The 103806-nt window shown below is 37.6% G+C and overlaps 8 protein-coding genes across 9 annotated transcripts; 4 read left to right on the top strand and 4 right to left on the bottom strand.

Annotated features, from left to right (window-relative positions):
- Positions 1-16082: 16082 nt before the first annotated feature.
- gdf10a (growth differentiation factor 10a) lies at positions 16083-20061 on the top strand. The gene is made up of 3 exons (XM_060872470.1): positions 16083-16609; positions 17191-18092; positions 18495-20061. The coding sequence occupies exons 1-3, from the start codon at positions 16381-16383 to the stop codon at positions 18684-18686; spliced, it is 1323 nt and encodes a 440-aa protein (XP_060728453.1). The 5' UTR covers positions 16083-16380; the 3' UTR covers positions 18687-20061.
- Positions 20062-22541: 2480 nt separating this feature from the next.
- Positions 22542-24999, bottom strand: prdm8 (PR domain containing 8). The gene is made up of 4 exons (XM_060871382.1): positions 24882-24999; positions 24233-24452; positions 23843-24074; positions 22542-23686 (listed from the first exon to the last, which is right to left on the bottom strand). Exons 2-4 carry the CDS (start codon positions 24446-24448, stop codon positions 22617-22619), a joined length of 1518 nt encoding a protein of 505 aa, XP_060727365.1. The 5' UTR covers positions 24449-24452; positions 24882-24999; the 3' UTR covers positions 22542-22616.
- An 855-nt stretch (positions 25000-25854) lies between these two features.
- antxr1d (ANTXR cell adhesion molecule 1d) lies at positions 25855-49178 on the top strand. Its single transcript, XM_060872468.1, has 18 exons — positions 25855-26203; positions 28158-28229; positions 28322-28393; positions 28483-28564; positions 28679-28709; positions 28806-28879; positions 28978-29046; positions 29166-29246; positions 29366-29426; positions 33419-33517; positions 33726-33795; positions 38039-38117; positions 39375-39470; positions 39560-39598; positions 41007-41105; positions 41460-41627; positions 42211-42291; positions 48194-49178. The coding sequence occupies exons 1-18, from the start codon at positions 26055-26057 to the stop codon at positions 48446-48448; spliced, it is 1677 nt and encodes a 558-aa protein (XP_060728451.1). The 5' UTR covers positions 25855-26054; the 3' UTR covers positions 48449-49178.
- Positions 49179-50920: 1742 nt separating this feature from the next.
- rrp12 (ribosomal RNA processing 12 homolog) lies at positions 50921-64788 on the bottom strand. Its single transcript, XM_060872467.1, has 34 exons — positions 64561-64788; positions 63955-64175; positions 63763-63846; positions 63496-63572; positions 63054-63159; positions 62245-62361; positions 61575-61713; positions 61337-61464; positions 61133-61231; positions 60929-61020; positions 60733-60844; positions 59849-59949; positions 59561-59675; positions 59031-59173; positions 58420-58541; positions 58208-58272; positions 57924-58086; positions 57232-57386; positions 57052-57119; positions 56556-56649; positions 56314-56472; positions 56110-56190; positions 55913-56018; positions 55577-55684; positions 55317-55474; positions 54267-54358; positions 54000-54158; positions 53333-53496; positions 53082-53189; positions 52201-52247; positions 52032-52107; positions 51877-51944; positions 51431-51513; positions 50921-51346 (listed from the first exon to the last, which is right to left on the bottom strand). Exons 1-34 carry the CDS (start codon positions 64697-64699, stop codon positions 51244-51246), a joined length of 3852 nt encoding a protein of 1283 aa, XP_060728450.1. The 5' UTR covers positions 64700-64788; the 3' UTR covers positions 50921-51243.
- Positions 64789-65326: 538 nt separating this feature from the next.
- zdhhc16a (zinc finger DHHC-type palmitoyltransferase 16a) lies at positions 65327-72633 on the bottom strand. 2 transcript variants are annotated; one of them, XM_060872464.1, is made up of 11 exons: positions 72231-72633; positions 70034-70278; positions 69714-69908; positions 69524-69612; positions 69417-69445; positions 68915-69048; positions 68684-68779; positions 67481-67563; positions 67256-67379; positions 66874-66944; positions 65327-66253 (listed from the first exon to the last, which is right to left on the bottom strand). In XM_060872464.1, the coding sequence occupies exons 2-11, from the start codon at positions 70259-70261 to the stop codon at positions 66151-66153; spliced, it is 1152 nt and encodes a 383-aa protein (XP_060728447.1). In that variant the 5' UTR covers positions 70262-70278; positions 72231-72633; the 3' UTR covers positions 65327-66150. The 2 variants fall into 2 exon arrangements, with proteins under 2 accessions (XP_060728447.1, XP_060728446.1); XM_060872463.1 differs by having other exon boundaries at positions 72236-72632.
- Positions 72634-72704: 71 nt separating this feature from the next.
- Positions 72705-75317, top strand: mettl18 (methyltransferase 18, RPL3 N3-histidine). Its single transcript, XM_060872465.1, has 2 exons — positions 72705-72910; positions 73042-75317. Exons 1-2 carry the CDS (start codon positions 72785-72787, stop codon positions 73918-73920), a joined length of 1005 nt encoding a protein of 334 aa, XP_060728448.1. The 5' UTR covers positions 72705-72784; the 3' UTR covers positions 73921-75317.
- Positions 75318-75572: 255 nt separating this feature from the next.
- pgam1a (phosphoglycerate mutase 1a) lies at positions 75573-78357 on the bottom strand. Its single transcript, XM_060872466.1, has 4 exons — positions 78110-78357; positions 77261-77535; positions 76891-77071; positions 75573-76263 (listed from the first exon to the last, which is right to left on the bottom strand). The coding sequence occupies exons 1-4, from the start codon at positions 78246-78248 to the stop codon at positions 76094-76096; spliced, it is 765 nt and encodes a 254-aa protein (XP_060728449.1). The 5' UTR covers positions 78249-78357; the 3' UTR covers positions 75573-76093.
- A 1402-nt stretch (positions 78358-79759) lies between these two features.
- Positions 79760-81118, top strand: marveld1 (MARVEL domain containing 1). Its single transcript, XM_060872462.1, has one exon. The coding sequence runs from the start codon at positions 80032-80034 to the stop codon at positions 80518-80520; it is 489 nt and encodes a 162-aa protein (XP_060728445.1). The 5' UTR covers positions 79760-80031; the 3' UTR covers positions 80521-81118.
- Positions 81119-103806: the final 22688 nt, after the last annotated feature.

Genomic DNA, 103806 nt, shown 5'->3' with positions numbered 1-103806 from the left:
TCGAAAGGTTAAACACCATTCAAGACAACTAAGTTGAATGATCTATTATAAATGTTGAATAATTAATCACTGTAATTCAACACAGAGCTCAGACTTGTATTCATTTCCATTTAAGCAAACTTTGGCCCCATTTCACTGGTAAAGATTTCTGATGTCCATTGTGTGCCTTTAGTTTTACCTACAGTGTGAGTCACACCACATCACTCAGCGGGTGTGTGTGACTAATTTGGTTTACAAAGCATTTATACATGACAGGGCCTTTAGCAATTTATGTTCATGGGTGGCACAGCAGGGAGAAATGACACGCATTGTACACAGCATCATCTTGTTATGTCTTATTCAACCCTAAAGCAGAGGCTGCTGCTTTAGGGACCTGAAGCAGGTTAACAAAAATAAACTACAGCTGCAATAGTGGGAACGAGACCTCGCGTTACACAAATCTCTAAACAAAATAATATCAAGAGGAACCGAGTGTTTAGTCCACAGTGAAATCAGTTTAGTGCTTTGTATAGTTACACAATTATCACATTTTTAAAAATGTTTATTTACCTAATATTAGCATAGCCCTTAAAATGTTAGGATATAATGAACCCAAATTATAATGAACTCAGACCTTGGATATCAGTAACATCTTAAATGAAAATCATCTATTTTGAACAAAACTTTTTTATTTCTATTACTTTATTATTTCCTACATATACCAGGATATGCATTCAATTTTCAAGGGTTAGAGGAAAATCCACATAAATGTAAGTTGCTTTTCTAAAAAATTCATCCATCAGAATGTTAAATTCTTACAGCTGAAAAAAGAGGGCAAAATTCAGCTGCTCATATTTGATGACTAATGAGGTGAAGGATTAAAAAGGCTCCGAACACACTTTATAAATAGCCAACATGCAAACGAATGCCTTAATATGCACAAAATTCAATACATTTTGCTCAACTCTCTTATTAATATTTAAACATTTACTCTATGTGGGTGTGCTGACACACACACACCATGTATTGGCATGACAGGAGAGACGTAAAGTTTCTGAGAGCAGACGTCTGTCCAGAGAAGCCCTCCTGCTAATGCAGTGGTCAGGCAAGGCTTTTATGAAAGGTGTAAAAATATCACCTTGTTCCAAGAAAAACAAGCTCTAAAGTCCTGACATTTACCCTGGCCAGAGCTTGGAGGGTTGCACTTTACAGAGAGAAAAGCCTCATTGATGGGAATTGCCGAGGTTTCCTTCCATGTTTGAAGTGTTCTGGTTCTGTAGGTCATGGGGAAACACTCGCTTTTTCCACACCAACCAGCCTGGAAGAAGGTGTGCCTGGGGCTATCCCTGTTTGGACAAGAATCTATGGAAGTTGTCAGGAAATGGTGAGGGGAAATCTGTTTTCAAACTTTTTTTAATACAGTGGAAGTTTTTAGCCACTGGAGGAAACGCTCTGAGTAAAGATAGTATGAATGGCTTACATATTGGCAAAATCTTTGGGAAAAAGTAAAAAATAAAATGCATCAATAACCAGACATAGTAAATGCAAATGTATATAGATCTGAATATATGCCACAGACAAATAAGAGCTGTAAAGTGTTCCCAGCTTTCATCTGTTGCATTCTGACCCCTCAGCATGTGTTGCATAAGCATTTGTCCCACCATGATTCTGCACTGAATAGAAAGCTAGCTCAGGATTTATTTTGGGGTCCTTTTGTCTTTTATTTTTTGATTGTTTGGGTTTTTTACTGGGTTTGGTTAGTTAACACCAATGCTAGAAAACTAATATGTCATTTCCAGAACTGAACACATCTTCAAATTTTTATGGATGAATTTCTTTTGCTTCTTCAGCTGTAGTCACTCATAAGTTTATCTCCAATTTCAGCATTATGTACTTCATTTTAAGAGTTTTACGTTACCCAAAGGCCAGAATTCCACTGTGAGACTTTGGCTTTAGCACTTCCTGTAAATTAGACAACTTGGAATATTATTCAACTATGAATATTTTATTTCACTCAACATCATTTTCTTTATTTCTAATATGTTACACCTGTTTCACCTCTCTTTTATGCTTTCAGTGCCTGCATCATAGATAATTGATTTTGCTTTTGCTGGACATCATGGTTTAAATAAGATTATAACTTATACCATGTGTGAAAAGACACTGAATTGAAGAGTTAAGAGGCAATCTGGAATTGCTCAGACTGGTGGATTAGTTTTTTTACTCTGCAGCCAGAAATCCTTTGAAATATCTGTGGGAGCTTATAATAAATGATCTGAATTATCTGTCAAGGTTTGTGTATATGGCTCTGCATAAAGCCTGCAGGTAAAGGACATTGGAGCAGTGTGTTACACCTGCTACTGACTTGGACACTGCTCCAGCTGAGATCAATTACTCCTTAGTTAACACCATGGCAAAAAGCTGGCATACAAAATATACGTGACCAAGGATGACAGGATTCATCAATCTTCTGCTGCTCCAGATGTGTCAGCATCTAAGGCGAGCCACCAGTTCACAGACACAGGCTACTGTTGCAGTGAATTTATTTTTGTTTCTCTCTTAATATAATGTGTTCTTTCATATTCGAACAATATATGAAATAATTTTTGGATTTCTACATGTGCTCTCTTCCTTCATTTATTGTGCTTTGTTTAAAGGCAGAGAGCTTAAAGTTATCATAAGTCTGTCAAAGTGAAAAATTTCCTGCAGGACGTTACGCTAGTTTTGTTCTGTTTGCTTTAAGACTCCACGGCTTACTGAGCCTTCTTAGCCTGTTGATTTTACTTCCATAACAGTCTCCTACATCTGTCTAACATGTCCCTCTGCTCTGAAGGCTGCCACTAGGATAAGATTCCTCCACAGCTAGAGTATGGCTGCGATTGTGCTATGCTTTGGCAGAGGCCAGCACTTTCCCAGCTCGCCCTGTGGATGTGTTTTTCAGCATGCCCAGCAGGTCTCTTATGCTCCACAATGGCAGCTTCATTCACAGCCTGAGAAGGCCAGCTGGTGTGAGAGCTAACCAAATAATGGCTCTATCTGCTCCTGCCTACTGACCTGCAGTAGAAGCACACATGACACCCTCTAAACCTGGAGCACAGATTTGTGGGGCGGAAAAAAATCCCAGGAAATTTCAGGGGCTATAAAGGGTATTAGGAACAAAGCTCGGGAGAAAAGAGGGAGTGAAAGAATTCTTGAGATTATTCAATGTTGCAGAACCACAAGAGCTAAAGCCAGCACTTTTCAGTTTAATGTTCTGTGGTTCTACTTTGGTAAAGATGAAAATAATCAGTGCTGCATGTAAAATTGGCAGCCATTCCATCGCATATATGGTATCTTGCAAAGAAAAAAATGCATGATCTGTATATCTGCTATACTATTCCTTTTAGAGAAGTTTGATTTAAGCAACATGAAATCATTTTTTTTATCTTTATCAGTTAAATGTTTATTTTATTTGTTTGATATAAAAAATTGTGTTTGTTTTTTCTCTCTGTTTATCTGTTTAAATGCTTTCAAGTGATCATTTTGCCCTTTATTCCTGACCAGGCAAAAGACATAGTTTCAACATAGTTCATCAGCCATTATCTGCATTTCCTGCATCATTTTTCATCCCTGCTACAGGATGGTTTGCTTCATGTTTGTGAGCATGTTGTTTAATCCCCAGTACTCACACAGATCTCTTGATCAAAGAGTATGAGTCTGGTTTATACACCCAGTCCTAATCCCATTTGATTTAGGGAATGCCATTTGACTTTAAAGATTGTTCGCACCATTAGCAATGGTCTAAGATAGGCAAAGGTTAATGGACAGGGGAAATCATGGCATTTGGGACCCAGAGGGAGCAAAAAGGCCAACTTTCAAAGTGTTAAATTACATTGGCCTTTCACCTTGGTTAGGGCTAGATTAATATCTACATCTATATGCACTGAAAATTTCAATAGGAGGACAAGTCCATGGTTCTGGAAAACCTCTCAATATAACAATGTGCTGGATCTTCAAATCCACTTTAACTCAGGCCCTGGATCTGCAGTAATGGTAATCTAAACTGTGAACTACAGAGACTGGCCATTAGATTTTATCTTTCAAAATAAAAAAATGATGAAATATGATGAAATGTCCTTTTATTAACTGCCTTATATCAGGCTGGATATTCAATATTCAAGCTTGTAAACACTGAAAGTCTAATCATAGTGAGTTTCTGATCACTTCATATAAATTTGCTGAAGCCTACATTTAATTTTTTTTTGTTACTGAACGGATCATCGTAGCGTTTGTAGAAAGGCCAACTATTAAAGCTAAAATTCTGAGACAATATTTGACATTTACAAAAACTCAACACTGTTTTTGATTTCTCACATATGCATTCCATTAGCACATCTTTTTCCAGAACACTGGAATGCTGTTCCTTTAGCAGTAAAACTGATCCTGTCTTCATCACCCTGGCCACATCTGAGCTGATCCAGTCAGGAGCCTGTAAGCTGGGCTCAGAGCACACATATACACAACTGCCCCTGTGCCAGAGCGGGTGATTCTGTGATGCAGAGTGACTTTCTGACCTGTTCACATGGCTAATAAAACATTCATAGGGAGAGAGGAATTCCAGTGTATAGTTTTCCCCTGTCTGTGATGTTTGGAATCCTGCGGTGACCCCATAGAGAGCACCATTCTGTCTGCAAACAAAGGCCTGCTGTTCCTCTCCATATCATCACGGACTAGAGCAACACCGCCAAACGCTTGCTGCTAAGCCAATCAAATATTTTTCTTCCTTCGCAGAAATTGTCTCAATAAATAGTGTTTCTCTGCTTTCCCCTCTCCTCTATGTTCTGTGTTTTTGCTATTGTACTGCAGATCCTGCAGGTGGCCAAAGGTTTTGTGAGGTCCCTGGTGTTAATGAAGGTTGAAAGACTGAGCATTTGGTTGTGTGGAAAAACGTGCTTACAGCCTTTCAGCAAGACTGGTTTTCTTAATGACTTTCTACCTCAGTTGAGACTATTAAAACAATAAACCCACATTAAATACATCAACAGCTTGTGACCAAAGATTTTGGCAAGGATGACATCAAGTATGGACAAAGCCTCAAACAAAATTTAGTCGAGACAGACACGTTTGAGTTAAGCTATAGTCTACTATCTATTAGAGTATCACTATTTTAATGCCATCACTTAAGAATCAGTAAGACTTGACCTAAACAAACTATCTGCACTATTTTTTAAAGACAGAACATAGCAAGTACTCTTGTATAAACATTTGATCAAACTGAACATCTCTGACATAAATTTAGCTCAACATGCTTTTTTTTTTTTTTAAATCAATCTTTGCAATTTTAAGCATTTATAGAACAACAGGTGTGGTTCCCATTGCCATTGTCACAGTGTGGTAAATAAACACAAAAGATTTTATTTTATTAACTGCCCTGTCTGCTTTCCCTCCCCCAAATGTTTATAGTGTGAGCAGAGGGCAGTGTGATACCTGCCCCAGTGGGGTTCTGTTAGTGCTTGTTGTAGTTTGCATTTTTGACCTCTACATGCAATAATAAATCTCCTGGTTACTCAAAAGAGGTCATTACTATTTAAAGGGGATTTAAAATGGTGTTGTCAGATGTGGGGACTGCAGGTTTGTTTAAAATATAAGCAATATACTATAGATTTATCAAATAAATGACATATTACTAGCTATAGTGGAACTAAGACACATTTCTGCTAAGGATAAGCTGCTACTGGAGTTATTCCTATAAAACAGAAGCTGCCGATTTATCCTTAATCATACTTGACATGCCAATTTAATCTGGGAAATAAACAGATCCACTATATACCCAGTGGATGCCTGTCAACAGTTCCAATACCATATTTCTAATCGGACTGTATTTTCCATTTTTATTAGAATTTAAAGGACTCACAGTACAAATATGTTATCAACATCATTTTTTGATTACCTATGGCAGCTGGTCATTTTCAGCAGATTTGCATCTTAACATTTCTTGGCAATGGCTAAGGAAAGGGTTTCTCAACCACTCAAAAATATAAATGACTTGGTTTTGAGGGTAACATAATCCCCTTGGAGCCACTTCTTGACAGTTGGTTTTCATGGTCCCCAACTGCAGAACTCTAACCCCTACCACCTACCTAGCACTCAAAAACAAGTTAGCCTTGAGGTTCTGTTCACCAGTATGCTTTTGTAGATAGAAAAATTCAACAAGTCAACTTCCAAAGACACAATCTTGGTGTTGTATATACAACGACACAGTTATTTTCATTAACATATATAACTGTGAGCTTCTGTTTCCTGAAAATGTCCCAGGGGTCCATGACCTTCACCTTCACAAGGAACCCTAGGAGGAGGACTGAGCAGGAAATTACACACTCAGGACTGGATACTAAATCGTTAAATTGTTATGGTGTTTCTGATGTTTTGAAAAATTACATTTTTTTTCCTTTTTTTATAATGGTAAAGAAAAGAAAGCTTTTAGCATCTATTGTGCTTATTTTAAATAAATTCCCCTCAAAACATGTAAGAAAATTAGGAATTCTGAAAATGAATTAAGAAAAGATTGTGTTGAATTATTGTAATGCTAAACATAACTTGTAGCCAAGATTGAGAAATGTACATTTAGACAAGAAACAAAGTCGTTTCCAAATCAACCTAAATATCACTATGTGATTAGATCTAGACAGAAATAGAAAAAGTGGAATCTCTGTATCTTGTTTAGCCAGCATTAGGCATTGTTTTCTGGTGACCCCTAAAACTATTATTACCCTCATAAAACATATTGCAATCTGAGAACATTCTGGAAGGTCAGCACTTTCACCAACCCCATGTGATTTTTTTTTTTATCCCTTTTCATGTGTAGCACTGAGTCGTAGCCTCTCTGGCGCTAGTTTTCAGATCCATTTGGGAATATGGAATATCAACTGTGACTAAACTCAACTTTTACCATTACTCTGCAATTTAGCAGAACAGCATCAGATTTTTAGGCTCACTGATAGTATCTTGAAACTGCACAGATTTGAAATGTGCAGTTTACTATTGCTGGTCTGCACCATTATTCATTTCTCCCCACAAAAGAATGCAGTATATGCTCCTACAGTATATGCTTTGTTTTAAATAATATGGTCCTTGAGGGACTACAGAACTTTGATACTTATACCACACTTGTAACAGCTTTTCGGATCAAAATTAACCTTGTTATCTGTGAGAACCATCAACTCTTGGGTGATTTAAACATAAAAGACAGAAGCTTGGATATGTGCTTAATATGTATAATAAAAATAAAAAAATTACATACATTTTAACCCAGCCATAAATAGCAAGATTGAGAATGGTAAAATGGTCACAGGTCTTACCTTCTATAAATCCCCAGATCCCTGTGGAAGCACTAATCATATTTTTCTTCCACAACGGCAGCCTATATTTTACAGAATTAATGAATCTGTATACCCACAGGTAAAATCATCCATTTTCTCCCCCTTTGTGATCTAGAAAGTCTTGGCATATGTTTCAGACAGTGTTACTTATGGAACAGACAGGTAAAGGCAAGTGTTAAATGTGTCTAGACTTTTGAGGTTGAAATAATTAGTGAGCTTGTCATAGTGAACACTGCGTACAGAGTTAGATCAGAAATTGTTTGTGTTATATAGCCTTGAGATGCTTTTTTTTTGACTGGTGGAAGGTTAAAAGGTACAGTAAAGTACCTTTTAATTTATTTGTTTATTAAAGACTGGGAATCTATTTAAACTTGAAGTTAACCTCTGATTATGTTATAGAGGTATTCTATAATGTGGCATGCTTGCTGATGGGATGTTTCATAAATCACTGGAAATGTGTACACTGAAAGAACTAAGCAGGGTGTATAAATTCACTGCGTACCATGAGTCACAGTTTATGGGAAATAATCTGCTTATATTAAGAGAAAACTGCATGCAATTCTGAACCTAATTCAATTTATCCACATTTTGTTATTCTAGAAGAAAATGCACAGCATGGCATTTGCAGACATGCATGCAACAGCTAGACCTCATTCATACTTGTGTATTATGTGGTTAGAGGTTTTTATGAGAATGCAGCTTATCATGCTTTCACTTTAAGGAAAAGTCAGATGTACATACTAGCCAATCTAACATCTGGATGTGTTTTTCTCTGAGTAGGAAAAGAAAGAAATAAAATACTTTTGTCAGGCTTGATTCTTTTAGTCTGACGCTACTGTAGTCCTGTAAAAAGAGATCCACCATGTGTTTGAACTATGGGAGAAAGTATGTTTGTTAAAAGCCAAACACTTACTAGACTAACAAAAGTGGATGACTTTATCTTACAATCCAAGTACAACTCAGGTCAGAAGAAAGGTATTAAATTTAGTAGATATGGTCACCTGTTGGCAAATCAAAAGTGTCTAGCTGTCATACAAACCGTCATTCAAAACTAAGTGTTATTTTTACACTTAGAATATTTATTTCAAAACAAGAAAAAAAGAAAAAAGAACCTAACAACAATTTTAGAGACTGCTACAGCTCTACTGAACATTACTGAAGGTTTATATTTTTAGAGTTAAGAGAGCAGAATCCACTGATTCAACATCCATGTGAAAACCTGACTGAGTTAAACAATCCAATGTTCACAATATCCAATCAATGGTCATCAGTATTCCCTGTGACCAATCACTGAGCATCACTGTTTTCAATGACCAATCTCTGATGAAAGTTTTTCAAAAATTGTTCACCATTGATTCTCATTGTTTGTTCCAACCACTTACCTATTTCTTCATTGTAAACTCTTATCTTGGCTACATTTTTAAGAATAAAAGTGAATTATTTTCTACTCTGTATTCTGCATAATTAATCTGTAAATATTTCCTTCATGTCTATTTCCCCAAATACTCACTATTACTGTTTTTCTGCTTTCTTAATATAAAGTATAAATTCATATCTATCTGGCTTAACTCTATTTTTGCAATGCATAATTAGTTTAGGGAACCCCATCTCCTGGCTGTCTATTATATCATCCAGTGACATCAAGTTACCTTTGGAGAGTCAATAGAAAGTGTATGCAAGACTGTGTTTACAGGCAAAACAGTACTAAATACATTCCTAACTGCAAATTTAAAGACCCACAAGTCATTGAATTTATAGCCTATGCTCACTTGGTTGTTTAACTCCATGGGACTAGTTAGCTTGCCTCGCTTTGTTAGCAGTGCAGCCCTCAATTTTGGTTAAATTCAATAGCATTTTAACTGCTGTGCTGGTTTAGCACTATTATGTAGCATCTTGCGATGTGCATTTATAATGTGTATTACCCTTTGAAGCATCTGCATGCAGTGAGAAGTACTACTCTGTTCACACAAGCAGTTTATTACATTCAGCGTCTATATTTTAACAGTCGCTTTTATATTGTTCTTGGTTCTTATCTGTACATGAAGATGAAATGGCCAAACACAGTAGGCAAGCAGACAGAGAGCTTAAAATTTTATTGGAGCAGATATATGTGCTATCCAGCAGCTGTTGTCTTGTCTGCATCATGTCTGAGTTAACAATGAGCTGAATCCTACCAAATCCGAACAAAACGCCTACATAGCGTTCAAAGGTAAAAGGGCACATGACTTGTCAAACAGCTGAGAATGCAGTGTTGATTTTAGAAGTCTGAGTTTGCTCATGCAAGCATAGGACATAGATATGATTACGTTTCACTGTTTAGATAATGTAATCAAGATAACACAATCAGGAGTCACAAAGAAATATAAAGTGCCAAAGGAAGGTTAATGCTTCGTTTCACAAAACATTACCATTAGTTTCATTTAGTTAATATATTATGTACATTACATACCTAGAACTACTGCAGCAGGAGGTGTTCAACAGTCCAAACTTGAAAAGATATTACTTACAATATTGTATTGTAATACAATAATTGTAATACTGTGAATGTATTACCTGCTACTGAGGACAGTGAAAATCCTGCAGAAGTAACAAGGTTTATGTGATTGGATAAAGTTCAGGTTCTGGCACATTTTAGCATTTTCCCTGATTCCAGAACACCTGGTTATCAAATAATCAGCTAATTAAAAATGTAAAAGCAGGAAAAACACCAAATTATGCAGGAAAGGGGGTGCTCCAGGACCTGTGGTATGTAGTTTTGCAACACCTTCCATTCATCTTCAGTAAACATGAGCCCAAGCCCAGAATTGAAGCTGTTGTTTTGGGTTTTTTTTTGTGGTTTTATACTAATATGATGGTCAATGCAGACATTTGCAGATTTAATAAAGAAATCACATTTAATTAAACACACCACCATTATCCTACATGACACTGTGGTGTTAAATGGGCTTTAGTTTTGGCTCCTGAGGGATGCCACAGAAAAGCATTCAATGGATGTCAATGGATCATGATTTTGAATCATGATTTTGATGATGCCCTCACCAACCATGGCGCACTCTGGTTGGGAGGAATTGTAAACTGTTTCTCCCCTGTCAATCACAGTGACTTGGCAATTGTGGGTGTCTGTGACTTCATGCATGCAAAAGAAGACAGATAGCGCTTTCCTCCAAATGTGTTACACTGCCTTGTGATGCAGCATGAGCAGCAGTGCGAAAAGATGTGGCTGACTGGCTTCATGTATGTCAGAGGAAGCACAAGGAAGCATGAGTTAGCCTTCATCGTCCCCTAACTGTTTGGAATTGGCAGCTGTCCAAATTAGTAAAAAATAGATTAGTTATCTAACTCTCACTCTTAATTGCAAAACAGATATTTCAGTAAATGTGCTTCCTCTGAACCAGTAAGAAATAGGTTCTAATATCTGTCTATCTAAATAATTGTACTACACAACAAACTCAGTTCTTAACAGAAAATCATTCAAACTCAAGTTTGAAAGCATGCATCATTAATAACATCTGAATTAAAAGTACCTAAATTAAGTGGTTATTTTAATGATATGTGATGATGATGTGATGTGTTGTCATCTACTCAATAAGTAAACATGAACAAGTGAACAAGTGCATTTGCTAAAAATGATTAACCTAGGTAAAGCCAAGAAATCTGAGGAATCCTCATTTCAGCTTAAATGTAATCAAACAGCATTTAATAATATTCTAAGAATTAGCTGAGAAATCTTTTAAACCCATTAAACATTTATCCTCAGATAGATATTTTTCTTTTAAAGAATAAAAGCAATTGTGCTTGAGCATTAACTATAATGGTCTTTTGTCTGAAGCTTCCTGCCAAGTGGAGCCTAGAGGTCAGTGCTGAGACAGCTTAGCTGTCATTTACCTCATTCACCATGTCATCCTGTCACAGAGTCATTATCATCATCATCATCATCATCATTATCATCCTGAACTCCAGCCTGATGCTCTTTCTATAATCATATACATCCTTGCATTATCAAACTTACGTTCAGTGATGCACACTATAAGATTTATAGACATACACTTTCATATCTGCCAAAATGCCAATGAAATACTTGGCTGACAGATGAGCAGAGTGGACTTGTGGTAGCTGAGGAATAAACAACCTCATGGTGTGGCTTCTTTCACGAAGACATTCAGTTTGCACAAAGCATGGTTTGTTCTTAGCCTGGATTCAACACAGGGGAAGGAGGGGTTGGTATTGAAGGATAGCTAATTCTGATTGACAGAGAGCCAAGGATCAAAGACAGGCTGTTGCAGGAAGTTCAGCTATCACAGTAGTAAGGGGTGAAATCATGTTAGCTACAAAGCAGCAGCAGTTGGTCCTTGCAGCTTGGACAGCACGAGACTTTCATTACCTCTGGACCAGGACAAAGGGTCACTCTACATCTCCTTACACAGCCAAATGATATCATCCTCAATACTGAGCCAAAGGCCTGGACTGGACAGACAGAAGGGAAACGGACAGTCTAGCTCTCCCCAGGACCATGGGCACATCTCTAACATGTAGTCATAGTTTGGATCGAAATTCTATCTGTCTGTGTTATGCCCAAACTCATCTGTTTTATATTTTTTTATGGAGGGAAAATCAGAAAAACATGGTGTTGCATTACAAGCTTGACAAAAGAAGCCACTTCACATGCTATCTATCTATCTATCTATCTATCTATCTATCTATCTATCTACAGTATCTATCTATCTATCTATCTATCTATCTATCTATCTGTCTGTCTGTCTGTCTGTCTGTCTGTCTGTCTATCTCTCTGTCTGTCTATCTATCTATCTATCTATCTATCTATCTATCTATCTATCTATCTATCTGTCTGTCTATCTATCTATCTATCTATCTATCTATCTATCTATCTATCTATCTATCTGTCTATCTGTCTGTCTATCTATCTATCTCTCTGTCTGTCGGTCTATCTATCTATCTATCTATCTATCTATCTATCTATCTATCTATCTATCTATCTATCTGTCTATCTGTCTGTCTATCTATCTATCTCTGTCTGTCGGTCTATCTATCTATCTATCTATCTATCTATCTATCTATCTATCTATCTATCTATCTATCTATCTATCTATCTATCTATCTATCTGTCTGTCTGTCTATCTATCTATCTATCTATCTATCTGTCTGTCTCTCTCTCTCTGTCTGTCTGTCTGTCTGTCTGTTTGTCTATCTATCTCTTTGTCTGTCCACTAAACAAGTAGCTCTTTAGTCAAAAAAATTGTCAGAAAATGGTCTTTTCTTAAAGGTAGTATTTTTTTATTCAACATTAAAAGAAACAGTATATTGTAAATAAACTGAGTTATTACATATGTGCAAGAATTTTGTAACATACTGTATACACGTGGTTCTATAAAACCCAGCCTGCCAAAAATGGTTTGTCAACATCTCTTTTTATGACTTTTTTATAACTTGCCTAGTTATGCAATTCAGATTTTTAAAAGGCAATAACTTTAGGTATAGTTGTTGCAGAATTTTACTGCTGAACAGAATTTAAATGACCTCAAAGTCACTTTCAAATGCTTTCAAACTGCCCTTCATGGTGAGAAGAGGCTATAGAGTTGCAAAAGCATATTAGTGAACACTGAAATGTGAAATGTGCTGTCCTGCTGATTGCATAATGGTCTGCGAGCCTGAGTATTTTGAGTTTGCATAAAATGATTGATGAACAGCCGGCAGAATAGAGAACTGCAGGGCTAATTGGGTTTGCCTCACATAGCTATAGAGCCAACAAAATAGAAAGGGCAAAGACAAACAGAAGCAGCAGCCAGTAATTTACCTTCTTACTTACGGAAATGTCTGCTGACAGTTACAGATGGCTGTTTAATATATGTTTGGACCAGTGCCATGGATACTGTGCAGAATGTAAGCTTGTGATCTTTTTTCTTTTCTCATGAATATATCACAGTGAAACAAAAAGAATTAGTGCTTCAATTCGCATGTAAAACACATGTTTAACGGCATTGTTTGCTGAGCAGTTAAGACTGATTGCAAATGAGTAAACATTTCATGAAATACTCAAAGTTGTACGTCATAAGAAAATCAGTACAATGAAGCTTTTATGTCTCAATAGCATTTATGATTGTTAGCACTGCAAATGATATAACATAAATATTTCATTATCAGTAATAAGCAGTAAATAAATTTCCTCCACTTCATTGTGTCTAGACTACTGACAGATTTGCTTCTTTTGTACCAAATGTTTTTTTAAAAAATCCAGTGAGTGCATAGGAGGGCCGTGTCTAAATAGAAATAATAGCACAGTTTATGGACCGCTAGCTGTTTTGTAACAAAAGAGAAACTTATTAAGGACATACTGAGTTTTACTGAGAGTATTTTCTGCTAAATGTTTCATGCTTCTATTATAGATTTTAACTATTACTATAATACTATTTTGAAAAAAAGAAAAAGAACATAAACACTGCATTTCATGACAGAGCCACACTTTTATAGGTGCCACAGAGACGCCACTAAACGTTGACACTCAAAAGTCATGACCCAGAATTAATTTGGATTCCTTCAACCCTGCATTCGCTTTTCTTTGTGTTAAAACGAGTATTTCGTAGTATTCTGAAGCTTAATGGCTGAACCTTCCCAGAGTGCTCATTGCTCTTGCATGGTATGCAGCTGACAAAAGGAAGTTGGGAGGAGGAACGCTGAAGGAGAGAGAGAGAGTTGTTTTCTGATTCACTCAGCAACAGTGTCCTATTGGACAGAGGCTCACATTTTAATGTGAACATTTTAATGCAGACATAAGATATGGATGAAGAGAAAGGGAATCTCCGGTGGGGTCCCTAAAGGGTCAGAGGAGGTGTTTAATGGTGCTGTGCTGCTGTTGAGACCAAGCTTGTTACAGCCTCTCCACTGGAGCCCAGAGCTTTCACAGAACCGCATTGTTGGAACAGCACCACAGAGACGCCAATGAAAAAGTAAATAAATAAATAACCAGAGGTGACTGGGGCATACCTCTGGTGGATTTCATTGGACTGAAAAGTGTCAATAAAATCAAACAAAGAAGAAGCCAAAAACATGTCCAAGTATGTTTTTTTAAGCTAAAACCATAAACATGTTTTACTGTTGTAATGACACACATTTAGAGAATATAATTAATAGTCTACCAAAAATGCAAATAAATTAAAATGAGGTTTGTTGAATGTTTAGCTCTCTGAAGTGAACACAAGCTATGAAAAATGATGGGAACAAGATTGTGTCTAACAATTCAAACTTGATGGAAACAATACTGGTGTTGATGTGGTTATATTGTGAAAATAAACTTTGACTGTGTTTAGAATATTTAGACTGTAAAAGCCAAACTGAGGTCATATGAAACATGACTTATGGAGATGTATTTACATGCTTTCTGTAATTGGCCCATGTTCCAATGAAAGTTAAAGATTGAAACAGTTTTGTAATGCCTAACATATGCTAACAAACACAAACATAACTCAAAAAGTGAAAATAGGAAATATACCTTTTACAAATCAACCAGGAAAACTTTATTTCATGAAAAACTCTTCATAATTAGTTGGTAGAGTTTGCTTTTGTCAGTTGTTAAGATTTCTGCAACTGCATTGATTAGTAATTGATTAGTGCAGTTGCTTGATTATAAGTGAAACTGATATAGGAAATCAGGAACCATTGTGTTTCTGCTCAGATTTGAAACAGATTTACAAACTTTCTTTGTAAAGAAAACCTTACACATGTCCACTAAATATATTAATAACACAATGTTAAAATAAATGTCTTTGAGTAGCAAAGTCATGAATTTCAGAATTTCAGGTGTATTTTTTAGATACTCAGGAATAACCTAAAAAGAATGAGATATATAACTCTTTTGGACTCCTATTGAAATTGTGACAAAAGCAAAAACGTTACACTGAATCATTGTTGTTGTTTTTTTGATAGTTAGTGGATTATGGCACAACTTTAAGATCAGGTGGATGAAAGCATTTCTACTATTGTGCTGCAGTAATGTCAAATCATATCTAGCTTTTATTTTGATAACTGGATGTCTGACGTAATGTTCCACAAATGTGGCTGCTTGCATATGAGTGTGACTAATAATAATAATAATAATAATAATAATAATAATAATAATAATGATGATGATGATGATGGGTTATTTATAGTCTCTGACAATGTTATCGAACCACATCACTTGCTCATAGCAGTTTTAGTCTGGCAATAAAGCCAGTAAAATAAAGTAATTTACTAATTATCCATTAGGTAAATGGGAAACTAAGCTAATTTGCAAGACAGTTAAAATGTCTATATAAAGTTGGTATTGCAAACAATCAGCTGTATGTGTGACAATAGGATGCATTGCTGTTATACAACAGACTCTAACTGAACACCTTTCTTTTTAGGAAAGTCGAATCTTTATTTTCTGGCATTGTTTATTTCACATTTATGACGATTTTATCCTTTAAATTACAATTGTTTTAATATTATCAGCTAGATGGGGCGAAAAGGCAAAATATCTTGTAATGATCTACTTTATAAGATAATATAATCGCTTATTATCTAGCCCTGAATGTCAGGTCTCGTGTGTATTTTTTTTTTTAATCCATACTATACTATGCTTCCTATAGTATCAGTAGTATGTAGTGTAGCAGTATAATATAGGGTGCTGTCAGGTTTACGTGCTTTCCCCTGCTTGCTGTTGGTTCTTACGCGCGTGCGTCAGCCTCCAGTGCAGCATATGTTCTGAGCCACGTTTTAGTGGCGCTCATAAGAAACAAGCGCACATTCAACAGGTTATCCAAGACACAGCGGATACTCTCCTGACACTTTTATTCAGTGCGTCACTAAAGGGAAAAAATACTAAAGCGGAAACTTGTTTTAACGGGTAACTCGTGAAGGTGGTCTCTGGATGCATGATCTAGTTTTATTTTTGTTTGACTTTTTTTACACTCTTTCTTTTTAGTTTGCGCGCTGGTTCTTTGGAAGATTGTCTGTCTTGATCGAAGTGTTTTTTTTTTGTTTTGTTTTTTTTTTGTTTGTTTTAATCATGGCTTTTAAATGCACCGTTTTGGATCACCTGCTGCTCTTTTCGACCATATGTCTTCTTGCCCAAGAAGTGTCAGGCTTTGTGTTGGATGTACCACCTGATGAAGTCAGTGACAGCACGGAAACAGACAGAGTATCACAGCATATGTTCAGACTCTACGAGAAATACAACAGAGAGCAGAACTGGCCAAAAAATACAAATACTGTGAGAAGTTTTAAAGCCAAGCCTGGTGAGTTTGTATGTGCACCATACAGATAGTGTAAATTTCAAGTGGTTTAAAAAAGAAATTATACTTATATTGTCAAGATCATTCAGTCTTCTGTGATGTGTTTAGTAAAAGTTTATTCTCTCCGGCTATGTAAGAATAAGGTAAATGTATATTGTATACACAAATGTCAAAAATCATTTCAAATATTATGTTTAGTCTCAGAAGTGGCAGAAGAGAGAGATTTTCACTGAACTGACCAACTCCTTAACATTAAACTGTAATCATGTGCTTTGTAGGTATACTGAAAATGAACAAAAAAAACATTAAAAAGCTATAGAGGACTTGTATCTTAATGGCAAAGGCAAATTTTAACATTGTTTCAGTCTACAAAAAATGTTTTATCAGAATGTATTATTGATATCACATTACTAGATTCTAGGCAGGCTTATAAGGAAGCTTAAATAATCACATCCACATGGTTCCAGCTGCTTCAGGAGTAATGTATCACCTCATTTTGTCCTTTCTTAGAACAAAAAGCCTGCTGTTGAGGTCCGCTTTTACATCGTATATATAACTAGCAGTTGTTCTCTGTTTCCCTGCAGAAAGCTTGGAACAACGTGTTTTGTATCACCTAAATATAACGTTGCTTCAAGATTCTGAGACCGTTCTCACATCCACACTTCATTTCTCTTTTGACAAACGGCCACGTCAGAGGTCCTGGTTCTGCAAGCGCTTCCGCAGTCCTTCCTGTCATATCCAGAACCATCACTACATGCCATCATTTCATCTTTTATTCCGAGGTTATTCCTCTGATTCACCTTTGGGCTCATTGCTTGGGAACATCACTTTTTACCCAAACAGTAGAGGGATATGGCAAACAAAAGACATGTCTCAAATCATAAAGGAAGCAAGACTCAGGGAGCAGGCTGTAATAACTCTGGAGTTTGACTATGGCAAAAAATACCAGAGGTATCAGGAGCACTTGTCAGCCTTCAGAATGCCATACGTTCTAGTGTATGCCAATGACCAAGCAATTTCAGAGCCTAACAGTGTGGCCATGAGCTTACAGAGGTATGACCCATTTCCCGCAGATGACAAGACCACTCCATCTTCAAACACTTCACCTGATATGCGGGTTAAAAGGGACTTGTATTTTCCTGACCCCATCCAGAACAATGAGCTTCCTGAGGTGGAGTATAACAGCTTCAAGGAGCATGATAAGTGGGAAAGCACTTATCTATCACTGAAGCCAAAGACTTCTAAAAAGGAGCAGAGGAAGAAAGACCAAGGGCATGTTGATGGACTGAACAAGTTACAGGTTCTCAGCTTTGATGAGAAAACCATGAAGAAAGCACGGAGGAGACAGTGGAGAGAGCCTCGTGTCTGTTCCAGGAGGTACCTGAAGGTGGATTTTGCAGATATTGGCTGGAGTGAATGGATCTTGTCCCCTAAATCCTTTGACGCCTACTACTGCACAGGAACGTGTGAATTTCCCATACATAAGGTTTGAACATCTTATACTGGTTATTATACACTTTCATAGATTAGAGTAAATCATTTAGACATATTGAAAAATTTAAAAATGTCTTTTGTAGCCAGACTTTACACAAAGAATTCCTTCACACAGCGTTCAGTTCCAGCATTAGTGAAGCACACAAGCATTAAGTGTAATTGAGTTCACATAGTTTGAGCTTTAATGGTGTTTTAGAGGGACTAATTTTCTTGTTTTCCTTTTTTCCACTACTTTAAACAGTCAGTTGAAAAGTTTTTAAGGGTGGTTTGAAATGTTGAGATTGTGTCCTCTCAAACTCTGAACAAAAATACAGAGAGAAGAATGTGTTTGAAGTTACTTTCCTACACTTTGTACGTTATTCAATCTGCGTTTTTTTTTTCTCCTCTATTTTAGGTTGTTCGCCCATCCAACCATGCAACCATTCAAAGTATAGTGAAGACGGTTGGTATCATTCCAGGCATCCCGGAGCCCTGCTGTGTACCTAAGAAAATGAACCCTCTCAGCGTCCTCTTCCTGGACGAAGCCAAAAACATTGTATTAAAGAACTACCCCGACATGTCAGTGGAGACATGCTCCTGCCGATAGGTTCAGTGTTCACTCGGTGGTCCTTGGAATAACCGCATATATGGAAACGTGTTCATGTGTTGTGGTTACAACACCAAAACAAAATGTGAAGAGACATATTGTCTGTAGTTGCCACATACTGTACTGTACAGTACCCACTGCAAATATATGATGTTAAGGTCTTTACACACTCATTCAATCCTGATTTACAGTTTTCGTTATAATGAGGATCATTAACGATGAACATTGTCTCTAAAAAAATGTAAATTAATCAAGATTTTGTTCAATAGTTATTGCATTGCTGCTTTATGTATGAAATAGAGTCATTATTTTTGATGATAAACAGTAAAAGATTTTGTCAAAACATTTTGTAGAGATATCCAGGTGGAAGCAGAGATTATTTAAATTATGCACCAGGTAGTCACTATGCTTGGCATTTAAGTTACTTTAAATAGTGTATAAACATGTACTGCCTTCTGAACTGAGTTTCTGTTTTCACAATATGTATCATATACCATCAGCAGACACTCCACAGCTGGAGATTCAGTTTTAAAACTAATAATGAGGCTTTGAAACCAGGCTTTGGTTTCAAGACTGTTAAGCGTTGAGCTAACAATAAGCCACTCATATTTAAAAGTTTTCCTTGGAATACTTCCAAGTGGTTGTGTGTCAGAAGTAGACTACTCACCAAGGTCACCAATGTGTTAAATCATCCTCAGACAGCTTGTGTTACTTTTAGAGATGTAATCAAGAGTTCAGAGATGCTATAGGGGATTACGATTATGAATGGGATGTATTATCTTCTTATCCATGTCTACATAACAGTATTTAATAATTGACCTAATTGTGTAATATTTGGGGTGAATGTGTTTGTATACAATATTTACTGTATAAGGTCAATGTTTCAATATGATATGTGTTAGAAAATGTATTTTTGTACATGTATTTTTTTTTAAATTATGGACTGAAATTAGTTATATGTATAGTGATTATGTAGGATTTAAAAAATATTCCAAACTACTTGTAAGAGTCTTGATTTTGTGACAGCATATTGACGTTTTAAAAGCAGTTTCTACTGAAAGGTTTTTGTTGTAAAGATCTCTGAATAATATGTGAAAAGGGTGAACACTGATTGGTCTCTGAAAGCAGCCTTCTCCACTTCAACATCAAAGAAAAGGATAGATGAGTCTTCGCTTTGCCTAGTCGTCAGTTCAATCCCACTTCAAGAGCCACCGGGCTTTGAGGGCAGGATGTTAACGTTTTTCTCACAACAAATGATGTCACTCCTTTCAAACACACTCAAGACATTGTCATCCACAACAGATCAGAAATGCTAATGATTTATATGAACATTAACCAGTTACTCAGGGCTATAAATAAATTAAAAAAAAACCCTTGTCAGTAGTGCTTTTTTCGCTTTTCCAAAATTATACAAGCTTTAGTAATATTTATACAATTCAATTCAGGTTTATTTGTATAGCACTTTTTACAATTGACATTGACATACAATTGTCTCAAAGCAGCTTTACAGAACATAAACGTAGAGCAAAAGGTTAATATAAAGAATAATAAGATTAATAGAATAGAAAATTCAAGATTTATATAATGTCTCTGATTCTCATGAATGCATTTTCCAGATTTATAATTTATTTATTATCATTTTAAAGATGCATTGCCCTCTAAATGCAGGCAAATAATTTTGGAAACAGTTTGTATTTTACTAATTCAAATATTAGTTAACATTTTATATATTGTTTTGTGCTTTGAGTGTTAGAATTTCTTTTTAATAATATTCCTTCTGCCAGCAACTACTGCCACAAAAACACAAAAAATCAGTGGCAAAATTAGACATCTACAAGAGGGAATCCCCAGTTATATGAATGAACAGAAAAAACATTCTGAATACAGCCAAAACAAATGATTCCTCATCTGATTAGCTTTTAATGCAGCCTGATCACTAATTATGCTGTAATTTTTCTCACAAATTGACGACAGTAGCAAAGAACGATAGTTCATTTTTCCCATAAGCTCCCTCTCTCTCTCTCTCTCTGAGAGTTGGAGTTGGAGTATGCCACTTCCACAGTCTGCATAAAAAGGTAGGAGAAAGCTCCCTCTACAGGACCACAGGAGTATGTGAGTTTGAGGTCAATATCTTATTCATGATATAATTTAAAATAATTACATGCTTTAAGTGATAAAGTGTATTTTATTCAAGAAAATATAATAGATTTTCCCCATACATTTACACATATACTCACACAAATAGTAATTCCTTTATCACTGAGCGTAAGCAGGCACCTTCCTACTTAACATAAGGAAGCATGAATTTGTCAAGTCATATATAGCTAAGTGTTTGAATAACTCAGCAGATCATTTAGGTTTTTATTCTTGTTCATTCTACCAGTTTACAGTAATGAGTCTTTTTCAGAATGCGTACTGCTTCCTCTAATATCTAACAGGCATAAAAGGAGAAAAAGAAAAGCAATGTTCATTTTTATGTAACATCAAACACCAAGACAAGATTTATTTGCAAAACATCAGCATCAGTAGAATGACATTAGCCTGTAATTAGAGTATGTTTAATTACTATAATGATGACATTATAGTATATAATTATTATACTATAATAATTTTGCTTCAGTCTGTATCCTTCGGAGCATGAATGCAACATCATGGAAACATTTACAATTTTGCTCTTCTTGCCCTTAAAGACATTTTGCAGAGATTTCCAAAAGATATACATTTTCAGAACACAGTTTAATTAAAATGCAGTGACTAATGATGATGTCATTTTAAGTTGAGCTTGAAGCATCTTAAAGGTCTTGAAATGGCATTGTGGACATACTAGTCAGAGTAAGACAATGTATTATTTTAAAAAAAAAACACTATTTTGTTTTGTTTGAACATTTATTATTGACTGAATAAATTTTAGGTAAGCCCATTATTATTATTATTATTATTATTATTATTATTATTATTATTATTATTATTATTATTATTGTTGTTGTTGTTGTTGTTGTTGTTGCTGTTGTTGTTGTTGTTGTTGTAGTTGTTGTTAAACTATTAATATGCATTATGTATGCTAACCTAACATCTTTCCAAATGCAATAATCTAGTTTCAATAATTCAAATAAAATATCTTATAATATTTAAGCTGTTAAGTAATGAATTACTACAGTGATAATAAGGAATAAAACCCAAATGTGTTTCAGGCTGCTGTCTTTAAAGTATGACTTACGAATAGGAATAATGTGCCACAAAATATATAAAGGCTATACCACCCCCACCCCACTGTTGTCCTTTGAGATTTTTTTTCTTTGACTTTATAATGATGAAAGAACCATTGAGCATGCCACATGGAAAGAAACTAGTAGTGACCGTAGTGCAACAACTAAAAACAAAACAACAAGAGCAAAAATATAAAATAAATAAAAACACTAAATTAGCCTTACTCATGGATTAGTCTGGCTGCTAGCAAAAAGTTAGTCAAAATATCTATTTATATATCTCTATTTTCAAACCTGAGCTTCGTAAGGCACTATCGGCTGTAACTCAGTATTAGTCACAACCATATTGTGATGTTAGTATTGTGAAGTTCAACATCCGTTACAATTAGCCAGATACACTGAATAGAAAACTAAGGTCATGAGATGTTGACTAATATTCTGCTGTGGAGTTCTGTGGCCATCTCGTGGAGACCAACAGAACTGATGGCAAATAATTATATTATAACTGCTAATTTTTAATTTTTAACAAGGGACCTAAAAGATGTTAATGTTGGCAATTTTGATCTTAGATCTGCTTATGTTAGAATATGACCTGCATCAACTTTATGCAGTTATTTGGCTTGTAAACATACAGGAATAGTTACTTGTCTTAGTCATTGCACTCTGTTATACGCATGGCTTGATGCACCAAACCGTATGAAAACATTTGTTTTTAGTCCTTCGATCAGTTATGTGAAGTCATGTGACGTGAGAGATGATGACGTTCGCGGAAGTATTCATGACAGATTGGACAGGTAAGTTTCTCCTCTCGTCTCCTCCGACTCTGAGCCTCGGCGGCAAACTCTTTCTTGTGGTGCGAGCGCATGTGAAACACTAAGTCCGAAGTCATCCGGAATGAGAGGTTGCACTTAGCGCACCAGTTCTGCACAGTCACGGCCATAGAACTAAGAGTAGGAGGAAGAAGTCTGAGAGAAGAGGTGGGCTGTAAAGGGCCACTGATGTTCCTGCACCACATTTCCGGTGCGTAATGAAAGGAAACAGGAGCGCTCATGGTAGCCGGCGAGACAGTTTGTGTGCTGGGTATGTCGCCTTGAAACAAGTGAGACGGCAACATATGTCTGTATCCCAAAGCTGCCTGTTCTGTAACATCATCCGAAAGGCCGACGGGTCTCTGATGCTGCTGGTCCTCAGGGATGCTGAGCCTGCTGGGTTTGCAGAAAGCGCTCTTTTGCTCCGCATGCGCACTCCAAAGCAAAAAGGCGCTGGATTCGGACTGAAGGCCCAAAGCAGCCTCTCTGTCCAACTGTAAAGTCGATACGGATGGGTTTTCTCGTGTTATATCCTCTACCTTGGATGGCTGATCCGATTTCGTTTTCTTGGTCTCGACAAACGCACTGCTTTTGGCGCTTTTTGATTTAGAGGTTGGAGAACTGGAGACTTTCATGGTCGGTTCCGTAAAATCATGGTCATGTGGATAGTCTTTGTGGACGTGTGTCATATTGTTATGATTGGCCATGTTCTTTTTCTCCAGCAAAACAGGTTTTCTGCATTTCGGACTCAAAGCTTCGTCGTTCCTTCTTTTTCGATCCTCTGACGAGCCCGACTTTTTATCTTCCAAGTCCCTTGCGATGTTGTGGAAGTCAGTGACACTTCGTCGTCGCCGTGTTTCAGCGTGTTTCTGTTCGCTTTCTCCTCGCACGATGTCCACTTTAACTTGCGCGCACAAAAAGCGACAGTGAGCTAAAAAAGGGTTTTCGTGCTTAAAGGCCAGTCCGCACTTCCCACACGAGTAACCTGTATAAAAAAACATTAATATCATTACACCCATATGCATTACAGTGCATGCGCAACTGACCACAAGTGTTATAGCCAGCTATAAATGTTTATGAATAGGCGCGCGTTAATCTGGAGACGACATTTGTGACCCATAACAATGTGAGCAGTCCTTACCATCTGTCAGGGCCCTGGTTTTAATGTCGCTAAAGCCCAAAAGATGAGACAGCTCCTCGTCGTACCAGACGAGCAGTTCCTCCCCTTGGCTAATATCTCGGATAGTGCGGAAATACAGCTGGCCGGCCTTCAGATAGGCCTCAGTGTTCTGCTCTTCTGTGTCCATAGCAGCCTGCACCAACCTGAGCCAAGGAACCACTAACGGAGAGCTCTTCAATGCATCCGGATCTACCTGTTGATAAACGTGCTCTATTTATACACACTGAGGAATAACCCTGATACTATGTACAGTATGTTTCACTGCACGTGACTTGTGTAGTCTAATAATAAGCTTAATATCATAATAGTATTTCCTCATAAATGGTGCCATGTGGTGCATGAAATACTTACTCTGAACACGTAGGCTTTCCCTCCTCTGTCAAACGACTTCAATGCGATGAACGCTATTGTGTCATAAATAGTATTATGAAGCACACAAGGACCGAAAGACACTCCTGCCGGTATGTCCTGTGTAACCTGGACACTGGTGAAGAAATCAGGGACATGATGGTGGAGAAATTTGCTGTCGTTGGTCCATAAAGCGCGCGGCATTAAACTCTGTTCCATGGTCCTGTAAAATACATGACATTCATTAATCTGTGTATATCTGCTATATTTAAAAATGCCTTGTGTTATTTAATGCGGTCTGTTTCACTGATCAGTTATTAATGTTATATCCATTTGAAAAAGAATTATTTATTTATCCACATTAAATACGCAATTGTCTAGTAAATCATTAGGTATAGCTGTAAAGGTATTTTTTTAACAACCTAACTATTTAATTTCGTGTCTCATCTAATGTCCTGCCTCCTGTAGTTTCACACCTCTAGCAAATGCAAAAGAATTCGAGATATATACAGTATATAACAATAAATAGTTTTTATTTAAATTATATATGCGTAAAATACACAATTAAATGTGTAGGTTAATCTGTACCAAATATTGTTTACCAGCATTTATAAATGAAGCAGACACGATATAGTCAAAGAGTCTAACTTACAGAGAGATCTCAAGATGCTCCACAGACCTCGATTTAGCAGAGGAACACACAGGAGAGAAGTGTGTGTGTGTGTGTGATGAGGCTCTAGCGTGTGTGTGATGAGGCTCTAGTGTGTGTGTCCGAGCTGCTGCAGCGCTTGTGAGCGCCTCTGCGTTTTTACGTCGTGCTCATTAGACAAGGGGGAGGCGAGTGGCAGGCTGAGTGGCCACTGAGCTCACACATCACAAATAAGCAATTATCTCTGAGAAATTAGAAGATCCGAGACACACTGCTGCTAGAATGCTTAGGGAATTATACAGTTTACATTTTCCAAATCTTCATAAATACTTAAATAAATGGACGATATGTATTAGTATAAATCTATTCTTAACAGTCCAGGTGATTTTAGATATAATTATAATAAAACTACATTTGTCAAATTATTTCTAAACTTAATTTCAGTTTACTTTATATACGTTATTATTATTATTATTATTATTATTATTATTATTAGTAGTAGTAGTAGTAGTAGTAGTAGTATTGTTGTTGTTGTTGTTGTTGTTGTTAGTATTAGTAGTAGTATACAGATACAAAATCAATGCACTTTTATTTATACTATATAGTAAATGAAGTTCAAACTTAAACGAAAACAAAACACGTGCTCTGTACACTTTGGGTCCTTGTACTTATTGGTATTTGAAGTTTGGATATCAAGATTTACTCCGAACACAGCGACATCCTGTCTATCTATTCTTGAGTGCAGTTCCATCCAACAATCCTGTGATATTGTTGGCCAAGTTGTATTCAGACACTTCAGCATTTCCGTTCAGTGGTACTGGTAATGCGTTTAGATTACATATCATTTTATCCAGATGTGTAAACATATTTTAAATACAGCATGTAGGTTAATCTCGTATTAAAGCCACAGCAGATGTGTTAGTGTGTTTGGCTGAACAACACTTCCTCCGATAAAGTGCGCTCTCTCTGTCCGGAGTGTGCACTAGAGGAGGGGCGATTCAGGATGGTTTGGAAGCGGACACTCGGAACACTGCAGCATTTAACACGCTGACAATTCAATGTCATCTGGGTGGAATATGTTCGCTGGAAAAGATTGATTTATTTTCTGAGGAATTATGAGAAATATGCATTTTGTCGCTTGTTTTGCATTGAACTGAATGAATTGTTTGGGGAAAGATGGCGCGCCTTTTGCTTAGCTTTGGTGTGGCTGTGGGTCTGGTAGGAATGGCGATGTTCACACTTCCAAATGCGAAAGCTGAGGCTAATGTTAAAGAGGAGGAGAGCTCTTGTCAAGGTGCCTTCGACTTGTATTTTGTCCTCGACAAGTAAGTGGTGCTCGACTATTATTCGCCAATCTGAAGTGTCCATGCGTAAAGCATTTGACCGCTTTATATGTGACGCGCATGACAAGTAACACTGTACCATGAGGTTTAATGAACCTATTGAAACGCTTGTTTTGCACTTAATTACATTGTAAAGTGAGGATTAGAAACAATTACTTAAAAGTTTAGTGTGAAAAACTTTCAAATGTTTGAGATAATGTCCAACCAGGACGTTTTAGCTTTTATGGCTGGGCTTTGATTGTAATTTCTTGTGTTTTCAGCTGCTCTTTTTTTTGTTCCTATTATTAATTGAGTAAAATCTTATATAAATAACATTTACAACTAGAAACCCCTTCCATTTTAAATTATTATTTTGTTGTTATTTACCATCTAAAACTATTAGTGTATGTACATATAATTTTAAATATGGGGCATATACACATTGTCACCAAAAGGCAATTTGCTTGTACTATACTACATTTTATGGTTGTTGTTATTAGCCTCTAGCACCTCCTTCCACCAACCAACACCCAGCACCCAAGGCAGGATGATATAGATCTCAGCTGCTTGGCCACTGCAGGACTTATAGTCTGAAGCACACACTGTATCTTGATCCTAGTTTTACAGCACTGAAAAACACTATATCTTGGTTTGCAGTACCTGGAAGGTCTGAATAGCTTAACATGCTCCGACTTGCTGTTTTACAGTAATAGTAAGCTTTTTATGCACCACTTTAGAGCATGCGTAGGCTTCATTCCAGTAAGTCCCAGTTGATTAAACATTTTAGAAATGAAGAATCGTAATGAAGATACAAAATATTCGCACATATTTCATTTTCTTTAATTGAAGTAATTTAATCAGTAATACTGAATAGTATTTAAGCCACCAGAAGGGATAATTCAAGAATGCACCCATTTCTCATTTTAGACAAGCTAATATAATGTAAATAGTTATTATGCAGATTATACTATTTATTCACATGAATAAAGTTCATAAACTTATTACAAATGTCATTTCAGTTGGTTTCAAAGTCCAACCTGGGTATTCAAAAAGTGGGCAGAGGCACCTGATTTTTAGTGTCATGCTGCATCAATTTAAAATTCCAGTAAACTCCATGAATTTAAAAGAATCCATTGATATACCAAATAGTTAATATCTTAAAAGATCTTCTTTCTCTTGTCCACTGTACCTCCTATAGAAAGTTGATCTAGAAAAAAATAGTAGATTTCGTGAAAAAAAAGTTCAGCATGTGCTTCGGAGGCTTGTCTATTCTACAGATAATATTATAACATATACTAGTATAGCATGTAATATATATATAGCATTATATTGTATTATTTAATGACATATTATGAAATTAGAATTCTGAGAACAGACACAGAATCTGTGTCAGTTACTACATTACTAACAAATATAAAATAATGTCAAAGGCTTTAAGATTGATAATAATTTTAAAAACAGTGTTCAGATCAAACTGCAAGAAAGGAGTCTAGTGCCACATCTAATAACCTTCTTCATGTCAGTACATATGTTATCTTATGGCATCGCATTGTCAAAAAATGAATAGCTGTGTTTTAGATTATGCACATTCAGTTTGTCAGTGATGAAGGCCTAAAAACAGGCTGATGTTAATGTCAGCTCTACTTTGGATCTCAACCTGTTACTCTTGGCCCTTGCCATCTGTTCCAATCTAACTGACTAGCTCAATGTGGAAGGGGTTCTGCTCCCTGTTAACAGCAGACACAATCATCTGACACAAAGGCAATTAGACCTTGTCGGGATGCTTTGGGCACTGTAATTAATTAGTAATCTGTATTCTGTGCACCGGGTTTTCCAGCAGTTACTTCAATCAGACCAATAAAAATAATAATTACTGATTTACCGCTTATAATCCCAAATCAGTGGACATATTACAGTGAAAATGTCAAACTTGTTCTAATGCTTTGCTTTTCTGCAGATCTGGAAGTGTCAAGAACCACTGGATTGAGATCTACTCCTTTGTGGAACATCTCGCAGAGAAATTCACAAGGTAATCCCTGTTCTGTTTTATTTTTCTGTTACATTGTAGTGCCATATTCTTGACTATAACTTTTCCCCCCACATTCATTATTATTATTATAGCCCGATGCTAAGGATGTCCTTCGTTGTCTTCTCAACACAAGGAACTATCATCATGGAACTAACCGAAAATAGGTAAGGCATTCATACCCCTCAATTTACAGTCCTTGTGTAAATAATCAGTGTGGCTCAGTTTCAGGTTCTTTCCTTTTTTTAATAAACAGGGATGAGATTACCAAAGGCCTGAGTGTGCTAAAGAAAGTGGTACCAGGAGGTGACACATTTATGAATCTTGGATTACAAAAGGTATAATATACATAATGTATGTATATAATGCTTCTTATTACATTTTAAAATCTACCCTGTTATATCACTTTGCGACTATATTGAGGCTTTGCTACGCTTGCTTTGCTATTTTAGGCAAATGAACAAATATATCATGGAAATTATGGTAAGTGTCTCACCAATGTACAGTGTATGTAGTAACATTGTACTTAACCAAAGTGGTAAAATCAATTTAATCAAGGCCATGTGACTTTTCTTTCAGGGACAGCCAGTGTTATCATTGCTTTGACGGATGGCGAGTTAAATACAAATCAGGTTATCACAGCACAGCAAGAGGCAAGTAATCTAGCTAGTGATGGACGTTAACATCGTTTACTTAATTCTGCACATCTTTAATGTATTAGGACTAAACGCATTTTGGTGTCTGTATGCAGGCACAGAAGGCCAGATCCCTTGGAGCCATAGTGTATTGTGTGGGAGTAAAAGACTTTAATCAAACACAGGTACCAAGTACAAAACACAAGTTAAACAATATAATCTATCAATATGTTCACAAAAAGCTACAGTATTGTAGTTTGTAGATTCATAGACCATATAGGAATAATATTGTACTGTATGTTAGTTGGCTACCATCGCAGACACCATTGAGCATGTGTTTCCTGTTGTGGGAGGTTTCCACGCCCTAAAAGGAGTGATAGATTCAGTAAGTGTTATGCTGTGATTGCCTCAGTGTGCAATATAACATTTATATTAACTGAAAGCTATGTGATTATAATGTTAAACATATATAATGTAGCTAAATTATATTTTCTTTCCTTTTAGATAATTAAAAAATCATGCATTGAAATTTTAGCAGCAGAGCCATCAAGTGTTTGTGCTGGAGGTAAGAGTAATATAATAACAGGTCTATTGTATTATTGTTGTATTATTAATCTAGTTTTGGACAGTTTATAACATGGATTTATATCCAGGGACATCTTTAACTGTAAAATAAATTCCACAGAATCATTTGATGAATTTTATTAACAGCATACACACACATATCCAATTTATTAGGAACATCTTAACATATGCAGGTTTCTGCTGGTATCAAAACAGTCAGTCATATGGCAGCAGCATAATAAAAAAAATCATACAGATACAGCTTGAGGGCTTCAGTTAATGTTCTCATCAAACACCAGAATGGGTCAAAAGTCAATAGGCTGATCTCTGTGACTTGGTTTGGCTCTTTCAGATACTGTACATCTCCTGCCATTTTCACATGCAACAGTCTCTAGCGTTCGTAGTCTCTAGAGTAGTACAGAAAACGAACAACATTGAGTGAGCAACTGTTCTGTGGGTGGAAACATCTTGTTGATAAGATAGGTCAGAGGACAATGACCAGAATGGTTTAAGCTGCCAGGAAGGATATAGGGACTCATATAATCACTCTTTACAACTGTGGTGAGCTGAAAATATTAAAGCTTGCAGTGGATGGGCTAAAAAGGCAGAGGACATCATGTTCCACTCCTGTCAGCCAAGAAACAGAGACCTTTATAGGCACAGAGTTACCCAAACTGGACAGTTGAAGTTTAGATAACAAATCATCTGGTCTTTTTCCAATGTTCCACTGTCTTCTTGTGGGGAGACTTTGCCCATGATAGCATCAGTTTCATGTTTTTGGCTTACAGGAGTGGAGCATGATGTGGACTCCCACTGTTATAGTCTTGTGATTTGTAGTGTTTTTGATGTGTTTGACATGTTGTGAATTCTGAAATGCTTTTCTTATCACCACTTTTGTAAAGAGCGTTTATTTGAGTTACTCTAGACTTCCTGTCAGCTTAGAGCAGTCTGGTCATTCTCTTCTGATCTCAGTTTGTTTCAGCTTGCAGTCCCACCGGTTTTTCACGCCATTCTGAATTCCAGAGATTGTGGTGCATGAAAATCCCAGGAGATCAGCAGATGCCATGCTGCAGTTAAAGTGACAGAAATCACATTTGTCCCCATTCTGATGTTTAATCATCAACTGAGTATTAATTGAAGCTCTTGACCTACTATTTGATCTGCCTAATTTTGTGCTGCTGCCACTGTGTACAGGCGTACAGATGTTATTCCTAAACCTGATACTGATGGAACACATTAGGTCCAATTTAACATTATTTACTTTACTCCTGTTTGAGTTATTGAGATTTGGATTAAACCCATTTAATTCAATTGACCAGTCAAACAGCTTACTGAGTTTAAGTGTAAGAATAATAAACATTATAACTTTGATAATGGTGGGTTGTCATTACCATTGCTGTAACTACATTGAAAAATTACAGAATTTTCATAGAGAACCTTGAGAGTCCCTGGACCCTTCTTTTTACATCCAGGTTTAAACAGGTTTAAAGTTCATGCATTGAGTACCGAATTTGTACTGTCTTATCACTTTCAAACATACAGAGATTAAATATTTAGGATGGAGAAGTGCGACTGGTTTGCTTTTCTGTGTCTCTTTACTAACTGGCCGGCTGTAGAGTAATGTGCCTTCTGAGGATTATTCTACAACAGCTCGTCAGAAACTGATCATGTATGAGCAGCGCTAATGCACACACCGGCTTTGCCACTGTGACTGCGCTGTAAGTGCACTCTTCTGCCATGAGTGCATGCTAAAAAGGCCATGTCAAGCCTCATCCATCCTGTTTGCTCTACACACGAGTGCTAAGTGTGGAGGCTTGTTCACTGAGCTGTATCCAATTAAACAAATGGGTATTTCACTGTTTAATGCAAGACTGGGTAGGAGTTTGGCCATTCAGAAGCTCAGACCCCAGACAACGATCAGATGTGGCAAACTAGGCCAAGACGAATCGGCCAGGCACAAAAAATACAAAAAAACCCAGCTCTCTGATATTACTTCATCATATCCTACAGCAGTGACAGATTATTTCTGCCACCATGCGAGATGTCAAGTGAAGTCTGATAAATTAATCATTTTACTGTTCTTCTGTAAGAAACTGTAAGATTATAGAAGAGTCATCATTCGAGATATTAGTGTCTAATCATTCTGGTTATCATAATATGATTATGTTATTAAAGAGATTTTGTCATATCTTTAAACGTTTAAATAAGTCAAATTTACATTAATAATGCAATGATTGATGGACTTAATCCTTAATGGAAATGTTTCACGACAATTAATGTCATAATTAGTGGAACAAATTGCCCAGTATTTCATCCAGATACCATGGAAATTCATGAGATAAGATTCCTTTATCACCACCTACTAGTTTTATTTTATGAATATATATTTATATTTTATTTTAGATTCAATTTATTTTAGTTTATTTAAATATTTACTTTATAAATCGTTGCATATTAACTTGTCTTATTAAGAAAGGATGCAGAACTGAATGCCTCAACCATCAGTAAATTCTGACACAAGGAAGATTTAAATGGCATAGATATTGTTCAGTCCATTATGGACTGTGTCATGATTAGCCCACTCATGTGTGAGACTGATGTGAAGTGACCATTCCACACAGCCTGAACACAGGCCATCTCTCGCTACAATGAGAGCACAACCTGATATATGAAATGACAGCAACTGTTGTGTTGATGATTGCTCAGCCATCACCTCAACACACCATCATTCATTGGCAGAGATTGAAGTCCCTTCTTACATATGTCACCTTAGCTTTATGAGACCTGGCCAGGCGAGATTTAAGGTGTGGAGGGGGAGCATCAGTTTCTCAGCATGGTGTGGCGGGTGTGGGTCAGCGGCGTACCAGCCCCTGCTTACAATTTTGCTCCAGGCAGTACCCACTGCACTCTCCAGCACTGACCTTTATCCCCCAATGCTCCCTGTCACAACCTGACACACAACATCTGACAGTAACAGAGGAAGAAAAGGACATAGATGCTGCAGTCAATGAAATTAAAAGGAATTAGCGATTTTAGCCATGCAGATGTCTCATTAGGCAGGCAGTGCTGAGTAAAGCCAGGCGAAGGCAGTGCAAGGCAGAGGCATGTCATTAGGAGTCGTTAAGTCGTTATTATTACTAATGCATTCTGTAATCTTTAAAATAGTTTATTTATGTTGAGAAATTTGGATTAAAATGCATTGTCATATTTCTTCTGTTGTACGAGTAAAGAAATTTTCTATGAAGTAAAAGAAACAGATAATGTAAGGGTGTCTTACAGCAATGGCATTTACCTGACATTTACTTACTGCAGTGTTTTCCTGATGAAATCATGTCCGCAGAAGTTTTTTAATCCAGTGAACTTTGCAGTTTAATGTTAAAGGTCAAAAATATGGTTACCTATATAGAGGATATTTCCTGTGAAATTTTCATTTTTAACATGCTTTCTAAATTTTCATGCAGAAACGCATAAGCTTATGATCACTTTGCATCCTGTAACACCCACTGTGGTCGAGGGTGTTTTTCTTCCTAACATATGCTACTTAGCAGCCGTTTGTAGCGCTGCAGCAGTGCCTGAGGCAGCGCAAAGGTCAGACAGCCAGCTTTCACAGACATCAGTGTAGTCCCCTCCCTAGTCAAACAATGCACAGCTATGTGAGAACTACATGGCTTTTCTCATCATCACCAGTGGAAAATATGCTCTCTCACTCATTCCCATTGTGTAGAGTGTTTCTGAAAGGTCCCTGGTCTTGCACTCATTATGGCATTTTTCTTAATTAACTGTAATGTATTATGAACGATTATTCTCAGGGCCTGTGAAGCCTAGACCAGTATTTTTTTAAAGGTCTGTTTTATTTTTACCAGATACAACGATTTAATCAAATAATTGATCATTTGTGTTCCAAGAAATAATTACTTGTATGTGTGTGTAAAGAAGAGTAGAAGCATTGGTGGTAATTTTAAACTCTACCGTCCTGGTGTATATTTCTTGCAGAGGCATTCCAAGCGGTTGTTCGAGGCAGAGGCTTTTTGTACGCCAGAAATATCAATCAGGTCATGTGCAGCTTCAAAATCAATGACACGGTCACAGTGAGTAAGTAACAGTGAGTTTAAGTAAGTGTGCATTTAGTTCTGAATTGGATTTAAAGATGTAAATGGGGTCAGTTTAAAACAATTTATTCTCAGTGAAAGACGTTACCATTTGGTTTATTAAGAAAAAAGTGGAGCTACAGATAAGCAATGGAAATTATTGTGTTAATTAACTCACATTTATTTGAATAAATATTTTTTTTTATTCCTAGACGAGAAGCCTGTAAATGTTGAAGACACGCTTCTGCTTTGCCCAGCACCAGTTATAGATGAAGTTGGAAAGTAAGTGTCAAAGCCAATCACTACTTGCTTTGCCCGAATACATCACTACCCTTGAAACATTTGGGTCAATGTCATTGTAAATTCTTTGCATCAGTCAAGCTTTACATGTCGTAAAACAGTAAGACACCAGATGTGTTGTGCAGAATGTTTAATTAGCTTCTCCTAGAGATGAGGGATAACTGTCACTGGCTTCTCTTATTTGAGAAGAAGGGAATGTGCATATAAATCTATAGCACACAGAACAGTCAAAACACAGAATCCTATATCTAAATATGTAAATAATCTGCTCTCACAGCAAATGTTTCTACAAATGTGTGTTAAGCTTGCTACATAATATAAGCACCACTGGCTATAGACACCTTGAGGAATTTATGTGTCTTGTTCTTGTCATAGTAGATTTTCTATGATTGTTTGAAGCAATTCTTGTCTCCTGGGGAGAAAGTGCCATGGTCCTGATGCTAAAGCGGGTCTTTTTCTACACAACTTAACAATTGGTCTGTGTATATACTGTATATATAATACTGTATCAGATTTTATAACCTTATCTATAATGGACACTTGTTAAGTTGGCACTTTCTCCCCAGCAGACAAGAATTGCTTCTATATGCCATGTTCTCAATTCATTAACATTTGTGAATTGACAGATCTGGTGTAAATGTAAACTTAGCACAAGTCTATCAAATGTAGTTGCCAGGACTATTTCTTGATAGAATGGTTATGCCGGCTTTATCTTTTAACTCAGTACATGTCAAATACCTGCTTTTATGTATTTATCCAGTCACTTTTGTCAAACTGTAAAATATTAAGTCACAAAAAATCTGCACATACACTCACCAGCAGCGTTATTAGGAATGCATGCACATCTACTCATTCAGGAAATTATCCAATCAGTCAATCATGTGGCAACAAAATGCATAAAATCATACAGATACAGGTCAAGAGCTTGAGGTTTTTCTTTTTACAACAAACAAGAGATTGGGAAAAATGTGATCTCGTTGTCTGGGCAGTTGGCTGGAGGCTTGAAGAATAAGTAAAATGTGCCTGGTCTTTTCCAGTCTTGAGGTGCCTAGTTTTGGGTAGCCTGTGCCAGTGTAACTTCAGAGCTGTGTTTTTAGCTAAAAGGAGTGAAAGTTGTCATCCACTTCAAAGATTCAAAATGATGTGCATACTGCAGTGTTGTTCTGCTCACCATGATGTGGTCATTTAAGTTACAATAGTCTTCTTGTCGGCTTGAAGCACTCTGGCCATTCTCCCCTGACCACGCTCATTAACAAGGCATTTCTGCCAACACAACTGCTACTCGCTCATGTTTTTATTTGCCCCTCCCCAATAACCTAGATTATCTGTTGGTACCATGGGTATGGTCATGAATGCTATGAGCATGGTCCGGTCAGTTTTTATCTAGCAAAGTATGACTCATTTAATTATTATATTTCTGTATTTTTCCTTCTGATTATTATATTAATAATTTATTGTTAATAAACAATTAAAAACTAAACACTAGTTTATTATTAACAGAAATCTGAATGGCCATATGTAAAGGATAAAGTAACACTTTTTTGTTATTTATACAAGTAAATGTGCAGAAATAAATCTGCTTATAGTTCTTTTCACTTTGCCTGCTCTGTACCTCTACTTGTGTGCCTTTTGAGTACTTTTATAGAACATTGTTATCATGGGATTACAAAGGATCATGACAATGACCATGCTAGTAACCAAACATGCATTAAATAGCAGTTTGGTCAAGTGCTGCACAGTTATTTACGCTTGATAAATGAGTTGGTGTGTCAAATATAATGTATGCCAGTGTTATTCACAGATTTTGTAAACAGCTATATGAGATGTTTGTCATGTTTGGAAAGAAGATGGGCGAGAGGTGGGGGAGAAAATGATTTTAGGGCACAAACTGCCTGTCACCCCCTTTACTTCTATCGGAGCCATGTCTTATAAGATAAAGTTGTCACTGCTGTCACCCAAATGCATCGTGACTGAATATGTGCTTAAAAAGGGCCAGCCACTGCCTGATTGATGGAGAGTGAGATGGCTCTGTCACTGGAGCCCCTTTCATTCTGCTCCTGCTCCCTCTGCCAAGGGGCTATTGGGGGATTGAGCAGGCCTTCTAAACAGAAGCAGGCAAAGAAAGAGAGAGAAAGCGAGTGGTATGGGGTGAAACCCCTGCAGTAACTTATTGACATCTGAGTCTCCTTTTTTTGTGTACATGGAAGAAGGATTTCCCAGAAGAGAAAGCTGTGTATATTATATTATATTATATTATATTATATTATATTATATTATATTATATTATATTATATTATATTATATTATATTATATTATATTATATTATATTATATCCACAGCTTGTTGGGGGGTGGGGGTGGGGGTGGTTGCAAACCAAACATAAAACTATGACAATTAGTTAAAACTGGACAATTAGTTTCAAACTCATCATCCTACATATAGTCCTCTTTCTTTCACTGAAAACATCTTTCTTCAAGAAAACAAGTAGTAACTGTGGCAAACCAAAATGATGTTTGTCGTTTCAAATGGAGATCACGTGTAAGAATCTCGAGGATAACCTGTTCACCTAAGAGCATGACCAAGGCCAAGAGTAGTCCAAGAAAGAATTTAAGCGTGTCTTTTCGATCAGACTCGCACTATTGAGTTGTCAGTGCCTGTGAGGTTACGTATACAGGAGAGGGCACTTAGCACTGCAGTGTTTCAGCTCATGGCTTCGTGTGTGTCAGAGGAAGCATTTGTTAGCCTTCAACTTTCTTGGCTGGTAGCTGTTGCATGATTGAGGAGAGCTAGTTAATAGTTAATGGTTGGGATAACTAGGAGAAAATGGGGTAAATCTAGTTTAGAATTCATAATGTCGTAATTATATGTGTATTTATACTCCACTAGAACTTAATCCTCTTCAGTCTTTTTAATGCTACATTAAAAGGGTGTGTTCTCAGACTGCTCAGTGCATGTCCTGTCCTGATTTGCCTTGTCTGTGGTTTAACCTTAGAGCTGCCCTACTTTTGAACTACCGCTACTGATTAATTTTCTTCAACATTACAATAAATTGTCACAGGCACAAATTGGCATTAAAATGTCTTTGATATTTCTTCTTACTTACATACAGCTCTTTTTCCCATTCTTCATTATGATGAAGCTACTGTATGTTATTGTGATCATGTAAAATGTATTATGTCCACTCAGTCCCCTTAGTAATTCAATTTAAGATGGTAAGTGAGATTATTATTAGTAAACTGTAATGAAAAATTATTTAGATAAACAATGCCTTTTTAATGCTGCTTTGTTAAAAGGTATGATGTTACATCTTACAATAATAATCGGGACTTTGGACATTTAGGTTTTGTACCACAACCTTCTCTGTGCCTATTTTAAGCAGTTGTGAAGACTTAAAAAAAGGCTTTCTTCACTTCCTAAGAATTTTTACGTTAAAACATCTTCAATAAGGAAACTGTATAGTACTGTATGTTGAAAAAACAGTAGTAGATATTGATTATAGTGAATGTGCAATATTACATGTCTTGTTTGCTATATAATAGAGCATATATGTTTTTTGCAGCATGTTGAATAAAAAGAAAAGATATTACAGTTAACGCACAATTACATTTATTTCGATAATTAATTTAGAAACTTGTTAGTCCATAAACTCTAAATGATTTAGTCATAACCTGTAAATGGATTGCCATTTAATAACTAAAGGTGAATGGGTGCTGTATGGGTGTGCCCTGCTGTTAGGATAATGATTGATTTAAGGAGAAACTGTAATAAGGAACTGAAAAATAAGAGAATGTCTTCATTTTTCCCTCCATTCCCTTCTTATTATCTGTTACCTTGACCCACTTCAGTAATCCCATTTTCCTGCTAGTTTAGAATTTATACCCATGTATCTGCCCATCTTTCCTGATCTGACATCTCATGGTTAGACATATTTTGGAAAATCTGATGTGGGAATGGCTCTGGCCAGTCTAATGACCTTCTACATTCTCCCAGCATTCCAATGTTGAAAACTGATACGCAGTTCAGTGGAAGTAATTGATGCAGCGTCTAAGATTTTTTTTTTTAGCATGAACTATAAACATACAGTCTTATCCAGCATTGTAGTCCACTCTTCCAGGGCCGAACTCCGATGGAAGAAAACTGAAACAAGCTCATACATGCCACTGGAGGAATGTGCTGATTTAATGTTGGGTAAAGTTTGATTTGTATCTGTGTGCTCTGATGCAGGGTGATATACCTTCAGGTCAGCATGAATGAGGGCTTGTCGTACATCACTAGTTCAGTGCACATCACCACTACTAAATGTGTAAGTATATCCAGTGTTGTGGTATTGGACTGATGCACCGGTTTCTTTTTATCCAAAACACCCTAAATATATGCACTTCACATTGCAAGTAAAAATATCTTTGATATCATTAAATCTATCTAGTGTTTTCTATACTGACATTACAATAAGGAACATTATATTTGAACATTTACTGCTTGTTGTATTACTATTTCTAAAGATTTATTTCTAAAAAGAAGCAATAATCTGCAGATTAAAAAGCTTACAAATTGTTAAAGCATTTAAAAACAGGATGAATAAAATGATATTTGATTTATAATAATCTCATAATATAGATGCAAATAATGTAGATGCATTTTCACATATTGAAAATATTTTTATTTGTTAAAATATTATTTGCATTGGAATAACTTCTGCTGTAATCATAAAGACTATTTATGATATTATTATTATTATTATTATTATTATATAAATAATTTAGTATTTATTTATTAATAACAATAACTTATTGTTATTTTTAATTAAAAACATACATTGTTATTATAATCTTATTATTATGACTATTGTTCAATGACTAAATAACTACAAATAAGGGGATGACATTTTTTATTTATGTTTGTTTTCCTTACATTTACAGCAGATGCCTGTATCCAGAGTGACTTACATTTTATACAACTGAGCAATTAATGGTTAAGGGCCTTGCTCAGGGGTCCAGCAGTGGCAGCTTAGTGGACCTAAGTTTCAAACAACCTTCTGCTCAGTAGTCCATCATCCTAATCATTGAGTTACCACATCCCATCTGCCCGGTTTTCTTGAGACTGTAGTCTCTAGCAATGTAATTGGGGTATGAAGGAATATTTGTGTAATGCTGCTTTTTTTTACAGCGTTTATTGGTAAAAGTGCTACATAAATAAAATTTAATTGTAATGCTGTTGAGAAAAAATGCAAATGGTCATGTGAATAGAGCTCATAATGTTGTTCCTGTTTTTCTGCCTTCCTCTTATTGTCTGCTATGAACTTTCTTTAGGTTTCTTATGTGTTTTCCTCTTTTCCTTTCCATCTCTTTTCTCTATATTTATGTGACGTCTCCTCTGCTTTCTTTCATCAGAGGAGTCTGTTTTTTATCAAGTAAGTTCACATTCTGATCTGTTCTCGTTCCTCTTAGGCCTCTTAGGTTCTTTCTTCAGTTTTTGGACTGTGTGCTAGCTCTTTGTTTCTTTGCTGTCGTTGGCTGATGTGGAAATGATGTAATTTATTCATGTAATTGTCTGAGTGCAGTTTGATGGCACCATTCTCCTCATTTCTTTGCTGGTGATCTTCCTGCTTGTGGGTCTGCTGCTGATGTGGTGGTTTTGGCCTCTGTGCTGTACTGTGGTGAGTATTTACATATTAGAGGTTCTTCTTGTTACTTTCTAATATTCTTCAGGAGCACATTTACTAAGTTTATGTTGTATTATAAACAGGTCATTAAAGAGCCGCCTCCTCCACCTCCACCCGAGCCTGTAAGTTCAGTGTCCAGTATTTATGTCTTTCTGTACATTTGCTTTGAAAAGACAATATTTTTATTAGAGAAGGCACAGTACTGCTAATCAGTCCCTCCAGTATTTTAGGATTTTATAATTGCAAAAATTAACACAAAATCAAGCAAGCTCTGTGATGTTCAGAGCATTAAATTTTCCCAATTACCCAGAGATTTTAAACAGATTTAGGCCAAGATACGGTACTGTACTTTGTGTGACATCATCACAGCACACCTTTTTCCAAATCCCTCTTTAATTCATGTGTGTAGAACATGATTACAGCTTTCATAGAAAAAATTACATATGTGTGGTAGTTTAACGGAAGAATTTTGCATTTGCAATTTCACCAATTCGAGTTTTTCAGTAACAAATTCACAAAAGTTCTGCACAGTTGCATCGCAAAATCATGCAATTTTGGCTGCAACAATCACCCCAAAAAAATTCTGGCAGAATTCTGGACAGACCTGGCTAATACCAGCAAAAAATAGTGGATCATATAGTAAAACTTACTGAGTATAACATTTAAAGATTTGATTGAAAAAGATTTACATATAAAGAGACATGACTTTTTCATTTTGTTAGGAATGATTTTGTTGTATTCATTATATTTACAATGTAAGCAAAGTTTGTATGAAATATTTTAATCATGAAGTGGTTTATTAAAAAAAAAAAGATTTAAAAAAAAAAAAATGTAATAGTTTATAAAGAAAACACTATTGAATCGGAAAAGAAAATAGTGGTATTGTACCACTATCTCAAATAGTCCAAAAAACCTCTGTGAGTTTATTGACCTAATGTTTTTTATTTTATTTTATTTTATTTTATTTTATTTTATTTTTTACTGTATTCATTTATGTCTTCATAAAACTTCACTGGCTTCCACCTGACTGATTCGATTAGTGTCAGTGACACGGAGACATATGTGCTGGTACTGCAGAAGTACAAGTGAGTGACTATAAGGACAGAGACTAGACCACCAGCATGATAGAGTACACAGGCACCGTGCAGTAGAACGTGCAGAATAGACCTCTTGTGCTCGTTTTGTTCCCAGAGGTCAACGGCGAGCAGTCACCAGTGCTGATGTGAAATAAGAGAGCTTTGTGGGAATAGCCTTAGACTGTGCATCTGTGCCACTTAACACTGAATCCATAAACAAGGTCGTCTGTCTGCTGAGGTTTAATGGATGCAAGTTTCCCTTTAATTAGGAATAACAATAAAGATACTGTTTGTGTCTCTTGCACTGTTCAGCTGCGTTTTTTTGTGTATTCTTTTCCGGTATAAGTTGAATCTCAAATAGAAAAGGTTTTAGGCTTTGTGTACCCAGTGACTCAGGTTTAATCTCTTAATGAAAGAAATGATTGCGTCTGTGTTTGTGTTTCTGTGTGTTAAGGAATCTGATGATGAAAATGGGATGCCAAAGAAGAAGTGGCCTACAGTTGACGCCTCTTACTACGGGGGTAGAGGAGTTGGTGGCATTAAAAGAATGGAGGTAACAGATGTTTAAAAAAGAATTTATTATTTTTTATGTTGATTTTATATTTAAAAAAATATATATAATATATAATAACATAAAGGATATGGATCTTGTAAAGAATTTTAGAACAATATTATTATTATTATTATTACAGTCTTTATAATTACATTGTAGAGTAAATATTATAAGTGAGTCATAGGAGCTCATGTGCCTTATGATGTTAAATGTGTGTTTATTTAGTTTTGTGTTGCTGCACTAAAATTAATAGAAGGTGCAGGCCATAATTACAAATACAGAAATGTAAGGATTCTTTGTTTTTTTGTTGTTGTTGTTGTCGTCCATAAGGATTGTTTTTCTGTTGTATGTTAGGTGCGCTGGGGGGATAAAGGCTCTACAGAGGAAGGCGCTAAGCTGGAGAAACCCAAGAATGCAGTGGTGAAGATGCCCGATCAGGAGTTTGAGCCTTATGAGCCCAAACAGAGGAGGTCAACAGCACGCCAGCGTTCACAACAGAGGAAGTGGTACACTCCAATTAAGGTACTGAGTTTCTCCGCTGACAATTGCTTTTGATTCATGCACATGCAATGTTTTTGTCTAAACCTTTGTCTACTGCACTATACAAATTAAACTGAATGATTTAAAATGTTTAACATGGAAATTGTTGGCATGTTGATGTAGTGTATAAATAATAAAGCACTTCAGGATGTGCCACAGCAGGAAAATATCCATGACAGGTTGCTGTAAGATGGCTGTAAGGAGGCTGTTAATAAGTAGTTTACAGTCTTCCAAAAAAGTACCTCAGTACTTTTTTTTTTTTTTAACACATCTAGATGTAGAAACCGATCAGAAAATAAAAGCTGAAATGCTGATCTGTTGTATCATATTCATCGTTTGCTGTAAACACAAATATCTGTGAAAGAATTGGCATTGTTGTTCCAATACTTTTGGAAGATCTATATAAACATATTGATTTGCACACCACTTTTTCACATTTGTCTTAATAAAAGCCACTGATTCATACATATTCATTAAATTCTTGATCTCGCAGAAATATTGAAAGTATACATATGACTTATGGTGATCTCTGAGAGTTATTTGTTTCTGTGTCTGCCTTGCTTAGGGGAAACTGGATGCTCTGTGGGTTCTGCTACGCCGAGGATATGACCAAGTGTCCCTCATGAGGCCTCAGCCTGGGGATCAGGTAGGAATAATATATAAATCCATCTAAAATATTACTTCATGTATTTGCTGTAGCAGGCTGTGTCTGAGTGATGTGTGTGACCAAATACCACAGCTCTCCAGTGATGGAATGCCGTTTTATCTGGCTTTAGTGCCCAGATCTAGCATAGACTCTTTGCCTTATAAGGTGTCTTAAGGTTTACACCGAAACTCTTTTACTCCAATTTGTGGTCACTAGCTTTTATTTATCGAAATGCTTCATTTCACCTTATGAATTTTGTATTAGTTGGATTTAGTGTGTGCATTTGTGTGTAAAAATAAGGGCACGGCATTAATGGCTTAAAGTTTATACTGGCTCTCTTCTGTGATTATTTTCTCAACTGAAGTGGTTTTAGAAATGTCAGTTTTGTATTAGTTCTGGTCCTATAAAGAATCATGACATGAAGACATTTGCAGGTCTTCACGTACAGCATTTGTGGTGTTCACTGTAGCGTTTCAGTGAGAAGTGCGACGCCCTCATTAACCTCTGCACCTTAAACCCGGGGAGACATTTCCTTTCACATGGAGCAGATATGTATGAGATCTGTCTCTTATTCAAGTCCATTACCATCTTATTTCTGAGGGGAGACATTTTTCAATGTGTGAGATCTTCTCCGACATGCATTATTTTACCACAGCAGACCGTATCACGGCAACACATCTGCAGGGCTATGAAAGGCATCTTTCATGTGGGCTGGAGTGATGAACACCATACAGTCTGACTCTATTGAGTCGGCCAAGCTAGTGCTGCACTCACTGTGGATGGACTCATGTGAATGTTGTCTTATTGAGCTTTGCCTCAGAATAGGCAGCTTGTGTGAGACAAGGCCAATGCCCAGCTGCTCTATATACTGCACAGAAGCTTTGAAAAGCATTGGGAAAGGCAGCAGATTCACTAAAGAAGAGGGTTTGGCTGATAACAGCTGTAGCATTCAGGCTAGTTCGAGCATGTCCACAGTAAGCAGTGTGTTTCATGCCCACCTGCAAGACAATGTCCCATGAGCTGCCCTGGCACAGTCAGCACAAACCACATTGAATACATGAACTCTTAAACTTCCTGCAGTCTTTCTGTTCACATACACACTTACTCTTTTACTACATCTCATTTGCTTACTGATTTCCAGGCAAAATAGCAACCAAAAGTGTGTGCTAAGAATTTAACTGTGAAACAACTCAAATAATACTGAATATAATATGAATAAGCATTTATATCATTCATTCATTCATTCATCTTCTACCGCTTATCCGAACTACCTCGGGTCACGGGGAGCCTCAGGCGTCATTGGGCATCAAGGCAGGATACACCCTGGACGGAGTGCCAACCCATCGCAGGGCACACACACTCTCTCATTCACTCATGCAATCACACACTGGGGACAATTTTCCAGAGATGCCAATCAACCTACCATGCATGTCTTTGGACTGGGGGAGGAAACCGGAGTACCCGGAGTAAACCCCCAAGGCACGGGGAGAACATACAAACTCCACACACACAAGGTGGAGGCGGGAATCGAACCCCGACCCTGGAGGTGTGAGGCGAACGTGCTAACCACTAAGCCACCGTGCCCCTCAGCATTTATATCATTCATTCATTCATTCATCTTCTACCGCTTATCCGAACTACCTCGGGTCACGGGGAGCCTGTGCCTATCTCAGGCGTCATCGGGCATCAAGGCAGGATACACCCTGGACGGAGTGCCAACCCATCGCAGGGCGCACACACACACACATTCATTCACACTCATTCACTCAATCACACACTAGGGACAATTTTCCAGAGATGCCAATCAACCTACCATGCATGTCTTTGGACCGGGGGAGGAAACCGGAGTACCCGGAGGAAACCCCTGAGGCACGGGGAGAACATGCAAACTCCACACACACAAGGCGGAGGCGGGAATCGAACCCCCAACCCTGGAGGTGTGAGGCAAATGTGCTAACCACTAAGCCACCGTGCCCCCCATTTATATCATAAAATTTTAAAATATTTTTGTCTCTTTTGCATATTTTCTGTCACTTATTTCTCCTCTACTCTTTATTAGTGCTTTTGTTTGTGTTTAAATTCTGTTTTTTTATTTATGCATTTATTTTTGGTAATGGTTTCCTTCTATAGCACTAAGTTTTGCTATGTTAACTTGTTGTATGTTAGCTTTTTATGACAACCTTTTATTTTCCTCTTTACTTCTCTACCTACCTGAAGCTGAGAATTTAAACCTGTTTAAACTTTTCATACCGTTACTGTGACGTTAGCCATGTTGACTGTTTTTGGGCTCCATAATAATACATGTACCTATGAAAGAGTATTAAGACTAGTTGAGTAGTGTGAAACTCCGTCCAGGGTGTATCCTGCCTTGATGCCCGATGACGCCTGAGATAGGCACAGGCTCCCCGTGACCCGAGAATAGTTCGAATAAGCGGTAGAAAATGAGTGAGTGAGTGAGTGAGTGAGTGAGTGAGTGAGTAGTGTGAAGTTCTGGGCTACAGTTGCAGAGTTATTAATATGTATTAATTTACTTTCATTTTAAATGTGTAGTTGAAAGACATATTGAAGGACATATTGTAGTTGTGTCGAAACTAGCGAGGCTTTATTAATAAAAAAAATTAAGCGAAAATGCTTGATTATACTACATTGGGCATCTATTTATATCAGTAGATTCTGTGAATTATAGGTTTATATGTTTGTTTATTTTTTTTGCTTTAGAGAAAGGCAATAACTAAAAAATACCCAATATTAACATAGAACCTATAGCTAATATGTAACACAGAGGCCATTTAGGTTAAACTCGTTATGTAAAAGCTTCATTGCACACATTGTGATGCAAAGGTGACAGGTTTGTTTTATTACTCTCTGAAGAAAGGAGTTCTTGTCACTGAAAGTTTTTTTGTTGAATCCTTTGTCTGGCTGGTTTACAAGGCCATGCTGGTTGAAAGTATGTAACCTTGCATGGTCTGGATCTGTCCATTTAATGCTAAGACAAAGCAAATTATAAAAGAACGGGGGGAAGTGTTTTGGCTTGTTCTTTGGTAATGACCTACTAAATGCAAAATGGCCCACTCAGAGTAGCAGGATTTCTCAGTAAGCATCATTTGCAGGTCTGGATGAAAAACATAGGTATTTAAGTTTTGAACCGATTTTCCTTTCAGGAAGATCAGCCTTTTTTTGTCCATTAGGATCTTGTTGAGAGCCAGAGCACACTTAAACACCCTCAGACACTTGGTGGTCCGATTTAACAGCTTATTAAACCGAGAGCACTCTAATGTGACATGGGGCAAGTGAGCAGGGTATGGTTTGAATTTTATTGTGCTTGACTATTGTTGGGCAGCACTGGGGGTGATGGGGATTAATTCATGGCTCCCTAGTTGGGAGGCTGAAGCCATCACTCTAGCAGTCATGTGTGGTGAATGGGACAATTTGGCGAGCAGCAGAGCAACAGCCCAGCACCGGAGTGAGCATATGGGCCGAATGAGAATGGTGCCTCCTGAATGCTGTGCAGATGTGGAGGAGGAAGAAGGGAGCAAGAGGAAGAGCAAAGGGGGCAGGGGAAACTGAGAGAAATCACTCCATATGGTGTTTTAACTACTATGGATGTTCACCAGCAGGCTTCAAGCTTCGGCAGTAGTTTCTAAAAAGACGTGTCAAAACAACACATTTTACCACCAGCCACCTGGTGCATTGCTGTACACAGACCTGGACCACATTGTGACACTACTGATTTGTAATCATTGACTTCTGCATGCGCAGGACAGCATCAACTGAGCAACACACTATAAAGGAGAGGAAATACTTCTTAAACATCTCTCATAACGTGCTGGTCATTGTATAAAACTGGAGTTAAGAAGAACAAAACACAAGCTTTTGTAATGCTAGACAGCAAACATCCAATAAACAGCAGTGCATGTTTTTATACACCATCCTCAGATATAGCTCTTTCTTTCCTGCCATTAGCTGTAAAAAGTGATTGGCTGTGTGTACTGAGTTAATGTGCACTACCAAGCATTTGAGTATAGTTCCTCAACACTACGACCCACAAAAAAGAAAGTGGTGCTCTTGGTCTCTTGCCTTTGCCCTAGCCTTGATCCAGTGCCATAGAGACCTGGAACAAAAGATGGAATCCTTCCTGTCATGGTCTGGCTTGTGGCCTTTAATCTCTCCATCTGTTTGTCTGATGAGCAATCAAACAGCATGGCAGAAAGTGGCACCTCCCTGACGGCTGCTCTCATTGCCACTCAAGTGAAACTAATTCAAATGGATTTAAAGGAGATTCTGACCCTGTTTTTGGATTCAGTACTGGACAAACATTCTTTATCTAGCATTGTGCTGTTTTTGTTCCAGTTAGCCAATAGAGCTTCAGCAGCAGCCTTATCGTATTAAGTGTAACTGATTGATTAAAATGGATTCCTCAGTCTTTATCATCTAGCGAGACTAACCTTTAACATGTACCCTTCAACTGACCCCAACATGTATGTGAACACGTACATTTGTTGTTTTTACATTCATTCTTTAGATTATAACATTTTAAATAATATTACACGCTTGTAAAAAAAATGCTATGGATTACTTTGTTTTATGTCTTCATTCAAACACATTATACTGAACATGTTTTAAAAATGTAATTACATATGAGTCTCTAGAGACTTGTGTGTCTAGTGCTCTGACAAAGGAGGAAGTTGTTCCACTTTCAGCAGTTTGTCCAACATTACCGAATGTTTTATTTTTCTCAGTAAATGATGCGTAAATTACACTCTGAATACCTTTTCTTTGCTTTGACCTTAAGTTAAAACCCTTGAAACCTTCCTGACAATGGCTTCTAAAAGTTTAGCCTTCCTGGCAGTGATGAATCACTTTTCTTGTAAGAATGCAGGTTTTATTTCCCAAAGCTTTTGGAGGAAGGGTTTTTTTTTTTCACTGCTGCTCATTCTTCCCAAAGTGCAATGCTGTAACCCCTAAAAACACCACCCCCACGATTTCAGGGACAGCTGAGATTTTGGGTGGGTGAAGTCTTGTGCATATTTGGGGTCATGATCTGGGCAAAGACACAGCACTCTGAGATTAGGGTTCTTTTATTCTCATTTATTTGGCCAAATGTTTCTACTGCCTCTGTAGCACCATCTTTTTACCATTTATCATTTGTTAAATCCTTATGCTCTTTTTGTGTTTTTTATTTTATTTTTATACAGAACAGTGCAGGATTGACTTTTTAAGGATGAAACCTGTTTGGCTTAGTTTGTTTTCACACAACAAAAAATTACCTGTAATCACTGTGATTGTTAATGATCATAGACGATTTTGACATTGAGTATTTAGGTGAAATTAACTGTTTATAAATAAGAAACAAAGAGGTGATTTTTGTACATGGTAATAGACTAATCTTTTATTTGTACTCACACACTCCTGCCTTTTTTTATATTATTTTTATTATTACGAACACCCCCAATTTTTAAACAATTATGCACCATTTAAAAATTATTTATTAATTGTTTTTTTAATTAGGCATTATGTGTACATTCAAATTGTAATTTATTTATTTTTTTTTAACTTTGCAATCACAGAACTCATTGACATTAGATTCTTGTTGACATTATTTATAAGTATAAAAGCTTTGCTATTGGTGGGTTGTGCTTTCCAGCATTATAACAAAATTAGCATAACATAATGCTTTACAGACCACTGGAGGATTATGAACCCCATTTTGAGAGCCATGGCATAAATGGATCTATAAGCGTGCAACATTTTGCATTTATAGTGACAATAAATAAAGTGATGGGTCAGTTGGACATCTTTTCTAAGTAATAAACAGAACGGAATGGTAAAGCACACACATGACAAGGAGGTTAGCTTTAGTTTGTAACTGTCACTTATCCTGCCATCTGCTGTGTGCCTGCAGGGCCGATGCATCAACTTTACGCGGGTGAAAGACGAGGCAGTCAGGGCTCCTCCACGTAGCCCCCCTCCACCTCCAGCACCCCCAACAGAGCACCGGCCCCTGATACACCCCTCCACCTCAGCACCTCCCAACCGTCAAACCCGCTCCCCACCCAGACCTCCACCAGCACGATCACGCTACGGACCCCCACCATCACGAGCACCACCAAGACCTCCTCCTTCTCTTCCCCCACCCTGCCCTGGGAACCAGCACTGAGAACAATGCAGTATCTGAAGCACCCTAAGCTAAGAGTTGTTGCTGGACAGCAAAAAGAGTCAACTACTGATTATCCCCAGAGATGAATAAGATATGATCTAATATACTCAGCTCTGGGTATTCTTTCATCATCATATCAATCATATAGTTAGTGAATTATCACGTCATGTAGTCAGTATGTGTAAGTCTTTGGAAAGTATTATTTTGTGCTTGAAAATGAAATTGACATGTTTTTGTATTACATGATTGGATGACTGATTGATGAAGCTTTTGGCTGAAAGATAGAGAGTTTAAGCATGTTGAAGTGTAGGTTATTCATCTGTAAGTAATTTCCAAAGGCACTAGCCTTAAATCAATTGGTTAGGCCTGTAAAAAATAAAGTAAATATAACTGCAGGGCAGTTCCATATTTTTATTTATTTAGCCTTGGTTTCCTGGAAAGCACTTGAGCAGGGTGACAGGGTGTCCCATACTCATATGTCATACATATATATATATATATATATATGTATGTATATATATATAAAGAAAAAAGCTATTGTGGAGAAGAATGCGAAGAATGCGGGGCTTTGGTTTTTTTGCATAGGATGCTTCAAGTGCAGACTACATAATGTGATTGTGTTTAGTTACTTTTACAGTATATGAAAAAATCTCAAACTAAATTGTTTTCTTGTTTTCACACACAACTAACCAAATAACACTTCCATTTATTAAACATTTTTTGCAACCAACTGTACCTTGTGTAGTATTTCTTTTAAATATTAACCGATTATAGCAAAACCATAGCAGGTCATATATGAGCACAGGCTGCTGTTGAACTGTAGTTGTAGGTGTAGTGAATAATCCTGTGTTGTGTCTCAGTCTGCTGTGCTGTGTAGCCCTGCTGCCTCCCCTGAGATCCACTTCCTCTCATTCCACACGTGTTTTCTGCACGAGTGCCACTCTGAACTACATCTGACACTGCAGAGGCCTTAACACACTGCCAACACAAACAAAACTTTGTTTTTTTTCTCCATCTCTTCTACTCACCTACTGAGGTAAAGCAATAGTTAGAAGTAAGTTCAAAGGGGTGTTATGTGGAACAATGTGTATTTTGTATTTAAATAGTATTTTCTGTGTTTGGATTGGATCTACTCTGACTTCGTGGTACCAGCAAGACTATTCATTATGGTTCATAACCTAAATACCTATTAGCGTTATATGAAGTGATATTTTTTCCCTTTCATTTAATTGTAATAAGTTATACTTTTCAGTTTCAGTTTAAATACCATTGTCAACCAAAGTTATATGTTGCAGATACTTTGCTTGTAAATTATCACTATCAGGGTATATCAGGGCATCATGGGGAAACAAGTTAAATGCTATGAAAGAACAGCTAAAGTCATTTAAAATGTTTTACAGCTCCATAAGCTTAGCAATGGCCTCATTGACAAGAACATCTGTCTCCAGTGTAGGTCAATTTGTGAATAACTAATAAGGAGCCAATAAGGATTTTTAATTATTTATGTGATAATATCAGAGCTCTTAATACTGGCCAAGAACAAACAAATATTGACCTCACTGCTTCTGATAATTCTCCTATATGTCATGATGCAAACATGTGCATCATGATGGACCCAACCATCAAACATGATGCAAACATGTGAATCTCCTTAAAATCTTGCTGACCCACCGAATGATTTTTGCAATGAATTTGCAATAGTTTACAGATATAACGGACACACAATTATAATGATACAGTGTACTAGGATATTTTAGCTCAAAACCCTGTCACCTATGCCACAAAGTTAATATCTTGCTTTAATATCTTCAATTCACTAAAACTTCTTAGTCTTAATATTTCCACCTGCACTCTAACTGAACACTGTGGCCCTTGTATACAAATGCTTGGTTCTGCATGGACAAAAGGTCCAAGAACTGTTTCCAATCTGATTAGACAGGAATTTACAGAAAGTTAGGTTCTCCAAGGTAAGCTTCACCAAACATTCTAAACTGCAGATATTTGTTTTGCAGGGAAAATGCTTTTAAATAATCTTTAGGGCTTTTTATTTTTATTATTTTAATCTTTTAGTGTGTACAGTTAAAAACACTGTCGATCTGTACTGTCAGAGACAGAGTTCTGGGACAGAGGTATGACCTGAAACACTGACCCCTGCTGGACAGAAAATTACGCGCTAAAAATAATAAACACTAAAGTTTATACTCTTACTGTAAAACCGTTCAATTATTTATGTTAAATCAATCAGGTTTGTCAACGTGTTTCTCACTATGTAGGCTAAATAGTTATAAATGTATAGCATTATACACACACACATACATACATACATAGACACACAGTATTTCCTATTAACCACAATGTGGTGTTCAAAATCCAGCTTTTTTGTCTTTTTTTTTAAGAACATACTTATTGTGTAAGTTTGTGTGTGTGTGTGGACTAAACATGTAACTTTTCCTGAGCAATGAAACAAGTTACTTCTTTCCCAGTTTTAGCCATGTTTACTTTCCAACACATAAATACATCTATCTCACAATAGCATCTTGTGTAATCCAGCCTTCTCCACATTCAAAACAAACACTTTGTTGGAAAGGAGCACACACACTGATGAGAAGAACATCATTGCTTCTTTAGTTGCACTAGTAGGACATCTGTGCAACTTTCCTCACATTTCTAAGCCACAAAGCATGATGCTGCATGTTGAGGTGATCCGATCCGAGCTAGAACGTCTTTCAGGTAGTCCGTAAACAAAAATGTCCATTCAGATTTTAAAATATATTGCCTGTTTAGACATTTATGTCTCAGGCTCTCCTCTTATTTTTCTGCATTCTCTTTCCAGACAGCGCTCCCTTCTTCGCTCCTCTGACCATCCCCTTAAACTGGCCCTGCAGTTTGGCCTTTTTCCTGTGAACACAAGATCGCTGGCTCAGACTGAGTGCATGACAAAATATTGGTAATACATGTTCAGAAACGTCACAGCGTTATTACCTGCGGTTGAGCTGGGCCTTCTTAAGAGGGATGTAGGCGTATGGGTCGTGTTTCCCCTTCTTCTTAATGTCACCTTTTCCTTTCTGCATTGACAACACGATTATTGTTGCTACACTGTGATTATGATGAAACTTAAAGAAATAAAACACAATGGGTTGTGCTGCAAGAGGAAAATAATCAGTGATGGGGTGATGTGATTTAGCCCAAGGTGAAACAGAGGGTAGTTAATTCAAATTCTGATTTTACTGGTGAGATAGACAGCAAAATGGTCAAATGAACAAAATATACATCCCCTCAGCACTTCTTTACTCTCTTACAGCTAAGACAACCTTTTATGTTAACATGAACATGTTAACCACAAAGCCCACTGTACCTGAAGAGTTATCCATACTGTCTATATATCATGAGAATTGGTACAATTATTGGGCTATTAGATCCAACTTTACCTTTGCTTTGTAATCAGCTCCTGACTCCTCTCTTCCTCCCAGAGGTCTGTGAATGCCACTGCCACCAGCTGAGTTCAAATAAGAATAATAAAAAAAAAAACTTTAATTTGAAACAAAGCTGATGAAATGCAGAGAAATAAACTTCTGAGACATACCTTTGTATTTCATTTGTGGCTCAATCTCCATGTCGTCATCCAGATCATTCTCAATTTTTCTCTTCTGGCTCTTTTTCTGCTTATAAGAATCCAAGAGAGTCCAAAATTGTTGAATGTTCGTTTACTTGGACATATGCAACACTGAGTTAAAAGATCACTAACTACTCACCGTTTTCACTCCAGCTTCTTTCAGGATGTCGTCGATTTCCTTATTATCTGAAGACATTGAAGAGCACAGCAGTTCAGTTCAGTGCACTGTTCGGCACTTTTAACAACAGACAGACATTAAATAGCTTTAGAGGAATCTAGATGTAATATATTTAAAGCTCTAACAACCAGTACAGCAAGCTTAAGATATATTGAAAACAGTGCTATCAAAATAAATGCACATTTTGGTTACTTCCTGTGATGCCTGACCTTTGATTTGGGACATGGTGTGCGCCGCTAGACCAAACTATCCTGACTAAAGATGGATAAGAACTGTGTAGGAGTTTTCACATGAAGGCTTTCACAGTAAAACAATCACTCGTTTGATCTTTGTAGAGTCTAAAGTAATCTGCACAGCTTGCAAAGCCAAAATTAATTACCAAGGAAGTTCTTATTATTCTTTGACATGTCACAGATATCTCAAAGCTAAACAGCCGGGTGTAAGATATCTACGATGCCTCAACAACCTATATTACAGGATTGTTTTTTTGCGGGTAAATAATGAAACCTGTAAGTAAGAGAGCAACCAACACTTCGGCTAAATTATACTGTAGTTGTTGCTAATCACAAAACCTTTACACTTTAAAAGGTTATAACTTTTTTTTTAATCGATCTACAGCACTAATGGGAAATATCAAGGATGTTGGGTATGAATATATTGTTAAGCCTTGAGATTAGCATAAGCCAGGTTTTAATCACAGCAGCAGCTGCTGCGAGGCTCATGGTTTTGAAGCTGTGCTCTTCCCTGAGACGGTTTAGGATTTTGCTCCATCCTAACACACACAACATATTAAAGCCAAGTCTTGATTAAGTCCTAAAAACAGCTCAAACTGCATGTCTTGCCTTTAGATCCATCATCTTCCTCGTCGTCTTTAATGATCAATCTCCCGTCTGCGGTCACCTTGAAGCCGTGATCGACCTTAAGCGTCTTCTTCAAGTCAGGGTTGGTGGCTATGCAAAAAAGAGAGTTAAAATTTATACAACTACACGGTCAAAATCTAATCAAATTAAACTTAAAACAAATTACTATTGCATTAAAATTTTCTTCTTCTTCTATTGAAAGATATATTTAAAAAAATATATATATATCTTACAAAGAACTCTTTGTGCTGCTTTGGGATCAAGGAAGTTGAGTGGTTCATCAGACACTCCTTCTTTCAGCCAGGCCTGCGCTTTTTGTTTAACAGGCTTCTTCTGGCCTTTTTTAGGCTTCTCATCCTCTGAGTCGGAGTCTGTGTCTGCCAGGATGTCCTCAATACTTTGAGGACAGTGGAAAAGGATGTTAGTTTAATCATTTCCTCTCTGTTGCAATTTATTATTTGTACTTGTATCGATCTTAAACAATGCTAAATGCAAAGTACAATTTAGTGTTGCTTTATGTTTATGATCATTTGTTGTTTACCTCAACATTTGTTTAAACAACTACATTTCCCATGAGCATCAGCGCGAGAGATGTCGGCAGTGAATGCTGGGATTGAGGGGACTCGCGCGCTAAAATTTTATTCGTTTTTTTTCTGCCTGAAAACTTGCACAGCTTTTTTTGTCTCTTATGCAAATTTGTTCAGTAAAGGTTCACACAAAGGATGAGATGCCTCTCGTCTCTTTATTTTAACCCAAACTATTTCACTCTCTCTTTAATCTAGCCCCTAAACTCTAAAAATGTGTTTGGTGTCAGAACTTTTTAATTTTTATGATGTGAGCAGACCATCATTACGCATTTTCGCATCTAAACAAGCGACATGTAGTGAACAGATTGAGCACCTGTCGGTCTTAGTTTTAGGATTGTTTTCCTCGCTGTCTGAACCATCTTCCTCAGTCTTGTCCAGCAGTTTGCGTCTCTTGTTTCGGGCCTCCACTTTACGGATGTTTGCCAGCACTTTGTGAAACTCCACAGGCAGCATGCTCTTAACCAGCTCGAAGCTGAGCACACAGAGGAAAGCGTGGACAGATTAGTTCTGTTGTGTTAGATACATATACAGCAGAAAATGATTTGTAAGAGTGCTGTGAACAGACTGTAGACAAACCTACCCAAACTTGCGGATTAATTTAGTGAACACGTTTTTCAGGTTTGTCCTGCAGTGTCTCCTCATATCGTCTTTCATACCGCTGATGCCCTCCATCTGAGGGAAGATCAAACATGGATGTACAAAATGAGGTTACTTGACTCAGGTATATTAATCGCTTTTCACGCTGCACTTTTAATCCCGATATGGTGGTTCTAAATCCCGTGTTAAACCCGGGTTAAAGGAACGTTTCACACTTGTAATTTAGAAGGGAGTTTAGCACTACTTTTTACGTGGGGTTACACAACTGTCCTCTGAAGCAGGGGCAGCAGTGCTCATATCACACATCATAAAAAAACAGATATAGCAACACTAACGTCATGCGACAGAACACTGAACATCACAGAAGTGCACACCTTAGCGAAGGGGAAGTATGTAACACTGAAAAATTAGCTGAAGCTGGATATCAGAGAGCTCCTGATAAACCATGCCACAAACATAAAATGATTTCATGCTTTGAAAGATGACATCAGCTGCTCAGGCACCGAACAGTTGTCCTTTTTTGGCTCACTGAGTATGACAAGCTGTTATTTAAAGCAGTGGCATGTTGTACTTTATCATGTATATTTAACACCACAAATATGCAAACTGAGATGTGGTACACTAGTGTTAGGAGTTGGTTGTCAGTTTGAATCCCAGGTCCACCAAGTTGCCACTGCTGGGCCCCTGACCAAGGCCCTTAACCCTCAATCGTTTTATATAATAAGAAAAAAAGTAGTAATATAAGATAAGGGCATCTGCCGAATGTCAAATAAGAAGATTACCCCAGAAGATTAAGAGTATTTAGGATTTTTTTGTTAAATCCAGAACTGTTTAATCAGAGTGAAACATGAAATAATATAATCCAGGATTCAGTTTACCTGAAGTTTACAAATCACCCAGGGGTAACTATTTCAAGTGTGAAAAGCCCTTTAGAGTTAAACTAGTATTTGGACAGAAGAGAGTATAGACTCCATACAGTGATATAGACTGATATAGATATAGATTCCTTACAGCGTTTGGCATTTATACTTACAATAACAGTCACATGACTGGCTAGAACTTTTACATCCAGGATGAAGAGGATGACTTTAATGAAGGCTAGAGAGGCCTTGACAATCTCCCGTGTCCTGCAGGTGAGCAGCAAGCAGACGTTGTGCAGGAGTTGTTCCAGTGGTGATACGTCTAGAGAGTCTAAAAAAAAATTGTGGTTATAACCGACCCTCTACACAGTCGTGTTAAATATATGCTCTATAGACATATTTATATATTATAATCAAATCACAATGATGTTACCTTTGTACTGAAATATAAGTCTGGTGAGGGCCAGTACAGTGCAGGTAATCATCGTGACTGATCCCGTGAGACCGATGTACACATGGCTCAAGTACTCATTTAATGCATCTGAAATATACAGGGTTTCAGTTTTTTAGATCAAAACTAACCCAAGTATCCAGTAAGTTCCTCACCAATTTTGGATGTACGACAAATACATAGATGGATAGATGATCTATCACTTCTGACCAAACACTATTCAATGATGGATACTTTTATCTTTTAACAGTTTAAATTGCTCTTCTGAAAAAAAAACATGAAAAAAAAAAAAAGAACTTTCAGCTCAAGCAGCCTTACCTTTGGTATTTCCACAGAAGCGGATAAAGGCATTGCCGATCTCCACCAAGAGGGAGTAGGCGTTTTTGCGTGCTCCGACAGAGACTTCCTTCGTGCAAATTATAACCTGATACAAGACATTAATGGTATTGTGAGCATCCTGAAAGAAACAGAACTAGACTAGATGAGGAAATAAAACTGCAGTGTGTGTATGAAACCTCAGGGAGAAGTGCAGTGATAAAGTCTTTGTGTTCTTCATTCAGCTGCTTCACAATGTGCATGAGGCACTTCAGTCTGGGCTGTGGGTCAACACGGAAATAAAAAAAGTCAGAGTAATATGTAATAAGTGTGTGTGTGTGTGTGTATGCTTCAGCACTGTCCCGCTAAACGTTCAGGCAGTGAGGTCTCTGCAGAGCTCTTACTCGTTTGGCAGGTGAAGATACACTCTTCAGACTGTCAAGAAGGACCAGCTTGAGCTGCTCCAGGTTGGCCAAGACAAAGCGCTTGCATGGCTCTCTCTCCCCCCCACACATCTCCTCCAACACTCGGTATGCTTTCTTTTGAATACCAGAATCTTTACTCTAAGCAGCCACAGACGCAAACAAAATCATTAGTGGCAGTGAAATTTACACATGGTTTGAAACCGAATGTCTGTGAATCATACCTCCAAGTAGGGTCTGATTTGTTCGTATGTATGCGTCATAGCCTCCTCGTCCACGAAGGCAGACATTACTACCACTAAATCCATCACAGTAAGTCTGGGGATAAATGGATAGCAATCAGACACAACATTGAACGATGTTTAGATACAACAGCTGCTAACAGAAAGGTGGTTAATTAATAGATTTGATTCTCAATTCTAAAATATAAAATTTTCATTTCATTCCCATATGCTCTTGTACTGCCTCTTCTATACATTTCTTTTAGAACCAAAGGCTTTGATGCAATGCCTTCAACAGAGTAAAAGATCTTTAAATGTTGCCTTTATTTTGAGTGGAAACGTGCAACGTGTTCATGAGATTAAGATAAGAAAACGATTTGGTCTTTCAGTCTATAATTCTTTGAGGACACGATAAAATCCGGTCTGGCGCTAAAGCAGTGTTTGGATGGAGGAATTGTGACGCAGTGTGTGTGGAATGTAAAGTTTATGGATTATTTACCGTGTAAACTCTGAGCTGTCTGGGCTGCTGAGCCGCTCCAAGGCTTTTGGCAGAAATGAGCCTACCATCTAAAAAAAAAAAGATAGTTAAAAATAGATTTATTAAACCAGCTTGACAATTAGATTCCCTGTCTTTCATTAGAAGATCTGCTGTAAGTAAATGGTTAGAAAAGTGAGCTACCTTGGGATCAGTGACCGTCAAGTAAGCTCTGATAGTGTCGAGAACAGCCAGCCTGGACGGGTCGCTTTCTCCAGGTGCTAGCGGCTGTGTGTGCACGTTGAACAGAATGGGCAAGAAGTTTTTAGCGAAGCGGCCTACTTCTGCCTTCTCCTCCTCTGCAGCAAAGGACAAACAAAACTCATTATTACTCTGTAGAATGTAAAGGTATAGAGGAGTACACACAAAGCCCAATATTCAGCCACAGTAGCTAACTGGACATGTTCAAGCATGTCATTACCAGAGACAGTATGCAAGAGGTATAAACATTCACTTAGGACTCCTGTTCTATCAGTATAATCATACAGTAATGTAATCTTTTGGTGATGCTGAACAGCAAGCCCACATTAGGGAGTGCGGCTCGAGTGGCCAATCTGGATGTTACTTATGGACACCCAGAGTTTCAGGAACATCTCATTACTGATACAACATTAGCAGAAATGATTGTTTCTCTCTCATGCTATGTTTTATTAATATTGTATTAGACAGTTTCATGTTTTTACTGTGTTCTAAAGACGTAATTGCTAGAAAGTGCATGGTATGGCATAATAACATTAAAGGACTGCATTAGGGAAACTCACTATACAGATACACACACTCGCGCATGCACGGATGCACAATGCTGAATAGCCACACACAGCCACATGGGTGCTAACCTGTATCACAGCTCTTGTTGATGAGTGTGCGCAGGGCTTGGTAGATGCACATGCGGAGATCAGGGCGCTCGGTGATGGCCATGCCAAGCGAGCGGGCAATGCCTTTAAACGAGTCGACCGCATCAGTGGGCTTAGTGCAGAACCCAGGAAGCATAGTCCAGATCTGAGTTGGACAACAAACAATATAAACTTAGAAGATAAGTTTGAGTAAAAAATAAAAAAAAATCCAAGTCACATCTTCAAAAGCATCTGATTTTTAACCATGTGCATGGACTGAATGTTACCTGTAGCTGTAACGTGTGATATACTTTTGCCACTAGCTTCTGTCCGGTTTTCTCCAATTCTTCAGCTGAAAACGAAAAAACATCAGAGCTGGAAAACATTCCACTTGAACTGATAAACTTTACATGAGTTACAAATGATGCTTTTAAAAGTGCAACATAATGGAGCAGAGTTTTTTGTTTAAACAAGTGTGTACGCACTCTTAAATACTAACCTCTATGTTTTAGTGTAGATGCCAGGGGAAGGAAGTAAGAGGTGAAATATGCCAACTGGGTGTTCTTTACATTGTCTCTGATGACTGGGATAAGCCAGCTGCGTGGGAACTCCAAGTCATCGCTGAGAGAAAAGTGAAATATAAACAACACTCAGACCAATCAGAACGCCACACTTCCCTACTGCATACGCCCTTAAAGCAGGAAACTAGTATAACACAAAATTTAAACAGATTAACTGGGTTTTGGGTATGTAATAATACAGTAAATATAGCAGTAACAAGTAAGTTAAGGCTTACAATACACACATCCAGCAGATTATAATTTGTTAGTAATTCTAATTTAATCGTTCTTTCAATTTTTTTGAGGTGCATTATGATGATTATTATTAATAATTATTATTAATAATTAAATAATTCTTTTCTAACATCCAACAGGAATGAAGGTTTCCTGTGTAACTTTTAAAAACGAATTTGTTGGGGTTTAATAAGCCTGATTTCTAACAGCAATAGTGATACAAACCTAGAGGATGTACTTTTTCCCTATCCACTCAGACATCTAAAGCTGAACTGTACACCATGAGCTTGTGTGATGCTGATCTATAGTGACTCACTCGTTCCCAGTGATGAGGAGTGGGATCGCGTCAAGGACCACCTGTGGGCCCATGCTCTCCACTGCGCCCCCTACAGCTAAATCCAACTCGCCACAGTACGGAAACTTTGGCGTGGCACGCAGGTCGCTCAAAGACTGTAGACTCTGCAAAGCAATACCACACAAATACAAACAAAATCAGTGCAAATGGGGTTGACATCATTATACCTTTATCAGGGAACCAGGTAAACAGATCCTATTAAAATCACTGATTAACTAGAGACTTGGCTCCACTCCACTGCAAACCATCAGTAAAACCAGACTTTCTTTGTCACGTAATAATGTATACGTGACAAAGGAAGCAGGGCCCTTAACTCTCTCAGGTCCATGCTCAAGAGCCCAACAGCTAAAACTTGGCAGTGATGGGGTCTGAACCCCTGACCAGCAACCCAGAGCCTTCACCACTGGGCCACCACTGCCCCAATGAATTAATACCCAATGCCTAGAACATTTATATCCACACAGCACTGAAGACAAAGTCAGAGCTCTCACCTTCATCATAACAGGATGAGCTTGTTTCCCTGCAGCTCTGTAGAAGCAGCCTAGGATCTGCAGCACAAAAGGCCATGACGCATGGAAGCGATAGGACAAGCCTTCCTCTACAATACTGCAACACATTACAACACCACAAAAGAGAGGGAACGTGAGGAAAACTTGACCCTCTTAAGACAGAGAAAGGATAAGAAAAGTGTTTTTTTGGACAATCTGCACAGAATAGATGATATTTAGGGAGAGTTTTGAGAAGAGATATAGAAATACATTTTGAACAAATCCACTCACCGGAACATTTTACAGATGTAAAGCCCATTACCAACAGAAACACTGGGCAGAACAGGCCCGATCTCTGCCATATGCGGTGCCAGACACTCATTAATCAGGGTCTAGGAAGAGAATTATCAGGTTAAACACAGAAGCTGTACAAACGGCCAATTCGGACAGTAGACAAGCCGATATTGTCCCTGGAATATTACGATAAATGTTTTTATTTTTTTTAGTATTTAATTGGTAATTTGAGTTCGTCAAAAAACTTAATGCATTTCACAGTGGCGTGACATCACTGCTGTAACTACACTGCACTATCCACTGGCTAAACAATCTGACTAGATTTTTTCTATCTGGATTATTTTGTTTGCATCAATAGGACAGAGAATCTTTTTTCAGAATCTGGCATTTAAGTGAAAAGGACAGTGCAAAGCAAACACAAAAATATGTTAACATTTTATCTGCATCTCAAAAACACTAGTGAAAGATTGGTAATGAATATAATTCTAAGAAAATTAAAGAATTTCATAATTTCTTCACCACAAAATTAACAATGTGCCCCTCTCCTCACTGAGAAACTGTCAATGCAGACAATTTATTACTTCTGTAAACTTTAAGAAACTCACACAACTACTTTGTCTGTTTGACGAGTGGGTCCCAATTTCAAGCTTAATAACAAGACCAATAAAATATTTCCCATTTTATTTAAATAAATAAACAAATAAATAAACAAATAAATAATAATAAAAAAAAAAACATCTTGTGGTACATCTTATATGCTAATTCATATTACCAGATTATAACTAAGGCAGAATGCAACCTTACTGATCACCAATAAATAAATAAATAAATCTACAGCACCATACAGCACACAGAACCATCCTAAACCATTTCTAACTTACCTTTAGTATCTGTGTGGCAGCAGAGACAACCTGCGTGTGTGGGGACAGAAGACAGGACATGGAAGCAGAAAAGAGACGAGGAAGGTGCCCCAGACTCAAAGAGCTCTGTAAGCTGAAACACAACAGATTTTAGAATTTTAAGATTTCTTCCCTCACAGTAGACGAATCCACAATCCTAATGCTTAATAAACCCTACCTGGACAAATGGACATGAGCTTTCTCCATGACAGCAAGCCAGGCAAGCAATGGCTGCAAGTCGTTTTCACTAGGGATGTAGTCATACAAAGCCTAGCAGAAAGAAGAACCAAGTTCAAAGAGTAAGTTGTTTAAAAAAAGGTAAAATAAATAAAAATCTGAATGAATATGAACGTGTATGATGCTGCACTTATGTTGTATTTACCGTGATGATCTGGGCATTGAGCTCTGCTGACATGGAAGAGGAGCTTGGTCTTCCACTGAAGAGTTTGTGAAAAGCCTGCATCGCACCAGCCGTTACTAGCTTAAAACACGAGTTAAAAAATAAAATAAAAATAAACCTCAACAATTCAGTACAACAATGTCACTGTGTACATGAAAACTACAGAAAATAGTGATGTTTTCTCACCACATGACTAATTGTCATCACACGAAGAAGAGTCTCACAACAGGACTTCACTGAGCTTTGAGGAAACGTAGTTATGAGCTCCTTTATAAGCCCCAGCACATGCAGCGTGGTCGTATCTTCCTTGCTACCTGGGTGAATTCGAATAATACCGAAAGTTTATCGTCTGACGGTATGACAAACAAGATCAAAACACTGCGTGGGACATCATCTCAAAGTGAATGTACAGATAGCAGCCTACCTCCTGCCTGCTCCATCTCTTTAATGCAGTACTTGGCGGTAGTAACAGCAGCAGGGTGGTGGCTGGGCGCATTATCTCCAAACATGCAGTCACTGCCACGCAAGATGGCGCATACGCCCTGCTGAGCTGCTTTACGCACCTGTAGCAACAGCAAATCAGAAATAATGTTCATTTGTGATAGATAGGGTGCAAAACATCAGAATGTTTGTAACCAGTGAGATGATACTTGGACTTTTTGAGAACATGTGCACATGTACACAACCTGTTCATGCAATTATCTAATCAAAAAAGTGAAACATCAGTGATTTTTGATCGTGTGGTGATTGCTGGTGCCAGACAGACTGGTTTAAGTATTTCTAACTCCTGATCTCCTGGGACTTTAACACACAGTAGTGTGTAGAGTTTTCTCAGAACGGACAATTGTTGAACATCCAGGCTGGTTCAAGCTGATAGCAGGGCTACAGTAATAGTACAGTAAAATAAAGCACTCTGTCTGTACAACTGCAATGAAGAGAAAAGCATCTCAGAAAGTACTTGGGATAAGATGAGATGAAGCACATCCCCAATTCTGTATCTAGCCATTTATTTATTTGTTTGTTTTTGGGTGGAGGCAAGCACTGTAACATCACTTACAAATACAGTGGAAATACTGTGGCTCTGAAATACCGACCTTTGGTTTGGAGTGCACAGTGAAGCTGAGTAAGCCGTGATACACCTGCAGGGTGGAGGGATAAGTCCACACGGAGAGATCCTGCTTCCTCAGCAAAGTGGACAGGCACGACAAGATCTTCAAGGAGTCATAATGATGTCATCAATATGTTTAGAAGGAAAAACCAAATGCAAGATAAAATGAGAACATTTTCAATGTGTGTGCGCACAGGGGAAATACACACAGTTTCTTTTCCTTGATTTAGTTTAAAGCTTTGTGATGACAAATAAATCTGAAATGAGTTTAAGCTAACAGTAATTTGGAGAAGTTGCGGCAGAACCCATTACTCCTACTAGCAAGCTAAATACTAACCTATTCTGTTCCAGCAAGTTGTGACAAAAATCCATCTCAAAAAACAATGTTATTCAAAGCCAGTTGGTTGCTCTGTATTTGCATATTTACAAAAGTCCCTTCGCATTTATTTTTGTTTCCAGCTAAATCAATAAGAGAAAATGAACCTGAAGCCGCTGGTCATACATCACACATATAAAATATCATTTTCAGTTTAGTAAGACATCTGTCAGTCACCTTTTAATGTTACTTAAATTTATTACATTTAAATATAAAAGCAATCTTTAAACATTTTCCATACTTATCAATGATAGATATCCTTCGTTACTTTTTCTTATATGTTTCATATTCATACAATATTTTGTACACATAGTTGTACTTTAATATACAAATACTGTATCTAGTGTTTTGGGAGAAAAAAGCTAATTCAGACAAAGGAGAAAGCTGGGAAAAGCAGAATAACATAATATTGAACATACCCATCGAACACAGGACACACAGTCAGCAGTGGCTTGCTTTGACATGACATCCATGAAGGCTTTTGCTGTGTCTGAGAATTTCTTTATCAACACTGGTGTAGGCACCCTGCAGAGTCAAGGGTCATGTTAAATGTTTTCACAGTAAAGTCTCTGATAAATACAAATATTAGTACATGTATAGGCTAGGAACAGTTGAAGATGGTTATTATTCGAGATTGTGATCTTTACACATTGTTTAATTAGTTGTTCAGAATTCATGAAACCTCAGCAGATTCAGGAAGGTTTGTATCAGTCATACATCACTGTTCTGGACTGTTTCTTATCCTACTCCCAATAAAAATGAAGGAATTCTGACAACACCTCTACTCTGCTGTAATTCAAACTAAGTTTAATGTTCCATTATGCATTTTATATGGAGGATATGAATGTGAGAATGACGTACCTTTTCATAACCAGGTTGAGAAGGTAAGCAACAGCAGCCAGCGATTCGCTGCTCTCAACTGCCTCGAGGGTCGTCATCTGGTACAAGAAGATTTCAAGTTTACAAACTCGACAGCATCAAGAACTATTTGCAAAATCAATTTACTAAATCTTAATGTTCAACATGTACTCAAAATGTGTTAGTGGAGCTGTTATAGCACTTTATTGCAAACATCATCTGTTTTATAAACTGTTTGAATATGATGTGTGTGTATGTGTTTGAACCCACCAAAGCAGCAAAGTATTCTGTCTCTGTCTCCTTTCCTCCTTGAGAGCGGATCACTTCTGTAACAGCTGCCAGTACAGCACAGATCTGTAAAACAACAGCATGTATTTTAACGTAATGTGCAAACTGATGCATTAAACTGGCAATTACTGCAAACAGATGAAACTCTAAATAAAACAATTGTTTATTTCTGACCTCTTTGTGTGCAGCAGAGTTGGACTCCCAGTATCGCTGAACTTTTCTAAAGGTCAGATTAGAGCAATCAGAAAGTCCACTCAGAAACGTGCCTGATGTTCTCTCTGTAAGGGCTTCTGTCTCCTCCATGACATCCTCCAAGCCATCTTTCTTTCTTTCCAGAGAACCCGCCTGTAGTTCATTATGCAGTTTCAAAGCATCAACCGTGAGATCACTTTTTTCTGTGAGGTAAATAAAAAAACAAACACAACAGTAAGGTACGAATAAACACAGATTATATTTCTATAACAGAAACATGGAAGAACATGTTTATTTACATATGTTCTTAGTCTAATGATTACCTGTAACTTTATACATACAGAAGTAAAAATGTAAAGTGTTTATAACACATTCAGTGAAACAATGATTTGCATATTTGATATTATAAATGGATCTTTTCCCATTGCAACGACTTTACATCTGATCATTTCTTATTTGTCAGATGATGCACTCAGTTAAGTGTTTAGAAGTGAACATGAAGCAGACTGTTTGATGTGATCCAACATCACACACGTGTACACGAGGCTGGACATTTAACTGCGTAAACACATCTTTTCTAACTTTTACCTGTCGGCCGACTGAAAAATCGGCTTCTTGCAGCTTGTCGATATCGACTCGTCTGTGGGTTTGAATCGCTGCTGTGTCCTTTCTTCCATCGCTTTAATTTCTGGGACGTTCCGGACCGAAGTTTACCGGATTTCACCATTTTGGAGAGAGAAACGAGCCTTGAAATGCTCAGCCACGCTTTCTCCCCGGCCTGCACGTCGCACTTCAGATGTCGTCATCACAAAGCGCCACTCTAGCGCTACATGCGGAGATTTACAGTAGCGCGCAGTGCTACCACGTGTACATAAACAAAATGTATCCTGTTTGGTTGCAAATACAGACCGATTAAAATCACTGTATGAGATGCAGGAATATATAAATATATAAAATAAATTGACAGATTTAAAAAAGAAGAATAGGTTTAAATGTGACAAAATAATAGAGGTATTTTATTCCAGAAAGGTTTATATAACAGTTTGTTGTGTATTATGGTAACGAGAAAACAGAATTTGCTTTCTTAGATATTTGGTATGGCATATGTTTTTGTTTAAATTAATAATTCATTAACTAATGGTTTATTAATATCGTAAATGAAATGCTTTTACTTACACACGTTTATCTATCTATCTATCCATCCATCCACCCACCTATCCATCTATCTATCTATAGCAGCAACATTTTTGTGCATCTGTTTTGGTTAAATAAATGAGACCAAGATTGTGTAATACATTTCTTCCACAATGAAAAAACAATAATAATAATGTTTTTTTTTAATAATTTATTTTTTTTTAAATAGTGGTCATATATTTGTTACAAAAAGCTTCAAAAAATGTAATAGTGACTGGCAAAAGCAACCCACCACCATGTCCATATGGTTCTTTAAAAATTCCATAGACAAATTCCATTTGATAACTATACATTTTCCCCTCACTAAAACGGCAGACTTTGGGTGGGTGTAAATGCATATAAAGAGAAATATCATGAGTATAAAACATGAACAACTAGTCATCATTAAGTGACACAAATCAGCCGTAACATTAAAGCCGCCTGCATTATAGTTTGTAGGTCCCACTTGTACCCTCCTCTAGTCATCACAGTGTGACCATGTCAAAGTCAGATCCTTACACTTGCCCATGTTTCCTGCTTCCAACACATCAACTTCAAGAACTGACTGTTCACTTTCTGCCTAATATATCCTCCCCCTTGACATGTACCAGTGTAATGAGATAATCAGCAATATTTGCTTCACCTCTCAGTGGTTTTAATGCAAGACTGATTGTTGTGTAAAGTTTTGATATTTAAGGGAGCACAGCTCCACAGTATGTACCAGTTCATCCAAATCCAGCCTCTGGAACTGCATGATAGCTAAAATATAATATCATTATCATGATGTTAAAAAAAGAAATATTCCATTATTATTCCATTCCATTATTATTAGAGACGCATCTTGAAGAAAAGGCCGTTTTTTCTCTTCATGTCTGTTTGTTTTCACATGTCCCTGTGTAAATCTGGGCTTGGCAGACTACATGACGTGCAGTATTATGGATCCACACGCAGGCAGTGACCTGCGCTCCAAAATCACATGAATATTACATCTGATAACACTCAAATTTAGACTGCCATCATGTCTTTTTTAATCGGGTAGATGTCCCATGTCAGCCCGTCACCATAAGGACTGTGTCCAGAAGGCAGCAAAACCCGAGTTAGCCAGTGACTGTGAAGAAAATACAACACATAATATTACAGTAGAGACAGAAAAACACTCTGTGTTAGACAATTTATGACTAAGATCTTCAAAAAAGCGTTTTGCTACAGCCATCATCTAATCGCATTCTAACCATATCACATAAAACAAGTATATACACTAACAATTACTTTATAATAAATCGATACTTTAGTCTACATACAGCAAAGTATAATTTTTAGCATGATTAAAAGGTCAAATTACATGTTCTATAAAACCTTTTGTGCAAGGAAGGATAAACAACAGACTAAAACACTTCCGGATGTTTAATAGAGGTTTGTCTTAGCGACACACTGATAAATTCTATACATACATGTGAGCTAAACAAATCTACAAAAATGCTCTTCATACTTCATGAGCACCACGATGAACATTTGTTTTTCATTAAAAAGAAACCATTTTTCTAAATCTCTCTAATTCTGCTCATAGCCAACACACGCTAGCTCTCCTTACTATTGCACGTAGGCCTGAAAACGAGCTAGATTTTTTTTTTGGTTAAATTTCAATAAACAATTTTTAATTCAATTAATCAACACTGTCTGCTTATTATTGTGTCTCTTATCGCAACTGTGCTACGTAAAACATCCTACCTTCTCTTCTCGACTCCAAAAAACACCTTCCAGTTGTTCAGTTTCCCATAGTTGAATGGATTCTTATAAATCTATCATGAAGAGAAAAAAATAAAATCATGACCGTCACAACAAGGACATACTGAATAAATGTCATGTAACATCATGTTCTCCTGGATACACTTGCAGTAGTGTGGTATAATGTATATAGTGGAATCCACATCTTGTGTGTGTTATGAGTGTATATGTGTGTGTATACACATCAGCCTATAACAGTACTAAGCATTACTCTACTTATATTTACAGATATTTTATGATTCAAAGCAGCATTATTTTAGTTACTAAGCATTACTGAGCAAATAGCATTGACTTTTTAAATGTGTGTGTGTACAGATTTTTATACTTTTCCCTGCTTTGCCATGCGTTTGGCCTCTTTACTGTTGATGTGCCTCTCAATACTGGTCTCTCCACGGGAGATGAGCACAGCATGCCACAAGGTCAGAGCTCCTAAAGCAACGGCTACTGTGCTGAAGGCCATAAGACACATGCGCTTAAAATCAACAAATGATTCCACTTTTCAACCAAATATACATACTGAAGTGTGGAAAAAAAAGGTCAAACAAATTACCTAGTAAGCACCCACATGTAGATAATACTCTTATGAAACATCCGGTCCTTAAAAGTGTAAGATACTGATGCAGAAATTTCACTCTGATCAACAAAAGCAAAATATGTTAGACTGCATAAATCAATAATTCATATACTTAGATATAGTAAAATGACAAATAACTCTTATCTCAAATCTATTCACCTTTTTTGGCACCTTTTTTATTAAGCCTTTTTTTCTGAGGCAGTTTTATTCTCTCTCTCTTCTGGCAGATTTTTAATTTCAGAAATAAATGCCAGAAATAAACAAAATGCTCTGCCAACAGAATAGAGCTAGAAATGAAAGAGTTTAGAAACTGCTCTAACGAGAAAAAGTTAGAGAAATTCACCCACAATCAACATTTATATTTATTTGCTAACACACTTCCACAAAAAGTCCACACACACACACACACAAACACACACACACACAGTTCATTATGTATCTCTGTGGCACCATTTGTTACTATTAAGTAAATGATAATTGACTAATCTTGTAACTCAACAAATTCAATGTTTCACACAGTTGTAAGATGAAATTAATTAATAAAAAATGTTTCAACTAGGGGAAATAATAATAGCAATGAGAACAATATTCTCTTTCTTGTCTACAAAATAAATAGCTTTGTCAGTTCGATGCACAAAGGTAATGGTTTCTTTTTCCTATTAAAAGCACATGTAGTTTCTTCTTGCTGTGTTTGTACTGTTGGAAGTTTCAAGGGAAAACAATATGAACTGCGGTCCGAAACAGTTTTAAAGTAAGTGCTAGTAGTTAGATTGCACTTGTTAAGAATGTTGAAAGCAGGTGTATAAACTGCACTGAGAATGAAACATGGAAGAAACCAGAGGACACTAGTTCATATAGTTTACGTAAAATATAAATAAAAAGAAAAGAAAAGTTGTTTTATGGCTCAAAGAGGATTTACCTCTGATTAGTTAGTTAAGTGAAAGAGGTGATTCCATGAAATTGGTCAAAATAATTATTGCACGATGCCCTAAGGTTTGTTAGGTTTGGTTATGAACTAGTACCCTCGTGTTACTTCCATTCTTTATGCATCCTGCAGGCAAAGTGCCAGATTAGTAAGAAATCAAGATGACCTTTAACCTTTAGATGACTTCAGAAACACCGAAATGAGTAAAAAGCCACATGGGGCAGTCAGTTACAAAGCCCTCTGTATCATAATACCTTCTGAGTTAGAGTTTCTTGAGGAAGGATTCCTATGAGCAGACCTACACCTGTCACTGGAACACCCTGTTTTTCCAAGTCCATCTGCTTCATGTGCTATTGAAGGTACAGCAGAGACAGAATTGCATTGGCCCGTTTTTAGTAGAAGAAAAAAAGAGAAGCACCTGCACAGAACCAGCCTATGATACACTCATGGCTTAATAGATGCCTAAGCTGTAGCAGTAGCCTTACGTCTAAGGCGTGATACGCATCGGTGAAGAGGTTACGGCCACTGATGCTGCAGTATATACAACCGAGTGTCATGTAGAGACAGAAGGAGAAGAAGTAACGGTGGTTGAAATGACCAACACAGTTGTTCAGCCAAGCTGAAAACTGACAGTTAAGGTTAATAACTGAATTAATCAAAGCAACTGGAAGCAAAACTCAAAGTTCAAGTCAAATTTCCTACCATATTGCAGATCAGCTATTAAGGTTGATGTATTAAAAACATCCTTATTATTCAGTTTATAGTGACATTTAACCTTATGGATTGCCTTGAAAAACAAGATGTCTCCTGTTATTGTTTGCATTACAGCAGTTCTTTCACTCCTTAGGGAGAAAGTGCAAAGTGCAAAGGTCTACAGTCATGAATTACTGAGACTGGAGACTCCTTCCACAAATGAATGTTAAATAAACAGATTCCGTCAGATTCCGACTGAAACGGGATGATGATGAATCTTTCTGAAAAGGATACGACAGTGATGGTCCATTTTCAATATACACCTACAAGGATAAGGCACCATTAATATCATGCTCCAGAACACATGACTGATTTGCTAACATGCATTGTATAGTTCTTACGTTTTGCAAATGCCACAGTGATGAGTTCTTGCTGGTTTGGGCATTATACACTTTTTGCAGACGGACACGAATGCAATGTCAGTCTTCATCTAAACAAATAAATAAACAAGACAATAGTTACATTTTCAGTTAGTTATGAACAGGGCCATATCATTAACTTTCTATATACTTTTTTTTATAAGTAGTGAACCTTTGGAGGGTGTCCAGGAGACGTTGTTGTGGCCTTGTAGTAGTGGAAGACAATCATCACTAAGTTCCAGTTTCCGTAGCATATGTGCCATGCTATCCAACCAACAGGATATGTATTCAGAGCCAAAGGGAGGAGGCCCCAATATGCGACTAAGAGGACAGAACTGGTGAGAACTATCACTAGAAACACAAAAACCTTGAAGAAAAGGAAAAAAATAAATAAATTTAATAAAACCAAACCCTAGAGAAGATTAGGAACCAATGTTGAATTGGTACAGAATAAAAAACAATACATTAGTTCTGTGTCAGTGCCAGGCTCACCATCCCGAACCAGCGGGTGATAACATCTACCATCCAGAAGACCGGCTCAAATAGGGAATCGGTCACAAGGTCACAGTTGAGGAGAGAGTTGTGGCAGAGGGAATTCAGGAGGAGTCTGGTGTAGCTCAGAGGCTCCCGCAGTCTCCGAGGCAGGCGGTTGCGACTGCGCCTGGAGCAGCTGCGCATCCATCGCACCAACACATGCACGGCACAGGAACACAGACGCATCCTGACCTGTGAATACACTGGAAATGGTGCCAGCAGTGTCACAATGTGTCCTTACCATGACCTGTACACCCCTTGTCTTGTCTCTGCCATCATATACAATTAATCAATTCAAATCTCTGCCATAATTCAGTGCTAGAAAATCACAGAATATGGTAAGAGAAAAATAGCTGTAAATCCTTTAAAAGATTCAATAGATAAAAATCCTATTAAAAAAAAAAACATTGTAACTGCATCAACAGTGTCTTCCTGTCACGCCAGCATGGTGCACACAGTAATACTGTAATGTCCTGACAAAAGATTTAAGTTAAAGGTTGCCTCAATTATGTTTGTGTGCACACGCTACTATTAAACAAACCCTGCAGTTTCTTGCACTCAAGCATTTACACTGTGAAGGAGAAATACAGTATGCAGCATTTTTACTTTGAATGATATTTGCCTGATTTCATTTTAAAACTTATTGCTTAGACCTCCAAACTGCAAAACCTCACTATTCTGTACATTCAGCAAGATGCCCTGAAGTCTACAAGTAAATATTTGGTAGACACATCTCACCACAGACAGCAATTAGATCACTGGCAAGAAGCCTTTCAGTGGGACCTGTAATCCAATTAGTGAGATGTATTTAGGGATGCAGTGGTGCTGATGATGGCCTGTAACGTTGAATCAGTATCAAAAAGGATTTAACGTGCTCTCGTCAGGTCGAATGACATAATGACGTTAAAGTGTATGATGTGAACTTAAAAAGTAGGACATAAAGTAATGACTTTAAGCCTTAAAAAATTCCTTAAAGCCTAAATCACTGCTGTTTCATGTACTTTGTAAACAAGGAACAACAAGGAAAGCAACAAAGCAACCATGTGACAAGCGACAATTACACTGAGATGATCTCAATTCTTTGCAAAATGAGGTACGACACAGTAAAGCGATAAACCCAAACAATAGGTGTGAACGCTTCCTTGGATCAATCCTATTCTGTATGCATCCCAAAGTTTCTTACAATCTGCATTAGTTACCATTTAAGCCCTTACCATTTAAGAACCAAACTAGAACCGATACAAGAAATATTTGACATATTTTGAAAAATAAATCCGTGATCAATTCAACCCCAGCAATTTCTGATCTTATGATCTATGATCTAATCCATGAAATAATTTCCTAAAATCTATGATGTAGTCTCTAGTCTAGCAGCAGATCATCAAATTAGATTAATGTCATTTATTTTCTAAAGTAAAAACACAACTGCTCTATTGTATCTTGTCTCATTTCTTGCATAAAAGAAGCCAGATGAAGTAAATAAATGAAACAGACTGCACTATACTCAATGGGGTATATTAAAAACAATTAAATCTGCTCTGAAAAAAATACTTCCAGGGCGTTAATACTACTTTCTCTGGATTACTAGGTTATGACAGATGTTTAATCCGCAAACAGTGCCTTTGCATTCTGGCAGATTAATGCAAAACATCGTACTGCGCATGCGCTGTTCTTTATTTCACGCTATACAAGAAACCGTCAAGAGTGACGTCACGTCGTATTGTGTTCATTTGTTATATTCATATTTACATTTGATGTCTTTATACGAGATCTTTTCTTTATTTACAACAACCAAACAAAACGTCAGAGATCAGACAAGGTCTGAAAATGAAAGGCTAAGTATTTGAATTGCACTAAATCACAATAAACAGGCTAAATATGTGAAAGCAATTCCTGATATTCTTCATTCCGCACAGGGCGTGAACTGTAACATTAACACGACTTATGTCAGTCATTCTATAATGAATTAATACGATTTAGTAGCAACTTATCGTTACGTTAATATCACAGGATATAAACTGCACCTCAGACTGATCTGTTAAAGTAAACAAACTGCTGTGCGTTAATAACTGACACCTGACAAGAAACACCAAGCGAAGGAGAGGAAATTATTATTGTAATGAATCTTTTACAGATGTATTCTTCGTTGTCTCACCTCACCTGAGTTTGTTCCTCTGTTGACAGTGTGTGGTCAGCTCATGATGCTCCTGAGACAAATAACCGCAGACATGGAGATAATATAGCCGCTTGATCCGGAGCTTGTAGTTTTCACCGCTTGCCAGGATGTGGGCTGGAACCGCGGTGGATTGTGGGGAACTTATTTATTTATTTATTTACTTGTTTGTTTATTTATTTGTTTATTTGACAACATTCTACGTGATATTGTTCCAAGGATACGGCACGTTAGTAACACCATGCTCGTACAGCAGTGGTCAAAATAGTACACACATAATGTATTGTACCAATTATCAGGTTACGTTCTGTGTCTCAATGTGACATCTTGCAGTAAAATAAATACGAATAAATACAAAATAAAAAGGAAGAAATAACGCCATCGAAAGGCAAACGAACCGTTCCTAAAACAAACCTGGAATAAAATAAACGGTGAATACTTTCCTGTCAACTTGCTTCCGCCGAAAAGCATCATGGGATGTGTAGTTCAGGACACACAGCAACAAGGTGCACGAGTAAAACACCCGCTACACGGTTATGGCATTTAGTTTTAATTTTGATATTTCATTGCGGTTAAAGCAGAACTGTAACAATAACAGCACGCTGGATGAGAAAGAAGAAAATGAAAATCAAGATACGACGAAGAACCAAAGCCAGGTTGAAGTAAGTAGCCAGCTAGCTGCACTTGTGCTAGCATGTCTCCAGCTATATTCATATTTATGGTAGCTTATCTGTCTAAATGTTGATTTATCTAGCTTTATAAGGCATAAATTTTATAAACTTTCCATATACAGGAGGCCAGTACACCTAAGAAGGTGAAGGAAGCTCAAGAGCATAAACATGCACCAGATCTTCTTTCCAACATTGAGAACTCAGTCCCTGAGACAGTCACTATAGGTTCATTACCACCTCTTCTTTACCTCAACGAATCTGTTTTTGAGCAAACTGCTCCTGAGCGAGACGATGCTGAGAAGGTCCTGTCTCAAACCATCACCCAAAACACTGATCTTATAACCGGAGTGTATGAAGGAGGACTTAAAATCTGGGAAGGCACCTATGATCTGCTCGAGTATATAGATGATGAAGGGGAGATGTTCTCTGGAAGAAGGGTGTTAGACCTGGGCTGTGGCGCAGGGATCCTTGGCATTCTTGCATTAAAGAGAGGTGCAAGCAAAGTCCACTTCCAGGATTATAACAGCACTGTGATCGAGCAGCTTACAATCCCAAATATATTCCTCAACTGTGAGGAAGAGGGTGGTGAAGAGAATAGAGGAGATGAAGATGACAGCCCAGCACCTAAACGACGATCTATGGAGAAAAATCACACACTCGTAGATCGGTGCAGTTTTTTCTCAGGGGACTGGGTTTCGTTTCTCTCACTGATACAAAGTCAAGATCCCACATTGAAATATGATCTGATCTTTACATCAGAAACGATTTACAACACAGATTACTATCCTTCTCTTCATGACGTGTTTCAGAAATTGCTTTCTGAGCATGGTTGTGTCTATTTGGCAACCAAGTCTCACTATTTTGGAGTTGGAGGTGGACTGTATTTGTTTGAAAGGTTTGTGGAAGAAAAAAATGTATTCCAAATCAAATCTTTAAGGGAACTGGATCAGGGACTTAAACGGCACATTGTTTCTTTGAGGTTCAAGAAATCACTCTTGTAGTACTTTATGTGCTTGTAAGATCAATTATATAATACAAAGGCTATCATTATTACAACCTTGAAGGAAAATTCATTCCTTAAATGTATTGAATATGTTCACAATTAAATGCTTGTAATACAACTAGCAATTCTAGTGCTGTATTTTCTAGGGATGCACCGATCCAAGCATTTTGAGTGGATCGGGTATCGGTGGTGCGTGACCGATCCAAATCCGATACCCGTGGTCATGGGCGTCGGAACCATTATATGTGCGTGGGACAGGACCCACCCACTTTAAGACCAATAATATTGGACCCACCCACTTTTACCGTCTCTATTCAGCACATAATGTCTTTTTTTATTACTTTTCAGAGCGCCGCCAGTCGAATCCATTCTGCTTGAGGAATTCCCTAAATTAAACTCTATTCCACTATTACCTACAGCATTGACCACGCTCCTGCTTCCTGAAATCCATGGGCGTTGGAACCATTATATGTGGGTGGGACAGGACACGCCTACTTTTTTATTTACTTCCGACGCCCATGCCCATGTGTTGGTTGAATAATGAACAGCAATCATAGACTATTGCTTAAACTTACACCAACATTAACTTAACTTACATTAATGAAAATAAATATAATAAATTTTATAGGAAATATGTTGCACAACCACCTGCGACAGACAGGCAAGTTTAGCAGGCGCCCTTTTCATTTACCTCAGCGCATTAAACATGTTGCTTATGTGGGTGCAAGGTTTACTGTTTCATACATTTTGCATTGTGTTTCAAAAGTTCTAATTTAAGAATAACTTTAAAATATTGCCTTTTCTTTAGAAAAAAAAATTAATTTAATAATTGCAGTATATATGGTTTATATTGTTCTTTGCCAGAAACAAATAAATCTTAATAACTAAGCGAGTTGTATACATTCTTTATTTTTAAAGGTAGAAAAGAACACAGATATCGGATCGGTATCGGCCGATACCGGTAAACGCTGGTATCGGAACGGAAGAGAAAAAGTGGTATCGGTACATCCCTAGTATTTTCACTATATTGTGAGAAATTAGGGGTTAAACATAAGAGTCTGGTTATTTTTCCCCTCACTTGCCATTTTTGAACAGTATCCAGTGCAATGCAGCTATATGGTACAGTCTTGCAGAGTTATGGCAGTTTAGCTGATTAAAGATTGAAAAACAACAAAAAAAGTCTAAACATTCTAACAAATCTTTAAATGATTACACATTAATTATACTGATCAGCATGCTAATCCTTCAGGGTGGATTTGTCCTTTAAACTCTGCTTTGGCTTGAACTTTGCATGCATCTATGCTGCCCTCTTCATATTGTATTACTAAACCTCACCTTGAAGCAAAGGGTTGCCAGGCATCTAACGAGCAAGTATTAAATGTAGTGTTCAGCAGATTTTGTCTATTGTTTCCAGTCCATCACAGCTTGGGTTTGATTTCTAAGCAGGAAACAATCCCCCACACAGAGGTGTTAACTCTCAGACCCAGTCTTAAGCCCAAATAAATCAGGAAGGCTATTCAGCATAAAACCAGTGCCAAATGGAGAATCAGATGATCCATTCTGAAGACCCCAATCAGGGAGCAGCAAAAAATCATGTGACTTTGAAACATGTACAATAAATATAAAATAAATTGTCCATCAAACTTGAAACACAGGTGTATTACACTTTTATTGGGCTTCTACTCAGTGCAGCACTGCAAAACAATTCATTATATTAGACTATTTAAATCTTTACAACCTGAAACAGGACAAACCTTTGAACAAAAGTACATTGTCTAAATTCCTTTCAAAGTGCTCAGCATCCAAAGACATCAGACTCATTTAAAAGAAGCCATTGATACTAACTTTCAAACCACATTCTGATGTTACAGAACCCCTTGTCTAAACAAAAGGGTCTGATTATTTATTACACTCTTCTAATCCAGTAAACTATTCTTCCTGTAGCCTACAGCTCAGCTTTCTGGTCCATAACGAAATACACAAGCATTTGGTTGAAGGTTGTTAAGATGAATTGGTCTGCGATGGTGTTTTGGTCAATAAATATTTTTTAGATACAATTTCAGTTACATGTACTTAACTAACAATGTGACACCAAACATGCACTGAATCACGGTGTTATGAGTTTAATAGTAGAGATTTTCAGTGCTTTTAAACAATCAATGGAAAATCAACTACTTTTTGGCCTTTCCCTGTGCAGCTACAGCCTCCATGGCCTTTCGCACAGTTTCCTCATCACCCAGAAACTGCATAGGCTTGATAGGCTTCAGGTTCTCATCTAGTTCATAAAGTATGGGGATGCCTGTAGGGAGGTTCAACTCCATAATGGCTTCTTCTGACATATCTGTATGGAAAAAAAAGTGGATTCATTCATACATGTGATCAATGCACAGATATAAGCATGAATGCTTGCTCTAAACAATTACAAATACCTTATTTATTAAACTGCAAATAATTTTATATATATATATATATATATATATATATATATATATATATATATATATATATATATATATATATATATATATATATATATATATATATAATAAAGTTGGTAAAACTGTTGTTTGTGATTTAAAAGAAGTCCAAAATTATTGACAAATTAAATTATTCAACTAGACAGAAAAAGAAGAAAGGAAATGTGAGCAGTGTGTTAGAGGAAGCACTGAACTGACTTAAAGTTGCATCACTGGAACATTAAGCACACTCCTCGTAGTGCTTATTTTGTTATTTCCGGCTGACTGTGAGCTTTGCCTTAATGGAGTTTTTCTAACATGCACATATGGATATGAAAAATAGGGTATGACTGAATTTTCTCCTTTGGATTGGCCTACAAAAACATTTATACAAAACTGATAAATGAGGCTCCAAATCTATGATTCTGTTATAATGTATACATCACAGCCAGAGTTAACATTAATTCAATATGCAATCAGAAGTCACATATAGTTTGCATTAAGGATTGTACCTTCCAGATGCTTGACTATACCCCTCAGGCTGTTGCCATGGGCAGCAATCAGCACCCTCTTGCCCTGTTTAATCTGAGGTACGATCTCTTCGTTCCAGAATGGAAGTGCACGAGCAATAGTGTCCTTCAGGCTCTCGCATGAAGGTAGCTGGTCCTCGGTCAGGTCAGCATAACGCCGATCCTACAAACAGATAAGGTGTAAAACTCTTTGCCGGCAAGCTCTCAGCTCCTAGTAGTCTACTTATAAATCGGTTATATAGATTTGTACGCTTTCCAACATACGGGATTCTTATCAGACGCTTGCACAATTCAGTTCAACTTTGACCCATAGCACCAATGAACCATGCTTCACAAATATACCCAGGCTCACCTTGCTAATAACACTGTAGAAGTCATGGTCTGCCTCCATAGGAGGAGGTGGGATATCATAGGATCGCCTCCAGATCTTCACCTGTGCCTCACCATGCTTGGCAGCAGTCTCAGCTTTATTTAAGCCAGTCAGACCACCATAATGGCGTTCATTAAGACGCCATGTCCTGTGCACAGGAAGCCACATCTGGTCGATGCCATCCAAAACAAGCCATAAGGTGCGGATGGCTCTCTTCAGAACAGAGGTGTAACAAATATCAAACTCAAAGCCAGCATCTGAAAAGGAAAAGGAAAAATGTATTGAATGTACATAGTCTGGTTAATTCTCTAAACAGTTCACATGATTTGAGACTTGGTATGCAATAGATTATCATTCCAGATCGTTAGCCATGTGCGTTATATGATTGAGTGAACAGGCTAAAAAAAAAAAAGGTTCGGCACATGAAAGGGAGCACGTTCAAGGCTGCACGTTCACCGCCGAACAGACACGCCTTCTTCGCGCTATTGGCTGGCAGTAAGCAAGCGGAGGAATCTGATTGGCTCGAATAGAAGTAACCCGTTTGACGACACATAGCGGAAGACAGAAAGAGCTGCACTGAATTTGTGACTCTAGTGAAGAGCGAACGTAAAATGTCAAGTTTCAAATTAAAAAACGTGGCCATCAACGTGTAATCTTGAAAATGCGTTCACAATAAACTGATAGCAAGAAATCAATAAAAAATTTTTTTAAAAAAAACCAGCAGAAATTTAGGGAACTCTTACACCTACTGACGGTGTATTACAGCCATTACAGCCGAATCCCTAGCATTAGTAATCCAGTGATATTTTAAACACATTTAACATCACAAACCTCTTAAAGCATCTCCGCCTCTCTTTGCCTCATGAATCCCGGTGTCACTGAGATCAGCATCGAACCAGCCACAGAAGCGGTTCTCCTGGTTCCAGCAGCTCTCCCCGTGGCGAATCAGCACTAATTTATGAGCAGCCATTTATATCGTTTTATCCCTTTTTAAACAATAAAATGTTCCGTGCAGGTACCAAGAGCACTTCACAGCACTTGGGTTGAAATCATGCAGGTTGTCGACCTCTACGAAAGAGCTAAGTATCCACTGTCCTAGAGCTCTGATTGGATGATCAGCAGATTTGCGTCACTTTCCGCTCAGAACTCCACCAATTAGAACGGCACTTCATAACATTTCCCCGCCCCGTTTTAGTTGCTGCTGCAACCTAATTTTTCAATTGCCTGTAAGATATCAGTTAGACCAAAGCAATGAACACACGAAGGCTATGATTCAAATTATATTTATATTATGATAAATTATATTTTCTAGCACACTATACTATGCTAATAATCAGCCTGAAAACAATGAACCCACAATTAAACACAGAAAATTAAGTGACAGAATATGTTTTTATATAAAATTCTGTTGTACACAATTTTGATGCCACGTGCAAATCCGAAACTTGTCCGCCAGAGGTCGCTGTTGATTAAAATAAGTAATGGTGTCTAAAGTTACACACCGTTGTATGGAAGACATTTATAAAGGGTCTATTTGTCAAGATGCTGTATACACCCGATGGAAGAAAGTCAACAAACATTTGGTCAGAGACGGTTGTATCAGGTGATTATACAAGTGAAACAAGATTTTGTGTGAATTTAGGATGATTTCTCATCTTGATTCACAGGCAGAAACAAGAAAAGAAATATATAATAGCCAAAAGCTAAATAAATAAATAAATAAATAAATAAGAAGAAGAAGAAGAAGAAGAAGAAGAAATCACAGAATCAGTAGTATCATGTGATATTTAGGTAGAGGTCTACAATGCCCTTTGCTAAACAGCCATTACAGAATAACATACAGCGCAGCCCTATAATTTGTGCCTTTTGAACACAACTGTAACAATTATCCCTATATCACTATAAAAATCACTATCACTATAAAAATATAAAGGCCTCTGATGTAGAGGGAAGCATTGGTGCTTCATAGTCTGTGGAGTTTCACATGTCCTTGTTGATTTCCTCCAGATTCTCCAGTTCTCCTACTTCCCCAAATATGTGGCAGTAGTTTGATTGCCAATTTTAAATTGGCCCTAGATGTGAGAGTATGTGCATGCACTGGTGTCCTATCTGAGGCGTATTTTCGTCTCATGATCAGAGATTCAGCGATAGGCTCAGGATCCACTGTGACGCTTACCCGAATCCTCTCCTGTGCTTAATGAAGTTACAGTATATGAATGATGAATGTTTTTTGTATTTTTTTGCACATGGTGTCCACATATCTTAACTGTTCAGTGACATTTATACAATTTGATGTTGCAATCAGTCATGTGAATGTCTTATAGAAACCTGGATTTTTTTTTTCATATATGGGATAAATCAAAATGATTATCCTCTTCCCCTTCTTCATTCCTCCATGGCTGTGGGTGTGACCATCAGGCAGAATGATGGTTAGGGTTTCAGCCAACCCTCTGCTCTGTGAACCTCCTCCTGTTGCTGCTGGAAGGAAAAGAGGGGGAGGGAGACTAAATCTTCCAGCTGCCACAGAGGAAACGGAAGGGACGAAACAGAAAACTAATTTCAAAACTTCAAGTCTATGCTCAAGCATTGCTCTCTGAGATCTTCTTCTTCTTCCTCTGAATCTTTTACAGACTTCTTTTGGAAATTCCACATTTGTTTCTACCTTTGTTGCTAATCTCCAGTTGTTTCTGTGGTTGTTGGGAAAAAAGTCTCCACCCTAAAGAGAAGAAAGACAACTAATCCACTGTGAGGAGATGTCCCCCCAGCCACAGGTGACAAGGAATTTCCAGGAGTTCCTCAAGAGCTTTTTGGGGATTATACGGATCCTACAGATTCTCTTGGGAGCTGGTCTTTGGGTCACTGTTGCTACCAGCAAGTATGAGGGCTCCGTTCACTTTGTTCTCTTTGTGGCCGTGTTCTTCTGGCTTCTCACTCTCACCCTCTTCTTTATCACTCTGCTGAACAAGCAGGACCTTGTCCCCATCCTAGGAGGGGAGCGGTGGCTGTTAACTAATGTGATACATGACATTGCCGCTACATTGCTTTATTTGTCTGCAATCGGCATTATGATCTACAAAATGTCGAAGAACGCCTACTGCAATGTGCCACGGTACAAGCTCACATGCTTGTATACCGTCTACCTCACTGGCTCTGTGTTCGCCTGCCTGACTGCCTTCGCCTACCTTCTGTCAGCCATATACGGCTCCTGCAGAAAGTGCCGGGGTGAGCAGACAGTGGTGTAAAAACCCATGGGACATTTGAGGGATGGGGGAGGGACATTTCTTCTTTTCTCGGAGAGCCCTGAGTGGGAGAAAAATAGCCCTTGTCCAGGTTGCACACAGCTGGCTTATGGAAAAAAAGATCTTTCCTTTTCTATTAAAGCAGAGGGTTTGATCCCTTTGTCTCAGGCTTCCAGGTTGGTTGATTTTGTATAAAGTAATTTAAACTCTATATCTTCATCAGCCACAAAGCATATGTATCTTATTTTATATTTTATGTTTCTAGCTACTCAACATGTTGTGTAACAGAATTCGATGGCTTCTTTTTATCATTCCTGTTACAATGACAAGCCAACAAACAATCTAATATGCTATGTCTGTAGCGTTTATTTTACTTTTTTTTTTATGACTGAATGTGCATAAATTACATGTGTTGGTGTATGTGTACAGATTCTAGCAGAATAAATAATGCCATCAAGAATGTCAATGACAATACACTTTGCTTAACATGCACAGATGAGCAATGCTATGTAAAAATGTCCATCTACAAGTATTTATATTTCACACAAAGTAACTGTCAGGCTGAATAAATAATTAATAAAAAGTAAATGATCACTTGAAACTCATCTCTGTCAGTAGTGGGGAAGATTTGTGTCTTTGCTGTCTCAGCTAAGTCCAGATAAGGCTAAAAGACAACAGCTATGATAGCATTCCACAGAAGCCAGATTGCTGCTTTACACCAGACTGAGCCAACAAGTCAAGACTTTGAGCAGACTGACTTTGTTTAAGCTCCACTTACTTCATTTGAGTGTTTGATGTTAATCCAGAGATTCCAAATGTTGGATTTTCTTTTTTAAATTCCACTGAATTGCAATAAAAGTTAGTTGATAATGTCTCTAGTGGGAATTGATGGGGAGTGTGTTACTGTAATCTCAGAATAATGATTGTACTTCCAAAGAAATGCAATGAGGCTGGGCCTCAGCTGCACAGCAGCATTCATCTTCCATATTAAGTAAAAAAAAAAATCTCCATTTATTTTATGTTGTTTGTACAAGAACTCTAAATCCTGTTACTACCATAAAAGGCATAAAAATACAATTGACCCTCTTTACGAGCTGCTAATAGCGTAATCTCTGGCTCTCTTACATAGAAAGAGAACACTGATCACTATAAACTTTCTCCAGGTCCAACATGGAATACAAACAGCATTTTCCTAACAACATAGGTACTATTATATTTTTGCATTCCAACAGTACACAGTGATACCTCGAGATACGAGTTTAATTCGTTCTGTGACCTTGCTCTATCTCAAATTTCTCGTATCTCAAAGCAGTTTTCCCCATTTAAATGAATTGAAATCCCATTAATCCGTTCCAACTCGCAAAATTCCACTCCAGTTGTTTTGTTTGTGTTTTGAATATGAAAAATGTACAGTTCCTGTATTTATAAATGACAAATATTGTATAAAAACATACAGTAATAAAAGAGAATGTTAAAAAATAAAGTGGTTTTACTTTACGGAAGATGTGCACGGAGGTTGAGGGAGGAGTAAACAGGCGGAGGAGCTAGGAGGAATTACACTTTCACTTTTGTTCACTTACTCGCTACTGTACACTCTTAATGCTACTTTACACTTAAATGGAACTTAACTAAACTTCATTTAGAGCACGGAGAGCAGCAACTAGAAAATAGAATAAACCCCCGTATAACAGAACCATTAATCGTGCATAGAGTTAAAAATAGGAAAGGAAAATAATAAATGAATAAATGGATAAATAAATAATTAAATAATTAAAGAGAGAGAGAGAGAGAGAGAGAGAGGGGGGAGAGAGAGAGGGAGGGAGAGAGAGAGAGAGAGAGAGAAATATGTGGAGATTTAAGACGTAAACTGGTACAAGGAACACAGGTTCCGGCATGGCGGAGTCGGGGTTGGAGGAGGGAGTTTAGATCGCAGCAGCAGTGAAGCGCTAGAGCGGCTCAGTGAATGGTAATTTTAATGGTCGGGTAATATGGATGTTGTAACCGTATTGGTGCGCGTCGTGGACAGCTGATTAACAGCTGATGCACGCGTGATGACGTGGCCTGACAGAACTAAAGCGATGCTTGATTTCTCTTAACTGAACTTAATTGCTACAATTTCTGTTTTCTTTACATTCATTTTGCTTAATTTTCTTCATCGCTTTTCTCTTCACTTGTTTTTGCCTTTTTTGTCACTCTTTCCTCACTAACATCTGCCGGTCGTTTTAATAAAAACCTGTGAGATCAGCATATCGGATATGGTGTAGTTGCACAAGTTAAAATTTTTTAAGATGGTCGGCACCTCACGCAGCCCCTTTGCGACTCTCTATAGGAAATGAATGACTTCCTGTTTATCGACCGTCGTTTGTCGTGTGCAGTGGAAAGGCGGTTTTAACCGAGTGAGACGCGGGAAGCTGAGGCGGGAAACAGAGCGCACGTGGTTGTTGGGGATCTTTGTTTCGGCGGCGCGGCTCGGATGCTCGTATCTCAAAAATTTGCTCGTATCTAAGCCAAAAATATGGTCGAATCACAGCTCGTATCTCAAAAAATTCGTATGTCAAAGCACTCGTTTCTGGAGGTATCACTGTATATAAATGACTCAATTACTTTTTATAATTATATACATTGTAAATATATATATATATATATATATATATATATATATATATATATATATAGCCATATATGATGTTGAAAATAGGAAAGTGTTTAAAGACTCCATTCTCTGTTTCTCTGCTTGTTACTATTCTGTTTCTCTGCTTGTTACTATAGACGCTTATGACTCTACTGAATATGCCAGTAAGCCTCTCACTAAAATTCCTGTGAAGCAGCAAGGCCGTACAATGCAGAGTCTGTTCCTCACAAGGTCAGTTGAAAAGCTCTGAATTCACAACTTTTTTATGTTCTGAGCAAAAATACATTTCTACACCCTGTTTCTTCTTCTAACAGCAAATTCTTACCATGTGAGCTACTATAGACAACAAGTAATAACAAATATTATGCCAGAGCAAACTTTCAGAAAAAAGCAGTTTCCTGTATGAACCCAGACAGCAAGTACAACAGTCTCAATGCTATGACTTTTTCAGTTTCTCTGTGAATCCAAGCCAGGATTTGCTTCATTTGCATCATTAAACAACAACAACATTCATAATCATACTTTTAAATGTATTAAAATGAATGCTTTTCTATGTACTGTTCTGATTGGATGTCCTTCAGTCAATAATAATAATATTAAATAGTTGTGGGATATTCTAACATTACCTTGAAAAAAAATTCTACTGTACATAACAACGATTACATATTAATGCCTCATAAAAGGAAATGCCTCATATTTAAAAAGAGCAGCAGACTGTGACTCCAAACAGAGGTATGGTGAAAACCCTAAGATGGATATAACTCCAATGTGTATCATATATTTCTATTACAATAGTCTACACAGCTGCTGATGAATAAGCCCTCTTTAGTATCCCTCCACCCCAACTAATAGTGTATCTGGCAGTGCTTCGATGAGATCAGAGCTGCACATGTGGACCCCGCCAAGGCAGCATTAACCACACACATTCCTCCAAGTGACGCACCCTTGTACATGGTACAGGATAAAATATATTAAAACTGAAAATGAGCGGAGAAAACACCAAAACCCAAAGCATGCAAGAGAGGTATTTAAACACTTTAATGGACTTAATTTTTAACACCACTGATGACAACATTGAAAAGGATTGCTCCCTGGGCATAGATCCAAGAATGTGTACTCAAACACAATGCATTATAATGTCATATCTCTCAGTTTGTTATGTTTCTACATCACTGCTCAATTCTTCAGTAGTCACAGTATTACCAAGAATGCAATGCTTTACACAAAATTACCCAATGTTTCAGAAGACAGAATTAGTTTTGTGAGGAAAGAGGAAATTACGTTACATCCTGTTTCATAGGTGCCATGTTTCGGTTAAATGTGGTAAAGGGATGGACATTTGTGGGTTGGGCGTGCTATTTATACAATTCTAGAAATACAGAGACTACAGATTTTGCTGCCAGCCTGTAGCAGATGGCAGAAATGTATTATTGATTTCAGGAACATTTTGCCAATTATACTTTGTGTGCAAAGTGCTATGAGGAAAAGAACTGAGCACAGATCTGTAGGTGCCAGGGTTCTGCTAAACCAACATTTGCTGTGACTTCACCTTGTTTTTCCACACTTCTCAGCACTGCCATGGGAACTTCAAACAGATGTCTGTGATTAAGTAAACACAGGGAGTCTGAATCACTAAACCACCGGAAGGAAACTAGTAGTTTTTGTACAGTCAGCTTATTTGTGGAATGGTTGTAAAGATGAATTAAAATGTCATGTTCAAAACACTAAGGTTCAAAGAGATGATAATGATGATGATGATGATGATGATGATTATTATTATTATTAATATTACTGTATTATTATTATTATTATTATTATTATTATTATTATTATTATTATTATTATTATTATATTATTATTATTATTAAGCCAGTCTAATAAAAGGATAATAATCCCACATGTGTAGGATAAGAAGTACAGAAAATAAATAGTTAGATGGATAAAACTGTAAAAATATGAGTTGTGACTGACCATGATGTGGATGAGTTGTAGAAATTCTAATAAACAAAGTCAGGGTTGCAGGGGGGAGAAAAAACTAGCTCAATAATAATTTTACCCAGTAGTCTAAAATCAAACTCAAAAGTTGATGTTCTGACGTTTCAAACCCCATAGGAACTAGCTCCAAATGTTTAAATAAGGATCAAAACACAACAGAACATGGTGTTAATTAAATTGCAAATAATTATCATCATGCATGATGTTGTTAACAATCCTGTAGTTGACTCCTTTTTACTTGACCTACAACACATTTTTTCCACAAATGAAGCATCATACTTGAACTGTTGTTCATTCCAGTGTCTATCCTGTTTCTCTCTCACAGCATGCAGTATGTTCTGTCTGTCGGGGAATCCTAAGATTTTTGCAATGATGTGTCAGGGTGGCTTTCTCTGTTTTTTTTTGCAAGGCCACAAGAAAAGATAAGCCTGTTTATTTGTGAGGCATCACTGACCATTTGCAGCTTCATGATTCTCTTATACAGCCATCTGTGATCTTTGAAGGTGAGTTAAGGTTAAATGTTCTTTAATAAAGAATTAATAAAGAATGACTGAGACAACAATCTCATTATTTAGAAAGTTTCTTGACTACATTTATGCTCTTAAATGAGTATCATAGTTCTGATTTGCTTTGTTTATCATTTGGGTAACATGGTTGAGCTTGTAAAATGAACTCATCAGTCAGTATTGCAAAATCACTATGAATAAAGAAAAAAGAATAAGAACACTTACTTTTCCTCTTTCCATGAATATAATCATGGAGTATACCATATAAAACAATTATGGTGTTATTTCCACCCATACTGCATATTCACATTATACAGTGTATAGTGCATTGGGATGTGTAAATGTGTGTTTTACTTGCACTGTTTCATCCAGTATTACCCCTGGAGGGCATCCAAGACCCACATTATAGGAAAATGTCAGTGTTCACCATCATCACCATCATCACAATAACTACTGAGCACTTTCTGAGTTGTCGAATAAATATTTGCCTGCTAACTAAATATTAGGCTGCATTTTCAAAAGTGTAAATATATGTGAAATGTTACTTTTAATTGTGTTAGTGCATATGTGTGTGTGTGTGTGTATCTGTGTGTTTTTATTTTTCATTCCCAAACATTCAGTTTATTTAATAAAAAATTGAAATAAATCCTTAGCAGTCTGACTCAATCTCTAACCATCTAACAAATGTTTTTGATCAGTAGAGAGAGTGTAATGGCCAAGATGTTGTAATGTACAAAGATCTTCTCAAATTAAAGACACATGCATTTTATCTAACATTGTGATATGGCTAGTAGGTTGTTATTTTTCTTTTCTTTGTCTTTTCTTTCTTTTTTTAACAGACAACTTTGTCAAGGGTCACATTTTTTTGGATGTTCTATTGAAGAAATTTCTTTCAGTAAGTTTCATTGTGCTGTTGTGTGTGTTTTTTGAACAAGGGCACTAGAGGGTGATAGAAGCATTCTACTTTCTCGTATTTGAAGCAGATTTACATAACAGCCACAGAGTACACTTCAGCATGTGCCCAAAGGAAATTTTCAGCTATTCCTAGAAAGTGAAAAGCTGAGAACAGTAATTTCATTCAGGTTTTGCAGACTTGAAATCATTAGTGACTGTTTTAATAAGGTTTGCTATTATCACTGATTGCTACACAGTTATCGCTTGTGGTTCCACTGTTACTTTCATCATCTTTATAAAAGTTGAATTCTTGGAAAGGTTGTTACGTAGCTTCCTATTTCACAGACAGATGTCTTCTTACAAATTTGATGATGAAGTTTCCTGACAGCTCGTCTTCCATTTCATTTCTGGTTATTTCCCAGTGTAGCGTCTCTCGACACCCTCATCACTTATCACTGTCTAAAGGATACATCTTTTACATTGCAAAATAAAATTTCACACATACCATCAATATACACAAGAAAATATACAGCAGTGGATGCATTCTGAGCTTGGATTTAAAGTATTATATTGCATTAGCATTGTGCTGTGACTTCTATACACAGTGTTAACACAATCTATAATTTCAGGCTAACAACATAATGTAACATAAAATGATGTCAGTAAATTAACCTATGATATAGGATTAAACACCTAGAACATTACATTTAAAAGCTGAAAGAGAACTGGATTTCTTGTCCTTGTGAAAATAACTAAATGATCAAATGCAATAAGTACTGGAGTTAATTAAGCAAGAGTGGAGATATACTGATAATTGGTAAGGCTGTGATTTGGCTGTAATTTAAATGCCACAGCTAATCTTAGCCCTGCTGATATTTTGTATAGATTGTAATATTGCTTTCATACAAGAGTTATATAAATAGGTTAATATCAGTGTTGCCATTTCAGACACAATATGGCCTATTGTTCTGTTTGTTTTTGCTCCATGATATGAATCAGATCCAGAAGAAGCTACACTCACTTTATAGCATATTCACTAGTGGCTAGCTACTGTATCTACTGACAAGTTTTCCTAATTTAAGTCTAATTAATATAAAATTAGCAGGGCTAAGATTAGCTGTGGCACTTAAATTACAGCCAAATCACAGCCTTACCAATTATCAGTATATCTCCACTCTTGCTTAATTAACTCCAGTACTTAATTGTTTAATTAGTATATCACTAATTAAACCACACTTGTATAACACAAGTTGTATACAAGTGTTGTTTAATTAGTGATATACTGAGCAGTGTATAAAATAAAATCTTTGGAATACCCTCTTTTGCAATCGTTATTTGTGGTCTGGCTGCATTTGTTTACTGAGTATTAGTATCACCATCTTCATCATCATCATCATCATCATCATCATCATCATCATCATCATCATCATTATCATTATACCACAATATTAGAACATTGAATATTGCCTTAGGTACTCTGTTAGCAAGCCTCACCATTAACTGTAGGTAGTAATTATGTTAGAATTAGCATGGCAATTAATTTGTGGTGTAAAATGCATTACGTCTTATACCTGAAATTACAGCAATTATTGATTATGTTTTCCACATTCATACAGTCTCATAAAACTACCATTTAATACAACATCTATTCACATTTGGACTTTTCAGTGCAAGGTAGGAATATGCATGCAAATTGTAAGAGATGACCATAATATTAATAGTGCATGCACCACATTTGTAATGATGCACACCTTTGGCTTTGCTCAGTCAGAATTTTATCCAAAGCTTTAAAAAGTGGTTGTATTACAGCAATGAGTGCTGTAGTCACTAAGAACTGTTATAAACAGATAAACAGATGAGTGCTCTCTCTGTGACATAGCACTTCTTCACCTGCCTGTTGCCCCTGGCAATGCTTGCATGTTCAGAGCACGCTGGTGGGCATATGGACCTGTGTGGGGGCCTAGGGAATCGTTCATGCGATCAGACGTCGCAGGCCAGAGTTTAGCACAAAATATCATGAGCAGATGGACATGTCTGACATTTACCAGCTAAAAAACACAGCAAAAAACTTCTGTGTGAGGGTTCAGCAATAAAACAGTGCCACTTTGCAGCAAATTACTGCAAATAACACTCTCACAACGGAATATATCTCAAAATAGGAGATATGAAATTTGTAAAATATTTCAAGTAAACGCAGTAAATGATTTATTGCCTAAAGGAGCTGTCATACAGATAAGTACCATGCTTCACTTGGAAAACCAGTGTAGTTATGGAACATTACACATTGTTGTTTAAATTTGAGAATTGCCAGGACAAATGTCTAAAAAGTCTATATGTCACTGGTTATTATACTGGTTATCTGACAAATATGAGAGTGAAGAACATTTTATTTCCAAACCTGTGAATGTCTGCTTCAAAGTGTTTTGTCCACAATAATGATATAATTTTAGGCAACAGCCTTAAAATTCAGCTTGGATTGGGTTGAGTACCTCATGGTTTGTTCCAATAATAAAATCACCTGAGGCAACAGAATACATTTCATTTAAATATTCTCAAATGGAAAAAAAAATGCCAGACACTAAAGCCAGAAGGTTATATCTTGATTATTATATCTTGTGTCTTGATTACACACTCCATTTACATTTATATTACAATACATTGTATTATGCTACTTAAAGTACATAGATTCCTGATATTTGAAGATGTGTGTAAAGCTGTTTTATAGAACATTATAAATAGAAAGAAATAGAAAAAATGTGTATATTTTGTATAATGCTGTTCAAATTTGGTCAACTACCTGATGAAATAAAAACAAGTGAAATAAAAAATAAAATGAAAGCAACAACGCTTGTACGGCTATGCAAACTAAGATAATTGGACAGCAGCATGCTGAAACATAGCAGGAAAACCTATTGCCCATCGAGAAACCATTATGAGTTCCAAATCTCATATAAGAGCACTGTCAGCACATGGACTTTTTGTCTAGAGCTAAACAACAAGGGTTTCTGTGACTAATTAGTCTTACAAAAAGCCTAAGCCTAATATGAATGGGTGTCACGCTTTACTTTTGGGCAATCTGTTGGATGATTCTGGGGTTAATGGGTGTGTAATGTTTAATGCTTAGTGTAAATGTGAAGGATGAATAATGGTCAGGAGCTGTTTTTCCATGTGCAGGCCAAACAGCATACAGTAGTTGCGGTTTTGTTAGCTTTAGCATGGCACTGCTTGTATATAAAGAGTGTCTCATATTCACTTAGAGAAATGGTATATAATGATATGAATGAACTCTCCTGGCCTGCACAGAGCCCTGGTGAGTTACCATCATCAGGGCTTTGATGAATGGAGTGCCATTTGTGATCAGACTTCAATACCTGAATTTCAATCTAGTGGAAAGCCCTTCCAGGAAAATAGACTTGATGCCTTGATCTTGCCTTGAAGTTGAGAATAGATACTTTTGGGCATACATTATATTTCTAGATGATTGTCACTGAAGTTTGAATGCACATTCATTAGGACAACACAGAAAGACCTAAAATAATGAGGCTCATTTGTTGTTGGGTTTTATGTGTTTCGTATGGTATTCTTGTGTTTTTCATTTTTGAAAACTTTTAAGGAATTAAATTTAAATGTCTGTGAGTCTCAATATAAAGCCCTAGTTTCTATTCAATAAGCATAATCCACAGCACCAGCTGCTCTCAAACCAAAATGAGAACCATGCATACAACGCAAGAACACATCAGGTGTGTGACAGCGATCTGTGCTCCATGCCCCAAGCTCCAATTTATGAGAGATGAAATCAGACCAGCAGTGCATAATCCTTTTGCTGTTTATCTCTTGCCTGAGATTGGGGTACAGATCTAAATATACTTAACCTGTGGTCTAAAAAAGATTATCTTTAGAGTGCTATAAATATTCAAAGCCACTTACATTGCTCTCATGTTAGGGTTGCCAATTTAAATTGCATCAAACTGACCAGTTTATTACATTCTTCTCCAGTGAAGTATATTGAATTGTGTCTGTGTTATTTTGTGTTATTTTTTTATTTCACTGTAGACTTGTCGTCCACTCTCAAGAGATATAGTCTATCACCTAGTCACATAGTTTGAAGATTCATCAACAGGCAATGCTGAACGATAATTCAAGACCTAAAGGAAGTAGTGTATATATAGGGCAGGGAAGGTGGTAGATCCATCACCCACACTGTGTAGTGCAATTTAATAGACTTCAAGAAGATGGACGTAATGCTCATCAGAGTCTCAGGAGAAAAGGAAAAGATGAATAGAAATCACTGCTGTATTTCATATGTCTTGATTGGGGGTGCAGTTAAAATGTCTGATGGGCATCTTTTACAATCATTCTTGCCAGCGAAATATATTATACAATAGTATTGTAATGATGCAGTGTAGGCTCTATGCCATATGCTTTGTTTAAATGTATTTTATTTTTCATTTCTTCACAGCCATTCACAAGGACAGTCTTCTTGCACAATATGAAGCTGTAGACATGTAAAGTTATTCATTCATTCATTCATACTTATGGGTAGAACTAGCAAATTCAAATTCAAATTTATTTTTTATAGCGCTTTTAACAATTGACATTGTCCCAAAGCAGCTTAAAGAACATAACACATAAAACAAAAGGTTAATATAAAGATTAATATAATGATTAATATAATACAAAAATTCAAGATTAATAATAGATATATTTAAATGTATTTTTATCCCCAAGGAGCAAGTCTGAGGTGACTCAGGCGACTGTGGCAAAGAAAAACTCCCTTGAATGGTAAAGGAAGAAACCTTGAGTGGAACCAGACTCAAAGAGGAACCCATCCTCATATGGGTGACACTGGAGGTATAAAATTATACAGTCTGACAGATGTTGAATTGATGAGGAGGTTGTTGTCCTCAAAGAACACATGGAGTTGGCCTCTCCTCTTAGTATGTCATACTTCATCCAATTGGAGCAGGTAAATCTCTAGATGCCTTGTGATCCTCACATGGTTGCCCTCATCTCACTGAAGGTCAACGTATGGGTGTGATGGTCAGGTGTCTGCATACTTTTGGCCATATTGTGTATGTAGTATGGATACAAAATTTCATATCTATGATACATTTTCTATAAAAAGAGATCACAACATTCTTCTAGATTGCTTACAAAATTACACAGGTATTTATGGACAGGCTTTAAGTTGGTTTAGATCCTACCTGTCTGATCAATACCATTTTGTAGAATTAAATGGTGTATCCTCCAGTTTATTACCAGTTAATCATGGGGTCCCTCAAGGATCAGTTCTAGGACCTCTGCTTTTCTCGATATACATGCTTCCATTAGGGAACATTATTAGAAGACATGGGATTCGTTTCCACTGCTTTGCTGACAACACACAGTTATATATTTCATCAAAACCAGATGAAATAGCTAAAATGTCCAAATTAACTCAATGCCTTAGAGAGATAAAAGACTGGATGAGCTGCAATTTTCTGTTGTTAAACTCTGATAAGACAGAAATACTACTTATAGGTTCAAAAACCAGTACACAGAAACTCTCACAATTTAACTTCCATTTAGAGGGATGTACTGTTACTAGTAGCTCGACAGTGAAAGACCTGGGTGTTATATTAGACAGCAACCTGTCTTTTGAAAATCACATCGCCCATACCACAAAAACAGCCTTCTTTCACCTTAGAAATATTGCCAAGCTGAGAAACATCCTGTCTGTCTCTGATGCTGAGAAGCTAGTTCATGCTTTCATGACCTCTAGACTGGACTATTATAATGCATTACTAGGTGGTTGTCCTGCATCTTTAATAAATAAGCAACAGTTAGTCCAAAATGCAGCTGCCAGAGTTCTCACTAGGACAAGAAAGTATGATCATATAACCCCAATTTGATCATCTCTACACTGGCTACCTGTTAAGTTTAGAATTGATTACAAACTGCTGCTACTTACATACAAGGCTCTTAAAGGTTTAGCTCCCACATATCTAACTAGTCTCCTAACACGTTAGAATCCTTCATGCTCTCTGAGATCACAAAACTCAGGACCTCAGGTAGTTCCCAGAATATCTAAATCCACTAAAGCTGGTAGAGCGTTTTCTTATTTAGCTCCCAAACTCTGGAATAGTCTTCCTGATAGTGTTCGGGGCTCAGACACACTTTCCCAGTTCAAAAGCAGATTAAAAACTCATCTCTTTAGTCAGGCGTACACATAATACATCACATAATCTTGTGCAATATTACATTAGACTTGCACATTTTTATGAACAGCAGATATGTTAATCCCTCTCCACTGCTTCTCTCTTTCTACCCATCCCGAGGCATCCAGACATTGTACCAGCTCCGATCGTCTTCCGTGCGATGAAGATCTCGGACCTCCACTGAGATGAGGCCGACTCTGTGAGAATCCTGAGACATCTACAGATCTACCAGCTCCAGGTGGACTCTGTGATACTAAGAGGAGATCTGAACTCCATGTAATCCTTACACCAATACAGCATTTGTTTGACTGTACAGTATATTTGTAATCACACCCTCTAGTGTCACCCATATGAGGATGGGCTCCCCTTTGAGTCTGGTTCCTCTCAAGGTTTCTTCCTTACCAATTTTAGGGGAGTTTTTCCTTGCCACTGCTGCCTGAGTCACCTCAGACTTGCTCACTGAGGATAAATACATATACATACTCACATACATACATACATACATACATACATACATACATACATACATACATACATACATACATACTGTGAACTATATATATCTTGAATTTTTATTAGATTAATTCTTTATACTTTTCCTTATGTTTACCTTCTGCTCTATGTTTATGATCTGTAAAGCTGCTTTGAGACAATGTCCATTGTAAAAAGCGCTATACAAATAAACTTGAATTGAATTGAATACCACTTCAACTAATGCCTGTTTGCCTTTTATACCACTGCATATCAGTTAAACTTACAGTCATTTACATTTACAACATTTAGCAAACTTGTTTGTCCAGGAAGAATTACAGAAGCCCAAATATGCCTGGAAAACTTTTAGAGCTCAGTCAAATCATCTGAGAAAAATGATATCATATACTGTACAGCTCCTGCTGTATACAGCTCAAGCTGTTGTTAATGTTCCACTGGGAGTTTTGGTGATTGTTTTATGTGTGGAATATATTCCACAAATCACTATTAATGCTATTATTACACCATTATACCATCAAAAAAGAGTTAATGTAAGGCTATCGGGTAGCTCTCTTATATGGATAAAGTAGGCAAATGGCCAGGGAACACAATAAAAATGTCAATATATTTAGAACTGCGTGGATGACCAAATATTTTGAAATAATAAGCATCAAATAAACAAACAATTTTTGGGCAGATGTAAGGATGTGAGTAAATTTGAGGCCAAATTGTGATGGCTAGATGACTGGGTCAGAGCATCTCCAAAACAGCAGGCCTTTCTGGCTGTTCCTGGTATGCAGTTTGTAGTACCTACCAAAAGGGGTTCAAGTAAGGATAACCAGTGAACTAGTGACAGGATCATGGGTGCCCAAGGCTCATTAATGTGCATGGCAAGCAAAGTCTATCCCATTTAGTCTGATACCACAGAAGAGCTACTGTAGTGCAAAGTGCTGAAAAAGTGAATGCAGGGTATGATAGAAAGTTATCAGAATACAGTGTAACACAGCTGGCTCAGAGTACCCCTGCCTATAGGCACATGAAACAATGGACCATAACAAAATTATTATTTATACACACACACACACACACACACACACACACACACATATAACACATATACATGTGTTTATATATACACATGTTACAAGCACATATGTATATTTAATATTATTTTTATACATATTATAAATATACATATATATATTATATATACACACATATATGGTGCTCTTCCAGGGCAGATATTGTTTTATTTGATAGTTTAATTTCAATAATAATTTACATTATAATTAATGAAGTTTTATTCTTCAAACAGTCTATTTTAATCTCCATACAAATTCTCTTAAGAATATTAACATTCTTGGTTTATATAAGAAATAGTTTCACATTTCTGCTAATATTTTTTCTCAGATATCATTCTGCCTTGCCTTATTTGTGGCCTAATAAAAGCATCCACTGGTATCATTACATTTCTTCTTCACAGATGAATAAAACGTTACAAGCACGGAGCTTCTCTGGCTGCCAAATGTGCAGTACATTTTTCAATGTGACCATTCACTTTTAGCTGATGTGTTGTGGAGTTTAATTATTGAAGAAAACTGGAAGATTTATAAGGTAGTCCTGATATAAATCTTTTCCCTTGAAATCATACTTTTTAGGTTTTGCAGTGAATTAGAGAATCTCCAAGTACTCTGCAACCATGTAAGACTATATAATAATAAAAATAATAATAATAAAAACTTTATTTGCTACTTAGTTCACTTAAGTCCTGCCTTTAGACCTGTCATGCAGTGGGTGTGTAAAAAAATATATTTTATATGGTGTCTGGTCGACAGAGCAAATATACAGTCATGAGCTCTGTGCCCAGCTTGTCCAGCCTACACCATTGTCCAAGACTTGCTTCTTTGAAGCACAGTTGGCTCTTTGCCTGGAGTCTACAGTAGCTATGTCCCCAGATAAATGGTTAAAGAGGTGTTCCTAAATTGTTTAAAAAGGTGCTACCTGAAACTCTTTCTAATAGGGAAACACTGTTGCAAGGTTTTCAGAGGCGCAAATGGATTCTATACTTTCTAAAAATAAATTATTTGGTTTCATAAGCTTGTACATCATGTGTAGACTGTATTATTATTTGCCCCAGGAAACTCTGCCCTGGATTCCCATCTGGCAACTCAGAATTTATTTTTTCAGACTTAATTAACTTAAACAGAGCAATCAATGTAAATGAATCAAATAAATCATACTTGCCAATTTGCTGGGGCACGGTGGCTTAGTGGTTAGCACGTTTGCCTCACACCTCCAGGGTCGGGGTTCGATTCCCGCCTCCACCTTGTGTGTGTGGAGTTTGCATGTTCTCCCCGTGCCTCGGGGGTTTCCTCCGGGTACTCCGGTTTCCTCCCCCGGTCCAAAGACATGCATGGTAGGTTGATTGGCATCTCTGGAAAAATTGTCCCTAGTGTGTGAGTGAGTGAATGAGAGTGTGTGTGTGCCCTGCGATGGGTTGGCACTCTGTCCAGGGTGTATCCTGCCTTGATGCCCGATGACGCCTGAGATAGTCACAGGCTCCCCGTGACCCGAGGTAGTTCGGATAAGCGGTAGAAGATGAATGAATGAATGAATGCCAATTTGCTAACGCCAGTCTAATTTCAAGCAAGTTACCTAACATGTGTAATGAGTCTGTCTGTGTTTCTGTCCTGTTTCTGTCTGCTGTCTTTCCCGGTTGTTAATTGTTTGCTCCGCCCACTCTTTGGTTTCCATGAACATTAATTGTACTCCTTCTCTCCTTCAGGTGTGTTGTCTTTGTCTCTGATTTTTTCTGCGCTGTGATTGATTCCTGTCTGTTATTTATACTCTGTTTGTTCACTTCCCTGGTGTTGGTCGTTATTGCATGTTGGATGTTGGTGTGCCTGTTCCCGTTTCCTGTTAGCCCTGTTTGTTGCCTTGTTCTGTCTGCTTGTCTGTTCAGCTGCATTTGTGTTTTGAATGATTAAAACTCAAAAATCTGCATTTGGATCCTAACTCGCCTTTGTCCTGCAACGTAACAGAACGACCAACCACATGGATCCAGCAGAAATCTTGTTTTGCTTATGTCAGGGCGATTCCCCAATTGAGGAATATACAGAGGTGTTCCTGGACCTGTGCAATCAGGTGGATTTTGGGGAGAGGGCCCTCAAGGACCTGTTCCGGCATGGTTTGGAGGACGGGCTGCGCTACCTAGTGCCATTGGGCCGAGAGGTGGGGCCTTTCACGGACCTGGCCAACGTAGCGTTGCTCCTGGGCGGGTCCTCCCTAACCGTGCACAGGACAGAGTCGGACACCGGCCCTAAATATTTTTTTGGGGGGGGCAGTTGGCATCGGGGTCCGTGGGCTGCGGAGCCAGGCCAGCCACGGATGCCTGAGGCCCCTACGGTACCTCGGCCCGACCCAGGCCTGTGTACGCCGGTGACTGAACCCGTCCACATGGGTGCCAGACCGGAGAGCTCGGGCGAGGCCCGGGGGAACCGGCTGATCGCCAAGCTGGCGGACACCCCGATGGTGCCGGTTTGGGCGGCCGGCATCCCTACGGCCCCGGCCGGAGCACCTAAGGCACCTGAAGCACCCGAACCAGCCGACGCACCCAAACCCGCCGACGCACCCGAACCTGCCGAAGCGCCCGAACCTGCCGAAGCGCCCGAACCTGCCGAAGCGCCCGAACCTGCTGAAGCGCCCGAACCCGCTGAGACACCGGATCCGACCGGGCCGACCGGGTCGACGGAACCAGCCGGACCGACCGGGTCGACAGAACCAGCCGGACCGACCAGGTCAACGGAACCGACCGGGTCAACAGAACCAGCCGGGCCAACCAGGTCGACAGAACCAGCCGAACCGACCGGGTCAATGGGTCCGACCGGGTCAACCGAGCCAGCCGGACCGACCGGGTCAACGGAACCAGCCGGGCCTACCAGGTCGACAGAACCAGCCGAACCGACTGGGTCGACGGAACCAGCGAGTATGGTTGCGCCCAAGCCCCGCAGACTCTCTGTCCTGCCTGAAGCGCTTGATACCGAATGGCTCTGCCTATCTGCTCTATCAGTCCTCAGTTTTGTCTCCCTGTCTCTGTCAGTCTCTCCCTCTCCTGTCCATCCTTATAGGTTCAAAGCGCCTCCAGCACCACCCTGGCCACCAACTCTGCTCTGGTCGCTGGCTCTGCCTGCGGCGCCACCCTGGTCTCCAGTCCTGCTCTGGTCGCTGGCTCTGCCTGCGGCACCACGATGGCCTCCAGTCCTGCTCTGGTCGCTGACTCTGCCTGCGGCGCCACCCTGGCCTCCAGTCCCGCTCTGGTCGCTGGCTCTGCCTGCTCCGCCCTGGCCTCCTGCTCTGCCGGCTCCGCCCTGGCCTCCTGCTCTGCCGGCTCCGCCCTGGCCTCCTGCTCTGCCGGCTCCGCCCTGGCCTCCTGCTCTGCCGGCTCCGCCCTGGCCTCCAGCTTCGCCGGCTCTGCCCTGCCCTCTGCCGCCACATGGACCTGGCCCGCCTTCCCACCCCCTGTTCCGCCTCCGCTCCACCACCCTCCGGTTCTGCGTTGGAGTGTCTGGAATCCACTCTTGGGGGGGGGGGGGGGGGGGGGGGGGGTGGAGTGAGTCTGTCTGTGTTTCTGTCCTGTTTGTCTGCTGTCTTTCCCGGTTGTTAATTGTTTGCTCCGCCCACTCTTTGGTTTCCATGGACATTAATTGCACTCCTTCTCTCCTTCAGGTGTGTTGTCTTTGTCTCTGATTGTTTCTGCGCTGTGATTGGTTCCTGTCTGTTATTTATACTGTTTGTTCACTTCCCTGGTGTTGGTCGTTATTGCATGTTGGATGTTGGTGTGCCTGTTCCCGTTTCCTGTTAGCCCTGTTTGTTGCCTTGTTCTGTCTGCCTGTCTGTTCAGCTGCATTTGTGTTTTGAATGATTAAAACTCAAAAATCTGCATTTGGATCCTAACTCGCCTTTGTCCTGCAACGTAACAACATGTAAATCACACATTTTTATTATTTTTATTCCAAGCACATCACATAAAAATCACATAAAAATACATAAAAATACTTGGGTACATAAACCTTTATTTATTAAATTAATTTTAAATAAGAAGCCCTAATATAATCAGCTTGCTATATAAAGCAATTAAATAGCAGCTGAAAAATTAAATTAGTCCTATAAGGGACTCCGGCTGTATAATGATTTGTAAAACAATGCTCCTCCATCATTAGCTCAAGATCCTGTAATCAAACAACAAATTACTCTATAACACAGCTTGAAAGAAAAGGTATTGGCATTTCTACCTTCTAATGCCTATATGCATGATGTACTGTCCTTTTGACAAAATGTTTAATGTGTTAGAATTCATTCATTTATGAATATATTAATGTGATAAGATTCCATCCGTTTACACTGCATCTTGAAGAAATATTCATTTAATGAAGTAGGCACTGAGTCACTGTGACTGGATTGCCATAAACAACAGAACACAGACTGAAAACATTAATAACTGGGATGGAGTAATGGGTTTTACTAAATTCTAGAAGTGTTGACTGTGGTCAGAATGGACCTAAATGCTTTATTTATCCATATTTATATTAACATCATAAACAGTTGCAGTTTTATCAATAAACAAAATAAAGTATAATGTCAAAATGTTCAAAATTTTTAAATTCAAATGTATTGTATAGTCTATTATCCAGCCTATGAAATCTAGAAACTGTAGTATAATTGTGATTACAGATAACTTCAAATGAAATGTATTTATCCCATATAGCAATTAGGGATGAGCGAGTACAGCATTATCTGTATCCGTATCTGTTAACCATATCAATTATCTGTATCTGTATCCGTACTCGGAGTGGGTGGGGCCTGTCTTGAAATGGGCGGGGATTTAACCGGTAATAATTAATTTGTAATATTTATAACACAAGCTTACTACCTTTATGTTTTTATGAAATACAGCAAAAACGTGTCAGACACTCAGTGTCTGGTTACTGGTTAGAGACAGCTGAAGGTTTAAAAAAGAAAAAAAATCTCCGACAGGCAGAGACGCAATGCGAGTCGCATTCTACCACGCAAGCACCACGTCTGAACGAACCCACGTTTACCAGAACTCTACTGGTTAGTAAGTACGTATTATTAACGTTACAACCCGAAGTAAAAAGCTGAAGAAACCCTAAACGTTAACGGAAAAGACCCGCGAACCCGAGTGACTGATCTGTATGTGTGTAGGGGAGGGGCGCTGTGACTAGCCTATCACAGAACACTGACACAATCAGCTACCCAATGATGATTTTCATTCAATCCGAGCACAGATATTGACTCGTATTACTCGTATAATACTCGTACTCGGCAGAAGTGCTTTATCCGTACCGGATACTCGTTTCAGCCGAGTATCCGGCTCATCTCTAATAGCAATTATGTAAACACAAATCTTCATGCACAAGACGACCAGTATGACATAATCTATAATCTTAATATATAGTACATAATCTTAACATTGTAACTGGTTAACCTGTAAAAACTTTGTCTTCAAAATCTTGCTTATAAATATCTACAAGCTAAGTGTGTTAATTAAAACAGTATAATTATGTACTTTTAGCGAGAGAGCACTTGACCAGTTTCACCCAATCTGTTATTTATTTTCTTTGTACCAGCAGCTAAAGAACATAGTTCATTTTATATTTGCATATAAACAAATTTCAATTTAAACTACATCAGAATAAAGTTTGTGTGATTAGATACATTTATATATTCTGCATAAGAGACAAAACTAGAGGAAAACATTGCTTTAAAACTGAGTATGACAACAACCTGTAAACATGCAGTCTTAATCTTCTGGCAAGACACTGATATACTATTATAAAGTATCAGCAAAAGTTCTTGTTTTGCACCCTGCTTGGAACATATGCTTTCACAGATTGTTGTATCACTTTAATATTGACTTCTTTTATTGTGTTGCATTTTTTAGACACTAACTAAGTCAACTCGTTAGTTATTAAGTCCTCTGGGTAGTGTTAGCTACATGTACAGTACCGGCATTGGTGCCTGATTTTATGTGCAAAGTTGAAATTTGAAGCTGAAAAATGGTTACTACCATTTTCCTTGATGCAAAATAGATGGCACAGTGTGTAGTGTTGTCTCAAGAGTCCTATGGAGGATCCTGACCATAATTTGCTGTCTTCATGGAGTCTCAAATGTCCTCATTGTGTTTTTATGGGTTTTCTCTATGTCACCTACTAATATGCCCTACATGTGAATGAGTGTGTGAATGGTCTGGACATCCGTGTTGTACAGTATTCCCACTTTACACCTATTCAAGGTAGAAACCATTTTAACCACCTGAGCTCTTCGTATTGTCTGTTCTTTGGCACCCTTTTATAAGGACCATGTGAAGCTAACTCTGTATGAAGTGCAGAAATGTGTCATATTATTGGTTATAACTATTCATATTTAAATTTCAAATTGGTAAAAGTCAAATGTATGGATAAGAAATTTCTCACTTCTCTTTTAGCCGGCATCAAAATTTTACTGCTGCTTTTTCAAATTCACGGATATGCACAAGCCAGTTTTTGTGCATTTAATTTCTATTTTCGGGTCCTTCACACAAGCAGCACACACAGATCAATAACAAAACAACCCAATGGTAACCCACAACTTCCCCTTTAGCCTATTGATGGCTGACCTTTATCAATTAAAATACATTTGAAAAAAAAAACAAAAGCAAAAAGGGTTCCAAAAGGGCACCAAAGTCTGTTTCTGCAATAAAGAAAAACTTTATGATATCAGCACACACCTTATCTTCAGAATTCAAATAAACGTATTTGTACCGTACTTTTAACAATTGTCATTGTCTGAAAGCAACTTTACAGAAGTATAGAAACAGGAAGAAGTTTAAAATAAACTAAAATAAACCATTTATCTCAAAAATGTATCCATAATGATCAAGCCAGATGTGACAGTGGTGAGGAAAACCCCCCTGAGATGATATTAGGAAGAAACCTTGAGAGGAACCAGACACAGAAGGGAACCCATCCTCAGTTGAGTGATAATGGACAGTAAATAATGAAAATGTAAATAATGTCCTTTCTACAACAGTTTGTATTCAAGTGGAATTGTGCAACCAAGAGCTCCTGAAGAGCTAATTGGTCAACGTAATTTCTGAGTTCATTACAGACTTAACACTAATTCCTTCCTACTGAAGTCTTCAAATGTTCACTGACCCAAGCACAAAGCTGACTGACGCAATGACAGTTCAAAAGTTTGCTAGTCTACAAGTGGTTCTATACACAGGGGTGCCCATGGGTCACGGGCTGTCCGTGCGGATCTATCTCAAGCAGAGTGCACCACCAAGTGATGAGACTAAACCAAGGTGTCAGGATGGATCAGGTGGGTCTGGAAAGGAGAAGTAGTCACACGCTCTGATATTTCTCACATATGTATGGTCTTCTACATTCAAATAATTATAACCTTATACAACACTTCTTTTTTAATCAGCTACCACATTCTTTTTTAATCAGCTATCTGGGTACATTGTAGTTTCTTCAGTTATGGCTTTGTTTAAGGTCTAATCCCACTTCTGTAGTGAAATCTGAAACAGTCTAAGGAGTAGAAGCATACTTCATTCTTCATGAGGAAATTACTAGTTCTATGAGCATATTTGTGCGTTTTAATTAACCTTTTTTTCTCTTAAACTGTATACAGGGGAATTTTTCAGCAAATAGGGACCAAAATCTCCCACTTACTGCTGGGGCCACATTATAACTAGGCATACATAAAATAGACACACAACATTAGATTTACAAATTCTCATTTTGTCAGTCAGACTCTTAAAGCATCTATGCAAAAGGTCTACAGCCAAGACAAAGCACAGTATTGTGTAAAAGGTTTGGTTGTTTTACAATGTCCGTGTCAGGGTTTTCAAGTTAATAAAACCAAGGCACGTTCTTATAGCAACTGTCATGGTAAATGAAGTATGAATATATAGTGACAAGATCTAGATCCATTTTGCAATTTCGACACATTATTTCTAATGTTTATTCTTAAAGTTTGTTTTCCTTTAACATTGAAAGTGATTCCATTTATACTGACAGAAAACTGAGGATGGGAAAAAATGTCTTGCTCAAATTCCTTTAAGCGGCTTTCAAAGTGACATTCATTGTGCTGCCGTGACAAAGCTCTTTAGATGCTGTAGCAACTTTGTGCAAGCTTGTTTTTCTACCCTGACTCTTAAAAACTTAAAAGCCTGTTTACAACCAACACAAAGCACTTTCCAAAAGCACTAGGCCAAAAATCAACAGCCTGTTCCTCAGCACTGAGGCCATTTGCTTCAGTGTGATTCAGAGATGTTGTTATTTAACTCCTCCTGACAACAGAGGCTCGGCAGGAGCACAGACCACTCATGAAGATTAAATTAACAAATATGTCATACAAGATTAATACTATTATATGAGAGAATTAATATTAAACCTGACCACATCATGCAGTTAAACACAATTAAAACAGTGGTGACTGAATACATTCAAATAATTTTGAAACAACACATGATTTGACATTAAAGTAAAAATAAATAAATAAATAAATAAATAAATAAATAAATAAATAAATAAATAAATAAATAAAGTCACTTTTAGTTATTTGAGTGAAGAAAAGGTTATGAAAAGTTAAATCACAGATCTGTTGTAAACCTCAATGTAAAGATAATAATTCCTGTGACTTTATCTCATGGAACAGTCAGGTTTTTGAGTTTTGGGGATTTTTAAGGATGGGAAGCTGAGAAGAATGATTATCTATTTCAGAGATGAATAGCTGGATGTAACATGGGGCAAACAGGGAAAAAATATTTTAGATGGGGGATTTCTCTCACTGAACATTACTTCTGGTCTAGCCAGCTTCTAAATAATAATGTAAAGAAAGTGCAATTAGAGACATTAATTAGTTGGGTGGCTAAAAGCTATAAAGAATTATAAAGTTAGATGATAATACATACCATGACTTTCTGGGTACCTTAAATAATCTAAGTCATTCAACATCAATTCACTTATACACTGGAGGAACAGAGAATCTAACAACACAGCTCTTTTACATAAAAGCAGACAACAATGTCAGACATTGTGTGAGAAATTCGGGTTCTTGTAAGTCTTGTATTGGGCACAATGGGTTGTTCTCTTTGCCATTTAGACATATATTTTCTAAAATTACTTTTAGACATGACATTTAAAATGTCAGAGTGAAACAAAAAAAGAAAAAATAAACAAAAATGAAAAAAGCAATATTACAAATTTACAGGTTTAGTGATGCTCCCGAGAAATCACTCGATACAGAATCACACATTCATTTACATAAAAATAAAAATAATTCTTAACTAAATCATTTAAAATAAGAACACAGTTTATATAAGTCCAGAAATATGACATAAAAAAAAAACTATCTTTACCTCTGCATTTAGAGTTTTCTTATTACAGAAAGAATGGGTGTGTTTTCTTTCATCATTTTGGGAAAGTGTAACTGATTACATGGATTGGTTTGCCAGAATTATGTCTGTCCCTCAAGAGGAGGCACCAAGTCTCTAAAAAGGGGAAATGAGCAGTCTGGCATAGTCCCT

The sequence above is a fragment of the Tachysurus vachellii genome, chromosome 6 (genome assembly GCF_030014155.1).
Source record: "Tachysurus vachellii isolate PV-2020 chromosome 6, HZAU_Pvac_v1, whole genome shotgun sequence".
In the NCBI taxonomy this organism is placed as follows: domain Eukaryota; kingdom Metazoa; phylum Chordata; class Actinopteri; order Siluriformes; family Bagridae; genus Tachysurus; species Tachysurus vachellii.
This window is presented reverse-complemented; position numbering and strand designations above follow the sequence as displayed.

Excerpts from the sequence above, each read along its gene's own strand:
- gdf10a (XM_060872470.1), top strand. The coding sequence starts at position 16,381 with ATGGCTTTTAAATGCACCGTTTTGGATCACCTGCTGCTCTTTTCGACC. Across the intron at positions 16,610-17,190 it reads AAGTTTTAAAGCCAAGCCTG|AAAGCTTGGAACAACGTGTT; the intron begins GTGAGTTTGTAT and ends GTTTCCCTGCAG. Across the intron at positions 18,093-18,494 it reads GTGAATTTCCCATACATAAG|GTTGTTCGCCCATCCAACCA; the intron begins GTTTGAACATCT and ends CCTCTATTTTAG.
- prdm8 (XM_060871382.1), bottom strand. The coding sequence starts at position 24,448 with ATGGAACAGAGTTTAATGCCGCGCGCTTTATGGACCAACGACAGCAAA. Across the intron at positions 24,075-24,232 it reads GGAAAGCCTACGTGTTCAGA|GTAGATCCGGATGCATTGAA; the intron begins GTAAGTATTTCA and ends GTTTATCAACAG. Across the intron at positions 23,687-23,842 it reads AACCAGGGCCCTGACAGATG|GTTACTCGTGTGGGAAGTGC; the intron begins GTAAGGACTGCT and ends TTTTTTATACAG.
- antxr1d (XM_060872468.1), top strand. The coding sequence starts at position 26,055 with ATGGCGCGCCTTTTGCTTAGCTTTGGTGTGGCTGTGGGTCTGGTAGGA. Across the intron at positions 26,204-28,157 it reads TTGTATTTTGTCCTCGACAA|ATCTGGAAGTGTCAAGAACC; the intron begins GTAAGTGGTGCT and ends GCTTTTCTGCAG. Across the intron at positions 33,518-33,725 it reads CAATGACACGGTCACAGTGA|ACGAGAAGCCTGTAAATGTT; the intron begins GTAAGTAACAGT and ends TTTTATTCCTAG.
- mettl18 (XM_060872465.1), top strand. The coding sequence starts at position 72,785 with ATGGCATTTAGTTTTAATTTTGATATTTCATTGCGGTTAAAGCAGAAC. Across the intron at positions 72,911-73,041 it reads AGAACCAAAGCCAGGTTGAA|GAGGCCAGTACACCTAAGAA; the intron begins GTAAGTAGCCAG and ends TTCCATATACAG.
- zdhhc16a (XM_060872464.1), bottom strand. The coding sequence starts at position 70,261 with ATGCGTCTGTGTTCCTGTGCCGTGCATGTGTTGGTGCGATGGATGCGC. Across the intron at positions 69,613-69,713 it reads CTCCTGGACACCCTCCAAAG|ATGAAGACTGACATTGCATT; the intron begins GTTCACTACTTA and ends TTATTTGTTTAG. Across the intron at positions 69,446-69,523 it reads CACTGTGGCATTTGCAAAAC|GTGTATATTGAAAATGGACC; the intron begins GTAAGAACTATA and ends TTATCCTTGTAG.
- marveld1 (XM_060872462.1), top strand. The coding sequence starts at position 80,032 with ATGTCCCCCCAGCCACAGGTGACAAGGAATTTCCAGGAGTTCCTCAAG.
- rrp12 (XM_060872467.1), bottom strand. The coding sequence starts at position 64,699 with ATGGTGAAATCCGGTAAACTTCGGTCCGGAACGTCCCAGAAATTAAAG. Across the intron at positions 64,176-64,560 it reads ATTTTTCAGTCGGCCGACAG|AAAAAAGTGATCTCACGGTT; the intron begins GTAAAAGTTAGA and ends TTTACCTCACAG. Across the intron at positions 55,475-55,576 it reads ACTTATATTTCAGTACAAAG|ACTCTCTAGACGTATCACCA; the intron begins GTAACATCATTG and ends ATTTTTTTTTAG.
- pgam1a (XM_060872466.1), bottom strand. The coding sequence starts at position 78,248 with ATGGCTGCTCATAAATTAGTGCTGATTCGCCACGGGGAGAGCTGCTGG. Across the intron at positions 77,536-78,109 it reads AGGCGGAGATGCTTTAAGAG|ATGCTGGCTTTGAGTTTGAT; the intron begins GTTTGTGATGTT and ends TTTCCTTTTCAG. Across the intron at positions 77,072-77,260 it reads TCTACAGTGTTATTAGCAAG|GATCGGCGTTATGCTGACCT; the intron begins GTGAGCCTGGGT and ends ATCTGTTTGTAG.